Here is a 121,896-nt window from a genome sequence, read left to right as displayed (position 1 = left end):
CACTTAATGATAGTCATAGGCTACAAATAAGCTATCAGGAACCAATCAATATCAATATAAATCAAAAGGATACAGTACAAGCAACAAAGTTACAGTCATATAGTCATAAGTGGAAGAAGATGGGTGATGAGAACGATGAGAAGATTAATAGTAGTGCAGACTTAGTAAATAGTTTGACAGTCTTGAGGGAATTATTTGTTTAGCAGAGTGATGGCATTCAGGAAAAAACTGTCCTTGTGTCTAATTGTTCTGGTGTGCAGTGCTCTATAGCGTCGTTTTGAGGGTAGGAGTTGAAACAGTTTATGTCCTGGATGTGAGGGATCTGTAAATATTTTCACGGCCCTCTTCTTGATTCGTGCAGTATACAGGTCCTCAATGGAAGGCAGGTTGGTAGCCAGGGTTTTTTCTGCGATTCTAATTATCCTCTGAAGTCTGTGTTTTTCTTGTTGGGTTGCAGAACCAAACGAGACAGTTTTAGAGATTCAGCTGACAGACTCAATAATTCCTCTGTAGAACTGGATCAGCAGCTCCTTGGGCAGTTTGAGCTTTCTGAGTTGGCGCAGAAATAACATTCTTTGTTGTGCTTTTTTAATGATGTTTTTGATGTTAGCTGTCCATTTTAGATCTTGTGATATGGTAGAACCTAGAAATTTGAAGGTCTCTACTGTTGATACTGTGTTGTCTAGTATTGTGAGAGGTGGAAGTATGGAAGGGTTTCTCCTAAAGTCTACCACCATTTCTACGGTTTTGAGTGTGTTCAGTTCCAGATTGGTGTATGTAATGTATGTCCTCCCACCTGTTGTCCTCTAGAGATATTTGAGTCCAACTCCTATTTTTCAGACACACACGGCACTTGGGGAAGGCTGAGTTACACTTGTTGATGACTCTCGTCATCATTACACTTTGGGGAACTGATCTGAGAGTCAGAATGTGAAGGACAGTGTAAGACCTTGTGGGGAATGGGCTGCTCCATCAGCGGGGGAGCTGGTTGAGAAATGCCCACTCTTCAGTTCAGTCTTTAGGAACAGAGATGGTGTGCTTTCATCTCAGCAGAAATAGCTGGTCCCCACCTCGCTATTTTTAACATGCAGGGAAAATATGCATGTGGGTTGTGGGATGACAAGTGTGTGATTCCTTGAATTTGCAGAGCTAAATGAGCCAGCTTGCATGCTTGCATGTGCACGCACACACACACAAACCAAACACATGCCTTATAGTGAAATTCTCCAGCACAGCACATTTCTCTTGTCTCAGCTACAGCCAGCATGGTTTTTTTTCCTTAGGTGGGTGAACTCAATTCCTTACATATTTGACATTTTAACTGTAGTGGAAATACAGGACTAGAGAAGATGGGCAAATGTTTTTTGCAGTCAACAATGTTGCTTGTATCCAGCAGCTCACAGTTCAGAGAGAGAGAGAGAGCTCTCTGGCATTCGCTCCAAATATACCGCCAGAAACATTTTCTGATCCCCAGAAACCCTGCCTTGTCCCTTCTTATGGAGCACCTCCAGAGACAGGAAGGAGAGAGAGGAAAGGGCAGCTGTCCCTTTAAGAAAGAAGAAGCAAAACAAGGCAGAAAGAGTGGCAAAGGACATACCATATATTACACTTATTTTTATTTATTTATTTATTTATTTTGTCACACGGTGTATATATAAGCATAAGCATGAAATAATTATACAATATATAAGCATATATATAAGTATGTAATAACTATATTAACTGGATATAACGAAAGGAAACAACAGGACGGGAACGGTAGGCACTCTTGTGCTCTTATGCACGCCCCTTACACATATAGGAGGTGAGAAGGAAGATGGAGAGTGAAAAGAATTGGGAGGAAACTTGGGATGAAGGGAGAAAATGGGGGAGAAGGAAAACTGGGATGGAGGAGACGCAGAGGATGTCTGGAAGCATCACAGTTCATTATTATAGATAGATAAATAGTATAGATGTATTGCAAATGATAGAAAAAAATGATATATTTCAACATCCTTGGAACTGTCCATCCATATCGATCTATCGATCTCCATCCATCCATCTCTTCTGTATCATCTATCTCTATATCTGTCTCTCTGTCTCTCTACCTATCTATCCCTCTAATCTATTTTCTATCTTAACCTCCATTCATCTATATCTAGCTATTTGTTCTCTGCTCTATTTATCTCTATCCTATCTAGCTGTCTGTCTAGCTATCTTCATCATCATCTATCCATCCTCCATCCATCCATCCATCCAGATAGATATCATCTGTCTGTCTGTCTGTCTGTCTGTCTGTCTGTCTGTCTGTCTGTCTATCTATCTATCTATCTATCTATCTATCTATCTATCTATCTATCTATCTATCATCTATCTATCACATCTCTAATATAGGATGTTATCAAACAAAATGAGCAGAGAAAAAAGAAAAGAGAAGGAAAAAATTGAATAGATGCATAATGAAACCCAATGCTCCATTCTTATAGTGCAGTTTAAACCTTGACCATATATTGATCTGACTTCCCACAATTAAAATAAAACTCACTTCCAAAATTGATAACCACAGGCAACAGATAATCTTGGCCCAAAGGCCAAGAAATTCAGAAGAGGTTTATTATGCCTGGTGTGCTTTAATGTGCTCCCTACGACAAGGTTGGAAAGAAGTCCAGAAAAGCTCCTTTGCCAGGTGATGGACTCCTTGTGAAGTAGGTGGGATAGGAATGCAGCCCATATTTTGTTTATCTACCAGTTTGACAGATAATTTGCAGCTGATCTCCCTTCTCCTCTCTAAATTTCCAGGGACTTGGACTTTTCCCTGGACAATTTTGCATCCATAAACCTTTTGTTATAAAGTGTGTAAACTCTGCAACTGCGAATGGTTATTTCTTCTTCTTCTTCTTCTTCTTCTTCTTCTTCTTCTTCTTCTTCTTTTTCTTCTTCTTCTTCTTCTTTTCTCTTCCTCCTCCTCCTCCTCCTCCTCCTCCTCCTTTCTCTCTCTCTCTTGTATATAGATTTATTGATTCCTCTCTTGAAAGTGGATTTATATCTTTGCTACAAGATTTCAAATCAAAGTAGTACTGTAATGTCTAAAATCCGTTCAGCTGCAGATCACATATAAAAAGTCCCAATGTTCGTCATACTTTAATAAAGTCAAAATTTTGGGTATATAACAACATTCTTTTCTTTAAAATTACTTCTTGTCCCAGTTCCATTCTGAAAATCTTACAATATGTGTTTTTTTGAATTGTTTATTCCATTTCTAGAGCAGCCCAACTCAACCAAGTGACTCTAAAACACTATATCCAAACCAGGGATCCCCAACCCCCAGGCCACAGACTGGTACCAGTTTGCAGTCCATTAGGAACTGGGCCACACAAGTGAGCAAAGCTTCATCTGAGCATTCAGGGGATTTAAATAGTGCACAAAACCACCATCACCCCAGTCCATGGAAAAATTGTTTTCCACGGAAACGGTCCCTCGTGGCCAAAAGAATGGGGAAGATCTACAGAACAAGTTCAAAATAATGACAATGTTTATTTCCTTCTATTACATTTCCAGAGTATATAAGAAGAAACCCAACCCATGTTTTATGTTCTCTAGTGTTCAATAAATGGAAAAACTCAATTCATTGTATCTTAAGATCATAGGATACATTGAATTGGGTTTTTTTTATTTAAAAATTTAGCACACTGATTTATTGAAACACAATATCTACTTCTTTGTTTTAAGTTTCTTGCTTAATATTTTTCCATTCTACATCAAAAGTAAGAGTAGATTTGGGAACCTCGAAAACTTCTTCCAATAATAATATTCCGTAGGCCGCCTCTGGGCATCTCTAGGCATTGTGTCCAGGGAAACAGGAGTTGTTCCGGGCAGATAAGTCTGGGAAAGCCTCGCTCCATGTAGAGGTAATCCTTGATTTACAACCTCAGTTGAGCCCAAATTTTTTGTTGCTGAGACATTTGTTAAGTGAGTTTTGCCCCATTTCACAAACTTTTTTTTGCCACATTTGTTAAGTGAATCACTTAAGTTGTTAAATTAGTCACACGTTTGTTAAGTGAATCTGGCTTCCCCATTGACTTTGCTTTTCAGAAGGTTACAAAAGGAGATCACGTGACCAGGGGGTCACTGCAACCGTCATAAATGTGAGTCATTTGTCAAGCATCTGAGTTTTGATCACATGACCAGGGGAATGTTGCAAGGGTTGTAAATGTGAAAAATGGTCATGTCACTTTTTCCAGTGATGTTGTAACTAAATGAATTGTTGCAAGTTGAGGATTACCTGTAGTCATTTCCACTTCAGTTTCTCGAATTCCTGATGAGCACAGGCAGAAAGGGGCCAAATCCACCAGCAGCTCCCCTTAATCTGTTTCTACTTTTTCAGTGAGATTTATGTGGCTGAGAAGAAAAAACAAGTCATCTATTTTTTTTCTCTGGCAATGGAAGCATTTTTCAGAAAGGGAATTATCTGATGGAAGAACATTTTTGTCTGGCTTCTTATGCAAAGTTGCTGCTAGGAAATTTCTGCATTCATAATGGAACCAAGATAAACTGGAAGACAGAGAATACTGTATGTGCTCGATAACATGGTTCTTCCCTAATTGAGAAATTTAACATTTTTTAAAATTGGAATGGTTCTGCATATATATTTTATTGAATACCTTTTGGCAAATTATTTCTTTTTTCCCCTTTTGCCACAAGCATAAGCCACTGGAGGCAAAAGAGGGGGTTCCATTTGCATTTTAAAAGGGATACGGAAATAAACCAAGGAGGAGAAATTTCCTGGCAGTGAGACCAACTAATCAATGGGACACCTCCTGGAGTTGTGGGTGCTCCAACAGTGGAGGTTTTTAGGCAGAGGTTGGACATCCATTTTTCTGAAGGGGTATAGGGTCTCCTGCTTGAGCAGAGGGTTGGACTAGAAGACCTCCAGGGTCCCTTCTAATTCTGATATATTGTTAAAAGGTAACCAGCTGGATCAAGGTGTCTCTAAGTAGAGGCTTTCTATTACTAGCAACACCAAATAGACCGGATTCACACATTTTGAAATGTTTTGATGGACAGGCCCTTCTCTGTGTCCTGATTGTTGCAACAAAAGACACTTTGCTATTTCTCTTCTAGATTTAAGTTGAATGAAATAGAATAGAATAGAATAGAATATTTTTATTTATAGACCGCCCTTCTCCCGAAGGACTCAGGGCGGTGTACAGCCAGGAATAAAATACAGAAAGAAAACAACAATCCAAAACTAAAAACAACCCTTAAAAAACCTATTCGATATGGCTACTTATAGATAAAATATTACCCTCTAACATTTACAGAAAATTTAAAACCCATAAAATCAATTCGATAATTTAAAATTTAAGCGAGTCCAGCAAGACGAAATAAGTAGGTTTTAAGTTCGCGGCGGAAGGTCCTAAGGTCAGGTATTTGTCAAAGTCCAGAGGGAAGCTCGTTCCATAGGGTAGGAGCCCCCACAGAGAAGGCCCTCCCCCTGGGGGCCACCAGCCGACATTGCTTGGCTGACGGCACCCTGAGGAGCCCCTCCCTGTGAGAGCGCACCGGTCGTTGGGAGATAGACGTTGGCAGTAGACGGTCCTGTAGGTATCCCGGTCCTAAGCCATGAAGCGCTTTAAAGGTAGTAACTAACACCTTGAAGCGCACCCGGAAGACAACAGGCAGCCAGTGCAGTCTGCGCATGATAGGTGTTACATGGGAGCTCCGAACTGCTCCCTCAATAACCCGCGCAGCCACATTCTGGACTAACTGGAGTCTCTGGGTGCTCCTCAAGGGGAGCCCCATGTAGAGAGCATTGCAATAGTCCAGACGAGAGGTAACGAGAGCATGAGTGACCGTGCATAGGGCATCCCGGTGTAAATGGGTGTCAAACTTGATTTTATTGAGGGCCACCTCAGGGCTGTGTTTGACCACTGGGGGCCGGGATGGTGTGGCCAGCTCGACGTCACTTGTGTTGGGGGTGCCTGTGGTGGCCCGAGTGCTCTGCCAGTGAAAATGGGCTCCCGACTCCGTTTTTGACTGCAACAGCCTCCTGCAACCCTCTGCCAGCCAAAATGGAACCCTCCCAAGCTCCATTTTTGCTGACAAACAGCAGGCTGGTCCTTTGCTGTTTCCAGGGCAGCCCTGCGGGCCCGATCTAAGCACCCTGCGGGCCAGTTCCAGCCCCTGGACCATGAGTTTAACACCCCTGGTGTAGATCCTTCAGCAGAAGACCATGCCTATTATTAATTTTGCCTAAGCAAGAGATACTTGGTTATTATTTGGTTGGGGAGGGGAGATTCCCAGAAAACCCCAGCAGAGTCAGCTGGACTGAAAAACTTGAAAAACATCCTGAAAGAACACAATATATTGCTGCCAAGGAAACAACATTTTGTGCCGATGAAGTGACCAAGGCTTGAACTCAACTCAAAAGAGACGTAACTTATTTAGCAAGGGGTTCCGCTTCTGACAGAATGCCCGTGCAATTCTGCCTGTTTTTATTAGACAAGCCTCTTTTTTTGTAATGGGACTTTCCACTTTTAATTGACGCAGCATAAGTTTTCAATGTTGCTAGCCGCCCTGAGCTGCTGAAAAAGTAAAAAGCACAAAAAACAATGTTACAATCTACGGCAATTGCTTTATTCTGCGTAGCTTCCAATTCTGAATTACAATTTGTTCCTAGGCAAGCAGTGGCCACTAACATCCTACAGACTGTCAGTCTCTTTCTTTCTAGTAGTCTAGGAGATGGCAACAAGAAAAGGCCACTGCATTGTCCACCCTTGGGGCATAGTGCAGTTTGGTCATCTGGAATCTGGAAACTTGGCTCAAGAGCAGTAACTGCAAGAGGGATCTTGGAGTCCTACTGGACAACTTAAATGTGAGCCAGCAATGTGCTGCAGCTGTCAAATTAACCAATAAAATCCTAGGCTCTATTAACAGAGGGATAGATGAAGATCACAAGACATGTTAATACCACTTTATAATGCCTTGGTAAGGCCACACTTGGAATATTGCATCCAACTTTGGTCACTACAAAATAAAAAAAAGTTGAACCAGTGGTGGAATTCAAATTTTTTTACTACCGGTTCTGTGGGCGTGGCTTGGTGGGCATGGCTTGGTGGGCGTGGCAGGGGGAGGATGCTGCAAAATCTCCATTCTCACCCCACTCCAGGGAAAGGATATTGCAAAATCCCCATTCCCACCCCACTTTGGGGCCAGCCAGAGGGGGTATTTGCCGGTTCTTTGAACTACTCAAATTTTCCGCTACCGGTTTTCCAGAACCTGTCAGAACCTGCTGAATAGCACCCCTGGTTGAAACTCTGGAAAGAGTGCAGAGAAGAGCAACAAAGATGATTAGGAGGCTGGAGGGTTAAACATAACTACAGTAAGAACAGTTTCAAGAATTGGGTATGTCTAGTCTAGAGAAACGGGACGCAGTGGCTCAGAGGCTAGGACGCTGAGCTTGTCAATCGAAAGTTCGGCAGTTCAGCGGTTCGAATCCCTAGTGCCGCGTAACGGGGTGAGCTCCTGTTACTTGTCCCAACTTCTGCCAACCTAGTAGTTCGAAAGCACGTAAAAAATGCAAGTAGAAAAATAGGGACCACCTTTGGTGGGAAGGTAACACAATTCCGTGCGCCTTTGGCGTTGAGTCATGCCAGCCACATGACCACGGAGACGTCTTCGGACAGTGCTGGATCTTTGGCTTTGAAACGGAGATGAGCACTGCCCCCTAGATCCGGGAACGACTAGCACGTATGTGCGAGGGGAACCTTTACCTTTACCTTTAGTTTAGAGAAAAGAAGGACCGGGGGAACATGATAGCAGTCTTCCAATATTTGAGGGGCTGCCACAAAGAAGAGGGGGTCAACCAGACCACCAGAAGGCAGGACAACAAACAACTGATGAAAACTAATCAACCTAGAACTAAGAAAAATTTCTTAACAGTGAGAACAATTAATCAGTGGAACAAATTGCCTTCAGAAGTTGTGGGGGCTCCATCACTAGAGGCTTTTAAGAAGGGACTGATTAACCATTTGTTGAAAATGGTACAGGGCAGTGAGGGCTAATCTTTTTGCCATTGTGTGCCAAAAGCAGGGGGAACTTGGGGGAGATGCATGTTACCACACCCATAATGCAATGTCCCCACACATGCCCGGCCCTCCTCGCATGCACGCACGACCCCCATGGCACATTTGGGGCTTAGTAGGCCTCCCTGAAGCCTCCTGGGACCAAAAATGGGCATGCGCATCTCCTGCATGCACCCCATCCCAGACACCAGATAATCAGCTGGGTGGTGGGGGGCCCGCCCGCATGTGTGGTGGAACTGGGCTGGGGCGACAGCTGGCATGCCCGCAGAGAGGGCTCCGCGTGCCACCTGTGGCACTCGTGCCATAGGTTTGCCATCTCGGGTAGAAGGTCTCCTGCCTGAGTGGGGGGTTGGACTAGAAGACCTCCAAGGTCCCTTCCATCTCTGATTAAATTACATTAAAATTGTCCACCCTTGGGGCGCAGTGCGGTCTGGTCATCTGGAAACCTAGGAGATGACCGTCAAGTATCTTTGGGTGCAAAGTGCCTTGTTGCTCAATGCTCCAGCCAGCCTCCCCATCACAAAGCTGGCATTTTGCTGGGACGCGATAAACAAGCACATCCAACTTCCTGGGTTTACTGTCATCCACTTAGAACAGAGGCTCCTTTCATTTTCAGCCCTCCTCCCTTCCCATACCCAGCCTTGTCGTCCAGTGCCTCATTCAATGTACATGGCACAATACGACTTTGGCCAGCCAAGAATGCCCAAACCTTCTGCTAATGAGACACATCGTTAAGCCTCTTTTCCTTCCGGCAGATTTATTTCTCCCTCGTTTTGCTAGAGCAAACCATCGTCTTGCTCTCTGCACGAGGCTGCCTTTTTGTGTGTGCAGAACAAGCTTTTTGCAAAATGCGATTCCTACTTAGGACAAACAAAAGGGGCCCATAACTGCCAGGTGTCAATTTTTAGCATAAGGGCGAATTTGCAGGAGGCTGCAGGAGAAGAAATATGCCTTTCTACAGACCCCTCACATCCTGGACATAAAATGTTTAAACAATTAGACACAAAGGTAGTTTTTCCCCCAGGCATCATTCTGCTGAACACCTAATTCTCACAACACTATCTTAAGCCCGAAGATATTCACCCCAGTAGTAGGGCTGTATTATTATTATCCTTCTCATCTACCCTACTACCTTCTCCTATGGTATCTATGATTTATCACTTCTTGCATCTTATGATTAATTATTGTAACTATGATCTATTCTATGATATATGACCTATCACTTCATTGTATGTGTGTATACTGAGAGCTTATGCACCAGTGATAAATTCCTTATGTGCCTAATCACACTTGGCCAATAAAGAATTCCATTCCATTCCACTCCACTCCACTCCACTCTCCACCCCACCCCATTGATTTGCTTTTTCTGCTGAACTGCCTTTCTTTGCATGCACGCAGGTTCCACTCACTCTTTTCTTCGTACCCATAGGCCAGCCTTTGGTTTTTCCCAGATAAGTCGGCCCCTTTTCGTAGCGCGAGACAGAAATGAAATCAGAAGTGAAATCTGTGATTTTGCAGCTTTAAAGTCTCTTATGGTATGGAGAAGCCAAAAGTGCTTGAAGAGAAGAGAGGGAGGGAGGGAGGGAGGGAGAGAACAAATTTAGAAGCCATTAGGGAAAATTAAGTATTGTGGGAAAATTTTGTATTGCAAAACATTCCAGTCTGGAGAAGAAGGGCCCAACGACAGGCGGAGACATTCCATTCATGCCATTCTGGTGGCAGCTTTCTGGATCTAAACTTACCAGAAAAGAAAAGGACTCCTAACATCCCCTAAAATACACTTCCTGAAGTTACGCTCCAAACATTGCAGGACCACCCTCCTCCGAAGGGCTGGATCAGCCTGGTGCGCAGGGAGAGCTGTTCCTGGAATTCTATCTTCGTCTCTGAAACAAAACATTTTCCAATATTTTCCACCAGGCAACTGGAGGCTGCACCAAGCATTTGGCATACTAAGTCCAGTTCAAGTTAGCGTGACAGAAAAAGGTGCAGAGGACCTAGAATGGGGGTGTCAAATTCAAGGCCGATGGGCCAGATCCAGTCCCTGGGATGCTTAGATCCGGCCCATGAGGCCACCCTGAAGGACCGGCCCGTGGTGCCTCTGCCAGTGAAAACGGCTTTCGCACGCAACACTCCAGAGCTCCGTTTTCACTGGCAAAGGGTTGCAAGAGCCCGTCCGAGCCGAAAATGGAGATTGGGAGCCTGTTTTCTCTAATAGAGCACTCGGGCCATCAAAGGCACCCCTGACACTAGTGATGTTAGACCCCCGAGGTCAAACACAACCCCTCAATGCTCTAGAAGAAGGCAAAGAAGAGCCATAAAGATGATCAGGCTTCCGAAGGCTGAATCGCAAAGCTGGCTGGGGCATTCTGGGAGTTGGAGTCTGCCAGGCTTAAAGTTGCCAAGGTTGGAGACCCCCTGGTATAATGAACAGTTGAAGGAATCCTAGGCTTAGAAAACTTGGAACTCCGTCGCCTTCGACAAGACCTAAGTTTAACTCACAGAATCATCTATTGTAATGTCCTTCCTGTTGAAGACTACTTCAGCTTCAATTGCAATAATACTAGAGCAACCAATAGATTTAAACTTAATGTCAACCGCTTTAATCTAGATTGCAGAAAATATGACTTCTGTAACAGTGCTTGGAATACTTTACCTGACTCCTGTATCAGTGCTTGGAATACTTTACCTGACTCTGTGGTCTTTTTTCATAATCCTAAAAGCTTTAACTAAAAACTTTCTACTATTGACCTCACCCCATTCCTAAGAGGACCATAAGGGGCGTGCATAAGCGCACAAACGTGCCTACCGTTCCTGTCCTATTGCTTTTCTTTTCTTCTTCATATATATATATATATATATATATATATATATATATATATATGTAGGTCTTTGGTTATTCGGGTTTTCTCCCGCGTAAAATTGGAAGTGTCTTGGCGACGTTTCGACGAAATCTCGCACATGATTCTTAAAAGCCCTATCCACTTTTTTTTCATAAAATAAGTACGCATGCCATCCATATAACAAGTCATAACCTTCTATATTCAAAATTCTTTCCTCTGTTAAGTTAAACCAGTCACTTTTACTGAAAGGGTTACTGCTTCATAATATAGTTTAAAGTTAGGCATTCTTAAACCACCTCTTTCCCGTGAGTCCTGTATTATTTTAATTTTAACCCTCGCCTTTTTACCCTGCCATATAAATTTGTTAATCCCAATCTGCCAATCTTCCAAATTTTTATCCTTTTTAATTATTGGTATCATCTGGAACAGAAACAAAAATCTAGCAGAAACAAAAATCTAGGTTTCGACGAAATCTCATTCGTCATCTTCAGGCTTCAGCTTCGTGCTTCTGGGAGCAATGTGTGACTGCAGCTGGTTCAAACCCCCACTAGCAGTTAAAAAGGAAGAAACAGCTGCAGTCACACATTGCTCCCAGAAGCACGAAGCTGAAGCCTGAAGATGACGAATGAGATTTCGTCGAAACGTCGCCAAGACACTTCCAATTTTACGCGGGAGAAAACCCGAATAACCAAAGACCTACATACAAACACCCGCGAAAACCTCAGAAAAAATATATATATATATATATATGCTTATACCTCCTTATATTTACTCATATATGTGTTTATATACATATATAATCTTTTTGTATGATACCTACATATATTGTTGTGACAAAATAAATAAATAAATAAAATAAAGAATTAGGTCTATCCAGCCTATCAAAGACAAGGCTTGAAAGCAATATCTGAGGGGCTGTCACAAGGAAGAAAGGATTGACTTATTTTCCAAAGCATCAGCGGGCAGGACAAGAAATAACGGATGGAAGGTTGTTCAAGAGCTCCAATCTAGAACTAGGGAGAAATGTTCTGACAATGAGAATTATTAATCGATGGAACATTTTGCCTCCCAGAGTTGCGGGTGCTTCATTGCTGGAGGTTTTCAAGAATGGACTAGACAACCATTTCAGTGGGGTCTCCTGCCTTGAGCATCGGGTTGGACTAGAACAGGGGTCACCAACTGGTGGTCCGTGGACCATTGGTAGTCCATGAGAAAATTTGGGTGGTCTGCAAAAAAATTATTTGCATTTTTTATATTGCACTAAATCAGAGGTCCTCAAACTATGGCCCCTGGGCCGGATACGTGCAACGAATGCTTGTGTTGCTGCAGAGAGTCTCCCCCTTCGGGGACTTTTTGTGAGGGTCGGAGGAGGGCAGAAATTCTGACTCGGGGTCTGCTTAGGCCTCCTGGTGTGGGGCTTTGGGTGAAGGCTGGAGGGAAGTGCCACTAATGGCAAAGAGCCGGAGGGCCTCCTTCCAGTGGGACTGCATCATGGCCTGGAACTGTCTGACCATCTCAGCCCGCTGAGCCTCCAGGTGCCGGTCCCGGGCCTTGCACTCCCTCAGGTCTTCCCTCTGCTTGGAAAGCCTATGCTCCTAGTCCTCAGTGACGTGCTTCTTCTGAGTCTCCTTCTCGGTCAGATCCAATTTGAACTAAGCCAGCTATTTTGCCAACTCTTTGTCATGGTGGCTGCTTAGTTACAACAACTGCTTCCTGTTGGGGCCATAAGGAGCCCAGGTGGGTAGGAGAGGAGTGGGTGGGAGGGGTGAGTAGAGGCTGGCGAGGTGCCTCTTGACATGAGTGACATTGAGTTGGCCATGCCCATCCAGCCAGTCATTAGGCAGATCATATTAGTGGTCCACAGGATTTAAAATTATGAATTTAGTGGTCCCTGAGGTCCGAAAGATTGGTGACCCCTAGACTAGAAGACCTCCAAGGTCCCGCCAGCCCTATGATTCGATGTTCTAAGTTCTTCCTCTTCTTGTTGGGAAATAGATATTCTCCTAAAAGTGATCCTGGAGTTTTGAGATGGGTCTCTAGAAGGGTCATCAGACATTGAGGTTGGCTCCAATTTCTGAATGGAGTGTCTCTGATGTAAGCCAGTTCGTCTACTTGTGATTAAGGAGGGCAAATGCCTTTCATTTCTTTCTTTAAAAATTCTAATACTCATTTTTATCATCCTGTTTATGGCAGAAAAGAATGTAATTCATCTAAAAGAGCTGTTTGCGTGTCTGCACACAAGCAAGAGATTGTGATTCTAATTTAGCAGGAAGCCTGAGGGGCTGGACCTGGGGTTCAAGAAGTCAGAGCCCCAATTAGAGGGTATCAAAGATACATAAGAATCCGCCTTTTTTGTGTCTGTGTGTCTGGCCTTCCTGTCGTGTCCCACTCCTCCGCTGATGGCCGGGTCAGGGAAATCCGAATCAGGCTTGCCTCTGCAGCTCTGCCCAAAGTCCTAGCAAAGTCCTCAGAACAGGCAGGAGACCAGTAAGTGACTTCAGCAAGATAAGTTCGACTTTGCCTGACTCAGAGACTGCCAGAAAGCAGATCCTTTATATAGGCCATGGGGTGTGGCTCCATGACTCAGCACTCATTAAGGCCTGCCCCTCCCTTCCTTCTGTTGCCTCCGCCTATCCAGTCTTCTGATGCGAGGGTCACTCCAATCAGCAGCTGTTGGAAATAAACTTTCCTCAAGCTCACATGCTGTGGAGGAGGGGGAGGGGTCTAGCTGCTCCGTTTGCCTGGGCATGGAGCCAGGGCTGGGGCCGGGGGTTGCTCCCTCCTCTGCAGCCTGCTTGGGCATGGAGCCAGGGCTGGGACCGGGAGATGCCCCCTCCTCTTCAGCTTGTCTGGGCATGGAGCCAGGGCTGGGGCCGGGAGGACATTCTTCAGCGTTTGGAAGCAGATAAGCAGACCCCGGCTGCGGTGAGAGCGGGCAAGACACAACACTTCCTCTTCTAATTCACTCTTATGGCAACATACAGTATGCAAGAAGGGCAGCATAAACATTCAGTAAATAAATAAAATGCAAGAAGTAAGTGGGAACCCAAATCTGGTAATGTTTCGCCCCCCACCCCCCACCCCCCAATTGCCTTTTAAAAAGGGAGGGCACTTTCCATTGGATTATTGAAGAATTGTGGGAATTGGAATACGACCCATTCTTATAAAACAAACAAGTGGAAATACATTTGCATCCATGTCTCCCATAACCTCAGTACTTGTAGTCCTCGATTTATAATAGTTCATTTAGTGATCATTCAAAGTTACAACAGCCCAGAAAAAAGGAACTTATGGCTGTTTTTCACTCTTACGACTATTGCAGAATCCCTACAGTCACATGATTTATATTCGAGGATTGGCAACTGATTCACATTTATGACGGTCGCAGTGTCCCGGGGTCACGTGATCCCCTTGTGTGAACTTCAGACAAGCAAAGTCCATGGGGGAAGCCAGATTCACTTAACAACCGTGTTACTCACTTAACAGACGCAGTGATTCACCAGATGTGGTGGAAAAGACATAAAATTCAGCAAAAGTAAACAACTTTCTCATTTAGCAACATAAATTTTGGGCTCAAGGACTACCTGTAGAGTCAAGGACTACCTGTAGAGGCCTTGTGCTGAGGGAGTCTGAAATGTATGTGAAAAATACTGGAGTGGCTACACAGTGTTTCTCAATGTCAGCAACTTTCAGATGGGGTGGACTTCGACTCCCAGAATTCCCCACCACAGCTGACTGGGGAATTCTGGGAGTTGAAGTCCATCCATCTTGCTGAGATTGACAAAAACATTCTACAGTAAACTGAAATGGAAGTTATCCAGTGGTTTAAAATGTCCCTTTTATACTTTTTCAGTGAGTTACTCTGTATAATTATGTGAGAGCATTTTATGTAGGTTTAGTCAGAAAAAGATGCCTCCTACTCCATGTTCTCCCAGGTAACTATGCATTTCACTACAGCTTTAAATATTTCTTAATCCTGTTTTCCAACTCACGCATGAGCTGGGAAAATAGTTTATAACCATGTTCCAAAATAAAGTCTTTTGACAATGGGTAATAATATTCAACAAGATTGAGACCATAATCCCATCCCCCAACAACATAAAAACATCAGATGAAAATCCAAAACTGCAGCTCAGGGTCCAATAAAAAAGAGGAATAGTTCCATCTTGAAAAGTCTTAAGGAAAGAAATTAAACCCCAGCCTGGTTCTTATTAACTGTTGCTTATAAATGTATACATTTATGAAATGTTTATCCCACCTTTGGTATTTTATAAGTAATAAGAGCTTTGGTGGTGCAGTGGTTATAATGCAGTACTGCAAGCTAACTCTGCTTACAGCCAGGAGTTCGATCCTGACAAGCTGAGGGTTGACTCAGCCTTCCATCCTTTCGAGATCGATAAAATGAGGACCCAGATTGTTGGGGGCAAGATGCCAACTCTGTAATCGCTTAGAGAGGGCTGTAAGGCACTATTAAGTGATATATAATATCACTATGATACCCAGGAGGTTTACACAGTATCACAATGTGCACAACAGCAGCCTTACTAGATGTCCTTGGAGTTGTTACCCTGAGCAAAGAACTCTGTGAATGCAGGTAGTCGCCAACTTACGACCACATTTGAATAGTAAATTTCTGTTACTGAGACAGCGGTTAAATGAGTCTTGACCCATTTTATGACCTTTCTTGCCATAGTTGTTAAGTGAAACATTGCAGTCATTAAGTCAATAAGACAGTTGTTACTTGAGTGTGTCTTCCCCATTGACTTTGCTTGTCAGGTCGCAAAATGGGATCACATGACCCCGGGACACTGCAACCGTCATAAGTATGAACCAGTTGCCAAGCATCTGAATTTCGATCATGTGACCATGGGGATGCTGCAACGGTCGTAACAGTGAAAAATGGTCCTAAGTTACTTTTTCAGCGCTGTTGTAATTTTGAAAGGTCGGAGTTACAACACGCTGTTGTAAATCGAGAACTACCTGCAGTCAGAAATGCGATTGAAGGCCATTTTAGGTATCGGGCCAGGCCTCTATTTTTCCTTTCAGCACAAGACCTATTTAGGAAGGCATCCGTTGACCCAGAACAGATACTCATCACATGTGGCCACAAGGAGCCTCCGCTGAAGAGAGAGCAATTCCGCCATGGGTGACTCATGGATGTTCTTAATGCAGCAACCCAGAGAAGACCAGATGGAAGCATCTTTAGTCTCACGAGGTGCAAATATATTTCCCAGCCCGTTTCCCCCTCATTCCTCATTCTCGCTTTGATGAAGGAAGAGCTGCTCTAGAAAATTAATCCAAAGGGCAGGAAAACGTTCAAATTCTGTTGGGCGCTTTTTTTCTTTACATTTATTGAGTTGGTGAGGGATCTCAACTAGGAGGCCATCCTTGTTGTGGTCCGCCAGCAGCCTGCAGAGCTGGCAACGGAGTCGGACAGCGATGAGGCTGAGGAAGAACATGGGCCAGTCCTGGAGGCTGGGGAAGGCCCGGATGAGGACTCTGCGTCGGAGGCAGAGATGGGGCCAGGGCCATCGGGGAATGAGGTGCGGATTCCGGAGCCTCCAGAGACTGACAGTAGTGAGGCAGAGGAACAGGAGGAGCCTGTTCCTAATGCACGCATGAGAAGAGCGGCCAGAAGGCAACAGCAGCTCAAGCAAAGAGGATGACTCGGGAATAGGGCCAAGAGATGATTGGCCCCTCCCATAAGACTTAAAACAGACCAGCAACAGCGTTTGGGCTTTGCGGGGAAACAACGTTGGTAGCTTCATCTTCTTGATTTTTTTTTTTTATCAGTGACTTCTGAACGTTTGCCAAGAAAGGCCTTTGGCAGTTTGTTTAATTGGACCAAGGTTGGTGATAGGACTGAGGAATTTGTGTTGAGAGGAATTTATTTAGTTGAATGTTCGAATAAAGTTTGTTTGTTCACCGACTGAGTTTCCTACTACCTACTTGGGCCTGGGTCACAACAGTCCTTTGGCTAAACTAAAGAGGTATCTGAGGTCCATTTACTTCGTCCTTGGATGGGAGATGAAGTGGAAAACCTAAATGGAGAAATAAAAATTATTTTGCCAAGACAACTAAATGGACACCTTTATATGGTGAAACCTGCTTCAAAGGAAGCTTTATTGACAGTTTACAAACTTTGCACTTTGAGTGACAAGGACGATTAGGGGACTAAAGGCTGAAACATATAAAGAACAGTTGCAGGAATTGGGTTTGTCTACTCTAGTCTAGTGAAAAGGACTAGGTGACATGATAGTAGTCTTCCAGGATTTGAGGGGCTGCCACAAAGAAGAGGGGGGTGGGTCAAACTATTCTCCAAAGCCCATGAAGGCAGGACAAGAAACAATGGATGGAAACTAATCAAGGAGAGAAGCAACCTAGAATTAAGCAGAAACTTCTGACAGTGAGAACAATGAACCAGTGGAACAGCTTGCCGTCAGAAGTTGTGGGTGCTCCATCGCTGGATGTTTTTAAGAGGAGATTGTCTGGAATGGTATAGGGTCATGATGGTGAACCTATGGCACGTGTGGCAGAGGTGGCACACAGAGCCCTCTCTGTGGGCACATAAGCTATCGCCAACTGCTCTTCTGGTTTCCGGTGCATGCATGTGTGCCAGCCAGTTGGTCTTCACGTGTGCTGAAGTGCCAGAAATCCAATGACCAGCTGACACGCCCCAGCCAGCTGGTCTTCGGGTTTCCAGTGCGTGCACGCAAGCACATTCTGGTTTGGGCACTCGGTGCTGAAAAGGTTTGTCATCACTGGTATTGGGTCTCCTGCTTGTGCAGAGGTTTGGACTAGAAGACCTCCAAGGCCCCATCCAACTCTGTTATTCAATGTTCTGTGATGTTCCTCTTTTGTTAGGGTCCCTTCTCTCCCTACGTTTGCAGAAGTCTTGGGTTTTCCACACATCATTAAATCCCAAAGCAAGAAACTTGGGGATCCTCTTCCTTGGTTTTTGATTGTGGGGCCCAACCATCATTAAACAGAAGTTCTGCCTGTTAGAAATGTCTCCTTCCCCTGGAGAAATCCATCTCCTAATTGCCCACAAAGAAGGTGAAGAATTTCAAAAGGTCCTTTACAGCAGCAGTCACCAACTGGTGGTCCATGGAGCACTGGTGGTCTGCGAGAAAATTTTGGTGGTCCGCAGAAAAATTATTTGCATTTTTTAATATTGCACTAAATCAGGGGTCCTCAAACTATGGCCCCTGGGCCGGATACGTGCAATGAACGTTTGTGTTGCTGCAGAGAGTCTCCCCCTTCGGGGTCTTTTTGTGTGGGTCGGAAGGGGGGCAGAAATTCCGACTTGGGGTTTGCTTCAGCCTCCTGGTGTGTGGCTTTGAGCGAAAACTGGAGGGAAGTGCCGCTGATAGCAAAGAGCTGGAGGACCTCATTCCAGTGGGACTGCCTCATGGCCTGGAACTGGCTGACCATCTCAGCCCGCTGAGCCTCCAGGCGCCGGTACCTGGCCTTGCACTCCCGCAGGTCTTCCCTCTGCTTGGAAAGCCTATGCTCCTAGTCCTCAGTGAGGTGCTTCTGCTGAGCCTCCTTCTCGGTCAGATCCAATTTGAACTGAGCTATTTTGCCAACTCTTTCTCATGGTGGCTGCTTAGCTCCTGTTGGGGTCTAAGGAACTCAGGTGGGGAAGCGAGGAATGTCTGGCAGGAGAAGGGTGAGTAAAGGCCGGCAAGGCGCCCCTCGATGTGAGTGACATCAAGTTGGCCACACCCAGTCACATGACCACCTAGCCATGCCCATCCAGCTGGTCATTAGGTAGATCATATTAGTGGTCCGTGGGATTTAAAATTATGAATTTAGTGGTCCCTGAGATCCGAAAGGTTGGGGAGCCCTGCTTTACAGTCAGCTCCATTTCCATTTTCTCCTTTCCAGTCTTTAGGTAAGCCCAGCTTCTGCCCCATGTGCCCCCCCCCCCACTCCACATCTCAATCTGAGGAGGTGGAAAGGTGAATCACGCAGAAGCTTGAAATATTCAGCCAGATGCTCTCCAGATGCCTTCACTCCCCATGCTTCTTCAGCCAGAATTGTCCACCACAAAGACAGCAAATTGTAACAGCTGAAAGCCAACACATCTGGAGACTACTCCCCATGCCTAAAATAAGGAAGATTGCAGCATAAAATGCAAATAAGCGAAAGTCAGGTTTCTGGAGTGTGGAAGGGAAAATACAGGTAGTCCTCAATTTACGATTTTTGGTTTAATAGCAATAGCACTTAAGACTTAGATACACTACTCCAAGGTGCTTTACAACCCTCTCTAAGCGGTTTATAGAGTCCCAACAATCTGGGTCCTCATTTTACCGATTTCGGAAGAATAGAAGGCTGGACCAGGTGAGAATTGAACTGCTGGCAGTGGGCAGAATTGGCCTGCAATACTGCATTCTAACCACTGTGCCACCACGGCTCTGGTAATGAATTATAATGAATAATGAATAATGGTAATTGAAGTTACAATGGCAGTCAAAAAAATTGATTTACAACTGTTGCAGCATCCCCAAGGCCCCATGATCAAAATTCAGGCACTTGGCTACTGACTCGTCTTTCTGACGGTTCCTGTGTTCCAGAGTCACGTGATCCCCTTTTGCGACCTTCTGAGAGGCAAAGTCAATGGAGGAAGCCAGATTCACCCAACAACTTATCAACTGCAGTGATTCACTTAACAGCTGCGGCAAGAAAAGTCGTAAAATGGGCCCAAACTCGGGTAATCTTTCACTTAACGAGAGGAATGTTGGGCTCCATTGTGGTCGTAAGTCGAGAACCACCTGCACCTGATGCCCCCCAGCCCACGGGAGAGTCCCCTGGGGGAGCGGAGGGCCAGAGGGCGGGAAGAGGCTGCCTGGAAGCTTCTCTTCCCTGGAGAACCTGCGGGACCGAGCCGCCGGGACGGACCGCAAGGCAGCGGCGACTCCCCCCCCCCCGCCCCCCCGCAGCCCCGCTTGCTCCCAGCGAGGGAAGAAGCAGGTGGGGAAGGGCGGCTGCGAAGATGGAGGCGCATGCGCCCTGGCCGCACTGCAGGGCTCGCCGAAGCCGCCGGGCTGGGGAGCGCGGCCGCGCGCCTACACCCACTCCCCCCCCCCCCGCCCGCCGGAGCCGGGCCGCGTGCCCGCGCAGAGCCGCGCGCAGCCGAGGCGGCAGGAGCAGCTGCGAGAGCCGCGGGCAGGAGCTGAGCTGCTGCTGCATCCGCATCCTGAAGCGGCAGCCGCGGGCGGGAGCATGACAGCCGGGCGGCCGGGCAGCGGCGGCGGGGGCGCCGGCTCTTCTCCCTCCTGCAGCCACGGCTGAGCCCGGCGCCGCCGCCGCCCCCGGAGCCAGCAGGCAGGTGATCCGCGCGGCGTGGCCCCCGCTCCCTCCACGCAAGGCGGGCACCGGAGAGGGCAGCCCCGGGCATGCCTGGCTGGGCGCACTGCCTACTCCTGCGCTGCGCTGCGCTGCGACGGCGCCCGCCTTGGCCCCTCCGCGCCCGGGCTCGGCTGGGACCGCGGAGGGGCGCCGGGCATCCCTGGAGCCCCGCCGGGCGTGGAGCTCTCCGGAGGGAAGGGGCGCTGGCTGACGGGTTGGAGCGGCGGGTGGGGGTGGCAGCCGCGCTTGCCTCTGCACGAGTGGGCGGCTGCTGCGCTTGGCAAGGCTCTGCGTGTCGTTCCGGGGGTGGGCAGAATGGCGGCGGGGGGGGGGAGCGAAGGACGATGCCAAGAAGAGAAGCGCCAGAGCATCTTTAGGATTGCTCCACGCCCGGCGGGGCTCCCTTTCGCCTGGCATCCTTGGCCCCAGAGGCCCCCACCGGGCCTTAGGAAAGGAAAGAAGTGCCGTGGAGCATGTGCAGAGGGCCCGGGTCGGGCATGGTTGACGAAGCGCAAGGCGGCTGCGATCCTGAGATGGGTTGGGAAGGGGCAGGGATCGCGGCTGCTCCCGCGGCTGCGAGTTGGATCGCCTTCGCTCGCTCGCTCGCTTTGCCGCTTGGCAGATGCCTCGGTTGGTGTGGGGAGGAGACGAGCGCAAGAGGACGCAGAGCCAAGAAATTAAAAATAAATTACATGGGCGAAACATCCAGAGCTTCAGCCGCTGGGATCCTAAGAGGGTGAGCTGAGAAAAGCGAACCTGCGCCCGAGACCTTCGCCCGACGAAGGGATGGGTTTTGCCTGCATCCAGCTGGGTCATTTTTGACCTCCCTATTCCAGATGTGCCTGGCCTCTTCCAGAAGTGCTGTGGCACCGTCCCTCCCCTGGGATTCCCAATGTATCTGGAGGATCTCCTCCCCTCCCCCCCCCATGCTTTGGATCAGTGCTTCTCAACCATGGCAAGCTGAAGATGTGTGGACTTCAACTTCCAGAATTCCCCAGCCAGCATGGCTGTAGGCAAAACTCATGGCTGGCTGGGGAATTCTGGGAATTGAAGTCCACGCATCTTCAGCTTGCCATGGTTAGGAAGTACTGCTTTGGACCCCAAAGTGTGCAATTTTTTTTTCTTTTTTGCAACCTGTAGCAAGCCAGCCCTGCGGTGCATGAAGGAGTATGGGGGTGGGGGCGGCAGCCACTCCATGTGTCCAGTCACCTACTCCCAAATCCTCCTTAAGATGACATCACAGCATGGCTACCAACTCCAAGGATGAGTTCACAAAACCTGTTTGTCTGTCTTAAATGCATTTTGGGTAGCCTGAGGCTTATAGCCTGGGCATGATGTTTGGTTATGCTATTTTGTTAATCCAGATGTTAAGATTGTGTGTGTTGTTGGAACCCAGTTCATCAGTTGACAGTTTTGGTCTTCTTGGGGTGCGTTTTCTTCCCTGTCCTCACTGCAGACTGATTCTCTTGGGAAATTGGGTGCCAGGTTCTTGGGAAGCTACTCGCTTGCCTGGCCAGCCAATTGATGAACAACAACAAGTAAGACCCTGAGAGAGAAAAGAAGGGAGACCACCTTTCCTCGTAGTTTGAAGGACCTTTTTTGTTTCTAGGGGATCTTGCAGCTTCCCAGCATAGCCACAGGGATTCCTCTTTGGGCCTCGGTTTCAGATGCAATCCTTCTCCAATGCTGCCTGTGCCTAAACGCCCACATCTTCACACCAATGTTGGTGGGAGTGTTGTGGTAGAACCACCTTGAGCTCATTTCCCACCCAAGAAATTAATGCATCGAATGCATCGCCACACTCCAAATATCGTTTTCCTGAATTTCCAGTCCTTTACAGCAGAGAAGAATTAATTTTATGAAGTAACAGCTGTGAGCTTCAGCGAGGGAGAACTTTCCTGAAGAACATGCTGCAGCTCCTCAAGCTTATAGAAGGGAAGGGCTGCATACTTTCCATCAAAAGCTCCTACTTCAGAAAATGGATTTCTTTTATATTTTAGGAAAGGAAGTGGAATAGACTGGAATGGAATGGAATAGAATGACAGAGTTGGAAGGGACCATGGAGGTCTTCTAGTCCAACCCCCTGCTCAGGCAAGAAACCTTATACCATTTCAAACAAATGGTTGTCCAATCTCCTTACAAACTTCCAGTGTTGAAGCATCCATAAATTCTGAAGGCAAGCAGTTCCACTGATTAATTGTTCTCACTGTCAGGAAATTTCTCCTTAGTTCCAGGTTGCTTCTCTCCTTGGTTAGTTTCCATCCATTGCTTCTTGTCCTGCCTTCAGATGCTTTGGAGACTAGCTTCACACATATACCCCTTCTTTGTGGTGGCCCCTCGAATATTGCAACACTGCTATCATGTTACCACTTACTCCTTCTTTCCATTAAACTAAACATACCCAATTCCTGCAACCGTTCTTCATATGTTTTAGCCTCCAGTCCCCTAATTTCCTGGTGATTCTTGCTTTTAATCATGTGTTGCTTGTCCATGTCTTCACACACACACAAACCTGCTCATCTAATGCGTATCACTTTCCCCATTACAATTATGCAATCTAATCCCTACCTCCAATTAACATGACGAAAATAAATGCTCCTGTAGATGTTTTATCTGAACATAAAAATGTTCTTCATCAATGTGATTTAAAAAAAAAAAAGTTAGAGGAACGGGGCTAAGGGATTCAATCACAGTTATTGCTACTGCTCTGATCAAGCTCAGATTCCTCTCCTTCCCCCAAATCCTATGGGTATCTTAAAGGATAGCAGAAGTACGGTTAAATATTAGTCACCTTGGTTTCCTCTGGGATCAGAAGCACGGCTGGCTGGAGAAACCCTCCTACCCGTTCTCATTCCTTTGGATAAAATAGAATTTGCTTTAGAAATTCTCTCCAAAGGAAAAGAGAGCTTGAGTGACATTCTCCTGGGTGGAAAATGGTATTTGTGCACTTGCTTGGTGATACGGTGGCCAGCTGGGGTAAGTGGGTGGATTTGCATGTGAAGGTTACACAACCTTCTCTGTGGTGGCCTGGAGCCTCCCTGGCTTCTCACATATCCATCATCCTTTTCTCTTTCAGGAGGACCAGTCCAGGAAACATTTTTGATGTTAAAAATAGACATTTTAATTTTATTAAAAATAGACATAGACAGTAGCCCAGTACTGGTATTGTTACCTAGTTGGGTAATGAAATCTCTGCAAGAAAACCATCAAGTTCAGAGAGCACCAAGGACCACTCGGTCCTCCTCCTCCTCTCTGCAAACCTTCCTCCCTTCTTGCAATTGATGATGTTACCTAGTTTGGTAATGAAACATCTGCAAGAAAAACACCAAACTCAGAGAGCACCAAGGACCCCATGTTCAACCCTGAGCTACAAATATTCTCTTTCATTGGTCAACATTGACTTTTATTGTCTACCATGACTTTGGTCAGTTGAAACTTGCAAAGAAAGGGTGGTGGGGTTTTTTTGTTTTTGTTTTTGTTTTTGTTTAGGAAGAAAGAAACTAGATTACTAGCCTTACTCAGGGCAAATGCAACATTCCCAATGATATGTGGTCAGTCGGGACACGTTTTGGCCAGATGCCACAAAGGCATCTTGAGTTGAGCTTTACCCCATAGTGCAGGGCCAGAAAATTAGTGAAGCACAATATGTATGCTTGTTTTGTGCTGCAAGATAGTTTTGTGACGAGACTCAGCCATTTTTAATTAGTTATTGCCTTACAGCTTTTATGTTGTGTTATTTTACGCCTCGGTTTTATTAGCTTCCTAGAGTTATTTGCTGAGCAGCCTTATGCATTCTGAAATAAATAAGTGCAAAAGGATGTTTTTGCTAGACTGTGCAGGCTTGGGTCTGTAATCTAGGAGTTACTTTATGAACCAACATATTGTTGCATGTAGCCTGCTAACTCAGAGCTAGAGGCAATGTCTTCACACACACCTAAGATCCCTGCCTTCCCCCACATTCACTAAAGTCCAAGAGACGCGTCAAGTGAAAAATCTTCCCAGGGGAGATTTGCAATCATTGTTCTTCTCCAATAGTTTCTCTTCATCGCAGAAACATTCCGATAAATTCTCGGCCCAGAAATTGGATGGAGAATTTTGTGAAGCTGTTCATGTCTGCTTCTAATCAAAGTCATTAATTCCTCTGAAGACAGTATAAACCCTGGATCTCAGTGGATGCAACAGAGCGCTCTGTATTCTGCACTTCTCTGTGTTAGAAATTGTAGAGAATATTCATAACTCAGGTTGTAGATTTAAGTAGAGATTTGTCCTCTGAGCTTGTTTATTTATTTATTTATTATTTACATTTGTATACCGCCCTTCTCCCGAAGGACTCAGGGCGGTTCACAGCCAAATAAAAATACAATACTATAAATACAGATTAAAAAATACAATTAAAAAACTTATTAAAATTGGCCAGAATTAAAATTTGGAACTAAAAACCCATTAAAACCCATTAAAACACATTAAAACACTACCCCAGTCCAGCGCAGATGAATAAATAGGTTTTAAGCTCGCGGCGAAAGGTTCGGAGGTCCGGAAGTTGACGAAGTCCTGGGGAGTTCGTTCCAGAGGGCGGGAGCCCCACAGAAGGCCCTTCCCTGGGTGTCGCCAGACGACACTGTCGCTACCGATGGCACCCTGAGGAGCCCCTCTGTGAGAGCGCACGGGTCGGTGAGAGGTATTCGGTAGCAGCAGGCGGTCCCGTAAGTATCCCGGCCCTATGCCATGGGCGCTTTAAAGACATTCACCAACACCTTGAAGCGCACCGGAAGGCCACAGGTAGCCAGTGCAGCCGGCGCAGGATAGGTGTCACTCGGGAGCCACGAGGGCTCCCTCAATCACCAGCGCGCTGCATTCTGGACTAACTGTAGCCTCCGGATGCCCCTCAAGGGAGCCCCATGTGAGAGCATTGCAGTAGTCAGGCGAGGCGTCACAAGGCGTGAGTGACTGTGCACAAGGCATCCCGGTCTAGAAAGGCGCAATTGGCGCACCAGGCGAACCTGGTGGAAAGCTCTCCTGGAGCGGCCGTCAAGTGGTCTTCAAAGACAGCCGTTCATCCAGGAGAACGCCCAAATTGCGCACCCTCTCCATCGGGCCAATGACTCGCTCCCGACAGTCAGCCGCGGACTCAGCTGGCTGTACCGGGATGCTGGCATCCACAGCCACTCCGTCTTGGAGGATTGAGCTTGAGCCTGTTCCTCCCCATCCAGACCCGTCGGCCTCCAGACACCGGGACAGCACTTGACGGCTTCATTGGGGTGGCCGGTGTGGAAAAATACAGCTGGGTGTCATCAGCGTACAGCTGGTACCTCACACGAAGCCACTGATGATCTCACCCAGCGGCTTCATATAGATGTTGAACAGAAGGCGAGAGAATCGACCCTGCGGCACCCCACAAGTGAGGCGCGCGGTGACCTCTGCCCCGTCAACACCGTCTGCGACCGGTCGGAGAGATAGGAGGAGAACCACCGATAAACGGTGCCTCCCACTCCCAATCCCCCCAACCGGCGCAGCAGGATACCATGGTCGATGGTATCAAAAGCCGCTGAGAGGTCTAATAGGACCAGGGCAGAGGAGTAACCCCTATCCCTGGCCCTCCAGAGATCATCCACCAACGCGACCAAAGCCGTCGGAGTGCGGTAACGGGGCCGGAAGCGGGACGGGAGCGGGCCCAGATAGACAGTTCCCCCCAGGTGAAGGGGGAACTGATATGCCACCATACTCTCTACAACCTTCGCCGCGAAGCGAAGGTTGGAGACTGGACGATAATTACCTAAAACAGCCGGGTCCAGGGAAGGCTTCTTGAGGAGGGGCCTCACCACCGCCTCTTTCAAGGCGGCCGGAAAGACTCCCTCCAACAAGGAAGCACTCGTAATCCCCTGGAGCCAGCCTCGTGTCACCTCCTGAGTGGCCAGCACCAGCCAGGAGGGGCACGGGTCCAGTAAACATGTGGTGGCATTCAATCTACCCAGCAACCTGTCCATGTCCTCGGGAGTCACAGGGTCAAACTCATCCCATACAACATCACCAAGACCGCCCTCAGACGTCTCGTCCGAATCGCTGCAATCTCGGTCCAGACCGTCCTTCAGCTGAACGATTTTATCGTGTTGCTTGGCTTCCGGATGTTTCGTTACCAAACTAGGTAACATCTTCAGCGGTGGTGTTTTTGGGTGAAGTGTCTTGTTTGTTTATATAGGTCCCAGGTGGTTGGTTGGTCTTGTGACTGGTTGAGTCACAGGACTTATTGAATCATAGGACTGGTCTCTGTGGTGTATAAAACCTCATTTATTTATTTACAAATGTGTAAAATGCATAAATCACACACATACATAGTTTCATTCACATTTTACATATGCATGAAGTCCAAAAACCCCTCATGTAATTATGCCTATGTAAAATCCCATTTGGATTTAATGGGCACTCTGATTTAATGGACATCTGTTAAATTGAAGTCCTACTGCGTAAGTTTTTGGGAAATTACAAGGGGGGCACTGTTGCTCTGTCTACCATCTCAGTTCCTCCAAGAAATCTAACTGGCTACTGTAGTGACACAGTGCTGTGGCTGTAGACTTGGTCCAGGCGAATTCTTCTTTAGTTATCAATCTCCAAAAGCGTTTATTAGCTTGGCATGGGAATGCAATTATTATTATGCTGAAGAGGGCAACTGAAGTGTGAAAGGAGACAAACTGCTCTGACGCAGATCATTGGCTCTGCTCCCACGTAACTGAATGGATACTCTTGATCTGGGCATTTGTCCTGAACACAATTCCGCCTTCCAAAGGGGAGGTGGGTTATTTTTTCCCTGCAAACAGATCATCAAGTCAGCAGGTCATTCTCCATGCAACTGCAATGGGGCACATGTGTGCCCCAATAGATCCCTTTTAGATAGTCACCCTCTGCTGTCCTGGGATTGTGAGAAAGAGCTGTGTGCTCATCCTTAAGGAGCTGCACCACTCCCTCGATGTCTGTGCTGGAATAATATAATGTCAGCAGCCTCTTAGAGCAAACCCCGTGCAAATAGAATATGTGTTGGGTGAGACGATGATAAAGTCAGGGCTGTCACTAGCCCTTTATGGACCCAGGGTAGGCAGCTGATTTTCTGATGTCCCTTATCCTTTGGAAAGACCACATTAAGGTGATTGAGGATACTTCTCAGACTTTAGGAAACCTACTTCAGAAATTCCATCCACTGCTCAGTTGGACAAAAGCTGGTGCCCAACAGTATTGAAATGTGAGGTCCTTGGTGTTCTCTAAGCTTGGTTGTTTTCTTGCAGACATTTCATTGCCAAACTAGGTAACTATTGAGTGTGAGTTTTAGATGTGAAAGGTTTGACCTCTCAGTCTAGGGATTGAAACAGCTGAGAATAGATTTGCAGAAGTATGAAGAGGAGCAACACGGTGGGCAGGAGAACAAGAAGACCAAGCTCTCATCAGTGAGCTTGTAATTCTGCTAGAAATATCGAATCTGGGATTGGCATGACCTTTATCTAGCCTCCTGTTCAAAATTTGACTTTGACAGATGGCTGTTGCTAATTTCTGCTGAAATATTTCTCATGAAAGATAGTCACTATTTTCTGGATTAACAGTTTGGTCATCAGAGTGGCAGGCAGCTTCTTTGAAGGCAGAGATGGGCAACTATTGCAATTTTATGACCTGTGGAGTTCAACTTCCAGATTTCCTGAGCCAGCAAGTCCATAAGTCATAAAACTGAAGTCGTAAAGTTGCCATTGTTGCCTGCCCCGTTCTAAGGCATGGTGACTAGCCCATGACCCATAGGCACAACTGCTTTTGAGCAGCCATGGGTGATGCCCAAAACATCCATTGGGCTTGCAAACCATCATACGCTGGTTCCATTGGCGATGTTTAAGGGGCAAAATGAGGGCCTTGTGAAGGCCTTAGGTTCCCAATTCATCTCTTAAGTATTTTCCACGTTTATCGTTCCTCTCAAACTTCATATTTTTTCAGAAGTGGGTGTTAACAAGGAAATTGGTGCTTTGTCCTAGTGGAACTTAAGGGATCATTTTGGCCTCTTCAGACTTAAGACTGCCATATCTGGGCTGCCAAAATCAAAACCACCAGCAGAGGGCAGAAAATAGTTAAAGTCTTTGGCATCTTTCTGCTGGCATCTAGTGATCATATTTGGTTTTGCAATCTAGATATGATTCCCCTATCCCAGGGGTCTGCAAACTTGGCTCTTTTAAGACTTGTGGACTTCAACTCCCAGAGTTCGTCAAGCAAGCAAAGCTGGCTGAGGAACTCTGGGAGTTGAAGTCCACACATCTTAAAAGAGCCAAGTTTGCAGACTCCTGCCCTATCCAAACCTGCAACTTTACAAAAAAGGTTCAACAACCTATCAGGACTTCAGTAACTATCCTCATTTGCAAGAGGAGAAATAGCTCCAAAGCACTTGGATATAATAGGAATGGACAGAAACTCAATCTATCCATTGCAAAATGTTGAATTATTTGAAATGGCACATTTACAGGTAGTCCTTCATTTATGACCCCAACTGATCCCAGAAGTTCTGTTACTAAGTGAAAGATTTGTTAAGTGAGTTTTGCACAATTTTACAACTTTTCTTGCCACATTTGTTAAGTGATCCAGACAGAACTTTCTGGTAGGCAGAAATAACAAGAATGTTCCCCCTCCCTGGTGCTTAGCTAAAAGCCAGGCCCTTGAAATTTCTAGAAGTTGATTAAGGTTTTTTTGATCTGCTAAGATGAAGGGGGTGGGGTGGGGGAGCACCATCTGCTACATCGGGTCTCCAAACTTGGCAACTTTAAGACTTGTCGATTTCAACTCCCAACTGGCTGAGGAATTCTGGGAGTTGAAGTCCACAAATCTTAAAGTGGCCAAGGTTGGAGACCCTGTGCTACATGATTGTCCTCTAAATATAACTGAAGTAGAAGTCTTCTCTGGGCTTTTAGCTATTGGTATTTCATAAGAGCATTTAACTTCCAGTAAGTGTCTCTTTTGCAATTGCTCTAAATCTTGATCCCCAGGATACCCCAAGTTGGTAGCTTCTAACTTTTGTGTCCTTCAAGGCCTCAAGAAGGATTTGTGGGTCGTGTGACAAAATAATTTCTTTATCCCGAATCTGTTCATGGCCTGGTCTTCTCTCCTCCTGTGTTTCTCCTTAATTGTTCCAATCATTATCTCTGGCTTGATGTTTCCCAGAGGTGTAGAACAGCACTCTCCATCATTTGTCACATTAGTGAGGGATAAATTGTAGTGCAGTCCAGATTGCCCAATGAAAATCTAGATCAGTTTCCTCCAATGGGGTGTTTTTCTGTGTGTTTGACTGCAGCTCCCACAATCCCAAGCAAACTATGGATGACCCTGCTGATTCTGAAAAAGAGAAAGAGAGAGAGAAAGAGAGAAAAGAAAGAAAGAAAACTTTATTTCTTAATGCTGGCAGTCCTTGACTTACAACCATCCTAGCATCCCTACAGTCATATGATGAAAATTTGGGCACTTGCAACTGGCGTGGGTTTACAACAATTGGCGTGTCCCAGGGTCATGTGAGCACCATTTGTGACCTTCCCAGCTGGCTTCCAACAGCACTTAACAACTGCAGTGATTTGCTTAACAATCCATGGCAAAAAAGTCGTAAAATTGGCTGTGACTCACCTAATAACTGTCTTGTTTAGCAGTGGAAATTCTGGTCCCAATTGTGAACATAATTCAAGGACTATTTATATTTTGAAAATAAATTAGTTAGAGCTTTAGTGCCGAGCGGTTTTATTAACTTTCATCTGGTTCTCACCCACAAGAACCAAGATTAATAGTTAGCACACTCTACCCAGGTTACAGGCAGATGAAGGATCATAGCTTACTCTCTAAATATTTCATTGAAGCTGCTCACACTGGCTGGAAAACAGGCAAGGGTGTCTCCAATTTTAGTTCAGGAAAAGAATGTAGACGTATTGCTGTGTGAGTCTAGAATAGCCAAAGAATCAAGCGGACTCTGGAAGAACCTTTTCTGGCTAAGAACTCGCTTCATTGGATGCAGCTCTTGAAAGCTTCTGCTTTTTAATAGATTTGAAGAGGTTTAGTTGCAAAAAAAGGGCTACCAGACTTCTGAATTCAGGGAAAGAGTATGCCTTAGTCCAATATTTCTCAATCTCAGTGACTTTAAGACCTGTGGACTTCAACTCCCAGAATTCTCCAACCAGCTGAATTCTGGGAGTTGAAGTCCACAGGTCTTAAAGAAACACTGCCTTAGTCCAACTGATGCAGTATGGTTACATCGGGCTATAACTCCATAAGAAAAAAGATAAATAAGCATCAAGTTGTGTGAACATTATCAAGAAGCAATGGATGGAAACTAATCCATGGAAACTAAGAGAAGCAACCTAGAACTAAGGAAAATTTCCTGACAGTTAGAACAATTAATCAGTCCAACTGCTTGCTTTCAGAAGTTGTGAATGCTCCGTCTTTAAGAAGAGACTGGACAGCCACTCGTCTAGAATGTATAGAGTCTCCTGCTTGAACGGGTTGGACTAGAACAGGGGTCTCCAACCTTGGTCCCTTTAAGACTTGTTGACTTCAACTCCCAGAGTCCCTCAGCCAGCAAAGCTGACTGAGGAACTCTGGGAGTTGAAGTCCACAAGTCTTAAAGGGACCAAGGTTGGAGACCCCTGGACTAGAAGACCTCCAAGGTCTCTTCCAACTCTGTTAGTCTATTAAGCCTTTAGGGAAGACTGCTTTAAGGGAATGAGACAACAATCTCTCTCCAGCCCTATGCATAGACCATCAGTCAGCTTCCATCAGCACTAGGAATGAAGCAGATTGACATTAGATGCAGGGATTTTTCAAAGGTAGTGGCCCGACTTTATTTTCTGCTATTGAAAAATCATTTGTCTTCCTATTTTGCTTTCAAGCAATATCTCAGAAGTCCATTTGTCATGGATGAGGAGGATGCATCTTTAAATGGATGGCCCTTTTGCGTTTGGGTTTCCCGTTAAAATTTCTGTTTGCTTCACTTTCTCGGTTATTTGTTCTCTCAACTTTGCCTCTGTGTCTCTTTGCATGTTTTTTTTTTAATAAGATGGCAACTGCTTTGGAAATCTCCACTAAGAGAAGACAAACATGATAAAAAATCTTCTCAATAAGGAAACAGGATGTCTTATCCAGGTTTTTTTTATGCCTTTGAGTCCTGGTGACTGCCTGGACTAGTCAGTGAGAACAATTAATCAGAATAGCAGAGTTGGAAGGAACCTTGGAGGTCTTCAAGTCCAATCCTCTGTTCAAGCATCCCCTATACATTTCAGACAAATAGCCGTTCAGTCCCTTCTTTAAAATCTCCAGTGATGGAGCGCCCAAAACTTCTGGTGGCAAGCCGTTCCACTGGTTAGTAGTTCTCACTGTTAGGAAATTTCTCCTTAGTTCTTGGTTAGTTTCCACCCATTGCTTCTTGTCCTGCCTTCTGGTGCTGTGGAAAATAAGTTGTCTCCCTCTTCTTTGTGGCAGCCCCTCAAATATTGGAACACTGCTATCATGTCACCCCTCGTCCTTCTTTCCACTAAACTAGAAATACCCAATTCCAGCAGCCGTTCTTCATATGTTTTAGCCTCCAGCCCTCTAATCATTTTTGTTGCTCTTTTCTGCACTCTTTCCAGAATGGGGGGGGGGGGGAGTGGAAAAGCTGTTCAATGCAACAGCTTGCCTCTCACAGTGCTCCATTGCTGAAAATCTTCAAGAAAAGATTGGACAGACTTTTGTCCGGGATGTGATAAGGTCTCCTGTCTTGTTTAAATTGGTATTAGGATCCTTTACATCAGGGGTCTCCAAGCTGGCTGAGGAACTCTGGGAGTTGAAGTCCACAAGTCTTAAAGGGACCAAGGTTGGAGACCCCCGCTTTACATGAATGCCAAAATACCTGGCCTATGCAGACTTTCTATAAAGCCTACTCAGTACTCTTGTAGGATTCGTAGCATACTGGTTTAAATGCTACTCATGCCTGCATTTGATTTTCCAAGACAAACTAGCATGCCATGATAGGATTTATGTGTTTTTATATGCTTTTTAAACTTAGTATGCTTAACACCAGCCAGTGTGATTTGTAAATGTTGTGTTATGGCTTAATACTATATATACACTGGGCCGCTGTGACTTCTTCAAGGCAGCATTAAAATAAACACGGTTTAGTGTGATACGCAAGTCCAGAAAAATTCCACCCCATCTCCACAGCAGTGTGACCCGGTCTTCTTTTTGCCAGGTGATCTGGCAGTCCTTCATTTTTTAGGAAAAAAAAGGTGCTGGTTCTATCAACATTTATCACCTCATTTAGTGAACTTCTCTTTAGGGGCCATATTTATTTAGAGGAATAAGAATAGAGGGCCATAATCAGCAGTTATTTTCTGATTCTGAGAACTCTTGTGGCGGGGCAGGAGGCCGTGTGCCACATCAGTGTTGCCGCCACAAGGTGGAGGGGGTGGAGCTGCACCACATGCCCCGCACCAGCTTACCTCAGGGCCCCTGCAGCCAGCCCCCCCCCCCCCCCGCCTAGAAATTTGCCTCACGACAGTGGCTTCAACAGCCCTGTTCAGCAGGACCCCACATGGCTACTGGCCCACTTCTTCTGTTTGCTCGCAGCTGCAACTGTTGTGACCAAGGCCCAAGTAGTGATTACTAAACACAATTCAGACCTCAACAAACTTATTTTATTAAAACAGCTGAGAATTAATTCATTCTCAGCTTCGTCCAAAACAAAATTCTTAATAACCAGTCCCACCAAGCTTTGTTGTCTTTGGCAACCTGCCAAAGGCTTTTCTTGGCAAAACCCCCACAAAGTTCAAGAGACGCTGACAAGAAGTATGGAAATCAATGTTGCTTTTCTACAAAGAACCCAATGGCTTGTTGTTGCTCTTTTAAGCCTTATGGGAGTGGCCAATCATCTTCTGGCCTTACTCCCGAGTTGTCCTTTTTTTTTTTTTAGCTGCTCTTGCCTTCTGGCAGCTCTTCTCATGCGTACATTAGGGACAGACTCCTCCTGTTCCTCTGCCTCTCTGCTGTCCACCTCTGGAGGCTCCAGAGTCCGTGCATCGCTCCCAGATGGCCCTGGCCCCATCTCTGCCTCCGATGCAGAGTCCTCATCTGGGCCTTCCCCTGACTCCAGGACTGGCCCATTGTCCTCCCAGTCTCCTCATTGTCTGACTCCATTGCCAGGTCCGTGGGCTGCTGGCGGACCACAACAGCAACAGAGCAGGAGATTGAATGATACACCTGTCTCACTGCCATGAGGCAAGGCAGAGGGTGGAGCTGCCCCATATTGGCTTACCCCAGGGCTCCCGCAGCCAAGCCATCCACGCCCCGACACCTGCCTCACCTCACAGCTGTTGAACCACCATGCTGCTCAACCTCCTGCTCTATTGTGGCTGCAAGCAAACAGAAGTGGGCCAGGAGCCACATGGGCTCCTGATGCACCTGGCTGCCAGTACTACTGCAGCGAGGCAGGTGTTGGGGCATGGATGGCCTAGCTGTGGGAGCCCTGAGGTAAGCCAGTGTGGGGCAGCTCAAGCACCACCCCACCTTGCCTCATGGCCATAGTACCACGAGTAACTAGATGGAATGGGCGGCTGACCGCGCAGACTCTTGAGTAGGGCTTATTTGGGGGGCAGTGCTTATATTAGGTGCAAGTGTAAAAAAACACACTAGGTCTTATTTTTGGGATAGGTCTTATTTTCAGGAAAAACACGGTATGTAGTCTGCTATATACCCTGTTTCCCCCAAAATAAGACATCCCCTGATAATAAGCCCGATTGGGCTTTTGAGCGCATGGCAATAAGGCCAAGCACTTATTTCAGGGTTCAAAAAAATATAAGACAGGGTCTTATTTTCGGGGAAACATGGTGTATATATATAGAGAGAGCAGACCTCCATCTTCCTAGCCTTCTGTAAGGCTTTGAAGACCTGGTTTTCTCCCCAAGCAGTAGAAGAACATTAGAATAATAACACATTAGAAGGTTGACTTGGCACCAGGTCTTTCTTGCTTTTAATGTTTTAATGGGTTTGGTTTTATAGTTTTAATGTGATATTATGTGCCATTTGGTCTTTGATTGGGAGCTGCCCAGAATTGGTTGAAAGATGGGCAGCTACATGAATGAATGAATGAATGAATGAATGAATGAATGAATGAAAAATTGAACGAATGATACTATTCCCCGCCTGATTACTGCAGTGGGACAATCAACAAACAACATGCAGTCAAGCTTGTTTTCTTCCCTAAATGTTTAGCAATCTAAAACCTCCAGACTGTAGACAATAATAAGCTCAAAGAAAACTTTTGACTTGTTTGTCTTATAGACTTGTGAAATATGTCCTTGAATCTGTCACCTAGTTTCTTTTAAGTTGTAGGATATTGAATAGAACCATTCTCTCTGTGTGAGAAACCTTCTCCCTTCTCCTCCTCCTCCTCCTCCTCCTCCTGCTCCTGATATTTTGTTTTGGTATCCTTAAACGCAGATGTTCTCTAAGTAGCCAGCTGGATCTTTCTAAAGGCAAAGTCAGCCTTTCAGTAGTTGAAATATTTAATACATTTCTTAATCTGAGGGAGATGAAATACGAAGGGAATATGAGATACAAAAAAAATTACAGTACTAGAATATTTGGGCTTCTCTTTTCCAAAATATTGGCATCTGTGGGTACAGAATGTAACGTTTTCTCCCACCTGATCTGCTCCTTTAATTTATTTGCATGTTTGCATTAAAGGCTTCTAACTTGCCTTCCTATTAAATCCCCCCCAAAAAACAACCCAAAACAAATCAGTGACATGACAAACATGTGCTATCAGACTTCAAGCTTCAAAAGATGCCAGCCACATTACAAGTATAAATTGTCTGCAAAGTTGCAGCAACAAAATGGAAATAAAACAGCAATGTGAGCATTGCAGAGCCGTTTGAAACAGGTGGCTTTTCAAAGCCGTTTTAAATGCCACTAGCAAAAGGAGCCCACGCAGGTCCCTTGGGAGGGCAGATGTTGTGTCCACCACTCAGCCATCCTTGGTCTCTCCAGGGGCCCTTCTGGGAAGGATATCTTTCTTTTGCCTTTTCAGCTAATCTTCCAAATCAGGGATTGGCAACTTTAAGATCTGTGGACTTAAGACCTGCAGCCCTAGGTTGCATTAACAGAGGAATAGAATCAAGACCTCATGGGGTGTTAGCATTGCTTTATAAGGCTTAGTAGTAAGTAGTAGTTTTGGTCACCATGATATTAAAAAGATGTTGAGACTCCAGAAAGAGTGCAGAGAAGAGCAACAAAGATGATTAGGGGGCTGGAAGCTAAAACATATGAAGAACAGTAGCAGGAATCGGGTGATGAGTATATCTAGTGAAAAGAGAGGTCTAGGGGACCACTGATAGCAGTGGTCTAATATTTGAGGGACTGCTGAAGAGGAGGTCAACCTATTCTCCAAGGCACCAGAAGGCATCACAAGAAGCAATGGATGGAACCAATGAAGGAGATAAGCAACGTAGAACTAAGGAGAAATTTTCTTACAGTGAGAACAATCAACCAGTGGAAAGACCTGCCTCCAGAAGTTCTGGATGCTCTATCACTGAAGGCTTTTAAGAAGAAATTGGGACAACCATTTATCTGAAATGGTATGGAATCTCCTGCTCAAACATGGTTGGACTAGAGACCTTCCAAATCTGTTATTGTGCTATTCTGTTAACTTTCAGAATTCCAAGACCAGCATGGGAGTTGAAGTCCACAAAGTTGTCAACTTTCCTTCCTCTAAGCCAGGGGTCTCCAAACATGGCTGGCTCCAATATTCTGGGAATTAAAGTCCACAAGTCTTAAAGTTGCCAATGTTGGACATCACCAATCACCAACATCCAAGCTAAATAACACACAAGATTTTTTGGTGTCTGTATGTGTGTGACATGCGGTCCATCGAAAATTTATAGCCAATAATATCTGATCCTCTGGCAGAGATTGGACCTTCTGCATATGATTTACCATGGAGTTACAGTTGGAGAAGATTGCAGGCCATTCACTCATGCCAGCAGAATTTTAATGAGTAGGGAAAGCAACCATTCCATATGTCTTTGCCTTGGCAGAAAATTTAATTTTTGTTCTGGCGCATGAAGAGGAATCCCAAATTACAACAGGTCCCTTCTGTCTTTAATCATTCATCAAATGTCTTTCTTGCCTTTCCTCCTATCCCCCAGAGGACTCGGGCTGGCTGCTGAAAAAGCACAAAGTAGAAAGATAGAAGGGAATTGTTTGAAAGGAACAAATTAGAATCCAGCCAGACGCTCAGCAGTGAGAACTCAATAAAGGCACCCAGCAGATTCAAACTTAGCTCAGGTGCATTAGCTTCCATGTTGGGCTTGAATGTCTTTGTCCATCTATGGAAATACAGATAGCCCTTGACTTATGACCACAATTGAGCCCAAAATTTCTATCGCTAAGTGAGACAGTTGTTAGGTGAGTTTTGCGGCTTTTGCCCCATTTTACAATCTTGCTTGCTGCCGTTGTTAAGTGACTTTGTTAACCTAAACTAGTAACATCGTTAATGCTATCATTGCAGCACTGATGATGTTACCTAGTTTGGTAATGAAATGTCTACTAGAATAGAACCAAGCTCAGAGAGCACCAAGGACCCCTCAAAATAAATAGGTTTGCTGGGATGCTCCTGGCAGGACTGTGCAAAAAATGCCAGGAGGCTGCATCAAGAGTCCGTAGTGGACTCTCCAGCCAGGTCACCTAAGACACAAAGTTCTACCCAGCTAAAGCAAGCAGACAGTCTTATTGGCCAGTAGTGATTCCAGAAGGTGCTGGAACTGGAGGAACACTTTAGGGACAACGGAAGAGCATCATTTCATACTGCGTGGGATTGATAACTCCTTCTCCACTCCTGTTTTACCAAGAAATGCCAGCGATTCCTTATATCTAGTCCCTAGTCATCTCACGGTTGGACTACTGTAATGCTCTCTACACGGGGCTACATTTGAAGAGCATTGGAAGCTACAGCTGGTGCAGAGTGCAGCAGCATGGATAGTTTTGGGGGGCCCCAGAATGGACCCCATAACACCACTGCTCCATGAGCTGCATTGGTTGCCAGTCTGCTTTCGGGTGTAATTCAAGGTGTTAGTGATCACTTTTAAAGCCCTTCCTGGCATCCAGGTTACTCGAGGGACCCTATCACCACTCACGATTGGCCCGTCTCTCACCCATGCAGGCAGAGGAGGCCTCCTGCGGGTCCCCTCAGCCCAATTATTCCAGCTGTTGGGGTCCAGGAGGAGGGCCTTCTCTGCTGTGGCTCCTGCCCCCTAGAACATCTTGGGCCCCGATGTGAGGTTGGCCTCAACCCTCCTCTCTTTTTGCAAGGGCCTAAAGACCTGGCTCTGCCAGTCGGCCTGGGGTCCCAGTGGGGGATCAGCCCAATGGAGGTGGTTGATTCAATAATGACAGATCTCCCCTCCCCCCACCACTCTGCCCCTGCCCTCCCCATGAGCCCTTGGTCTTAATGTCTGGCGTTGACTTTTTAGGTTTTACTTGCAGGTGTAACTGTAAGCTGCCCAGAGTTACCCTGCGGTAAGATGGACAGCCAATACATTTTATAAAAAATAAATAATAAAATAAAATAAAATCACATGGACAGACCTCTTTTGAGAAGTCTATCATGCTAGGGGAAGAGTAAGGTAAGAGGATGGCTGGCAGAGAGGTGGATGGGCTTAATTATCTAGTGATGGGAGCACTGTACCATACACTTGATTGGCATGTAATCAATTACTCATGATAATTGATGTTATGATATGATATTAATATGATCTATCTCTATCTATCTACAGTGTCTGCTATAACTATATTATATATATATGTATATGTGTATGTATACACACACACACACACACACACACACTAGCTGGACACCCATGCTTCACTATGAAACTATGTACTCGGGCTTGATAAATTGACACTTACAGACTGAAACGTAATGTAGAATGTGTAACTCCGTAGCATCAGAGTGTGTTAATATAATGCAACTGGCATTTGGAACAGAGGGGGAGGGAGAGTAGAATGTCCCAGCCCGCAACATCCATCAATATTCATCTGGCTAGCATTCTGTCAGTATGTGAGAGAGTTGAGGGGTATTTGGAAACTCAAACAGTATTTGCTGTAGCAAGAAGGAGACAGGAAGGAGGCTGGGCGTGGCTTAGCTCAACTGGGCGTGGCTTAGCTCAACTGTTCTATTGTAAAGCTGCTTGCTGCTGTGAAAGTAAAAGTGAAAGTGAAACTCCTCTCCTCTGCTTGTGTTTTGCATTTGGAACAGATTTCTTTTGAGGTGGGGAGGGGGAATAGAACTTCTTAGCATCAGAGGCAGAGGTGAAATGCTACCGGTTGGGGCTGAGTGACACGAGATTGTCAGAACTTTTTTTAAAAAAAACTATTTAAAGCATTTTTAACTACCAGTATGGGTGAATAGGTAGTTAAAAATGCTTTAAAAAGGTAAAAAAAAAAGGTTCCCAAGATCATGCGCCACAGCTGATTCTCCCCCAGCTGTTCTACTTACCTTCCCAAGCCTCCTTTTGGTGTGTAGTATGCATGAGTGCACAGCATGCATTTGATGCGAACTGCACATGTATGCGGCCAGCGAACCGGTAGTAAACCAGTTCAGATTTCACCACTGATCAGAGGGCTGTTTGGAAAGTGAAACAGTATTTGCTGTGTGAGCAAGAAGGAGACAGGAAGGAGCCTGGCCGTGTCTTAGCTCAAGTGTCTGTATTAAAGCTGATTCCTGCTGTGAAAATAAAACTGAAACTCCTCTCCTCTGCTTGTGTTTTGCATTTGGAACAGATTTCTTTTCAGATGGGGAGGGGGAGTAGAACTCCTTAGCATCAGAGTGTGTTAATAATAATATAGGAAATACCAGTACTCTGATGGTCATTTCGAAAAATCCTTTCTTAGTGAGCACCTAGAAGCCAAGAGGAACATATGTGGCAAATTTCAAGTTTGTAGGCTTTCCGGTTCTGGAGATTTTGTGATTACGGCATATGTATGTATATGTATATGTATATGTATATGTATATGTATATGTATATGTATATGTATATGTATATGTATATGTATATGTATATGTATATTTATATGTATGAACCTTGAAATAAGGGCTTGGCATTATCGAGGGGGGGGTTCTTATTATTTTGGGGGTGCAGGAGGTGGCGAGCATGGCCACCTCATGGCTGCTGCTGTGTTGCGCTCCCATCCATCCATCCATCCATCCATCCATCCATCCATCCCTCTTGCCTGCAAACTCCTGCCCTGATCCTGCCTCTCTACCAGGTGATCCCTGGCAGCCCCAGACGTCCAAAGCCTGCACCCGCCTGGCTCCCTTTTCCACAGCACCAACTCTTTATCGAGGGGGGGTGACATGTGGGGCAGGGGAGAAGCAAGACACATGAAGTGAGATGGGGCTCACTCCTCTTGCCGTCTCTTCTACCCCCTTCACCAGGGGCTGGGGAGACACAAGATGCGCTTCTTACCTGCCTTGCAGCTCCGGCGCGTGTCTCGCTATTGTCTGTAGGCAAACATGTTGTAGGCTAAAAACAAACTTCTCGCGAGTTTGCTGGACAAAATAAGGGCAAAAAAAAATTGTGGATAGCTGCTGTTACAATACCCTTCGGAAGACCAGCATGAGGCACATGGGGTGCATCACTTTGCCTCCTGCTGCAATTGATGGCAAACTGGTCGCGCTTGCTGGAGGCGCTGACTGGAGCGGCTCCCGTGAGGCAGCTGTTTCATGGATGGAATTGCCTGCTGTGACTGTCACCATTAGGTAAGGAGGGTGCGAGGCGTGTGAGGTGCATCGCTTGGCCTCCGGCTTCTTTTGCAGCCACAATTGCTGGAGGTGGCAGCCTGAGCGGCATCCACAAATCAGCTGTGAATGGCGGACTGAGCGGCTCAGCCGATCCAATTAAGGGGCCGAGAAGCCCTGAGGTGACCGGGGAAGAGAAGGGCTGCCTCCTGTGCTGGCCAAGCCCACCCCGTCACTAGGGCTTATTTTCAGGGGAGGGGGGTATATTTACATCCACCCCAAAAATCAGGCTTGGCCTTATTTTCAGGACATGTCCTATTTTCGGGGAAACACGGGGTATGTGTCTATACATATGTATGTATATATATATATGATAGAGAGATAGATCATATATTAATATTTCATAACATCAATTATTACAAATAATTGATTACATGCCAACCAAGTGCATGGTATGATATATTAATAAATATATTTCTCTAAAAATGCCACTTTGCACTTTCTTTACCAAGTTCAAAAGCTGCTTTTAAGGAGAAAAATATCCAAGGTTTGAATGAGACAAAGGCTAATGTGGTGCTGGACTAGAAACCGGGAGAGTCTGAGGCTTGAAAGGGTTCCCTAGATTTGGGAAATATTGGATCAGGGTTTCTCTCAGTCTAACTGACGTCCTAGGGTTGCTGTGAGGAAAATAGGAGGCAGGAGTTGTATAAAATAAGGCAGGGATCTAATTATAGTAAACTTGGATAATTGACAAATGTTTCTAATTCTAGTTTAGCCTTATAGAACGGGAAGACTTAGAGCCCATCCAAAAACTAACCAGGTTTGCCTTGCTTAGCCGGGATGGCCAGATACGTCATCCAGCAGTTTCTGCTACCTGATAAATTGAATAATGTTTGCAGAAGCTATTTCGTTGCTTTCTCATCTAATGCTTCAATGTGTTTTGCTGCTTGTATCTTTTCAATGGCTGGCATTGATCTGAATTCTTTTCTCCCTTTTTCTTTTGCTTACCATGTTATGCTTTTAAGTAAATGTCAGTCCTGAAAATGTTTTATTTAAAGGGAAGCTGCAAAGCCTTGAGAATCCCAACCTATGAGAGCTTGAAAGGAGCTCTGGAGCTATTCACTTCTTTGCAGTCCAGATAAGGATTCTATAATCTATATTCAGCTTATATCCGCCCTGCCTCCTTTCATCTTGGAACTTAGGGACAGAGATATACAGTCTCTCATCATTTAATGAGGTTTGGCAAGGAGCCTGCATCTGCAAGGAGGAGCTCTCAGCCTAGGACCCTAAATTCAAGTCTTATTGAGTTCGCATAGAAGTTAAACTAAGCAACCTAGAACAAAGAAGAAATTTCTTGACACTTAGACGAAGTAACCAGTGGAACAACTTTCCTCTAGAAGTTGTGGTTTGCTCCAACACTGGAGACTTTTAAGAAGCGACTGGACAACCATTTGTCTGAAATTGTATAGGTTTCCTGCCTGAGCTGGGGTTGGACTAGAAGATCTCTAAGGTCCCTTCCAACTCTGTTATTCTAATTCAAAGTCTAAGTATGAGCAGCTGTAAGCTGCGTTTGTGTGAGATTTCAATTCAATTCAGAGATTGAATTCAAAGGCATTTGTTTACAACATAGAACATTGAATAATAGAGGTGGAAGGGACTTCAGAGGTTTTCTAGTCCAATCCCCTTGCTTAAGCAGGAGACCCTATACCCGTGATGGTGAACCTATGGCATGCGTGCCACAAGTGGCACACGGAGCCATATTGGTGGGCACGCAAACATTGCTCTAGCTCTAGCAGTGCACATGCATACGTCGGCCAGCTGATTTTCGGGCCTTCCGGGCCCACCGGAAGTCACAAAACAGGCTGTTTCCGGCCTCCGGGGAGGTGAGAAAGGCCACTTTTGTCCTCCCCAGGCTCCTAGAAAGCCTCTGGAGCCTGGAGAGAGTGAAAAACAGGCCTTCCTGTCCCACCAGAAGTCAGCTAATGCAGGGGTCTCCAACCTTGGTCCCTTTAAGACTTGTGGACTTCAACTCCCAGAGTCCCTGGCTGAGGGACTCTGGGAGTTGAAGTCCACAAGTCTTAAAGGGACCAAGGTTGGAGACCCCTGAGCTAATGGGCTGTTTCCAGCCTCCAGGGGGGGTGGGGAAGGCCGTTTTTGCCCTCCAAGAGAGCCTGGGGAGTGCGAAAAACAGGCCTAGCGGGCCTACCATGCCATCACGTGCCAAAAGCAAGGGGAGCGTGGGGGGGGGCACATTGAATTATGAGTGTGGGCATGCGTGTGCATGTTCCCCCCCCCGTGCTCCCCCCGCGTTTGGCACGCGATGGCAAAAAGGTTCACCATCACTGCCCTATACCATTTCAGACAAATGATTGTCCACTCTCTTTTTGAAAGCCTTGATGATGGAGCACCCCAACTTCTGAATGCATATTATTACATTGCTTAATCGCTTTCACTGTTAGGAAATTTCTCCTTAGTTCCAAGTTGCTTCTCTCCTTGGTTACTTTTTACTCATTGCTTCTTGTTCTGCCCTCGGGTGCTTTAGAAAATAGTTTGACCCCCCTCTTCTCTGTGGCAGCCCCTCAAATATTGGAACACTATCATGTCACCCCGAGTCCTTCTTTTCATTAAACTAGCCAAACCCAATTTTTGCAACCATTCTTCATAGCCTTAGCCTTCAGTCCTCTAATCACTTTGTTGCTCTTCTCTGCACTTTTTCTACAGTTTCCAGAGTTGTGATCTAAGAAAGTCTAGGATTCCCTGACCTCGGGGACACTTGGGGATCATTTCCTTGCTGGGGTCTGAGAAAGGCCTGTCTGCCACACTTGTAGGAATCAGAATTATGTGTGAGAACCCCACTCGTTTTAGGTTGAGGTAGTCTTTGCTTATATACAGGATTATTTGTGTAAACGGAGACGGAGAACCAGGGCTGCCATCTTTTGCTCACATAGGAGCCACCACTTTGCTTACATGCAGAATAGCAGCCAGCATGTTATGTTGTTAATTTCCTAAATCCACAGGCAAGCAAGGGCCACATCAGGCTCACCACCTCCTGATCCCTGTGCCTGGAAGCCCTTCATCTGACAGAGAACAAACCCCACGCTCTTCTAGCATTGAGAATGGTACCTAGTGGGGTAAATGAAGCATCTGCAAGAAAGCATCCAAGCTCAGAGAACCAAGGACCTCACAGTCGTTATCCTCCTCCTCCTTCTCTTCCAGTCTGCAAATCCCACTCCCTTTAGCACTGATGATGTTATCTAGTTGGGTAATGAAATGTCTATGACAAAACTATCAACCACAAAGAGCAGCAAGGACTCTACATCTACAGTTCCTAATCTGCAGGGAAGATTCTTATGAAAGCAATTTAGATCTTCTTTCTGTCATGCCCTATGCTCTCATCAGCCTCCATTGTAGACTCTGTTTTATTATCAGTGGCCTCCTTTGTCTAGTTAAGTGACAGCAGAGACCTCCCAGGTCCTTTGTTCTCCCCACACTTTCTCGGATTGGCTGGTTTCTCATCTATTGATGCCAATTAAACCCTCCAGAAGAAGGAATCAAAAGATTAGCCTTCTACACCCACACACCTTCATGAGGAACTGCATAGTGCTAATTAAGAGGAGGTGGATGCTAGAGCAAATAATACACAGAATGATGCATTGCAGCCTTCTCCACATCTAATGTTACTGTTTTTAGGATATTTGGACACTCAACCCTCGTCATATCCATCATTGGTCCGTGTTGATTATGAATCATCTGAGTCGTGGTCAGTGGATCTGAAGGACATTACTTTGGTCTAGGAGATGGAAAAAGTTGACCCAGGGTTTGGAAAATACTACTAATTGTCTGCTATTATTATCTAACTATCCTTTCTTTAAAACCCAGAGGTATCTCAAGCAGATAGCAATTTTTATATGGTCCTTGACTTACAACAGTTCACTTAGTGACCATTTAAAGTTACAACGACACTTACGACCATTTTTCACACTTACAATCACTGCAGCATCTCCACGGTCGCATGATCAAAATTCAGACACTTGACAACTGACTCAGACTTACGACAGTTGAAGAGTTCCAGGGTCACGTGATCTCCTTTTGTGAACTTCTGACAGGCAAAGTCAATGGGGAAGCCAGAGTTCCTTAACAACGGTGTAAACTAATTTAACAACCGTAGTGATTCACTTAACAACTGTTTGCTTAACAGCAGAATTTTTGGGCTCAATTGTGGTTGTAAGTCGAGGGCTACCTGTAATAGCATTCATTCCCTTCCACCTGGGTTGGAGATTTTAGGAAGCCAGGCAGGACTTTTCCTTGATAAAGGAGTCCGTTCAGGCCCCTCTCAAAGCAGAGCACCTGGGCCACCCTCACCTGGCGTGTCCCAGCCACCCTCACCTGGGCCACCCTCACCTGGCGTGTCCCTCCTGCATGTTCTGCCCTTGGCAACGTTGAAGCTTCACTGAGGTGTGACCGTTGTTGGCTTGCAGGCCACTTAGTCCCTTTGCTTTTGCCCTTTTTTTTTATTTATTTATTTACATTTATATCCCGCCCTTCTCCGAAGACTCAGGGCGGCTTACAGTGTGTAAGGCAATAGTCTCATTCTATTTGTATATTTACAAAGTCAACTTATTGCCCCCCCAACAATCTGGGTCCTCATTTTACCTACCTTATAAAGGATGGAAGGCTGAGTCAACCTTGGGCCGGGCTTGAACCTGCAGTAATTGCAGGCTGCTGTGTTCTAATAACAGGCTCCTTACAGCCTGAGCTATTCCGGCCCTTGACTTCCCAGTGACGAGATGGGCTTTTGGACTACAGGCAGTCCTCACTTATGACCAACAGCGGAGCCCAAAATTTCTGTTGTTAAGCAAGGCATTTGTTAAGTGGGTTTTGTCCAGTTTTACGACCTTTCTTGTCACAGCAATTAAGTGAATCACTGCAGTTGTTAAATTAATGACCCGTTTGTTAAGTGACTCTGGCTTCCCCACTGACGTTAGGTTGCAAAAGGGCATCCCATGACCCCGAGACGCTACACCGTCATAAATACGAGTCACTTGCCTAGTATCCGAATTTTGATCACGTGACTATGGGGATGCTGCAACGGTTGTAAGTGTGAAAAAATGATCATAAGTCACTTTATTCAATGCCATTGTAACTTTGAACTATCACTAACTGAACTATTGTAAGTCAAGGACTTCCTGTATTACTGTTGAATTCCTTTAGAGCAGGGGTCTGCAAACTTGGCTCCTTTAAGACTTGTGGACTTCAACTCCCAGAGTTCCTCAGCCAGCAAAGCTGGCTGAGGAGCTCTGGGAGTTGAAGTCCACAAGTCTTAAAGGAGCCAAGTTTGCAGACCCCTGCCTTAGAGTTATTCAACAAGTTTCAGCAAAAAGTTCATCTCACTACTAGTGGAAAGATTTTCTTTGGCCCATGAAGGAAAGTGGTAAAATAGAAGAGGTAAAATTGTGCTAGCCCCATAAGATTTGAAGGCATAAACACAGTGCATTTTCCTATTTGTAATCAGTTTTCTGATAAAACCAACCTGTAATTTGATTACCTGAGGCTAAGAAATGAAACTGAATGGAAATTCCCAGGACAGAGAATGGAAAAAAAGATTCCCTTTGAGACTGAACTACCTGAAGCTACCTTCAGGTGGGCGGAGCATATGACGGCACATGGATGATGTCACTGTTACATAAATGGAAGCCAGTTTGGTTTAGTGGTTAAGGAACCAGGACAGAAACCAGGAGACTGGGAGTTCTAGTCCCGCCTTAGGCATGAAAACCGGATGGGTGATTATAGGCCAGTCACTCTCTCTCAGCCCAGCCCACCTCACAAGGATGTTGTGGAGAAAATAGGAAAATGAAGGAGTACAGGTAAGTCCTTGACTTACAACCACAACTGACCCCAAAATTTCTGTTGCTAAGCGTGACATTTGTCAGTGAATTTTGCCCTATTTTACAATCTTTGTTGCCATCGTTTTTAAATGAATTACTGCAATTGTTAAATTAATCAATGTGGCTTCTCCATTGACTTTGCTTGTGAGAAGGTTACAAAAAATGATCGCATGACCCCGGGACACTGCAACGGTCATAAATACGAGCCACTTGCCAAATGTCTGAATTTTGATCACATGACCATGGAGAGGCTGCAACGGTTGTAAGTGTGAAAACCGATCATAAGTCACTTTTTTCAGTGCTGTTGAAAGTTTGAACAGACACTAAATGAATTGCTGTAAGTCAAGGACACATGTATCAGATGTGTTCACCGTCTTATTATTATTTCCAAAAGTAATAAAGGCAGGATATAAATAAATACAAAATAAAAGCCATCCCTTCCCATTGTAAGGTGGTGAAGATGTCCTTTATGTGATGTTATGATGTGCTTGTCACTTTAGCATCATCCTAACTTGCTGCAGATCCGGCTGCCAAACTCCCCCCACCCGCAATTCTCTGTAAATTTAGATCAACTGGCTCACACCACACACAGGCACACAATGAAAGCGAGAGGGAGGGAGCTAGGCCATCATTGATGATATACAACTTGGTGCCATCCGAGGGATTATCAGCAGATAAAAGAAGCTGAAGGCTGCAGATTCTTCAAGCTCCCAGATTCTCAGCTGCTTGGCTTGTGTAGATGAAAAGCCATTCCCATTTCTATCTTGGCTTCCCCCAACTTAAGCAATTCTCCATGCAACTAAAAATAAAATACTGCAACTGCATTTCCCGGAAGGCATCCCCGAGTTCCTTGTCTACCTTTCATAGCATTCAAGGCAATATGTGAACAATGCTGTCGGCCCAGCCAAGACTGATCATTGGTGTTGCAACTCCTAGATGTTCAGTAATACAGGTGGTCCTCATTGAATGACTGTTCCTTCAGTGGGCATTCAAAGTTATGGCTGTGCTGAACAAGGAGACTCGCGACCAAGCCTTGTAGTCACAGTTGTCCCTGTGTCATTGCGGTCATATCAGGAATGAAATCCAGCAGGTTCTGACAGGTTCTGGAGAACCGGTAGCGGAAATGTTGAGTAGTTTGAAGAACCGGCAAATACCACCTCTGGCTGGCCCCAGAGTGGGGTGGGAATGAAAATTTTGCAGTATCCTTCCCCCAGGAGTGGGGAGGGAATGGAGATTTTTGTAATATCCTTCCCCTGCCACACCCACCAATCCACTCCCACTAAGCCATGCCACGCCTACCAAGCCACACCCACAGAACTGGTAGTAAAAAAATGGATTTCACCACTGGGTCATATGATGGTGATATGGACACTCAACAACTAGGTCACTTAATCGCCATTTGCACCCTTTCCTGCTGGCTTCCCACATGCAAAATCAGTGGGGAAGTTGGCTGGAGGGGCAAATAGCGATCGCCTGACATCCTTCTTAATGATCGTGCAGGATTCATTTAAAACCAGCAACCACAACAGTTGCAATCGCCATTGTAAATTAGCGTAGTCGCCTGACATCCAGCTTTACAACCCTGGTCCTTAGCAATGGAATTGGGTACAGGTAGGGAATGGATCCAGATGTTGGCTGTGACTGAAATTTGCATCCAGATGGGGAAATGTTTTCTGCCACAAAGCTGTGAATGGATCTTTTCTTCTTTGAAGAAAAAGCTCCAGCCTGAAAAGCTAGGAAGAAACTTTCCTTTCCCCAATTCCAGCCTGCCAAGTGATCCCTGAGCTATAGAGCAGGGGTCTCCAACCTTGGTCCCTTGAAGACTTGTGGACTTCAACTCCCAGAGTCCCTCAGCCAGCAGTCTTAAAGGGACCAAGGTTGGAGACCCCTGCTGTAGAGTCAACCTGCCCACATTTTTCCCCCCATTACTTCACCTGCTCTCTCGGGGTCAAATGGCTCTTTGTGTGTATTTGGAGCAGGGATCACAGTGTGAGCCTGTTCATTCTTTCTGCAGCTGCGCCTGCTTGTCATGGTCCTCAAACAACGTTGAAACATGAAAAATACTCTCTGTTGGTTCTACTGAGAAACTTTCCTCCCCCCCCCTCCTCCTCTTCCTCGGAGTCCCTGTGGACAATCACTTAAATATGAGCCATTAGTGTGCTGCAGTTGCCAAAAAAAGCCAACGCAGTCCTAGGCTGCATTAACAAAGAGATAGAATCAAGATCACGTAAAGTTCTAGTACCGCTTGATAATGCCTTCCTAAGACCACAGTTGGAATATTGCATCCAGTTTTGATCCCCATATTATAAAAAAACTGTACGTACTCTGGAAAGAGTGCAGAAAAGAGCATCAAAGATGATTAGGGGACATGAGGCTAAAATATATAAGATGAATGATTGCAAAAATTGGATTTGTCCAATCTAGTGAAAAGAAGAATTATGGGTGATATGATAGCAGTGTTCCAGTATTTGAGAGGCTTCCACAAAGAAGAGGGGTCCAATTATTTTCCAAAGCACCAGAAGGCAAGACAAGAAACAATGGATGGAAACTAATTAAGGAGAGAAGCAACCTGGAATTAAGAAGAAATTTTCTAACAATGAGAACAATTAACTGGTGGAAGGGCTTGCCTTCAGAAATTGGATGCTCAATCACTGGAGGCTTTTAAGAAGAGACTGGACAGCCATTTGTCTAGAATGGTATAGGGTCCCCTGCCTGAATAGAAGAAGTTGGAGTAGAAAACCGCTAACTAGGTGGCTCAGGCACTGAGCTTGTCAATCAGAAAGGTCGGCAGTTCTGTGGTTCGAATCCCTAGTACAAGCCTCCTGCGTGAGCAGGGGGTTGTTCTAGATGATCTCCAAGGTCCCTTCCAACTCTATTATTCTATTCTGTTATTTTCTCATTGCTGCTTGATGCCTGCCCCTAGCCGTATCTGGGCCGTTTCCTTTTTTCGGCAGATATTAAGTTGAGAATGAGAAGCAGGTGAGAGTCACAGGAGGAGTAAAGATGAGGTTCTGGTATCTTGAAGGGGAAAAAAAAGATTGGAATTTTTAGCTTTTATTGGGGAGGAGTGATCCATCAAGCTTCCCTTCAACTGGGCAAGACCATGAACTGCTCAGGTGTAAGGAGAATTTCCAACTCTTGATTGTGCTTACAGGAAGTTCTCAACTTACAGCAGTTCATTTAGGTAAAGATAAAGGTTCCCCTCGCACATACGTGCTAGTCATTCCTGACTCTAGGGGGGCGGTGCTCATCTCCGTTTCAAAGCCGAAGAGCCAGCGCTGTCCGAAGACGTCTCCGTGGTCATGTGTCCAGCATGACTCAACGCCGAAGGTGCACGGAACGCTGTTCCCTTCCCACCAAAGGTGGTCCGTGTTTTTCTACTTGCATTTTTTACATGCTTTCGAACTGCTAGGTTGGCAGAAGCTGGGACAAGGAACGGGAGCTCACCCCGTTACACGGCAGCATCCCCATGATCAACATTCAGGTGCTTGGCAACTGACTCATATTTATGATGGTTGAAGTGATCGTGTGATCACCTTTTTTTGTGGATCATGTGATTACCGTTTTGTAATCTTCTGACAAGCAAGGTCAATAGGGAAATCAGATTCACTTCACAATCATCTTATTAACTTAACAACTGCAGAGATTCGCTTAACAATTGTGGCAAGAAAGGTGGTAAAATGGGTCAAAATTCACTTAACTTTGCAATTGAAATTTGGGGCTCAATTGTAGTCTTAAGCAGAGGACCACCTTACATTCCTTAAAGGCAGAGGCTCTTCAGACCTTTTCTTCTGGGTCTCTGACCACTTGGACAAAGTTCTTGCTTAGGAGATAAGCTAAGAGGCCTCCCTGCTATCTCTTGGATATTTATATCTCATTTCCTCTCCATTCTTTTTCTGGCTTACTTGCAATCTCTCACAGGAAGATATTTTTTTATTAAAACACATCTGTTAACCTATTAGAGACTAGACTCGACTAGCGAAGAAGATTTACGAATACCAGCTGGCTGTCAGAAGGCATTTAACTCTTTCATCTCATGACACATGGACAAACTCAACCACAGTTTCGGCTGGGAAACTGAGCCTCCTAAAGCAAGTTAAATCCAAAAGAAGATCAAATTCCTGGAAGTTTGGCATTCAGACAAATTAATCATCAGTAGACACATAGCGATAAACCACATTTGTGCAGCATTCAAAAGAGATAATAATAAAACCTAGAAAGGAAAAAGAATAGAACACATCCCTTCCAGTAGCCAACATCCAGATAAGCAGGGATTAACACCAGACAAATAGTCAACCAGAAAACAATATCCTAATCAAGGGCCTACCAAGGACCAGCAGATTAAACTACTGTGCATAATCAGGGAGCAAACCAAACATCTACTAGCACTGATGATGTTTATGATGATAATGGGTCATAAAATATCTGCAGGCAAACCATCAAGCTCAAAGAGCACCAAGAATGTATATTTTTGCAACCTGGGCAGGGCCAATTCTAAACTTGGCCTACCATCATGCCATATGTATTTTTCTCTGTTTCTAATACAAAATATGAGCTCTTCTGTCAAGCACTGGGGAAATCAGGAGATTCTGGCAGTTCAAATGAATATAAAGATTTATTGCAAGCTTAAGCTTCTGCAAGAATCTGACCAACTAGCAGTCAAGGGAAATGAGCGGGAGATAAGAAAGGCATTGAAAGTGGGCCACACTTAAATCTCTTCCCTCAGGTTCAGCCTGTTGCATCTCCTACATCTGCTCTGGAACCCAATTCCATCATGTAAGGCATTGCCTGATTTGCAAATTCGTACTTAATTTTGCTACCTTGAGATGCTGCTTTCTATGCTGTCGGGGCCTAAAGAACAAACAAATCTGTCTCTTCTCGCTATCTCTAACCTTCTCCCTCTCCTTCCTTTGTTTAATGCAGGAGTCTGCAAACTTGGCTCTTTTAAGACTTGTGGACTTCGGCTGAGGAACTCTGGGAGTTGAAGTCCACAAGTCTTAAAAGAGCCACGTTTGCAGACCCCTGGTTTAATGCATTAGCCAGAATGCTGTGTAGGATGATTACAAATTGAAAAATCACTGGACGGTTCTCTTCTAGTACCCTGGTTTATGCTCTGCAGTGGGAGTGATGTGAATTAATTGATGCTGACCCCACATTACCTTTCCCTGTTCTTTCTCTCTTCATCTAAATGCCTGCATTTAATTTAGCAGCTTCAGGTGTTGATTAATCAGCCATTCCATCATGTGCAATTTCCAATGCCGACTTGCTAATGAGACCTTCAAGGTAAACCTGATGGTGAACTGCTTTGTGAGGAGGAAACTCTTCAGGCCTCTGCTGCTAAAGGTCCAGGTGTGAAGATTTCCTGTTAAATAAGAAACTATTAAACTTAGATGTTTGTCAGCAGACATCAGAAAGCCATGGATTAGCATCCCGCTGGATTGACGTTGGCACCGAGAAGGTTCTTCAAAAAAATTTTTGGGTGAAGGTTATTAACTGAACACAATTAGGCCAAACTCTTTTCAGCAACTGCAGTTTTTCAGAATCAATCAATCCCTGGATGCCGTCTCCCCTTGAATTCACTCTCATGGCATGAAGTCAAGTAACTTGTGCAAGGAGTAAGACCAATTTATGAAGACAAGAACTCTCAGTAACTCTTAAATATGATCTACCTTCAAAAGCTGTCTCCCTTATGAAGAGTAGTTGCAGGAGATGGGAAGCTCCTGGCTTTATTACATACAGTAGGTAATGAATGCTCCATCACTAGAGGGTTTCAAGAAGAGTTTGGACAGCCATTTGTCTGGAATAGTATAGAGTCTCCTGCTTGAGCAGAGGTTGGGCTAGAAAACCTCCTCAGTCTCTTCCAAGCTTTCTAGCTACAGTTATGTAAATCAATTACAGCTGTTCAGTTAGTAGCACGGTTGTTAAGTGAATCTAACTTCCTCAATGACTTTGCTTGTCAGAAGGTTGCAAAAGGTTGCAAATGATCCTGAGGAACTGTAGTCGTCATAAACTTGGCATTCCAGTGGCCAAGCATCTGAATTTTGATCATGTGACCATGAGGATGCTATAATGGTTGTAAGTGTGAAAAATTGTCATAAGTCAGTGGTTTGGAGTCCCTTAGTGCCCACTAAGTCCAGCCCCCCTTGAATTCCATGAACCCTTAGGTACCAGCTGTACGCGGATGACACCCAGCTGTACTTTTCCACACCGGGCCACCCCAACGAAGCTATCGAAGTGCTGTCCCGGTGTCTGGAAGCCGTACGGGTCTGGATGGGGAGAAACAGGCTCAAGCTCAATCCCTCCAAGACAGAGTGGCTGTGGATGCCGGCATCCCGGTACAGTCAGCTGAGTCCACGGCTGACTGTTGGAGGCGAGTCATTGGCCCCGATGGAGAGGGTGCGCAACTTGAGCGTCCTCCTGGATGAACGGCTTTCTCTGGAAGATCATTTGACGGCCGTCTCCAGGAGAGCGTTCTACCAGGTTCGCCTGGTGCGTCAGTTGCGCCCCTTTCTAGACCGGGATGCCCTATGCACGGTCACTCACGCCCTCGTGACGTCTCGCCTGGATTACTGCAATGCTCTCTACATGGGGCTCCCCTTGAAGGGCATCCGGAGGCTGCAGTTAGTCCAGAATGCGGCTGCGGGTGATAGAGGGAGCCCTCGTGGCTCCTGTGATGACACCTATCCTGCGCAGACTGCACTGGCTACCTGTGGCCTTCCGGGTGCGCTTCAAGGTCTTGTAACCACCTTTAAAGCGCCCATGGCATAGGGCCGGGCTATTTACGGGACCGCCTACTGCTACCGAATACCTCTCACCGACCTGCGCCTCACAGAGAGGGACTCTCAGGTGCCGCCAGCGAGGCAGTGTCGTCTGGCGAAGCCCAGGGGAAGGGCCTTCTCTGTGGGGGCTCCCACCCTCTGGAACGAACTACCCCCAGGACTTCGTCAACTTCCGGACCTCCGAACCTTCCGTCGCGAGCTTAAAACACACTTATTTATCTGCGCAGGACTGGATTAGATTTTAAATTTATTGGTTTTAAATGGGTTTTATTTTTTATATTGTTTTTAAACATTCGGCCTTTTAGAATAAGTTTTTTAATTGTTATTTTAATCTGTATTTATGTGTTTTTATTGGCCTGTGAACCACCCTGAGTCCTTCGGGAGATAGGGCGGTATATAAATACGATTAATAAATAAATAATAAATAAATAAATAAATAGTGCCAATTTGCCTTGACCGTTGATAAATCAGATTCTTATGTATAGAAAGTAGTAATAAACAAAGTGCTTTGAACTCAATCCCTGTTCCTGGTTATTTGGGCCTGACATTTACGATGCAGATTCGAAATTCCAATGGTCAATATCCTCCCATGGTTACATGACCACACTTCAGGCCTCAGCAACAGAATTCACGGCTATTTGCAGTGCCCCAGGGTCACATGATTGCATTCTATGACAGTTTTGCCAAAAAAACCAGCATTTATTTCCTGTTTACTGCAAAACTGGCCCATAGCAAACCATGGATCTGTAGCATGTCACTTTACAATCGTGGTGTTCACTTTAAAGAGGGCGCAGTGGTTAGAATGTAGTACTGCAGGCTACTTCTGACTGCCAGCTGCCAGCAGTTTGAGTCTCACTGACTGAAGGTTGACTCCACCTTGCATCCTTCCCAGGTCAGTAAAATGATGACCCAGATTATTGCGGGCAAGATGCTGACTCTGTAAACTGCTTAGAGGGGGCTGTAAAAGCACTGTGAAGTGGTATATAAGTCTCAGTGCTATTGCTATTAAAATTTGGTCACCGGGACCAGAGGTTTAGTCTTCCAAGCTTTCAGACTTGTGTTGGAGCCCATCCTCAGGGAACTTCTCTCTACCAGTCTCTATTACGTCCCCATTTGAGGACTGACTGTAAACTGATTAATCATTTCCGTCATTGTAACCAGACGTAACCAGCTGTTTTATGTTAGGATCAGGGTATCCTTTATGGTGGTGGGCTTCTGTAACATCCCAAGAAAAGACCACACGCATCAGCTATGAGGTCTCTTAAGCTTCAAAGAAGGCTAGCATCATTTTGCTCTCCTTTCTATGCTTTGCTATTGGCAGAACTGGAGAGCCCTAATTTTCAGCGTGCCTAATGCAGCTTTCTGGAAAAGGTTGAAAAAGAGAAGCATTTCAATGAGACACAGCTGGGTAGCTCGGCATTCAGCTCCATCAGTCACTCCCCAAAAGTTTGTTTCCTTCTCCGGCTGCTTAATGAATAGAAGTAGGAAGAAGGAAATGGTCTTTCCATGTTGTCATGAAATCTCGTGGGTCAAAATTATCGGGGTCTTTCTGCAGAGTTCCGTTGGGACAGGATGGAGCTCAGAGTTCAACTTGTTGGTCATTTCTGGTATGTCCATTTCTTTTCTTCTTTTTGGACTGGAACAGGCAAGCTGACCCCGTGAGAGCAGAAAAAGGCCTTTGCTTGCCCTGTTAATTGGCAGCTGTTTCAATTCCTTTCAAGTGGGCCGTTAAATGCAGCCTCTCCCATATTTCCTGTCCTTGTGGGGCCTGGTAGCCCATCTGTGGAATCCAGAAGACAGTCAATGGGTAGGACATGTGGAGAGCCTTGATAATGGATCTAGAAGAGCTTCCTTCCAATACAAATCAATAAAGGAGAATATTTGTGGCTTAGGGTTGAAATGAAGGGACCTTGGTGCTTTCTGAGCTTGGTTGTTTTTTTGTTTTGTTTTTTTTATTTGTCACAACATTATATACAAGCACATACAATGAAAGGAAACAATAGGACAGGAACGGTAGGCACTTTTGTGCACTTATGCACGCCCCTTATAGTCCTCTTAGGAATGGTCAATGGTAGATAGTTTTTGGTTAAAGCTTTTGGGAGTTTGAGAAGAGACCCACAGAGTCAGGTAGTGTATTCCAAGCACTAATAACTCCGTTACAGAAGTCATATTTTCTGCAATCAAGATTGAAGCGGTTAACATTAAGTTTGAATCTATTGTTTGCTCTTGTATTATTGCGACTGAAGCTGAAGTAGTCTTTAACAGGAAGGACATTGCAATAGATGATTCTGTGTGTTAAACACAGGTCATGTCGGAGTCGGCGGAGTTCTAAATTTTCTAATCCCAGGATTTCAAGTCTGGTGGTATAAGGTATTTTGTTGTTTACAGAGGAGCGGAGAACTCTTCTTGTAAAATATTTCTGGACTCGTTCAATTGTATTAATGTCAGAGATGTGGTATGGGTTCCAGACAGGTGAGCTGTATTCAAGAATAGGTCTAGCAAATGTTTTGTATGCTCTGGTTAGTCGTGTTGAGTTTTTGGAAAAGAAGCTATGCAAAATTAGGTTTACAACTCTTAGAGCCTTTTTTGCTATGTAGTTGCAGTGGGCTTTGGCACTTTTGTTTTCTTGCAGATGTCTCATTACTCACTAGGTAACATCATCAATGCTATTATGCTAATAATCAGTGCTGATGATATTACCTAGTTTGGGTAATGAAACATCTGCAAGAAACCAGCCAAGTTCGGAGAGCACCCTCACACTGGAAATCTTTCCTCCCAAATCAACATGATCAAAAGGTCAAGAAGATCAAACAAGTTTATGAAAGTTTCAGGCACAAAAATCCTCCTGCCATCTTTCTACCACCTCATCAGTGAAGCAAGAAAACATGCGTTCAGCATTTCTTTTACATGATTATCTGGATAAAACCTTTACGGGCAAAGGGTGATCTTCTTGGTATTGGAGGCAAGGTGACCAGGGTGAATATGCTGTCTTTCTTTGCATAATCTCTCTCCATGGTTTCCTCTGCTTCCATTGAATTGCAAGAAAATACAGGGTGACCTGTTCCCCATTATTTTTCCCCTAGTTTAGATGGCTTGGGCAGCCAAGAGGCCCCAGAGTGAGAGACAGAGGTCTAACAGAAGCATCAGCACCAACAGTGGTACCTTCTCTGAACTCCAGTGATAGTCAATTCAAAAAGACCATCAAGAGAAATTTGAAAGATGCTCTTAAGATGGCTCCAGTCTGGGTCGATCACCAGGATCCAGCAGTTTAGTCTTCTGAGCTTTCAGGTTCATACTGGAGCCCATCCTCAGGGAACTTCTCTCTACCAGAATATGTGGTTTGGGCTATTCTATGTGTAGTATTTATGTGGTGCCTGGTTGTGTGTGGGTTTTTATTTGCTGAGTTGGGTGTTGATGACTGGCTATTAAGTCATTGATTTTTGTTTCCTTGTGCTGCCAAGTCCTCGGTTCCTAAATACCTGAGAAACAGGTGATAAATCAGCACTCCTGTTGACTGATAAGAGGCCTGTTTCCCAGGCTTCAATCATTTCCTGGCTATCTTTGTACCTGCTCAGCCAAAAATCTTAGTAGATGCAAAATTGAATGTATGTCCTCTTAAAAGAGCCTGGGAATAAGGTAGAAAACAAGGTTTTGAATTCTTTTCTGCTCCGCCAGTTTCACTCTTTGACTAGCAATGGATTCAGTACAACTGCAGTGATTCACTTAACATCCATGGCATAACGGTCATAAAATCAAGCATGACTCACCTAGCAACTGTCTCATTTAGCAACAGAAATTCTGCTCTCAATTATGGTTGTAAGTCAAGGTCTATCTGTAATGCTCTCTCAAAACTAACATCTCCAGCATCTTTTAGGGTCCCCAAGAAATTAGACACCACTTGATGCTTGAGTTCCCCTGTTAGGAAGTCATTAAGATTGCTCTAACAGCTGTTGCCCATGGTCAAGGATGTTGGGTCACGTGGGTGTCTGATTTATATGCTGCTCCTCACTCAAAGCAGCTGGGCTTCCTTTAAGGATGGGCAATATTCTCTTGAGTACGTACTGAAAAAAGGATTGGGAGTTGATCAAGCAACACAGAAAGAAAGAAAAATTTCCTTTTGCCTCTGAGATTGCTTATATGCCGGAGGGTACAAACCCTGCTCTCAGATTCCTGGTTGTGTGTTTCTGTTATTTCTACATAATGAAAGAAGGCTGGTAATGTAAAATGATGAAAAGATTAGACCAACCCTTTCAATCTCAGCAACTTTTAAGATGTGAGGCTTTCAACTACAACGTGGTTAGCTGGGGAATTCTGGGAGTTGAAATCCTCACATCTTAAAGTTCTACGGTTGAGAAATCCTGGGGTTAGATAAAGAGCTCTGTTCCCATCTCAGCTACCAAATCCATTCCTTGATTTTGGGGTCAGTCTCCATCTCCCAACACAAATCTACCTGGCAAAGTTTCGTGAGAGCTAGTTACAAACCTGGTAGATGCAATAGCCACCATTTAGACTTTGGTTTGTTTTGAACATGGTGTGAAAGGTATGTGAGAGTTTAGTTGCCCTCAACACATTTGGCTTATTCATGGTTCAGTCTATTGAAACAACCCAGGAAACAGGGTAATCAGTAATCAAACTAAAATAATGTACTGGATTCCAAATTGGGGACAGTCTTTAAGAAAGGGCTCTGAGCTGTCCCATGGAATGAAAATATTGTTTATTCTCTCTGCAAACTCATAAAAATCCTTCTTGGTACCCAAATATTACCAAATGTGAATGCATCTATTCCCATGTTAACTTTGGGTACTTTCTCCCCACCACCACTTATTAAACTGATGATGTCACCTAGTTGGGTCATGAAATGTCTCAAGAGAGCACCAGAGACCACACTTATTAAATTTCTGCAAAGTTCAGTTTTTTAACGAAAGCACCTTGGAAATAACATTTCGAAAGAAAATGAAACCTTCTCTCTTCTCTTTATTGCAGGCTTGGTCCACTGACTCCTCACCAAGATGCCATTGGTGAAGCGTAATATCGAGCCCCGCCATCTGTGCCGGGGGGCCCTTCCGGATGGGGTGACCAGTGAGTTGGAGTGTGTGACCAACAGCACTTTGGCTGCCATTATTAAACAGTTGGGAAGCCTCAGTAAGTGGGCAGGTTTCGCACAACCTCCTTCACACCTGTTAGTCGAAGCAGACTGAAGTAGGGTGCAGCTCAGAGGGAGTTGGCCTTGAGAGTTTCCAAGTCCCTTTTCAGTTCCACGAACCTTACTTTAATTTAATTATTTCATTTTTTTAAAAAAATTATATGCCACCCATCCTGCTGAGAGGCAACTCTCGAAGGCTTTCAACCAAGTTGAAATGTAATTCTAGGCTGCATTAATAGAGGAATAGAATCAAGAACATGCGAAGTTCTAGTACCCTTTTACAAAGCCTTAGTAAGGCCACACCTGGAATCCTGCATCCAGTTCTGGTCTCCACAGTATAAAAAGATGTTTAGACTGGAAAGAGTGCAGAGAAGAGCAACTGAGATGATTAAGGGGCTGGAGGCTACTCATTTGGTTCAGTCTATTGCATCAACCCAGGAAATGGGCTAATTCAGTAATCAGGCTAAAATAACATACAGGCAGTCCTTGACTTGCAACGGTTCATTTAGTGACTGTTGAAAGTTACAACGGCAAAAAATACTTATGACCATTTTTCACAGTTACAACCTTTGCAGCATCCCTATGATCAAGTGATCAGAATTTGAATGCTTGTCAACTGACCCACCTTTATGACCACTGCTGTGTCCCGGAGTCATATGATCCCCTTTTGTGACCTTCTCACAAGCGAAGTCAATGGAAGAAGCCAGATTTACTTAACAACCGGGTTACTAACTTATCAACTGCAGTGATTCACTTAACAACTGTGGCAGGAAAGATCGTAAAATGGGGCAAAACTCACTTAATGTCTCACTTAACAACAGAATTTTTGGACTCAATTGTAGTTGTAAGTCGAGGACTAACTGTACTGGACCCCAAATTGAGACAGGCCTCAAGAAATGTCTCTGAGAATGAAGTGAAAATGTTGTTTACTCTCTCTGCAAACTCATGAAAATCTCTCTTGGTACCCAGATGGAACCAAACTAAAATGCATCTCTCCATATTTCCATATTAACTTTAGGTACTTTCTTTTTCTTCTTACCTTACTTTACCTATTGATTGGATGCTGCAAGAAAAAATAATAATAAAATTGATGTTTTTAACATTTTTATCAGAAGAACTGGAAAAAGAAGGAACTAGATTTTAGACCCTTTCCAAAATAACCTATCAAAAATTCTCAGCAGCCTGAACCCATTTTAAGATGGATAGTGATAACCTGGTTGCTTAATATTATTTGCAAAGTACAAACAGCATCATTTGCCTTTTGCCCAACATTGGGGGATGGGTGTGTGTGTGCAGGATTTGAAGTGTAAGAAGTCACAATTATTTCACATCTGATTTTTTTTAAAAAAACAACAGGTTTGCACCTTTCTTCAGTGCTGTGCATTATTTTGATCCCCTTCCTTGGGCAAAGTGAGCAACAAAGCGAGTTATCATATTCATGCTTTCCCAAGGATTGGAAATTGTCCCACTAGGTCCATCCCAGAGTTCAGAAACCAGGACCAAACTGGAACTGCTCACATTGATTAGGGTTGGAGCCTTTTCCTCTGCTGAATTGATCTTGTCTGCCTGTATTGATTAATTATCTGCAAAGCCAACAGTAGCATTTGAAGGTCAGCTGGTATTGAAGGCTGGTGTTCCTGTGGCTTTTTCCACAGCAGAGTGTAAAAAGGGGGTTCTGTGTGCCTCTGAAACATTGATCTCCAGAAGTGAATCGTCTCTAGAGAGAATAGGTTAATAGGGGCATGGTGGCCTAGCGGTTAAGATGCAGGGCTTGTGGACCAGAAGGTTAGCAGTTTGAGACCCGAGCACCATATGACAGGGTGAGTTCCCGTTACTTGCCTCTGCTCCTGCCCACCTAGCAGTTAAAGAACATGCAAATGCAAGTAGATGAATAGGTACCACTTCATTGGGAAGGTAACAGTGTTCCATGCACATCGACATGTGGTCATGCTGGCCACATGACCACGGAAGTGATGACGGGATCCCCTTTTGCAGCCTTCTGACAAGTAAAGTCAATGGGGAAACCAGATTCATTTAATAACCATGTTACTAAAACAACTACAGCTATTCACTTAACAAGTGTAGGAAGAAAGGTGGTTAAAATGGGGCAAAACTCTCTTAACAACCGTTTCGCTTAGCAATAGAAATTTTGGGCTCAGTTGTGGTCATAAGTCAAAGACTGCCTGTATCTGATTGGCTGACTAGAGAGAGCGTTAGTCCAAACTAACAACAGTACTAGTTATGGATACCATCTGGAACTGTGTTTCTCAACCTGGGTGACTTGAAGTTGTGTGGACCGCAACTCCCAGAATTTCTCAGCCAGCAAAGCTGGCTGGGAAATTGTGGAACTTCAAGTCCACACATCTTAAAGTCACCCAGGTTGAGAAACACTAATCTAGATCAGGGGTCCCCAACTTGGCAACTTTAAGCCTGGTGGACTTCAACTCCCAGAATTCTGGGAGTTGAAGTCCTCCAGGCTTAAAGTTGCCAAGGTTGGGGACCCCTGATCTAGAACATCTCACCCAGCGATTGTTTATGATGGCTTCTCCTTCCAGTTTCCAAAAATCTTTTTGGAAAGCCATCCCTATCTCTGCAGACCTCCAATGGGCTTCTCTTTTAACTCCTCCTCTCAGGTAGACATGCTGAAGATATTTTTGGAGAACTCTTCAACGAAGCCAATAGCTTTTATTTGCGGATGAACTCCTTGCAGGAACGGGTGGATCTTTTGGTGATCAAGGTTACTCAGCTGGATTCCACGGTGGAAGAAGGTACTTGATTGGTCAGATTTAGTAAGATTCTCAGTCATCCAGGTCTTGGTTGCCCCAAAGGTGCTTTTTCAAAAGGCAACTGGACTTTGTTTTTCCTTGAAGACATTTTGTTTCTCATCCAAGAAGCTTCTTCTGTTTTGACTGAATGGTGGAGGATGGAATGACCTGATGCCTCCAAGGAATATAAATCCTTCCATTCTCCACATTCAGTCAGAATGAGAAGCGAAACATCTTCAAGGGAAAGCAAAGTCCCAGCTGCCTTTTGAGATGATGGTCAGATTGAATAGATTTTTATTGTTCAGCCTTGCCTTTTTCTCTTTTTCTCTCTGTGTGAGTCATATTTCATCCCTTCTTTGAGAAATATCATCCCCGCCTCACATCCCCTTCAGTGCCTCCTTATTATCTTCTGGCAAAGATGACTTTGGAAGCCACGGCATGGCCACATGGTCTGAGATTGTGTGCAAAATCTACCCAGCCTTGATAGTAGATCTGAGAAGATCCCTCTCTCCTCACCCCAACTGTTTAGTCTTAATGCTGTAGACTTTTTTCCCCTAACTTTCTGCATAGCACGCAATATAATAATGGATTTTTATTTATGATAATATTTCTGCTTCCTATCATCTGCTGGCTAAAAACCAGTTATTAATAAAATCACATTTAAAATTGTTAGTAACTATCAATATCTTGCATCAACTATCCAGCAGGTTGTTTATGGAGATTCTCAATCATCCAGGTAAAGATATTTTTTCAAGAGGCAACTGGGTTTTCTGTTTTTTTTTTTTCTGAAGATGTTTCGCTTCTCATCCAAGAAGCTTCTTCAGTTCTGACTGAATGGTGGAGAATAGAAGGATTGATGTTCCTTCCAGTCATCTGATCATTAGTGCTCTCTCTGAGAGCCGTTGAGCCACTTGGAGGTTTATCTTGCCCTCAGAATCACCTGAATAGTCCAATTGATTGTGGAAATGGCCTCAACGACTCTCAGAAAGAGTGCTAATGACCAGAGGACTGAAAAGAATATAAATCCTTCCATCCTCCACCATTCAGTCAGAACTGAAGAAGTTTCTTGGACAAGAAGCAAAATGTCTTCAGAGAAAACCAAAGAAAGTCCCATTGCCTCTTGAAAAAGCACCTTTAGGATATCCAGCAGGTTTTGCAGGGGGCCGTGTGTGTGTGTGCCTGTGTGTTTTGTGTATGAGATAGGATCGTGAGCATACCTTAAAGAGTGCCTGGTTTGTGTCTTCCAGTCTCCCTGCAGGATATCAACATGCGGAAAGCTTTCAAGAGCTCTACCATCCAGAACCAGCAGGTGGTGTCGCGCAATTCGATCCCTAATCCCGTGATGGAGATGTACCAGCGTTGTGATAAGCCTCCGCCCTTGAATATCCTCACTCCGTACAGGTAGAGTGGGGGAGGGACACTGCTGGTGGTGGCTTTGCACCCATTACAAGGCAGAGCAGGGCTCCCCAACCTGGGCTACTTTAAGACCGGTGGACTTCAGCTCCCAGAATTCCCCAGCCAGTATGGCTGACTGGGGAATTCTGGGAGCTGAAATCCACACGTCTTAAAGTGGCCCAGGTTGGTGACCCTGTCTTAGAGGAAGGACTTTGACCAGGGATAGGCTGCAGGTCTTTGGGACAACAGTTGCACAAGGTGAAAGGTCCAGGAAAGCCTTGTGGGAGGGCTACAGCAATCTTCAAAAGTTTATTATCAGTTTATAATTTGGATTATGACAAGAGGGGGGATTTATTTATTTGTTTGTTTTATTAGGTTTATATCCCGCCCATCTAACTTTGAGGTGACTCTAGGCAGCTTACAACTAAGGGAACATTTGGAGAATTATTGCTTAAAGCCTCTTGCATTGAGACATTTTCTCTCTCTTTCTTTATGAGCTAAGCAACTCTCAGTTGCCCAAATTTCAAGAGAGTATTTATTCTGCACAAAATGTAGGATACAGTATCTCTGTAAAAGTGGGACTTGCAGGATTCTGGATCTCAGTGTTCTTGCAGGATTCCACCATTCTCCTCTTCTTCTTCCTCTTCTGCTTCCTCCCCTCCCCTCCCTTCTCTTTCTCTTTCTCTCTCTCTCTTTGTTTCTCCTTCTCTCTCTCCTCCTCACCTCACCTCCCTTCTCCTTCTCCCTATCCCTTTCCCTCTCTCCTTCTACATCTCTTCCCCCTCCCCTTTTCCTCATTATCTTGTTGGGAAGAACCCAGAAAAGGATTTATCTCCTCCTCCTCCCCTCTTCCTCTTCCTCCTCCTCCTCCTCCTGATTTCCTGCCATTTCTTTATTTTCTCTTTGTTCTGAGCTGCTGGATTACTTAACATCAAGATCTCGGAATACGGAGATTTCTCTTGAGTATATATGATGATTAAAATGTTCTGTTGCAGAAGCAAAATTCTTTTTACATTCTTTGTTTTTCAAAAATTCTTCTGCTGTTTTTCTGAAATTAAAACCACTACCTAAGGTTCCCTGCCCCCTTCACTTGACTGGGCTTCTCTAGGCAAGGATCAAACCAGTGGAAGGTGGTGCTGCATCTCTGCCCATAATAAGCAACTCTCCTTTTCTTCTTTCCTTGTTCTCTTCCTTGCCCTCCTTTCCTCCTGCTTGCTATTTCAGAGACGATAAGAAAGACGGCTTAAAATTCTATACGGACCCGTCATATTTCTTTAACTTGTGGAAAGAGAAGATGTTGCAAGCCACAGAAGACAAGAGGAAAGAGAAACGCAGGCAGAAGGTAAAAACAGCTGCAGAACCTGGAATTCCTGGCAGGTAGTCCAGGTGGTCCTTCGCTTACGTCCACAATTGGCATCAGGTGGTTTGTTTGTTTTTTTGTTTACATTTATACCCCGCCCTTCTCCGAAGACTCAGGGCGGCTTACAGTGTATAAGGCAATAGTCTCATTCTATTTGTATATTTTTACAAAGTCAACTTATTGCCCCCCCCAACAATCTGGGTCCTCATTTTACCTACCTTATAAAGGATGGAAGGCTGAGTCAACCTTGGGCCGGGCTCGAACCTGCAGTAATTGCAGGCAGCTGTGTTTTAATAACAGGCTTTACCAGCGTGAGCTAAACCGGCCCCTCTTTTAAGTGAGTTGTTCCTCATTTTACAACCCTAATGAACTAATCCCTCCATAGCCCCTCCCTCATCCTGCCAGAAGCGATGAAGCCTCTGGGATAAGAAGTGAAACGTCTTCTTCTTCTTCCTTGAGGAAAAAACAGTCCAGTTGCCTTTTGAAAAAACATCTTTGAAACAGCTGTGATCTGGATGACTGAGGATCTCTGCAGATTGATTTTATGACCTTTTCTGTCACAATTTTTGAATCACTGCAGTTGTTAAGTGAGTCACATAGTGTGTTAAGCGAATCCAGCTCCCCCCATTGATTTTCCCCGTCGGAGGCCAGCCAGGAAGATTGTAGATGGTGATCACATGATCCCAGGATGCTGCAACTGTTGTAAATATGTGCTGGTTGCCAAGTCTCCAGATTTTGATCACGCAACTGTGGGGATGCTGCAACATCATGTGTGTCATTTTTTTTCAGTGCCGTTGTAGTTTTGAATGGTCATTAAATGAATGGTTATAAGTTGAGGATTAGCTGTACAGGTAAATGCAGCTAAAACTCCATCCAAAAGGCGCCTTTTTTCAAGAGGCAACTGGACTTCCTTTGTTTTTCCTTGAAGACGTTTCGCTTCTCATCCAAGAAGCTTCTTTAGAACTGATAGATTCAGCAGAACATCTGCATTTAAAAGGCACTCTTTTGAAGACAGGAAAGTCCACATTTTGGACAGAGGGTCAAAGAGGCCACCTATGTCAGAATTGAATAGCCCTCTCTCAACATAGGGGGAGAGATACGATATCATCTATCTCCAGTTCATAGTCCTTTCAACAGTTGCAAGAAGGCTTCACACTTATTTGCACCACTCAGGTGATCCTTAAGACACAGATAAACCTCCAGGTGACCTCAACGACTCTCTAAAAGAATGCAAATGACCAGCTGCCTGCAAGGAATATAATTCCTTCCATTCCCCACCAGCCAGTCAGAGCTGAAGAAGCTTCATAGATAAGAAGATAAACGTCTTCAAAGAAAAACCAAAATGTCCAGTTGTCCAAAGGTTGCCCTTTGGGACAACCATGTCCTGGATGACTGAGAATCTCCATAGATCTTCATCCAGAAATAACAGAAGATAGGAAGATGTTCATGTGGAACTAAGGAGAAAATTCCTGATAGGGAAAACAATTAATCTATGGAACAGCTTGTCTCCCAGAGTAGTGGGTGCTCCATTACTAGAGGTTTTCAGAAACAGATTGGATATCTATTTCTCCAGGATGGTATAAGGATGCCTGCTTTGGCAGGGGGTTGGACTAGAAGACCTCTAAGGTCCCTTCCAGCTTTATGATTTTATGAATATCACCTTTTTTTTTTACGAAGAAAATAAGCTTTCCAATTCCCACTCGTTGTAGGGACCAGCACTACAGATAACTCAGCAGGGGTGTGCCGCAAATTTTTATTAGTTTATCAAAATATAAAATACAAAGAGAAATGAGAATGATAGGAAAATAGGGAAGGAGAAGGAAGAAAGGAAAATGTGTAAGGGAAAGGGGAAAAGAAAAAAGACAAATATTGACTTACAAATCCTTTTGGTTCAGTAGCATAAGATAATAACATAGAATAACATAGAACCTCAACATTTAGTTTTATATGATAATATATACTAGTTACTTCTATAATGACAAATCTAATCAGCAAAACCCAAAATTAGAAGTTTCATTGTTCCCACCTCAAGCACAAAGTCCAGAAGTGGTTTCCAAGTAGAAGCAAAATTAATTGTCTTCTTTTCTTTAATCAGAGCAGTCAATTTAGCCATCAACTTTTGCAGCCATTTTGTGGGAATCACAGCAGGGGTTGAGGTGGGACGGAGAAGATTCCCCATGTTCCTTCACCAAGGCCGGATGTAATTGGGGTGGAGGGGACTTTGCCCCAGCTCTTTGGAGCCACCTCAGTGCGGAATGCTGATGGCTCTTTCTTCTTCCCCATCCAACTCTCTCCAGGAGCAGCGACTGGTTGAGGATTCCACCCGGGAGGTGAAGAAAGTGCGGAAGGCACGCAACCGGCGGCTGGAGTGGAACATGATGGCTTACGATAAAGAATTCCGGCCGGATAACAGGTTCTCACCATCCCCATATCACATGGCTTCATCGGAAGGATCACTGTCCCCAGATAATAGGCAGGTTTTGTGAATGACACACCTCGCTTGGCCTCCTTCCGTTGCTTTGGCTGCCTTGTCTTGCTTGGCTTTGTGGTTTTGGCTTCCCTTTGGTTTGACTTTCAAGGCTTTGGGGATGCTTTTATGGAAGAGAGCATGCCTTTTGGGTAGGTGCAGGGCCAGGGAAACCTGTGCCTTTCTTTAAAAGAATGAATCCCAATATCTGCTGCTCAGGGACTGCTGAATGGGGGCGAGGGGTTGGCTGGATTGATGTGGGGCTGAGCTGAGCAGTTAAGGGCACCATTTGGAACATGTGGAATTGTGCTTGTGCCACCTTTGCTGCATGCTTTCCATCTGTCCCTTCCCCTTCCTTTCCTTTCCTTTCCTTTCCTCTTCGTCTTCCCCTTCCCTTTCCCTTTCCCCTTCCTTTCCTTCCCCTGTCCTCTTTCCCTCTATTTCCATCTCCTTCCACACACTATTCCTCTTTCTCTTCTACCTTCTCCTCCTCCTCCTCCTCCTCCTCCATCTCTACATTCATCTCCTTTTCCTTCCCCTCCATTATCGCCACCTCCTCCTCCTCCTCCATGCTTCCACATTTCAACAGTACGGCTTTTGGCACACCAAACCTTTGGTTCCAAGAGGTGATAGATACCATCAAATCCCTCCCATCAATTGGATCCTCTGCTCTTCCCCCCATTCCTGCCCTCCAGGTGTACAACCTCTTGGTGTTTTTGTCTGCAACAGATCCTATGCATCCGATGTAGCTGATCATTCCTATCCAGCCAGTCCTAACCATCCTGGCCAACAGATGATGGCTCCAGCCACACATCTGGCCACCGAGAACAAAGAGGTGGTGCTGGTGGCTACTCAGGTCCAGGATCAGATCTTCAGGCCCTCAGCAGTGGGAAGCCGACAGAACAGCCTCAACCGGGTACAGCAGCCCCATGTGCCACAGCCACCCGAGACCATGTTAAATGGACCACGGCCTCAGATAATCAAGGACTATGGGTATGGATTCTGGTTTACTTTCTTTTGTCTGTTCGTCATGACTTTCCCCTTAAGCAGGAAGAGTTGGGTGTTTTCTGAAGCTCCCGGGTGGAAAAATGCCTCTTTCCAGAACTACAGAAATGTGATGTAAGTTATTCTAGGGGTGGACTTCATAAACCAGATTATAACCCCTTTCTTTGCTGTGAATTTATGGACAGGCTCCAAATAAGATTCAGTGCCCTGAAATCGCCGTTGGAAAATGCCAGCTAGACTAGGGGTCTCTGAACTTGGCAACATCAGCTACCAGAATTCCCCAGCCAGCATAGCTTTAAGTCCACAAGTCTTCAAGTTGCCAAGTTTGGGCACCTGTGACCTAGAAGGATATCCTTTGATGGGAGGTACCTCTTGACAGTCCTGAGAAATTAAATAATACCTGTTGGATGGCAGCAAAGGAAGGTCCCTCCTGCTGTGTATTCATTGTTTCAGCCAACTGGGGTGGTGGGAGATTTCTATCTCAGGCCAAGCCAGGAGTGCTGTTCAGGCCATAATACTGGAAAAATTCCAGCCGTCGCCCACCAGAGCTCTCAAAGAGAGGCCAGGCTGCATAGGGACCCAGCTGCTTGCGTCAACAGGGCTCGGTCCCCTTCATGAACGTAGGTAGTCGTCAACTTACGACCACAACTCAGCCCAAAATTTATGTTGCTAAGCGAAACATCTATTAAGTTAATTTTTCCCCATTTTAGGAATTTTCTTGCTACAGTAATTAAGTGAGTCACTGCAGTTGTTCAGTCAGTAACACAGTTATTAAGTGAATCTGGTTACCCCATTGACTTGGTTTGTCAGAAGGTCTCAAAATGGGGTCACGTGATCCCGGGATGCTACAACCGTCATAAATACGAGTCAGTTGCAAGCATCCAAATTCTGATCACATGACCATGGGGATGCTGCAATGGTCATAAGTGTGAAAAATGGTCATACGTCACTTTTTTCAGTGCCGTTATAACTTCAAACGGTCACTAAATGAACTGTTGTAACTGGAGAACTACCTTTATCATCTATGAGCAACCTGTTAAAGGAATTGACATTCCCTTTTGCTCAGAAAACACTGAGATTTTTAGAGCAATTGTTGCTGATCTCATGTCATAAGCAATGGTTGATATTTGTTTATCCTCAAACCTGCCCTTTTCTCATCTAACTTTAATAACCAGCAGTCAGTTCTTCCTAGCTTTTTAAATTAGGGAAAGGTAAAGGTTCCCCTTGCACATATGTGCTAGTTGTTCCTGACTCTGGGGGGGCGGTGCTCATCTCCATTTCAAAGCTGAAGAGCCAGCGCTGTCCAAGGACATCTACATGGTCGTGTGGCAAGCATGACTCAACACCAAAGGCACACGGAACACTGTTACCTTCCCACCAAAGGTGGTCCCTATTTTTCTACTTGCATTTTTTACGTGCTTTCGAACTGCTAGGTTGGCAGAAGCTGGGACAAGGAACGGGAGCTCACCCCGTTATGCGGCACCAGGGATTCGAACCGCTGAACTGCCGACCTTTCGATCGACAAGCTCAGCGTCTTAGCCACTGAGCCAGCTTGTCCCTGTTTTTAAATTAACATATGCTCAAAAAGGGCCCCAATTCAGGGCTTCTCTGTGCCGAAAAAATCCTTGTTGGCTTTTTGCATGGATGCAGAATTCATGCTTTCTTTGGCTATTGGAAAAGGTTGCCATCCAGTGTATTGATTAGCCAATTAAAAATGGATTTAGTGCATATCTTGGTACAAGATTAAGAGTACAGGTAGTCCTCGACATACAACCACAATTGAAGTCAAAAGTTTCTGTTGCTAAGTGAGACAACTCTTAAGTGAATTTTGACCTTTCTTGCCACAGTTGTTAAGGGTATCACTGCAGTTATTAAGTCAGTAACACGGTTGTTAAGTGAATCTGGCTTGACTTTGCTTGTCAGAAGGTCGCAAAAGGGATCACATGACCTCGGGATACTGCAGCGGTCATAAATATGAACCAGTTGCCAAGCATCTGTGTTTTGATCTCGTGACCTTGGGGATGTTGCAATGGTCTTAAGTGTGAAAAATGGCCGTGTCACTTTTTTCAGTGCTTTTGTAATTTTGAATGGTCACTAAGTGAACTGTTGTAAGTCGAGGACTACTTGCAATCAAGCCAAGGTGCTTCTTCATGGGAGGGATTTTCTCTACTGGCTTCCTCTACCTCCAGACAGGGAGCTACGTCTCTTCCATGATGAAAGCCTCATCTTAGGAAGTGCAGCCGATTTTGGCTCAGGGTGAATTTACAAGAATGTACGTTTCCCCTGCTGCAAAGGACGGGATTTCTCAGCTGAGGAGCGGTTGCTATGGGGAGCCTTTCCGTGCTCCAAGGCAAAGCAGAATGATGGCATTTCATGATTTCTCATTGTTCTTATTATAAATTTGTTCCCTTCAGTTTCCACATCAATTTATCCCTGGCACGAAACCGGTTCGGGATTTTTATACTCTTTTGTTTGAACATGACGCATGTTATCAATTTTCTTGGAACAGGCATTTTTTGAAAGTCTTTCCATAACACAGTATGATTTTCTACGAATGTTTCTTTAATTTTATATGTTTTTATAGCCATTTTCTCCGATATATGAATTTTTACAATTTAAGGGTGGTTGTTTTTAAACGAACTGCTCGCAAAATTTGGTAAATTGTCTATCATTGGCAGATTGGTTCAGGACATTTGAACACAATAGCTTTTATTAAAATGTGAATTATTTCCTTAGGTTGGCTGAGGAAATGACTCACATTTTAATAAAGCCAATCTACAAATTTCTCATGAAGCTTGCTTCTATATTAGACTGTGCAGTAAGTGCTCGTGAGACATCGCATTTCTGCCTTCCTTTTGATGGAATTAAAAAGTGTCTCCCATTCTGCAAATAATGTTATATTATTCTACAACTGACACCCTTCCCTCTGGTCCTTCTGCTTCTAATTGATTCACTTTCAGTGTAGTCATGTCAGCATTGACAAAGGGACCCCCTAATTACCCCTTAATTATTCCATTTCTTTTACCCAGCAGAATTTCAATTATTGGTTTCTTCCCAATTAAAACTGATCTTTTTACTATAGAAAGATGTCCACAGGCAAGGAGAACGTAAGAGAATGCATGGAAGGTTCCTTTCCTTGCTAAACAAGACACAATTACAAGGATGTAGGACCTAAGTGGGAATCTCCCCATTAAGGACAGAATAATTTAAAAGCAACAGTAATGTAGTTGAACCTCACATAACAAGGTAGTGTTGGCACTTGTGCTTTAAGACCAAGTCAATTCTAGGAGGAAAAAAAGAAGACAACAAAGACTGTAGGAAAGCAATAGGCTGTCAAGGGCTGGACTTTCACTTCTCTTTCACCTTTTAATCATTTGGATTGTGTTGATGTCCACTTCAACAGATGCTTATATCTCTCAGCCTTTCACTGTAATACTCCACTTGGCACTGGGGTTTTTATGCACATCATCTCTTCATCTTATAGGAGGTTCTCCACCTGAACTTGTGAAGTGGTAGGACCACCACCATGTCCACCTAATGTTAAAGAAGAGGACTGTCCACGTTTCTGCAACAATAAGACCGGGTCTTATATTAATTTTTGCTCCAAAAGATGCATTAAGCTTATTTTCTGGCTAGGTCTTATTTTCGGGGAAACACGATAGTTTGATTTAGCAGTTATAGCACCAGGTTAGATACTGGGACAGCATGAGTTCTAGTTCTGTGCAGATGAGTAAAGTGACCTTGGGCCAGTCACTTTCAACCCTAGGAAGAAGGGAAAACACTTTCATAGGTCTTGATGAGAAAACTGCATAAAATCTACAAGGTAGACCAAACTAATAAAACAAATCCATCTAAGTCACTTTTACTGTAAAGCTATAGTAACCAAATCTTGAAAATCTGAATGTGTGTCCACCTCCCTCTATCTTTGTGCAAATGAGGGAGGGGCTTGTCTGAAATGTTTTTGTCAGGGTTCCGACCAATGCCCTAATTAAATCATGAGCTTCAAACCAAGCTTCAAAATAAATCCAGTTATTTATTAGGAGCTTCATGTCAGCATGAACCAAGTGAAGCCAACTCTGACCTCACTCAATTCATGCCTTAGTGATCCTGTTTCCCCCTCCCCCCAAGGTGTGTCATCAGTTACATTCCCCAATGAAGCAATTTCACGGGTTGTAGAAGTCACTCCCTCCGTTCACTATGGGTCACCCTAGAGATGACCTTGACATTGCCGGCTGGAATGTGTTTTGTTTTGACTGAAATGCAAGTTCCTTGATGCAGCTGCGAGGCTTGGCTCCCCATCCCCCTGCCCATGGCAACTCGAGAGCAGGTCAGGAATGCTTTACGAGTTGACAGTTTTCTCAAGTTGCCTTCTTGGACCAGGCTCAGGTCCCTTTACCTAAGCAGTGCCTTGATATACACCCTTCCTTTTGCTCTTGAGGCTATTCCCCCGGCCCTATACACTATGTAGTCAGCAGGACTTGAAGGTGAACATGCATAAAAAGGGAAAAGTCCAATGCCTCCTACCCATTTGTATTTCTACATCGATGCTACATTAATTTATTTATTATTAGATTATTTATTAGATTTATTTATTAGATTTTTATACCGCCCTTCTCCCGAAGGACTCAGGGCGGTGTACAGCCAGAATAAAAACAAAATATATACAATTTAAAACAACATTTAAAAAGAGCAAATTTTAAAGGCTGATTATTAAAATTTAGATTTAAAATTTAAAAAATATTAAGAATACCCAATTAAAATTCATCAATAATTATGCCAGTCCCGCTTTAATGAATAAATATGTTTTGAGCTCACGACGGAAGGTCCGAAGATCAGGCACTTGATGCAGGCCAGGGGGAAGTTCGTTCCAGAGCGTCACTGCCCCCACAGAGAAGGCCCTACTCCTGGGGGCCGCCAGCCGACACTGTTTGGCGGACGGCACCCTGAGGAGACCCTCTCTGTGAGAGCGTACGGGTCGGTGGGAGGCAAAGGGTAACAGCAGGCGGTCTCGTAAGTACCCGGGTCCTAAGCCATGGAGCGCTTTAAAGATAGTTACCAGAATCTTGAAGCGCACCCGAAAGACCACAGGAAGCCAGTGCAAGCTACGGAGCAGCGATGTCACGTGGGAGCCACGAGCGGCTCCCGTTACTACTCGCGCAGCCGCATTCTGGACTAACTGCAGCCTCCGGGTGCACCTCAAGGGCAGCCCCATGTAGAGAGCATTGCAATAATCCAGCCTAGACGTAACCAGAGCGTGAGTGACCGTGCATAATGACATGCATAGCATTGATCATGGCCAAATATGCACAAATGTATTTTTCTTTGAGAAGCAACCTAGAACTAAAGATTGCTCTCACCTAATGGTAAGAGCCAGTGGTGGGAATCAAATAATTTAACAACCGGTTCTCTGCCCTAATGATTTCTTCCAACAACCAGTTTGCCAAACTGCTCAGAAAGTTAACAACCGGTTCTCCCGAAGTGGTGCGAACTGGCTGAATCCCACCACTGGTAAGAGCAATCGACCAATAGAATAGTTTGCCTTCGGAAGTTGTGAGTGCACCATTACTGGAGGCTTTCAGAAAGAGACTGGACAACCATTTGTCTGAAATGGTATAAGATCTCCTGCTCAAGCAGGGTGTTGGACTAGAAGACCTCTGAGGTCCCTTCTAACTGTTTTATTTTATGTTCTGAATAAAACAGAAATTCCATGCTAAATATCTGGGAGGAAAATATCAATGAATAGGAGTTCAGGACCATGGACAGCAGCTTCAATTGATGCTGTAGACCAGGGGTTCCCCAATCCCCTCCCCCCAGCTGTGGCCCACCTCCAGGTCACGGCCTATTTGGAATTGAGCCATGTGGATGACCGCGTGTGCACGGTTCAACTTGCACAAGCAGTGGGCCGGTGGGTATTTGCATGCATGCGCACTGGCTCGTCACTCATGTAAATTGAGCTGCACACATGTACACATGCACTCACACGGCCCAATTCTGAATAGGCCATGGCCCAGTAGTGTGCTGCGGCCCAAGGATTGGGGACCTCAGAAAACATTTCATAAATCCTAGGGCTGGAAGGGAGCTTGGAGGTCTTCTAGTCCAACCTTCTGGTCAAGGCAGGAGATTTTATACCATCCTGGACAAATGACTGTCCAATCTTGTCTTGGAAGCTTTTCAAGCAGTACAATCCTCATCTTATTTAAAGGTATCTAAGAGATTTTAAAATGCAAAGCACAGATTTGAATTACAAATGATATTCAGAGAAATGGCTTCTTGCAGGAAAAAAACACTTGCTTTTTTTGCTTAGAACATCGTCTAAGGTCATTATCTTGTGGGCAGCCAAAGACAGCAGCGTATTTTAAGATAAGCAATAGTCCTTGGACCACGTGAACATAGAAACAGTCCTGACTTTTAGTTTCCTTGCCTAGAGACAAAAGGAGCAAATATTAGAACAGATCTGCATTCATTGATTATGTGGAATAAAAATGCATCAGTTGCAGGAAATAAAAAGCTTTGAAGGACACTCAATGGATTTAGAAAGCTTGAACCGTCTTGCCTTAAGAAGCTCCTCTCTAAATTAACTTCAAGGAAATGGGCGATCCAAAACTGAAAGGCGGAAAGGAATTAAGTCAGCAAAGTCTATTTTATATTAGACAACCTCTGATCTGCTGGGTCAGACAGATTTCCTTACGAAATTCCTCAGTCTCTTCAACAATGGCAGAGCTTCTAAAGTGCAGGTAATCCTCAACTTATGACCACAAATGAGCCCAAAATTTAAGTTGCTATGTGAGAAATTTGTTAAGTGAGTTTTGCCTCATTTTATGAGTTTCCTTGCCACATTTCTTAAGTGAATCACTGAAGTTGTTAAGTCAGTAACCCGGTTGTTAAGTGAATCTGGCTTCCCTTATTGACTTTGCTTGTCAGAAGGTCGCAAAAGGGAATCATGTGACCCCCGGGACACTGCGACCGTCATAAATATGAGTTGGTTGCCAAACAGCCCAATTTTGATCACGTGACCATGGGGATGCCGCAACGGTCATAAGTGTGAAAAATAGTCATAAGTCTACTTTTTTAGTGCCATTGTAACTTCAAATGGTCACTAAGTGAATTGTTGTAAGTCGAGGACTACCTGTACTGGAAAAGTTCAGGGAGATGTTCAGAGGTGAACCTTCCTTCAAAGTATCCCACGGCGAACTGTACAGCACAGTCAAACAACAGCAGTTGACCCCAGGAAATGTTTTACAACATTTCGTATTATGTCATAAAGTGCTTTGTGATCATTTTAGGTCATACAATGTTTAACAAAATTTGCCAAATTTCAATTCCATGGGAGACACATTCTTTTCTTTTTTTTTGGAAATTTTTATTTTATTTTAAAACAAAGCACATACAAAATATCTTTTTTTGAACAAAATATCAGCCAGGAATATAATCACATCGAATTTATTTTATTTATTTTATTTTATTTTATTTATCACATTTATATACCGCCCTATCTCCCTAGGGACTCAGGGCGGTTCACAGGCAAGTAAAAAATACATATAAATACAAAGTAAAATAACAGTTTAAAAACTTATTCTACATGGCCGAATAATTAAAAAACAATATAAATAATAAAACCCATTAAAACCAGTATAAATTTAAAATCTAATCCAGTCCTGCGCAGATAAATAAATGTGTTTTAAGCTCGTGACGGAAGGTTCGGAGGTCCGGAAGTTGACGAAGTCCTGGGGGGAGTTCGTTCCAGAGGGTGGGAGCCCCCACAGAGAAGGCCCTTCCCCTGGGCGTCGCCAGACGGCACTGCCTAGCTGACGGCACCCTGAGGAGTCCCTCTCTGTGAGAGCACACGGGTCGGTGAGAGGTATTCGGTAGCAGCAGGCGGTCCCGTAAGTATTCAGAATTCAGTTTTGCCCCACCCTCTTAAATATTTTATCAATATATTTCCCTTCCCCTCTTTTTAATTTCCCTATTTGCATTGCTCTTTTAAAAAAAAAAAAGAAATTCTAGTCTAACCCTCCATCCCGAATTTAAATCTTTAATCAAATCTATCCCTTTTTTTAAATTCCCCTCTTTTTTCTCTTCCCATTTATGTTAAAACCCTATACAAATTTCTTTCTTTTTAATCTCAGTAGCATCAACATCAGTCATCTCTTTATGTTTCAATAGACATTTTTAGGGTTATTATTCTTAATCTTGTAGGAAAAAAGTAGAAAACAAGCTAACATTCTGTAGGTGGTTCCTACTCATCCATCTGAGGTGGTTCAGTTGAAAGGTTTGTCCCTACGATGCCGTTTCTACCCAGTTAAAGGTTACCGGCATGAGAATTTTAGTAGCATAAGGATGAGCCCCAAGGCTAATTATAAGGGCAAATCTTTCCCGGGTAAAAATAATGATTGATCAATCTGAAATGAGTTTTTTGTTTTTGCAAACTTTCCTAAACAAGGTGTCATCTGAAACGGGGGTCTCCAACCTTGGCAACTTTCAGACTAGTGGACTTCAACTCCCAGAGTTCCTCAGCAGTCTGAAAGTTGCCAAGGTTGGAGCCCCCTGCTCTGAAACATTGGTATCTCCAAGGAGGGGTTTTTGTTTGTTTGTTTGTTTGTTTACATTTATACCCCGCCCTTCTCCGAAGACTCAGGGCGGCTTACAATGTATAGGGCAATAGTCTCATTCTATTTGTATATATTTACAAAGTCAACTTATTGCCCCCCCAACAATCTGGGTCCTCATTTTACCTACCTTATAAAGGATGGAAGGCTGAGTCAACCTTGGGCCGGGCTCGAACCTGCAGTAATTGCAGGCTTTGTGTTCTTAATAACAGGCCTTACCAGGCAGAGCTAAACCGGCCCTTGCCATCATGATATCATTTTGCAAATAGCGCAAACGTTGCATCAATGGCATAATTCACGTGATCATATACAGAGAGGCCTCAACTTACAACTATTATTATTATTATTATTATTACTATTATTATTATTATTATTATTATTATTATTATTATTATTATTATTATTATTATTATTATTATTAATTAAATTTCTAGACCGCCCTTCTCCCGAAGGACTCAGGGCGGTGTACAGCCTTATTAAAATACATAGATAGACAATAAATTTAAAATAATTTTAAAATGAAATATTTAACCGGCCAATTTAACTAAAAATAACAAAACCAATTAAAATCAGTACAAAATTTAAAATTTAAAAAACTAAAAAATCTAATCCAGTCCTGCGCACCTGAATAAGTGTGTTTTAAGTTCACGACGGAAGGTTCTAAGGTCCGAGAGTTGGCGAAGTCCTGGGGGGAGCTCGTTCCAGAGGGCGGGAGCCCCCGCAGAGAAGGCCCTTCCCCTGGGTGTCGCCAGACGACACTGCCTAGCTGACGGCACCCTGAGGAGTCCCTATCTGTGAGAGCGCACGGGTCGGTGAGAGGTATTCGGTAGCAGCAGGCGGTCCTGTAAATAGCCCGGCCCTATTCATTTAATGACAGTTTAATGGACTGAAAAAAGTGACTTATGACCGTTTTTCATACCTGTGACGATTGCAGCATCCCTATGGTCACGTGATCAAAATTTGGACACTTGGCAACTGACTCATATTTATGACGGTCACAATGTCCTGGGATCATGTGATTCCCTTTTGCGATCTTCTGAGAAGCAAAGTCAATGGGGAGGCTAGATTCACTTAACAACCGTGTTACTAACTTAACAACTGCAGTGATTCACTTAACAACTGTGGCAAGAAAGGTGGTAAAATGGGGCAAAATCTCACTTAGCAACAGAGATGCTGGGGTCCATTTGTGGTCGTAAGTCGAGGACTTTGCCTTGCAGAAGCCAAAAAGAGCAAGAGATCAGGCTGAGAAGGTGGAGGGCTTTAATCACTGATTTGCCGCTGCAATCTTGACTCTTCTGAGTCCCCTCCCCCATCTGTCCAGCAAAAAGACCAAGGAAGTTAGGCAAAGAGAGCTGATGGGAACTGCTCCCAGTTAGTTTTCTGGTTCATTTTATGCGTTGGGGGACCACGCAACTGGACAGCCCCTCCCTCCCATGAAATGCCTTTGTTTTGATGGGATTAAAGCTGAAGAATGGCTTATTTAAAACATAGAATGAGTTGGAGGTCTTGTAGTCCAACCCCTGCTCAAGCAGGAGACCCTCTGCCATTCCAGATAAACGGCTGTCCAGTCTCTTCTTAAGAACCTCCAGTGATGAAGCACCCACAACTTCTGTTCCACTGGTGGACTGTTCTCACTTTTAGTTCCAGCTTGTTTCTCTCCTTCCTTAATTTCCATTCATTGTTTCTTGCCCGGGCTTCTGGTGACCTTCTTCCCTTTCCTTCTCTTTGCAGTCCTCAACCAATGCCAATGGCAGACTACTTTGTGCCACCTGCTCCTCCGCCCCCACCCCCAGTCATCCCTTCTGCTCAAACTGCCTTCGACAGCCCCATCTCAGCACCTTCGGCCATGGCGCCAAATGCTGCCCCTTCAGTTAGCCATGCCACCTATGCGCCTACCCCTCCCCCTGCTGTGCCCTGCCTCTATTCTGCCTCTCCCCCCCAGGCTGGCCCCATGGGACCTCCTGTTGCACCTCCCCCTCCTCCCCCTGGACCCCCCACCATCTCGGCCTCCCCTGCACACACAGCCTCCCCACCTGCCGTGACGGTGGAATCCCGGAAGCAGCCGGTGCCCCTGATTCCAATGACCGATGCCAGGAGTGACCTGCTTGCTGCCATCCGCCGGGGTAAGTCAATGCCTTTTGCTTTGCCCATGATTTGGACCTACCTGCAGAGTTTGAGCTGTTGCACTTTAGTGACCCTGATTTTCTGCCAGGAAGCATTTGGCAAAGGAAGCAAAATTAGGAAAACATCATCCCATCCCCCAAACCAAGGGGCAGAATGGGACAACTCGCTGTAGCCAACTCGCCATGGTCATCTTGCCATGGTCAATTCACCATGGCCAACTCAACAATTCAATTTAAATATTTAAAATAATGAAAACATTATTTTAATTTTTGTCATTTACCTTTCATTTTGTCCCTCCTTTTGCATCCTTCCTTTAATGATTCCATCTTTTCTGGGATATTAGTGTAACTCTTGTCCTGCAGTCAGTTTTCCTGCAGCGAGTTGGCCATGGCAGGTTGGCTGCAGATGGAGATCAGGTGTCCTCCCTTCCTGAACTAGGAGCCCACAATTGCCTTCTTTGCTCTGCCTTATTGAGGATCCCATCGTCCTTGGGTGGGGTTAGTAAACGGATCGATTTTCAGTGCCATCACTCGAGCTGAGAGAGACCTGGTGATCACCCTATTTAGTTAGTGAACTGTTAGGGTTCCGACCAATGCCCTAATTAAATGATGAATCTCAAGTCGAGGTTCAAAAGAAATCCAGTCATTTATTAGGAGTGTCATATCGACACGTATGGAACTCCAGAGCAGGTTGGGAAGGCTTTGTGCGTTGACATGAACACCTTGAAAGAAGTGGTGGAAAGGCCTCCTGTCCACAAAATTTAAGGGTCTCAAAAGCATGCTAGAAGCTCGCAATGAATGCACCAGATCAATATTTCTCAACCATTTTTTTTTGCCCTTGATCCAATTCCAACCTTGTTTTTCTCCTGTGGCCCCCTTGTCCAGATCTCTTTTCAGATAAGGACATGCAACTGGTGCTTTTTTCTGATGTCCACAATAATAAAGGAGAATATTTGTAGCTCAGGGTTGAAATGAGGTGTCCTTGATGGTGCTTGGATCCTTGGTGGTGCTCTCTGAGCTTGGTTGTTTTCTTGCACATCTTTCATTACCCAAACTAGGCAACATCATCTATTACTCAAACTACTGCAGGTAATGAAACATCTGTAAGAAATCAACAAAGCTCAGAGAGCACCCTGAACCCCATGGTATTTGCAGTTTAATAGCACTTTGCTTTTCTATGGCCTTCTTGGCATGTGCTCTGGGCCCTCAAGTTTGCCACCTCAGGCTCGCTTGAAATGTCCTAGGGCTCAAGTTGAGAACTCTTGTTTTAGACCAGGGCTCTCCAAACTTGGCAACTTTAAGACTTATGGACTTCAACTCCCCAGCATGGCTGGTTGGGGAATTGTGGGAGCTGAATCCAGAAGTCTTAAAGTTGCCAAGCTTGGAGAGCCCTGCATTAGACCAAAGCATCACACAAAAGGGGTAAAGCCAGGGATAAAATCCAGCAGGTTCTGACAGGTTCTGGAGAACCAGGAGTGGAAATTTTGAGCAGTTTGGAGAACTGGCAAATACGACCTCTGGCTGGCTCCAGAATGGGGTTGGAATGGAGATTTTGCAATATCCTTCCCCCCAGGAGTGGGGAGGGAATGGATATATTGCAAAATCCTTCCCCTGGAGTGGGGTGGTAATGAAGATTTAACAGTAACAGAGTTGGAAGGGACCTTGGAGGTCATCTAATCCAACCCCCTGCTTAGGCAGGAGACCTATACTAGGGATTCGAACTGCCGAATTGCCAACCTTTCTGATCGACAAGCTCAGCATCTTAGCCACTGAGCCACCTAGTCAGGCGATTTTGCAGTATCCTTCCCTGCCACGCCCACATCATGCCCACCAAGCCACACCCACAGAACTGGTAGTAAAAGAAATGTGGATCTCCCCACTGGGTAAAGCCAGTCCGAGAGTTCAGCTTGTCCGAGACTTAGATCAGCTGGTGCCAGGCGTCTGCTTCTTTGGGCTGACCTGGAGGAAAACCTTCCTTTTCCCCCTCCGCAGGAATTCAGCTCCGCAAAGTCCAAGAGCAATGGGAGCAAGAAGCCAAGAAAGAGCCCGTGGGGAATGACGTGGCCACCATCCTCTCCCGAAGGATTGCTGTGGAATACAGCGAATCAGACGACGACTCGGAGCTGGATGAGAACGAGTGGTCCGATTAAAGAAGGGGGGGCTGCCTTTGGAGCAGTGGGAGGGGGAAGGGAGGTCTCCCAGGTTGTTTTCCTGCCACTTTTCTGCCACCTGGCTTAGGCGACTCAGCGTTCCTGGCAGGTAAATCCCGGCTGCTCTGAGCAACTCAGCCTTCAGGAGCTTTGCTTTCGTGCCATGTTGTGTTGTTGACCATGTTTTAAGGTGGCCTCTTTGTGGGAAGACAGGCATTGGGGACCCTTCTCTTTTGAAACACAGGGTGGGGGAGGGGCGGGGGAGGAGAAGGCCAGCTTTCTCCTGACTTGTCCCAGTGGTGAAAATGACATCTGAATTTTTTTTCAACACGCTGGAAAAATGGAGCGACCTTCCCTTACCCCTAAACCAGGGGTCTCCAACCTTGGCAACTTTAAGACTTGCAGACTTCAACTCCCAGAATTCCTCAGCCAGCTTTGCTCTGGAAGTTGAAGTCCACAAGTCTTAAAGTTGCCAAGGTTGGAGACCCCTGCCCTAAACCATACAAGGAGGGGGGCCCTCTGCAGTCATTCCCACTGGGCCTGACAGATTTAGACAGCCATCAATTTATGGGGATAAATTTGAGCAGACACCCTTTCTAGAGAGCATAGAAGGGGATGGGAAGAGAGACTTCCTTCTGTGAAAAAATCCAGTAATGTGGTTTCCAAAGTTAGAAGGATGTAAATCATTCTTAAGTTTTTCTCCATTGCTTCTAGCACTTTCAACTAAGTTCCAGAAAGCAAACTGGCCGGGAATAATTGCTAGCACTTTACAAGGGAAAGGGAAAAAACAGGATGAGAGTAGATTTCAGATTTCCCCAACCTGTTGAACACGACCATAACCCCCAGCCTGAGAATTCAGCGGCTGTGCTAATTGCACCTTAGGAGAGCCTGAATCCACGCATCCTTCGGACTTCACCTGGGGAAACAACATAACAGCATAGGATTCCGTGGGCCACAGTTTATTTTGCAAGCCATGTTATGGCCAGTAGGAAGAGCTTGGGCTTTGTTACTCTTGGCTCTTCTTTTTTAAATGAGTCGGGACAAGCCCAACAATAAGCCAAGTTCAGTGAGAGAAGGCAAATGGTTGGACAAAGGACAAGCAATCCCAGTTCAGATGTGATCAAGGGAATTTTGAGAAAAAAAACCCACATCAGCAGCCATTGGGGGAGGCAAATCAGCATTGCAAAATCTTTTGACTCTACTTGTAGAAAACATAAATCCCTTCTTCTCCAGAATATTCTGACTCCACTCAGTGGGAAGATAAAATATTTATTTTCCCACTTTAATAACCTTTCACCCAGGTGAATTTGTGGATAGTGAGCCATTAATGTTTTTAACCGCAAGAGTTTCAAATGTCCGAGGGAATCAGCAAAACCTGGCCAACAATTAATTTGCTGAGTTATTTTGCATTCTGATCTATAGCTGTTTTTTCTGAATGTTGCCATGGAGAAAACACTACATTTCCTCCTCCTTCCCCTCCCCTTTCCCCTAATTGTGAAGAACTAGAAACAAAATTGCTGTAAAATTGCTTGTGCATCCAGAATTTTTTTTTTGCAAAATAATAATGGGAAAATTTTAATTTTTGAGCTGATATAACCAAATATGATAAAAATGTCAACCATCATCAACAGAGCCAGATGGTTTTAGGTACTCATTTCTTTCCAGAAAGATTCTGTGTACCTTTCCTTCCTGGTTTAATCATCTTAAAATTCTTGAGCAGCCTTGAAAATTAAAATTTCCCACCAAAGTAAGTTGATATTCACACACCTTTCGTAAATACCTAATTTTATAGTTGTGCCTATTTGGCAGTAAGTCCTGATTGAGTTTTGTTGGGCTTACATTCATTAAATGTACATAGGAATATAATGGTAATTTTTAAAAACATAACAGTATTCGGCAGTGAATGAAAACAAGTGCCAATTCCTCTTTCCTAAGATCACCTATTTTTTTTACTTATATTTTTCTTTTATTTAGAACAAAGTTAAAATACAAAATATAAAACTCAGAAAAAAACCCAAAGCACAAAGCAGTCAAACATTAAGAAAGTGTAACAAAAAACCCCCACACATTTTTAATGTTCTGACTGCTTTGTGTTTTGTGTTTTTCTTTTATGTCTTCTTGGGGTTTTTTTTGAGTTTTGTTTTGTAGATCACCTACTTTTTTAGGTTTTAGTTTTTTTAATTAGGTGAGTGTGGGGCTGTAAACTGCCCCCAAATTCATTGCTTTTCACAGCTTTTGGGTTTAATTGGAGGGAGTTCTGAGGTCCAGTTTTGATTTACAGCTATGCAAGATTTGAAAAGTTGCTTCAGTGTAAGTAGGAGCCCAAATACAGGCTTCTCTGTGGCTCATTAATGCAACTGTATCTTTTTTCAGGATTGCACATCCGCTACAGAGGTTGCTCCACGGTAGCCTCCTATTTAATGATGTGGCTGCTTTCATGCTTGCTTTAAGTTTTAGATTCAGAGTCCTCAACATATTTTGAAGCAATTTGGGATATTGAATTCAAAGCCCTGCACGGCCCTAGTCTCTATATATTTTTTCGTAGAACTTGGTCCCAAGAGGCACAGTGCATTCTTTTAAAGCAAGAGCCTCCCTAGCATGGCTGGCTAGGGAATTCTGGGAGTTGAAGTCCACAAGCCTTAAAGTTGCCAATTTGGAGAACCCCTTTTTTTAAAGCGAAAGAATGCACTGAGACTTTGCAGGCTTCAGGTTGCTTAATCACCCTTCTTAAATTGTGCCCTCAGATTATAATCAAAAGTATACAAGAGTTTGCATAACAGGAGGAATCTGCCTTTCTCCTTTGACAATCAAGATAAGCTAAAGTGTTTCCATTGCTGAGAAGTGTTAAGGACAATGCCTGTCTCTCAATTTCTGGCATATGCAATTTACCTTTGTCAACCAAGGGAGAAGTTGAAATTACCGTACATTAATGGATACCTGATTATTCTGAAGAAGGTTAGTGAAGGCTGTGCTGTAGCCCTCCCCCCCAAAAGTTCCCTTTTTGTCCAAGAAAATTCTCCATACCTCCGGCAAGGAATTGGGATCCATGTGGCCTGCACTAGTCCTTCAAGGAACAGATGTATAGACAGAGCTTCAACTCCCTGAAAGAAGCATTGTGAAAAGTATGCCTAGATTTTGGCCATACCTGCCTCACTGATCACTTGCCATCTTCTCCATCCAATCTGCTCTTACTCCAGCCTGCAGAGGGAGGTGGAATTCTTCAGGTCATCTTCACCACAAAGCGGTGGCCCACCTGCCCATGATGAGCAGGAGTGGCATTCCATCCCCCACCTGTAATTTTCTTCATTGTCAAGGTACCAGATTGGGTAGGGAAAATGGGACAAGGATCCGTTTTACCTGTAGAACACCCAAGGCTCTGTTCCTTCATCTCCAGGCTGGCTGGGGAATTCTGGGAGTTGAAGTCCATAACTGTTAAAGTTGCCAAGGTTGAGAAATTCTGGTTTAGTATTAGGCAGATTCTTCAGTCCAGTTGCCAGATCATTAGTTGTAACGTTGAAATAGGCCAGGTGTAGGAAATAACCCAGCAAGTTGTCACAGTAGTTGGAGATACAGGTAGTCCTCAACATACGACCACAATTGAGCTCCAAATTTTTGTTGCTAAGTGAAACATTTGTTAAGTGAATTTTGCCCCTTTTTATGGCTTTTCTTGCCACAGTTGTTAAGTGAAGCACTGCCATTGTTGAAGTTAGTCACATGGGTGTAAAATGAATCTGGCTTCCCCATTGAATTTGCTCTTCAGAAAGTGGCAGAACGGATCACATGACCCTGGGACATTGAAACCGTCATAAATATGAATCCGTTGCCAAGCATCTGAATTTTGATCACGTGATGACACGGGTGCTGCAATGGTCATGTATGAAAAATAGCCACAAGTCACTTTTTTCACCGCTGTTATAACTTTGAGCGGCCACTAAATGAACTGCTGTAAGTCGAGGACTACCTGTATAAAGACTGCTATCTACTTGAGAGACTTCTGGGTTTTAAGAGAAGGAGAATTAGACAATAATACCAGACAATTAGTAGGACTTGCTGGGGGACGGGGTGTAATGTAGCTGATACAGAAGAAGCCATGATAGCAAGGAGGCACAAGCTATGCATATTGTGTGATTAATTATGAAGTCATACCTTGCGTAGGATTATGTAGCTTAGCAGAATTAATTTGTAATTATTTCATATTGTACAGTGTTTATATAGTGGGCTTTAAATATATCTATATCTATATAAACAGAAAAAGAGAGAGAAAAAGTTTATTTAAAACGTCAGGTTGATTCCCACTTTTTTTTTATATCTCCAATGATTTGTATAAGATGTTCACAAAAGAGAAAAGATTATACATATCCGTGAACTATAACGATCAGGTGGTCAATTTTGTACTGATTAATTACTGACAATTCCATGGGACCCGGAGCAAAAATGAAGAAAAAAATCCTATTTCAAAACCAATCAGACTGAGGAGGCTGGAGTCAAAACTTTGCAAGATTTGGCTGGCAAAAAAAGAAGGAAAATGGTTCTAAAGACAATGTTCTTTGTTTCCTTGCCAGAAGGTTGTTTTAAAAAAGTGCATGCAAAGGGATTGGATTGTTGGCGTATTGCTCTTTTGAGAAGCAATACGGTTGGACAAGGACGTGGGCAGTTCAACCACTGCTCCATAATCCTGTCTAGTTAAAGTTCTCAAGAGGATCCATGTTCATTGGTCCCGTGACCAAGGAGTTCTGCAGCAGAAGGATCTTCAGGGGTGATCAAAGTGGGGGAGGGAATGATGAAATCAGCATTATGGCGTCACAGCACTGCTTTAAGTGTTTTGACAAAATTCCCAGATCTGGCGATGTTTTGCGTACTGTAGTATATATTTCAAGAGTGAATCAGTAGCTACAGTGCTGTTGTGCCACAGTGGTTAGAATGCAGTATTACAGGCTGACTCTGCCCACTGCCAGGAGTTTGATCCTAACTGGCTCAAGATTGACAACCTTCCATCCTTCCGACATCGATAAAATGAGGACCCAGGTTGTTGGGGGTAAGGGGCTTACTCTAAACGGCTCAGAGGGGTCTGTAAAGCACCGTGAAATGGTATATAAGTCTAAGTGCTATTGTAGTGCTACAGACAGCTGGAAAGCTTTGAAAGAGAGAGGTGTGTTCTTGGGTAGCCTCAAGGACCAGAGGTGATCATCATCCAATGAAATACATACATCCCAATAACCTTGGTGCAACTCAAGGGCATCCTGGGTATGTTGGTTGTGTCATAAAAGTCAGATGTTGGCTGCAAACACGCCATCATGGCTGCCATCTTGATTTTTGTTACTTTCTTCCCCCTCTACAATGTGAGTAAGTTCTGCTGGATGTGGACCTGGCAGAGCCAAGTGCCAGAAGAAAGAAATCTCTGCAGATTGGGAGGGAGGGAGGGAGGAAGGAAGGAAATTTGCAGATTTTTGAAGACTGAATGAGCCATGTAGAAATTAATACTGCTAAATGACATTCCTGCATCTGGGATTCTTGGTGAAACATGGGGCTTCCTGCTAATTATCCACAGTGCCTGTCCCTTATGTTCAGTGCCAAAAAGATGCTGGGCCATGTTACACAAACCTTCAATAATTAAAGCCCTAGAGGGGATAATAAGCAGCATGATCAAAGTGATTACTTAGATGAGTTCTCTCTCTCTCCCTCTCTCTCTCTCTCTTTCTCTCTCTCTCTTTCTCTCTCTCTCTCTCTCCCTTTCTCTCTCTCCCTTTCCCTCTCAACCTCTCTCTCTCTTCATTAAAATACCTTTTCCAACTACAGCTGATTAATTTAGTTCAGTTGGAATTACAGTTTGGCTGAATAGCATCTGCTTGCTGGATTAAGCAAGCGTACTTTTTGGAGATGGGATCCTTCTCAGGTCCAACTTGCAACATGGAACTTTAATTTTTCTTCTCCTTCTCGTTCATAGTAGTTTACCCCCTCTTTCCCTCTGGCAATTAGATGAAAATGAATCCATTACATAACCGTAGTGCTGTCTCTTTTCTGCACTATTGTTGAAGCCAGCAGCATTATTTTTTTTTTACATTTATATCCCGCCTTTCTCCGAAGACTCAGGGCGGCTTACAGTGTGTAAGGCAATAGTCTCATTCTATTTGTATATTTACAAAGTCAACTTATTGCCCCCCCCAACAATCTGGGTCCTCATTTTACCTACCTTATAAAGGATGGAAGGCTGAGTCAACCTTGGGCCGGGCTTGAACCTGCAGTAATTGCAGGCTACTGTGTTCTAATAACAGGCTCCTTACAGCCTGAGCTATTCCGGCCCCCAACACTTGTCTGGTTTTTCATCTAGTAGTTTTCTCTGCCTATGAATTTTGCTAATCTTTCTTTTTTTTTTCCTCTTAAAAACCCCAAATAGAAGCAGAGAATGGAATAGAGATCGGAAACTCAAACTTTAAATCAAATTTAAATTGGGGATATTGATCAGACGTAACAGAATAGCAGAGTTGGAAAAGATTAGGGAAATCTAGTCCAATCCTCTGGCTGAGCAGGAGACTTTAGTCTAGACATTCTGGACAAATGGTTGTCCAGTCTTTTAAAACTTCAGTGATTATTCTCACTGTACTCAATTTGGACTTTAACTCAATTTAGGAAATGCATTTAATTTAATTTAGCTTAATAGTTTGAACTGGATTTTCAGATCAGTGGAGAAAAAGTATGTTTGTTAAGGCTCAAAATATCCACTGAATCTCCAAATTGGATCTGAATTTTGAAGTCATTCAGTTCTATCTGCTGGTTTTCTTCAAAGGTTCAGTCTGAAGATGCAGTTCCATTGAATTACTTCCTGGTCAAATATTTGAGTCAAATATTTCCAATCCAGTAGGTGGGATTTCTGCACTCATTGTCTGTAGAGGTTCTCTATAAATCCTTCCATTCCCCACTATCCTGTCAGAGCTGAAGAAGCTTCTTGGATGAGAAGCAAAACATCTTCCAAAGAAAAAACAAGAAAGTCCAGTTGCCTCCTGAAAAAACACCTTTGGGACAACACACTCATTGCTCCACAGTCACATTAGCTGAACACCTCCTAAGCCTTCAAACACGGCTTATATTCTTGTCCTTAGTCCCATTTAAGCCTCCACAAATGGACTCGCCCTTCCAGTTGGAGTTGTCACCATTTCCTGATGACACCAGATGTCACCTTTTTCCAAACTTCTGTCACTTCCAGGGCTGTCTTCGTGGGAAGTGATATGATTATTCAAAAAAAAAAATCAAATAGAGTGCTCTTAGGAACAAATAATCACATCTGTCTCTTAAAAAACCTAGCTCTTCCAACTTTACTAGCGGGATTGAATCCTGACCGGCTCATGGTTGGCTCAGCCTTCCATCCTTCCGAGGTGGGTAAAATGAGGACTAAGATTGTTGGGGGCAAGAGGCTGACTCTATAAACTGCTTAGAGAGGGCTGGAAAGCACTGTGAAGAGGTATATGAGTAAGAGCTATTGCTATTGTGTAATAGGAAAGGACTTCTTTGCATTAGCACCAAAACTCTTTTCAATTCTTGAGTTTTAAGTAATTGGCCACAGCAGTTTGGGGGCCGTCCTTTAATTCTGCCACCTTGGCTGATATTGTATCAATCCCTTATCCCTAGCTGGCTTTGTACAAGACACTTAACTAGGTGAGCTTTATAGTGGCTACAGTTAATTAAAGCTGATTAGAATTTGGGGGTGGGCTGGATTAGTGTTGGAATGAGCCCAGGCCATTCTCTCAGTTTATAGCTCAACAAACTGCACACTCAGAAAACAGATCAACTCGGCAACTAATTGAGGCATCTGGCATAAATACATCATTGCTTTTTATGGCTCTCCAAATTTTTGATTGGATTTTAAATTGATGTGCTGCCTAGTAGACCCACTAGGTCAAAATTATTTTAATAAATGAAACATCAAGGTGGATGAAGGAGAACTGAGAAAATGGCAGGCAGGTAAACCATCCTTGTTCAGTGCTTTACTGGTGAGACCGGTCTATCAGGGCAACCTGGTCTAGCCAAATATGGGACGGAGCAGACTGCTTCCGCTTTCGCCTTTCAGCCCCAATCCAAGAGCCTTCACGGGCAGTCGCTTACACAACAAACTATTTTGTGTTAAATATAAATTTACTGATAAAGAAATAAAGGGAGACTAGTGTAGCTGTTTCAAGCTTAACATCCTTGTTAAGGCTGACTTGGAGAAATGAGCAAATTCCTAGGAATCAAGGAAGAGGCAGAGGGTTTGGGGTTTGCTCTCCAGCACCGACCAGGACAACAAACAGGAGCAAAAGAAGTCTTAGGTTCAGTTGTTGTTGTTCGGTTGGTAAGTCATGTCCGACTCTTCATGTCCCCATGGACCATAGGACATCAGGCCCCCCCACATCCTCCACTGTCTCCCAGAGTTTGCCCAAATTCATGTTCATTGTGTCTATGACACTATCTAACCATCTCATCTTCTGCCGTTCCCCTTCTCCTTTGGCCTTCCACCTTTCCCAACATCAGGGTCTTCTCCAAGGAGTCCTCTCTTCTCATTAGGTGGCCAAAGTATTTCAGCTTCAGCATCTGCCCGATTTTACGACCTTTTTTGCATCAGCTGTTAAGTGATTCACTGAAGTTGTTAAGAGAATCTGGCTTCCCCCAGCGGCTTTGCTTGTCAGAAGCTGGTTTGGGGAAGGTCAGAAATGATGACCACGTGACCTGGGGCTGCTGCAACCATCATAAACGCCTGCCAGTTGCCAAGCGTCCAAATTGTTATTACATGACTGGGGATGCTATGATGGTCGTAAATAATATTTTCTGTGCCGTTGTAACATGAAGTGCTTGCTAGGGTCTACCTGCATCAAAATGGGAAGGCAGCTATTGGAGGCTGGCTTGAATGTTTGAAATGGTCTTTTTGCAATAATTCCAAATCCAGCTCAGTGTGGGTTGCAACTTTCGCTCTACCAGAGAAGAGCAGGAGGCTTTGTCCTCCTTAGAGAGAAAACGTGCAATTGAAAGCAACGATTATTGACCCCCTCTTTTTGCAGATTTACTTCTTTGATTATATGTTGTTTCCTTGTCATTTTTTTCCCTGGCAGGAACAAAGAAAGTGTTGCCAGTCTTGGGCTAAATTTAGAGCAGAGAAGATAAATGAGAGGAACTGTATGAAAGGGAAGGAAGAATCGCTAAGCTTGGGGTCCTCCTTGGCAAGGAGGGGGATGCAGCTGGGAGGAGGGATAGAGCTCAAGCAAAGGGAGCTCCTCAGATTGAGGATGTGGTGAGTTTAGGATGTGGGTTCAAAAGAAATGCAAGATTTTTGACCTCCTGAGCAGTTGATGCCAAAGAAACAGATAATCTATCAAACATAGAAGTTTCTATCTATGTGACACTGATTCTTAGCCTAGATGGTTAGTATAAACCCCAGTGATGTCGTGCCGTTGTTATGTCATTTGCACAATGATGTCATCACATGTGTGACATCACTTCCTCGCTTTCCCTCCTCCGTGAATGCCTTAAGCTCCTTATAGAACAGGGCAACCTGAGAGGATTATTGTTAAGGATACGCAATTTAGGATCTGGGAGAAGAAGAAAGGGGAAGGATCAGGGCAAAATCAGATCAACAGATTTGATTTTTTATTGATTTAAATATATTTTGATTAAAATGAAGCAAGTACCATTTTCAGATTTCTTCTCTATCTGCCACATTAAAAATGATTGTGATCAGCAATTTTAGGAAAGGCCTCCAGTGGTCTTGGGCATTTCTCCTCTGACACAAGCTTAGCTCTGAGGGATGGATGAGAAATAGTGATGCAACCAACTGATGGGAGCACTCCTAGACTTGTATCCTGCTTCCAAGGTCTCCAGTTTGATTTTCTGATAGGTCCCACCACTCTTTGGCTCTTGGGAGGAGTCAGAGGGCTACAGGACTCCAACCAGAAAACCACCAGTTCTCTGAACTACTGGGATTATTGTTTGGAGAAGGGGGGGCATCAGATCTGGATACACATGTCTGGCACTGTCCTAGATTTTGAAATCAGTTGATGTTAGTAGAGCAGATGTATGCTATTGCTCATCATGCACCTAGTTCTAAAACACTTCCTTAGGCAGAGCAATTTGAAGAGGAAACACTGTTTTCCTTCCTCTTTCTGCAGGGATGGATGGGTGGATGGGTGGATTCATCCTTTCTACATCTGGATCTTAGCTGTTTTCTCTCACATGTGGGTTGAACTTTGCTGGCCCAAAGTCTTGGCTGCTCAGCACGTACTTCAATGAAACCCATGAGCACCTCTGGGCACTTCTTGATAAAGTCCCAAGGGCACTTTTGGGGAATAAAAGGATTGCAAAGTGAAGCAGCCAAAAGCTGCAAAATGTCCCAACCTGGGAAAAGCCATGGAGATGTTTGATGATCAACCAGCCTTTGGGGAAGGTCAGAAGTGACTGTTTGCTACATGCTCATCTAATAACAGGACATAGTGGTTACATTTCCACATTCTAACATTTTGAATGAAATGGGTCAACTAAACTAATGTTCAAGTTATCTCCCTTGTTCCTCAGTATGATATTACTCAGGGTGGACAGTGTCCTGGGATACGAATCTACAACCAGGTCCTACAACTAGCTGAAGGTCATAGCTGATACTACCAGAATGAGGATTGGGTCACAGGAAGGATCAGGAACCAAGAATATGTTTGGAAGGGATGTGGAGAGCCCTTAAGAGCAACTCTGAAAGGGAGGTATTTCCAATCTTCCAAAACCCTCAATGGCTTGAAATACCAGTGCCAACATTGGTTGGCAAAATAAACAAATTTCATTGACAGGATCTTTGTGGCTATTTGGGGCTATGGAGTGCCTGGATTTCTTTGAAGGAAGGAAGAACTGAGCTGCCAGAGAATCCCTACTGGTATTTCCACTCTTGTTTTGAGAAATAAAACTGATGTATAACCAGAAGTGATACAAAAGGCACTTCTGCTTATTCTAACTTCCTGAACTTCTACAGACTCTGATAAAGTCCAATGTATCCGAGCTATAGATCTGTTCTTTCACTCAGAGCAGTGTTTCCCAACCTTGGCAAATTTAAGATGGGTGGACTTCAACTCCCAGAATTCTGGGAGTCGAAGTCCCCACTTCCTAAACTTCCCCAAGTTGAGAAACCCGGAGTCACAAGGAAGATGTGAAGTCCAACAACATCTGAAGGCTGCAGGTTCTCCCATTTTGACTTCATTTATTTCCAGCAACAATCATCCAGGTATCTCTCATATGGGGAAGGAGATCAAGATTTAATGTATCTATTATCTAATAGTTTGCTGACATGAAGTAGGGAGTCTCCATGTATTTTTCATACTTAAATCACCACTGAAATCTACTTTCAATGTGGATGAATGTGACACAAACAAAGCAAGTGAGCCGAGTTCATATTTCTTCCGCTTGTGTCATGGATTATAGTACATTTAAAAAGAAAAAGTTATTTTATATTTGATTTCTCTTCAAAGGGACCGACTGGTGGGAAACGGGTAAATCTTGCCATGTGGAGGTTTGCACATTGCTTCTAAGTATTTCATTTCACACTCTTCTAAAGCTGACAAATTGCAGTAGCCGAAAGTGCTGCCTGCTGTGTATCGGAGTGCTGTTCTAACTACGTGCATTTAGTCAATAGGTCAGTAGATGTCTGCCACTTGTATCTATCTATCTATCTGCCGTACAGAGTTTTCCTATTCGTAAAGCAGCTGTTCCCAGCCTGGTGGGTTCTGCTTGACTCAACACTGACCAAACAGGACCAAACTGTATGATTCCAGATGGATTTCCTTTTTCTTTTTTCTTTTCCTGCCTATAGAAAACAACAACAACCCAGCCAAAACCCTATTCCAACAGCCGAAAGCTGCTAGTAAACAATTATGTTTCTTTTCATTGTTTTCTCCCCGGGAAATGTTGTGCAAAATAAATCCAAGCTGTTGACACTTTATGCATGTTGATAACAATAACAATAAAGAAAATTAAAATTTTAAGAGTATTTTTCTCCTGTGGTTGTTGATCTCCCTGGTTTTTGTTTTTGTTTTTTTTGTTTTTTTGCAGTGGAAATCAAGCTGTGTGTGGAGGAGGAGAAATAGAAGCAGGAGGAGGAGGAGGGGAAAATGAGTTGGCTTTCTGATTTTGCTGGTTTATCAAAACTTGGCAAGTGTCAAGACAGGGCATGAAAAGTCAAGATGGGGAGGAAGTGGGGACAATACCTTATGAGAGGTTGAGGAACATCACCCACCAATTAAAAAGGGGAATGCAGCAGGAACAACTGAAGAGGAAAAGCTTCTGGAAATTGAGCTTGTCCCCAGGTTGTGTTGAGTATAAACTAGTAAGGCTTAGTGTGGGCTACTAAGGCATAGTATCTGAACAAGAGTTCTTCTCTAGTGACTTAAACTCTTCTAGAGACATCCAAAGATTGCAATGTGCCAATAATAGTCATGACAACAGGCTTCATATCCTGCATTGCAACAATGGCTGTGGGTGATGCCCTAAAATTGCTGAAACTCAATTTTGGGGAAATGACTGAATGGTTAGCAGAAGTCATTTCTCCATTAGAAGTGGACCTTTCTAAACTCACCCTTTTCCCCCAGTGTGGCTTGCAATTCCTTGTCTTAGTATCTTAGTATCTCAGAGAGCCACAAACTGGACTTCTGGATTATCTTATCCATTACCCTAGGACCATCTCATCATGTCTGCTCCTGCGGCTCAGTCTCTGCCCAAATAATCCTGAGAATTTGGCTACAATGCAGAGAAAGTCCTTACATCATTTTGGGTAATGGAACAGGAAATAGGGCCGTGGTGGCTCAGGCTGTAAGATAGCCTGTTATTAAAACACAGCAGCCTGCAATTACTGCAGGCTCGAATCCCACCAGGCCCAAGGTTGACTCAGCCTTCCATCCTTTATAAGGTAGGTAAAATGAGGACCCAGATTGTTGGGGGGGGCAATAAGTTGACTTTGTAAATATACAAATAGAATGAGACTATTGCCTTACACATTGTAAGCCGCCCTGAGTCTTCGGAGAAGGGCGGGATATAAATGTAAATAAATAAAAAAAATGGAACAGCAACTCAGAGATGAAACTTGGAGCAAAGATCTCCAGCAGGTATGGTCCAACTGCTGTTGATGAGTCATAATCTGGTCTCCAGAGCAACAGAGCCCAAGAAGGTTCTCCACCATCTGCTCATCTGCTATGGCAACACTTCCCCTTAAACTTCTCACCCTCATTTCCAGCTTCAGCTAGAGGCACCAGGAATGGAAGGGAAAATATTTTGGCAGAGCACTAACCCAAGCAGCTCAATCCCAGCTTACGAAACAGAGGTCTGTAAGGGGCGTGCATAAGAGCACAAACGTGCCTACCATTCCTGTCCTATTGTTTCCTTTCATTATATCCAATTAATATAGTTATTACATACTTATGCTTATATATAGGCTTATATATTGTATAGTTATTTTCATGCTTATGCTTATATATACTGTTGTGACAAATAAAAATAAATAAATAAAATAAATAAATAAATCTATAAGATCTGTATGTAGTGGGGAAATGGGATTAATTGCTCAAGACTGGCCCATTTTGTTCAGAGGCTATGACAAAATCAGTGATTTATTCTAGAACTTGGAGTGAAACAGATGGAAATTTCAGTTTTATTCTAAGCCAGCTCTTTTGAACTTGGAACCTTTTGAGGTTCAGGGCATCTGCGTGGGGATGGCAAAGAATGTCAAGAGACCAGTTGGCACCACATGACTGAATCCCTGGAGGTTTTTTGGGTATGCATTGTATAAACTGGGCTGTTTGCACATCTCTGGAGAGATTATTTTGATGGTTTATGGCAACAGTCCCCAGTCCTTATGGCACTAGGGACCAGTTTTGTAGAAGATAATTTTTCCAAGGACCAAGTGGGGAGGAAGAAAGAGATGGGCAGCAAAACTAGATCCTATGCATGCACAGTTTTGCTTGCCTGCTGCTCACCTCCAGCTATGCAGCCTGGTTCCTAACAGGCCACGGATCAGAACTGGTCTGTGGTTCAGGAGTTGGGGGACTGCTGGTGTATGGATCAGACCCTGTGCCAGCTTTTAGAACAGGAAGCAAATCTGAAATAGTGGTCAAATAGCAACATCTCAAGACCCAAGTCTAACTTTATATGATGCAGTTAATGATCCCATTTCCTTGGTCACTACAGCAGGCCAAGCTAAAAATGTGGTTGGCTAGTTGGTTGAGCAGCATATCATCCGAATACAATAGAAGAGAATATTTGTAGCTCAGGGATGAACTGTGTGGGATCCTTGGTGCTCTCTGAGCTTGGTGTTTTTCTTGCAGATGTTTCATTACCCAAACTAGGTAACATCATCAGTACTCCCAATTGCATTGATGAGGTTACCTCAGTGGTGAAATGTAAAATTTGTTAATACCAGTTCTTTGGATGTGGCTTGAGGGGGAGGTAATGTGACTGGGTGGGTGTGGCCAACTTTTTTTTTTACTTTTAAAAGCATTTTTCTAGAACCTCTTCAGCTTTTAAAAAGCTCTGATGATCCCAGCTGAGCCGCGCAATCATCAGAGGCTTTTTGTTTTTACTTTTAAAAGCATTTTTTTGGCTGAAGAAAAAATGCTTTTAAAAGTAAAAAAACAACAACCTCTGATGATCACGCGGCTCAGCTGGGCATGTGGGGGGTGGGCAGGGGTGGTTTCTCCGAACCACCAGCTGCCATCACTACTGGATCAGGCAATCCAGACTGAACCGGGAGCATTTCACCCCTGGGTTACCTATTTGAGTAATGAAACATCTGTGAGAAAACAGCCAAGCACAGAGAGCACCAAGGTCTCCACATCTGAACATAACCAGGACTTTTGCCCACAGTGGGTCTATATATAAATGAGACGACAACCAAACATCCTTTTGGCACTTTCTAGGGACAGTGCCCCAGAATTTAATCTCTCTTTTTCAATTTTATTTGTCAAAATAACTTTTAAGTATTCCTGGACAATTCACAAACATTGTATGTACAGTAATAAAAATAATTTACTCTCAACAGACAAATGTATAATAGTATACACCATAGAGTTGCAGTGCAATGAAGAGCATTGATTTCTCGTGTCTTTCCTCTCACTCCCCCCACATGCCCCCCACCCACCCACAATAGTCCATAAAGTGCATTGCAAGGGCTTGAGTCAACCAGCATGAAATGGTAGCTAGCAAGTGGCAGGTTTCTGATTCCTTTGGGGAATCTGTGTGCACATCTCCCTTCAACAAGGAGCACTGAAGCGAGGGGTGGGGGGACATTGACTTGCCTGCAGCTTGGCCTTTCCAGGGCCCCTCCCAAGGCAGTAAGGACACAAATGGCAGAACCACATTCTTCTGCCCAGACTTTCCAGAAATGGTAGGTTTATATGCAAATGGCACCATAGCTTTCTCTCTTTTCCCAGATGTCTGGGATAGTCACTCTCAAAATTGAGGTGTCCTGGTCCCCAAGAGAAGCCTGATAAACTCTGGAGAGGAGAGGGCCAAGGAAGAGGAAGGAAAGAGAAGCTGGTTGGGTTTTGAACACCACTGTAAAGGCGGGCAGGTCATTGACATATACAAAACAGACATCCTTTCAGAAACACACAAAAAATATAAAGCAATGAAGATCTGCTTCTATGATAAAATTCAACTTCAGTTTGCTGTTTCTTTACTTTTTTGGTGGGGTAACTTTCAGCTTTTCAAACTGGGTGCTGAGCTACAACCCTTCTAACCCGAATGCTGGCTAGACCTGATTGTGATCCGATGCATTTGGAGAGTAGTAGGACAAGCACTTGACTTTGAGCTAGGGTAGTGTTTCCTAAGAGGGAGGGGTAAGAGAATGAGCAGCTGCATCTGTGTCATTGCACATGGGCTATTGTGCATCATATTACAGGTGTCCTGCCTCCTCTCAGTCTCCCTGGCTGTCCCCTACAAGGCCGCAAAAGTTGAGATATAAACCCAACAGATCAATTCAACCAATCAAAGACAACTTGCTTGGTGGGAGCAAAGAACAGACACTTCCCTCCAGCAAGAATGCTTCTGTAGAACATCCCAGCCAGCTGTTCTTTTCCAGATGGGCCTTCCCCCCTTCCCTTCTGCAACCCATATAAATCACTCCACCACTACTGAGCATGCTCGGTTCACTTTTTAAAATTACTCGTTTAGATTTTGAAAATCTGCAAAGCTCACCGTTTCCCTTGAGCTGATACCTTCTTTCCCTTCCTTTACTCCTATTCAGTAAAATTCATGGGCGAACCGGTAGCAAAGGTAATTGAAACCCACCGCTGCTCCTATTGTGCCCTATTGATTAAGGAAGGAAAATCAGAGGCTATTTCTGTAGAGCAAGAATAATGTTTTAGTGCAGAGAAAATGCAACTTTCAGGCTGTGTTTGCAAAAAATTGTAAAATATGATGTACCACTCACGTGAAATTGCACAACCACCACTAGTCACATTTCGGGAGGACATATGGAATGACCTTGGGAGACAGGAGGAAGGCCTGCTGCCTATTAGAGGAAGAGGGGAAAATACTTCCAGTTTTGCAAGTTTTGAGAAGGTCCCGAGAAAAAGTACAGCAGGAATATTACCATTTTTTTAAATTGTAAGGTTACATTAAATAGAATCTTGCAAGACCAAAAGATTTCTCTTTTCCTCTTCTTTTAGTCTCTGGAAAACTAGGGAAGGTCCCTTAGGAAATGCTTCCTTGTTTTTTCTCAACCTGCAGATTGAGCTGTTTCTTATCAACCATTTGCCTGGGCAATACGTCCTCCTCCTGTCTGCCAAGATCATTCCCACACACCTTCACAAAATGTAATAAGTGACGGGTTTATGCAGGATGAAATCCTTTTTAGCAGATTCTAAAGACTTACAACAGTATAAACACTGCTGGAATTAACACTTAAAACAATAAATGGAAAAGAACATAAACCAGAAGACAACTCAGTGAAGTCTCCACCAATCACAGTAGGATGCATTTCCAAGCTTGAAGGAGAGGAGATAGAAATAATAACTAGGAAATTTTAAAAAAATCAAACATTTAGTATGCTTATACATCTTCACCTGACCTGCTTAAGCTGCTATGCAGAAGACATTCAATTAAAAGCAGAAGTTATGGAATGGAATTAAAAATAACTTTTAAAATGAGATATTTCAAAAGGGATCATAATTGCATTACTTTGTGATATGGAAGGGGAATTTGCACTTAGTAGAAATCCAGGGAAAACCAGTAAATCATGCTTAATTAAGTTGTGTAATGACTTCCATTCACACTACAAAGTAAATCTGAATGGTTTTAAATCTGTTAGCCTCTTTGATGGCTTTGTTTCAAGATATTGTGCAAATCAGTCATGGGATTCTTCAGTAACCCTGTTACAACTTACTTGGCCCTAACAAGGACTTCTTGTAGCAATAGCAATAGCATTTAGACTTATATACTGCTTTACAGTGCTTTACAGCCCTCTCTAAGTGGTTTACAGAGTCAGCCTATTGCCCCCCAAAATTTGGGTCTGCATTTTACCCACTTTGGAAGGATGGAAGGCTGAGTCAGCCTTGAGCCTGGTGAGAATTGAAGTGCCAAACTGCAGGCAGCCGGCAGTCAGCAGAAGTAGCTTGCAGTATTGCATGCTAATCACTGTGCCACCATGGCTCTTGTACTGACTTGCAGCATCTCCAACAATCATTATACTGAAATAACAGTACTGAAGATAGATGGCAAGTGGTTGTAATGATGGTTGGGTGACACTATGAGAAACTTTGAATCGCTAATGAAAAAATGGCCACAAATTCACTGAAATACTATTTTCCCCACCATTGTTGCTTTATGAAATGGGCCCAATGCATCCCTTTCCTCAGTCAAAATAAAACCAAATACAGGGGGCAATTTGCTAATTTCACATTCCAGAGAAAATAGATTTGAGCAAAACATGCTCTTCAGACATTTGTGTTGACAGAACATGCTGGCTAAGTTGAAGGTCCCTCATTTTCCAAGTGCCTGCTGGGACTTAATCAAGCTGACAGTTTAAAAGAGGAATGGCCCCCCCCGGAATCAGAATAGCAGATGGTGGGGAGAGTAGTTAAGAAGTCACACCAACTACTTGCAGTTTCCGGGTTCTCCCCTTTGTTGCTTTCATTGTAAGTCAGCTTACTTTGCCCCCTGCCTTTATCTCAAAAGTCACCTCCAAATACAGAGGGGGTTGCCTTAGTCCCACACAGTGAGACTTTATGAATTTAAAGTGCTTTTAGGCCTGTAGCTCCCTAGGTGGGTTTGCACTGTTGGAAATGGGGGGAAGAGTTCCTCAACAGACCTTCGCCCCACCCATGAATTACACAACCTTCTTGAGGGGCGGAGAATAAACAGGCAATACTGAAGGAGGGGGGTGGGTTCCTCGGTCTCTGCCCCGCGTTCTACCTGGGCTGACATGCCCAAGACACGCCCTCCTCAATCACGTTTCCCCCAAAAACACTGGAATCGCGGGGGCGGCTTCGGAGGCCTCCTGCTGCTTGCGGGGAGCTGTCCGACGCCGGAGGTGCTGAAGCGGGATGGCGAGAAGCCATTTTGGCTGGCTCGACTCATCCCAGCCCGACTCGGCTCGTCGTCATCGCGCGTGAGCTGTGGGCTGCGCGCGCATGTGTGTGTGTTTTCAAAGGTTGTTTCGATATTGCATAGCAGAGAAAAATCTGATTAAACAAAAAAAAAAGGGGGGGGGCGTCCCTGTTAAACGACCTGAGCTTTCCCCGCGGCGGTATTCCGTGCAAAGGAGTCCGCTGTAGCGAGCATTTAAACTCTTACATTCCAGCTCAAGTCGGAACGGTGCAACTGATCGCCGCATTTTCACCCACAAACCACACATACCCCAGCCCCTAAAACTGGGCTTATTTGAAAGAGAGCCAAGACCCCACATCCATCCTGCTCCTACCTTTATTGCCTTCCTCCCCTCAATTCCCGTCCTGAAGGCAGATCTCACAAGAACTGTTAATGATCCCCCCGCTCCCAACAAAATATCACTTTTTTTAAAAAATCAAATCAGGATTCAGGATCCATTCGGACCCTCCTCCCCGCCCACTCCTGAGATCCAGGTTTAACACTAAACGCGAAGGGACTTTAGAATTAATCAAGAAAAGGCCTTAAGGGCAAAGACCCCCGTTTTGCAATTACTCTCCACTGAATCTGTCGGGGACGCCGCTTTGGCCAACTTGCCGCCTCCTCCTTTTGCAGGGAGCCCCCAGCCAAAGTCGGACGCTTCTTGACTCTGGTTTGGCAAATCAGGTATAAGAAAATAACCTCGGGTTTCCTTTCCCAGAAAGTCGGCTGTCGCGTGTGTCTGCGCTGGGTTTTCTTTCCTTCCTGCCGCGGAGAATAGGGAAGCCGAGAATCCAGAAGGAAACGGGCGTGGTGCGGCAGTGGGGTGGGTGGGTGAGTGGGCGTGTTGGCTTCCAGCTGCCTCTGGGCCAGCCCACCTCTACACATCGCTGGACGTCCTGGGTCGGGAGGAGAAGCCGGCCGGGATGCAGCCGCAGCAAGCCAGCCACAGAGACTTCTGGATCTCGGGGTTGCGGAAAGCATAGATGATGGGGTTGAGGAGCGAGTGGCAGGCGGCCGGCAGGGCCAAGGAGTAGGTGTAGACGGCCGGGTAGGAGGCGTCGGCCACCAGGGAGTAGATGGCGAAGGGCACCCAGCAGAGGGCGAACGTGCCCAGGATGAGCGAGAGCGTGGAGAGTCCCTTGCGCGTGGAGGTGGCCTGCGCGCTGGCGATGAACTGGTGCTGGACGGCGATTTGCTGGGCGTGCCGGCAGGCGATGCGGCAGATCTGCCCGTAGAGCTGCAGCATCAGGGCGAAGAGGAGCAGGAAGGCCACGGCCAGCACGGCGGCGTTGTCCCTGGTGACCGGCCGCAGGACGCTGCAGGCGCTGGGCTGGCGCAGGCAGTTCCAGCCCAGCAGCGGGAGGAGCCCGACGGCCAGGCAGACTAGCCAGAGCAGCAGCAGCAAGGCGGCGGTGAAGGTCCGCGTGCGCTCCGAGTGGTAGGTGAGCGCGTTGGAGAGCGACAGGTAGCGGTCCACGGTGATGGCCAACAGGCTGCAGACCGAGGCCGAGAAGGCGGCGAGAAGCAGCCCGGCCGCGCTCAGCGTCGCCGCCTCGCTGGGTGGCTGCACCAGGTACTGCACGCTGAAGTTGACCACCAGCCCCAGCCCGGCCAGCAGGTCCGCCAGCGCCAGGCTGCCGATCATCAGAAAGGGCGGCGCCCGCAGGCTGGGCGCGTAGAAGAGCACGGCCAGCACCAGCGCGTTCTCGCCCGCCATCACCGTCCCGGTGGCGCACAGCGCGATGTCCCAGGGGCTCACCGCACCCGCCACGGCCAGGGCTGCGGCCGCGTCTCCGCCGCCCGCCCCGGCCTCCTCTCCGGCCGCGGTGGCGGCGGGCGACAGGTCGACGGCAGGGCTGCCCGCGGCGGCCGAGAGGTGGGTGGGCGGCCAGAGACTGGCCAGCGGCAGCGAAGAGGCGTTGAAGAGCACCAAGAGCCGCTGCTGCTGTTGCTGTTGCTGCTGCTGGCGGAACTGCTCCTCCATGGCGGCGGCGGCGGCGGCCGGGTTGGGGAACATCGCTGCGGGAGGAAGGAGGCTGGGAGAGTCAAAGGGAAGAGGAAGCCTAAACGCCCCGGCCATCTCCGGCCCCTCTGCACCTCGTCCCCGGGAAGGCTCCCCTCCGACATCGCCCGCAAAGGCAGGCCGAAGCCGCCTCCTGCTTGAGCAGGGGGTTAGACTAGAAGACCTCAAGGTCCCTTCCAACCCTGTTATTCTGTTAAAACCACCCCACCTCAGCCCCTTCCCTTGGATCTTTTGCCTTCCAGGTCCTGGAGGGAAGGGTCCTTAACGAGCCCGTTTTTCACAATGTGATCCGCTCCCTTTTCCTTCACCAGAAGGTAAATTTTGCATTGGGGACAAGTTCCCATCATTTTCCTCTTCCACTTCCTTCCTTTCTTCCTAGGCTTCCAATGTTGGCTCGCTACCTGTCTGCCGCCGAGGAGAATGGGATATCTAGTGCGATACTTGTGGAGAGTTGGGGGAGCAGGTATTTCCCCTCCCCCGGAGGATGCAGCGGCGGTGACATCATCACCAGCTCCGCTTTTAGCTGCAGCCAAAGGGTAGGCAAAGCATCCCCTTCTCGCTGGCTTTCTCCCGAGTTTGGAGCGTGAGTCTTTGGTTCAATTTCTTGAACTTGAAGCTGGGGCTTCCCGGGGGCTGGAGCCTCCTCTCCCACCCCCCACCCCCGCCGTTCTTCCTAAAGTCTGTCCTCACTACTGAGGCAAAGCGGCGGCTGGAAGTCGCTGCAAAGGAGCGACTCTCGTCCCTTCAGATCTCCAGTAGGGAAAGCGCCACGTCTGCTCCACAACTGCGGCTGGCGTCCCCTACCCCGCCGGACTCTCCGCTGCTGCAACGAACCCTTTTGAAAACAGGTTTCCTGGCCCGATAGGCCACCCGCCCTCGCCCGCTTCGCTCCCAACCGCTCCCTCCGTGCAAGGATGACCTGCGCCTCATTTCAGGGTCTTTGCCGCCTCCCCTCCCCCTCCACGCAGTCCGGAAAGAGCCAGAACAGGCTCCCGCTGTTCTTCTGAGAGGGGGCCGGGCCGGGACCGGGAGGTTCGCGCGAGACCCCGCAGACGGGCGGAGGAAACCGCTGGCGGGTGAGGCGGCTTCTGCTGGTGCTGGTGGGGCAGTGCGAAAACCCGAAGAAACGCCACCCTTCCCCCGTGCCCCACACTCTCCCCTCGACCGGCTAGCCAAACGACCTCAGCGGACCGGGCTCTCCCTCCGCCGGCGCGCAGGGGAAATGCCCCGCCACCCGGCGGCGCTTGTGCAGGGATGATGCCTGCACAAGGCTGGTCCGGGGCGGCCGCTTGGAAGTGTTCCTTCGGGTCCGAGGAGCGAGGGAGGGGCGCTTGAAACAGCCTCTTTTTTACCTGGACAATCTCGGGTCCGGCTTGCTTCTCCGCGCCCCGCTGGTTCAGTCTGGGGCGCAACCGGCGCGTCCTTCCCGGGCGAGCATGGCCGGAGAGGCTGGCGGATGGCTGGCAGCCCGCAGCTCTGAATATTCTTCGCCCTTTGGGTCTGCTGATAAATCTCCCCTCTGACGTCAAAAGTCTCCGCTTCTATTCATGACCGGCTCCAAGGCTGTGAATCAGCGGCGCCCGTGATCAGAATAACAACCAGGGCGCCTGGTTCGCTCTCCCCCCGCCCGCTCCTTCGAGGTGTACCCAGATGCTCCGGCGTAAGAAGCGAAGCCCCGCCCGGCCCTCGCTGGAATTTCATTCATAAGCTGGCTGGGACGCCCCCCCCCCTCTTCTCCAAGGTCAGCTATTCCAGGCTGGCTTTCTGGGGAGGGCGGGGAGAAGACGCTGCCAAAACTGGCCGGCCTGGAATGATATGCAAGGGAAGCCGTCTGCTTGTTTGTTTGTTTGTTTGCTTGCTTGTTTGCTTGTTTAAGCATTTATAAATCTGCCCATCTTATAACCAATTCTGGGCAACTCTCTTGGTGCGAATCTGCGGTTGATGCGTCCAGTCCTGTGGGGAGCGGAGGTGGACTGTGGTTGTTGGGAAGGGAGGAAGCTGCTGCCAGCCTTCTCTGGGGAAAAGAATAATGAATAATGAATAATTTAATTTCTATACCGCCCTTCTCCCGAAGGACTCAGGGCGGTTTACAGCCAGGTAAAAAACACAATAGTGATTCAAGAAAGTGATTCAAGGGTATTTGGCTTCTTGTTCGGCTTCCCCCACTCCCGGTCTCCATCGGCTGATTCCAAGTAAACCCCACGGGAAGCGCAGGTGCATCAAGCTACAAAATTCCCAGGCAGGAAAAAGTAATTTTGAGGCAAGGCAATCACGTCTTCTCGCAGCACATCTGTGGAACCCCAAAGGTAGAAATGTAGTCAACTCATATCCTTCATGGAGCCATTTCCTCTCCCCCAGACAAATAATTTGAATTAATGTGGGATGGGAAAGAGTATATGTGTGTGTGGTTAAGAAAATAGTTTTGGGAGGATGGAGAAGTATCTGTCTCTCAGTCTATACATGGTAAGACATTGAGTATATATGTGTAATATATACTTTAGTGCAAAGAAACCAAACTTTACACACCCAGTAGCTGAACAGGAAAGGGAGACATTAGAATAGAATAGAATAGAATAGAATAGAATAGAATAGAATAGAATAGAATAGAATAGAATAGAATAGAATAGAATTTTATTGGCCAAGTGTGATTGGACACACAAGGAATTTGTCTTGGTGCATATGCTCTCAGTGTACATAAAAGAAAAGATACGTTCATCAAGGTACAACATTTACAACACAATTGATGATCAATATATCAATATAAATCATAAGGATTGCCAGCAACAAGTTATAGTCATACAGTCATAAGTGGAAAGAGATTGGTGATGGGAACTATGAAACGATTAATAGTAGTGCAGATTCAGTAAATAGTCTGACAGTGTTGAGGGAATTATTTGTTTAGCAGAGTGATGGCCTCCGGGAAAAAACTGTTCTTGTGTCTAGTTGTTCTGGTGTGCAGTGCTCTATAGCGTCGTTTTGAGGGTAGGAGTTGAAACAGTTTATGTCCTGGATGTGAGGGATCTGTAAATATTTTCACGGCTCTCTTCTTGATTCGTGCAGTATACAGGTCCTCAATGGAAGGCAAGTTGGTAGCAATTATTTTTTCTGCAGCTCTAATTATCCTCTGAAGTCTGTGTTTTTCTTGTTGGGTTGCAGAACCGAACCAGACAGTTATAGAGGTGCAAATGACAGACTCAATACTTCCTCTGTAGATTATTGGCATCTGAAAATATGGACCCAGTTTGTGGCTGCTGTAAAAATGCGAAGTCCCTGCTGGAGATCACTAAGAGGGAAATTGCAAAGAAAACAGCTCACTAAGTTTCTCCTGGCATGATCTGTGCAGATCCAGTCACCAGAAAGGGAGATCTGTTGATCTGGAGAATGATTAATGGATTGGAATCAGTTCACCTCATTCTGCTTCTTGATGTTAGTTTATTCATGTCAGAAGCATCACAACTAAAATCAGACATACTATATGAAATAAAATATAAAAATACAAAATTGAAATATGTACAAGTTAAACAGATTTTGTCCAGAAACTAGCAACATTCATTGCATTCTGTTGTGGTGCTATGAGGTCTCAAATGTGCGCTGATCGGGGCACAAAGGGCAGGTATATCATGTCACCACAATCGTAAAAGGCAGACCCCACTGGACAGTCCCCCTTTGTTTAAGATGTTTCTGGTTACCCCGGTGCAGTCTATTCAATGATTTCCATACTTCTTGATGTAGCTGTAAAATGAAGAAACAATGACAAAAAAATAGGGAGCAATCAAAAAGGGATTTGGAACAGCCAAAGAATAACGAGAAAAGAAGATGGAGCATAGTTTGAAGATGGAGAAAGGATGAGTCAAGGCTGTGTATTGTCACAGGATCTGTTCGACTTACATGCTGAGCTGCTAGGCTAGGAAGAGCAGAAATTTGGGAGAAGCATCAAACCATGTGAGATATGCTGATGGGACCACTTTGGTGATTAGGTCCAGTGAAAAGGAATCTTTTCTTGAAGATCAAACAAAGATGAAAGCTGGTCCACTGCCTTCAAAAACAAAACAAAGGGCATAAAATTTTATCAGTGAGCAATGTCAACCCAATGCAAACGATCAGAGAATGAATGGAAGAAGTGGCTCCTAAAATGTACATCAGGAGTGTCCACCCTTGACAACTTTAAGACCTGTGGACTTCAACTCCCAAAATTCTGGGACTTGAAGTCCACAACTCTTAAAATTGAGAAGGGTGAACACCCTGTTCTACAAGAAAAGTGATAGTAGTCAGGAAATAGAAAGCCATCTGCTATATGGAGAAAACTATGACAGATAAGTCAACATATTGAAATGTGGAGACCTCAAACTAACAACAATGGTATATATTGTCAAGAGTATGATTTCTCACATTATAATTCAAGGGCTGTGAAAGATGGGACAGTAGAAAGGCTGAATGAAGAAAAGCTCATGACATTGAATGGTTGGAGGTACCTTGGACAGCAACAACAATGTTCAATAGTTGAATGAAATAAAATCAGTCTGTATAGCGGTAGCTTATTGGAAAAATCACAAGTAGTAAAAAAAAATAAAAGGCAAACAGAAGACAAAGTGACTAGATGCCATCAATGGTGACTCAACAAAAGGAGCTTGGAGAAACTCAGAGTAGCTGTAACTCACAAGAAAACCTCTCCCCACCGATAACCAAGACTGGATGGAACCAACAGAGGAACTGGCACTTGGGTCTGGCAAAAGCTGGGAAGTATGGAAATCACTGAATAGTGCATGGGTACAACAAGATCTGGAGACACGCTGAACAAATGGGGCTGTCTGGTGCCTTCTGCCCTTTGCAATTGTGTTGACATTGTTGTGGTCCGCCAGCAGCTTGCGAAGCTGGCAACGGAGTTGGACAGCAATGAGGCTGGGGAAGGCCCAGATGAGGGCTCTGCGTCGGTGGTGGGGTCAGGGCCATCAGGGAGTGAGGTGCGGACTCCAGAGCCTCCAGAGCCTGATAGTAGTGAAGCAGAGGAACAGGAGGAGTCTGTTCCTAATGCACGGATGAGAAGAGCTGCCAGAAGACAAGAGCAGCTCAAGCAAAGAGTACAACTTCGGAGTAGGGCCAAGAGATGATTGGTCCCTCCCATAAGGCTTAAAACAGACCAGCAACAGCATTTGCTGGAAAACAATGTTGATAGCTTCGTCTTCTTACATTTATTTTTGTATCGGTGTCTTCTGAAAGGCCTTTGGAAGTTTGCCTAATTGGGCCAAGGTTGGTGATAGGACTGAGGAATTTGTGTTGGGAGGAATTTGCTTTAATTTAGTTGAACTACGCTGAGAATGAAGTAATTCTAAGCTGTTCAAATAAAGTTTGTTTGTTTTTTCACTGACTGAGTTTCCTACTACTTACTTGGGCCTGGGTCACAACAGACATGCAGACAACACCACATATGTATACCTGCCCTTTGTGTCTTGATCAGTGCACACTTGATCTCTTGGCACCATGACAGAATGCAATTAAGGCCGGTAGTTTCCGGGCAAGATCTGTTTAATTTGTTCATATTTCAAATGTTGTATTTTATATTTTAAATTTTATGTCATATAAAATGCCTTATTTTAATTGTGATGCTTCTGATACAAATAAATGAAAATCAAGTTGTGAAGTAGTCATAGTGGCAGTTTATTGATTGATTACTCTTGTGACTTTATCAATAAAATAAAAATAAAATAATAAAGTAAAATAAAGTCATGAAAACTGAACCACAATATTTTGATGGCTATTTTCAATTCTAGTCGGCATTCTTTAAATCCCAGTTGCCTGGGAGAAAAAAAAAGGAAGAAAATGATAACCTTCCTCAACAGGATTCTGAGCTTCTTGGGTGCATCCAACTGATTCATTTTCCAAAGGCTCTTGGTCTCACCCAGCCTCAGGCCCCTTCACTTGTTCTTAACCAAACACTGAATCCTGAACCATTTCAATGTAGACAGATTGGTTTTGAACAATTTTATACTCCTAAATCTATAGAGGGAATAGATGTCTTGGGACAACAAAGGTTTTAATAAATAACTTGGGTATTGGATGTTTTTAAAAAAAGGTAAAAGAGACATTTTGAAAAAGGAAAAATGGAAGAATGTAACACTTCAAGCTCTTGGCTGGAATTCATGAGAAACTTGCAAAATACAAATAATCTTTTATTAGTACAGGCCCTTCCCACATTTCCTCAGAAAGAAGTCAGGAAATATTGGAAAGGTCTTAATTTGTATATATTCCAGCTGTTTATGTCCCTTTTCCTCCTCCTCCTCCTCCTCCCCCCCTCCCCTTCCCCCTTCCTCTCCAAGTGATGTGATATGCTGCAGGAAAATAGTTAAAAATGGAAAAACAAGGGAAGGAGAACTACTGACATCATCTAGGTTGTAGCACCTGGGAAACCATTTTATACCTCCAAATAGGGGTCTTAAGGTCTCTGAGATTTAGCATAGCTCTTTTACCTTTTAAATCTTCCATCTTTAAATTCATTTAAAAACTTGCCCTCATTTCATTGCATCACCAGCCATATAGTAGTTTACAGAGCCTGGAGAAAATAGAATTTTGTTTTATCTGCAAGGGTTTTTGAATTTGATGTTTTTATTTAATTAAAATTAAGCAAATGAAATGGTGTTTAAAAGGGTATATTTAGGAAAGCAAGTGAAAGCAAACAGATAAAGAAGAATCAGTCTTAAAATGTGTTTCCCCAACACAGAAACTTGGTGGATATGTTTAAAAACCATATACTTCTGTACATGAATATTCAAAGGCTTTCAACTATGTGCGCAATGCTACATGTCTTTAATTTTAGCATATTTAACCTGCTTGCATAAGAAAGCTGCTACTCCCTTGCTACCAACTTCATATTTTGGAGGGATTGGAATAGCACCGATTTCTTTTTTCATATCTTCACAATTCTTATAAATAGAATTCTAGAGCACATTTCAGATTTTTAGATTGGAACAGAATTCTGTATTTTCTCTCAAAGGTACCACACAGTGCATAAGCAGTTCTCTATATCCAATATTTAAAGAATTCAGAAGACAGAAAATGACAGCCAATTAGCTGTTAGACATACACTTTTATGCCCCGTCACATACAGTACAATTTTGAATCCAGATTCCTGGAGATAGATTTGAAGGACTACCAAGAAACAGTCAATATGGACTGAAATAAGTCACTTCTAAGCATCTGGCAAGAAACAGGAGTAACAAGTAGCAATGAAATCATGAGTGATCGTAAGTATTATATATTGCAACACCGAAATGCACAGTAATACTGCAGGTTGCAAAATTTGGGTCTGTCTAGTCTAGTGAAAAGAAGGAGTAGCGGAGACATGTTAGCATTGTCCCAGTATTTGAGCGGGTGCTACAAAGAGGAGGGGGTCAATTTATTTTCCAAAAAGCACCAGAAGGCAGAACAAGAAGCAATAGGTGGAAACTAATCAAGGAGAGAAGCAACCTGGAATTAAGGAGAAATTTCCTGACAGTGAGAGCAATCAACCAATTGGAACAGGTTGCCTTCAGAAGTTGTGGGTGCTCCAACACTGGAGAATTTTAAGAAAAGACTGGACAGTCATTTGACTGGAATGGTACAGGGTCTCCTACTTGAGCAGGGGGTTGGCTCTCCAAGGTTCCTTCCAACTCTTATTCCGTATTTCTGCATTTCTGTGTTAATTGTATTATGTGCACAGTGAACTGAAGGTCTCAGAAGTAGAGAGTTGATTTGTTAGGGAAGACCTACAATCAGTGAGGGTTAGTATTGTCCACCTCTTGAAGGTGAGGAATTGAGATTCAAAATTCCTGGAATTTTCAAATCAAATAAAAATCTCTCTTTGAGGGAAGAGAGATCCTGAGGAGGATAGGATCCACCTGATGAGGATAGACAGAGAAGAGATTGTCAGATGACCTGTTCAGTATAAGGTGACCTTACTTACTCTAGGACAGAAAGAGATGCTCTCAGATGTGGTGTTCTTGTTGCTCATACAGGCAGTTTAGTATTTGGCACATTTTGCATTCCAGATAGTCAATGAAAGGTTTTTCTCTGACAGTTACCATGAGAGTGTATTATTATTATTATTATTATTATTATTATTATTATTATTATTATTATTATTATTATTATTATTATTATTATTATTATTATTATTATTGTTATTTAAATTTTTATACCGCCCTTCTCCCGAAGGACTCAGGGCGGTTCACAGCCAGATAAAAAATACACAATACATTATAAATACAATTAAAATACAATTAAAAAACTTATTAAATTGGCTAAGATTAAAAATTTAGGATAAAAACCCATTAAAAACCCATAGATTTAAAAACTAACCCAGTCCAGCGCAGATGAATAAGTGAGTTTTAAGCTCGCGGCGAAAGGTTCGGAGGTCCGGAAGTTGACGGAGTCCTGGGGGGAGTTCGTTCCAGAGGGCGGGAGCCCCCACAGAGAAGGCCCTTCCCCTGGGCGTCGCCAGACGACACTGCCTAGCTGACGGCACCCTGAGGAGTCCCTCTCTGTGAGAGCGCACGGGTCGGTGAGAGGTATTCGGTAGCAGCAGGCGGTCCCGTAAATAGCCTGGCCCTATGCCATGGAGCGCTTTGAAGACGTTCACCAACACCTTGAAGCGCACCCGGAAGGCCACAGGTAGCCAGTGCAGTCTGCGCAGGATAGGTGTCACTCGGGAGCCACGAGGGGCTCCCTCTATCACCTGCGCAGCTGCATTCTGGACTAACTGTAGCCTCCGGATGCCCCTCAAGGGGAGCCCCATGTAGAGAGCATTGCAGTAGTCCAGACGAGATGTCACAAGGGCGTGAGTGACTGTGCACAAGGCATCCCGGTCTAGAAAGGGGCGCAACTGGCGCACCAGGCGAACCTGGTGGAAAGCTCTCCTGGAGACGGCCGTCAGGTGGTCTTCAAAAGACAGCCGTTCATCCAGGAGAACGCCCAAGTTGCGCACCCTCTCCATCGGGGCCAGTGACTCGCTCCCGACAGTCAGCCGTGGACTCAGCTGACTGTACCGGGATGCCGGCATCCACAGCCACTCCGTCTTGGAGGGATTGAGCTTGAGCCTGTTTCTCCCCATCCAGACCCGTACGGCTTCCAAACACCGGGACAGCACTTCGATAGCTTCATTGGGGTGGCCCGTGTGAAAAGTACAGCTGGGTGTCATCAGCGTACAGCTGGTACCTCACACCGAAGCCACTGATGATCTCACCCAGCGGCTTCATATAGATGTTGAACAGAAGGGGCGAGAGAATCGACCCCTGCGGCACCCCACAAGTGAGGCGCCGCGGGGTCGACCTCTGCCCCCCCGTCAACACCGTCTGCGGCCGGGCGGGGGGATAGGGGGGGGACCACCGATAAACGGTGCCTCTCACTCCCAATCCCTCCCACCCGCGCAGCAGGGTACCATGGTCGATGGTATCGAAAGCCGCTGAGAGGTCTAATAGGACCAGGGCAGAGGAACAACCCCTATCCCTGGCCCTCCAGAGATCATCCACCAACGCGACCAAAGCCGTCTCAGTGCTGTAACCGGGTCGGAAGCCGGACTGGAACGGGTCCAGATAGACAGTTTCCTCCAGGTGCAGGGGAAACTGATATGCCACCATACTCTCTACAACCTTCGCCGCGAAGGTTGGAGACCGGACGATAATTACCTAAAACAGCCGGGTCCAGGGAAGGCTTCTTGAGGAGGGGCCTCACCACCGCCTCTTTCAAGGCGGCCGGAAAGACTCCCTCCAACAAGGAAGCGCTCGTAATCCCCTGGAGCCAGCCTCGTGTCACTTCCTGAGTGGCCAGCACCAGCCAGGAGGGGCACGGGTCCAGTAAACACGTGGTGGCATTCAATCTACCCAGCAACCTGTCCATGTCCTCGGGAGTCACAGGGTCAAACTCATCCCAGACAACATCACCAAGACCGCCCTCAGATGCCCCGTCCGAATCGCCACAATTTTGGTCCAGACCGTCCCTAAGCTGAACGATTTTATCGTATAGATAACCGTTAAACTCCTCAGCACGTCCCTGCAACGGGTCATCCCGCTCCCCCTGGTCTGGCAGCCAAAACAAAAATCTGGGCAAAGCAATCGGTGGACGTGAGGTTATGTGTGTTGGTGTTTTAAGGAATATATCCAGCTTCTCATCCAAGCTGGCTCACACTTTCTAAAATGTGGAGGCACCAGGAGGGAACATTTAATGACCACCACACTAGAAATAAAATAGTAAAGAAAACAGAATAATGAAAGGAATTAAATAAAATGGAAGCTGTTAATAAGGTCTTCCAGAGCAGGGTCTCCAACCTTGGCAACTTTCAAACTTGTGGACTTCAACTCCCAGAATTCCTCAGCCAGCGCTGAGTCCACAAGTCTGAAAGTTGCCAAGGTTGGAGACTCCTGTTCCAGAGGTCAACTCATGATATGTGGGACAATCCACCACCTAGAGGCCTTGAAGACCATCCTTGGAGATTCAATGGCACTCTGATCCTGAGGTCTTTCAGACCACATGGCGCCTCCTAGTGGTCAATGAGCTGAAATTGAGTGGCAAAGTCCCCATATTCTTTTCCCACAAAGGAAGACAAAGTCAGGAATTTGTAACTAAATATCCCTTCCCCTCAATTCAACTACAATAAAATGGGAGGAGAGGGAATTTTGGTTATTACCCTTCCAGGGATGCTGTCACACCTGCTGGAGAGTGGGGGGGAGGGGAGCAGGAAAGGAAGGAAGGAAGGAAGGAAGGAAGGAAGGAAGGAAGGAAGGAAGGAAGGAAGGAAGGGGGTCCCAATGCACAAGTATTGCTGAATTTTCTTTAGAAGCAAATACAGCTGATGAATTACTGTAAAACAACAAGGTTATTAAGAAACACGAAGGAGTTATTGATAGAATCAGAGAAACCTTAAGATTTGGAGAAATTTAACAAAAAAAGCCATGGCAACATTAGTAGCCCAGTAGCAAGAACCGAATATTCTTAGTGGGGGGAGGGCCTATCTTGGAAAGGCAATTGATACTCTGAGAAACATGGCAGAAGACAATAATTCCAGCTGATCAGGTGGTTTACTTCAGTTCTGTGGATCTTTACACTATGACATAAAAAAAACCAAGTTGATCATTTCCCTCAGCTGAAAGTTTGCTTTACAATTACAGTACAGTACAAAACGTTAGCTGCAAAAAACTCATTAATATTTTGAATATTGTGCAAGCTGAATGGTCTACATTCAGCGAATAGGTTCAAAACCAGACCAACAGTGGTACAGCCCTCCTTTCCAACTTCTATGAAAGACAAAACACTGTTTTTAATTTTGCAATTGAAGAAATAAAAATTTGTAAAATCTTTGGCAGGTGCTGATTGGAAACAGCTTATGGATAGTTTCAGGGTTATTAATATTTTGCACTGAATCTTTTTCCTACAGCTTTGTACAAATGGGGTTGGGGGGGAAGCAAGTTGCTCAATGAATCTGAATTAGGGCTAAATTTAAATAGGATGCTTAGAAAATCAAAGGCAAAACCAACAGCATCATTCAGATACGGGGGGAGAGAGAGAAACCGAATCAAAGAGCATTTGATTCATGGCTGCTCTGTTGCTGGAATTGCAAAGTGAAGAGGACATTGGGCTGAAACAGTCCCTGTGAATTAATTTTACCCCATTAGGCTTCTCTCTCAGACCTTCATGCCACTTTGGGAAGCATTTACCCCTTATCACGAGAAACCAGATGCGTGGCACTGTAATTTTCTCTCTCTCTCTCCATTTCTAAGGAGATCACAATGGATGATTGCCATAGCAACAAATAATCACCTCTATTCAGTCACTGACTCATCAGACACGATTCTGTTGGAAGCGAAGATGAACTATGACATACAGCTCAAAGTTGGCCTTCTTGGGGGACTCCAGAAAGGCATTGGACGTTTTTGCTCTTCATCTCTTGACTCCTTGGAGGCGACAGAATTAGTGAAAAAAATAAAAAGAACATAGAATCATATGGCAGGAAGGGATCTTGGAGGTCTTCTAGTCCATTTCCCTGCTCAAGCAGAAGACCCAATACCATTTCAGACAAGTGTGTTCTGACCCAGCCTTAGCAAAAGCAAGAAACAGAGTCCTTGTCACGAAAAACCCCTCTTTATTTACCTCTTGTGAATTAATTGCATTCACCCACCAAAAAGTCCAGGCAATAGTCCTTCAAGGAGTTAACTTCATCTTCTCAGTTCCTTGTGATAATTGCAAGTCAGTGAGCTCCAGTTGAAAGGCTGCAAATTAAGTTCTGGCAAGCAGTCTTTGTGGCACCAAACGCCATGAGCAAAATCTTCAGAAACACAAATTGTTGTCTCCTATGACAACCACTCCCCTTTCCTTCTATTTATTCCCCAGCCAGGGAGGGGCCATTCAGCGTCCACGTGTGCTTTGCTTCCCGAGTTGACTCCTTGTCCTCTATTGTTCACCTCTCCTAACTGCTTTGCACATACATTCATTTGGAACAGGCCCCAGCTGTTCTTCCTCCTCACTCATATCAGCCTCTAAAGGCAGCTGCCTCTCTGGTGGCTGGGAAATGTTGGATGGTCCTGTCTTTATCTCTGCTTCTGACGCAGAGCATCCATCAGAGCCTTCCCCAGACACCAGAACTGGCCCAAGTTCCTCCCCAACCTCCTCATTGTCTGAGTCTGCCACCAGCTCTGCTGGCAGCTGGCAGGCCACAACAAAATGGCTGTCCAGTTTCTTCTTAAAAACCTCCAGTGATTGAGCACCCACAACTTCCAGAGTCAAACTATTCCACTGATTAATAGTTCTCACTGTCGGGAAAGTTCTCCTTATTTCTAGGTTGGGTCTCTCTCTGATGATCTTCCACCCGTACAGTAATTTCTTGTCCTATCCTCAGGTACTTTGACTCTCTCTTCTTTGTGACAACCCCTCAAGTACTGGGAGACTGCTATCATGTCACCCTTAGTCATTTAGAATAACAGAGTTGGAAGGGGACCTTGGAGGTGTTCTAGTCCAACCCCCTGCTTAGGCAGGAAATCCTACACCACTTCTGTAGTAGTTCTGCGGTTACTACTGTTGAGCCAGGTACCACTTATTGTGCATTGGTTTTCCTGCCTAAGTGCAGAACCTGTGGCAACGCAGTTCTGTAAAAAAAAAAAAAGGGTCCGCAAATAGTCAACATTCTATATTGACTTAGCAATGTTTTTAAATTTAAAGGTGTTGGTCACCATCTTTAAAGCTCTCCATGGCATAGGACCGGGTTACTTACGGGACCGCCTGCTGCCATCAGTAGCCTCCCATCGACCTATGCGCTCCCACAGGGAGGGCCTCCTCCGGGTGCCGTCGGTCAAACAATGTCGGCTGGCGACCCTCCAGGGGGAGGGCCTTCTCTGTGGGGGCTCCTGCCCTCTGGAACGAGCTGCCTCCGGGGCTTCGTCAACTCCCCGACCTCCGGACCTTTCGCCGTGAGCTGAAGATGCTTTTGTTCCATCGCGCAGGGCTAGCTTAAATGTAGTTTTAAATGGGGTTTTTAAATGGGGTTTTTAATTTTATTCCAATTTTTAGGCCATATATTGAATTAGTTTTTTATACTGTTTTTTAACTTGTGTTATATGTATTTTTGTATTTTTATTGGCTGTGAACCGCCCTGAGTCCTTCGGGAGAAGGGCGGTATACAAATTGAATAAATAAAATAAATAAATAAAATAAATAAATTTACAAAAAACAAGCACAGAAACCCACATATGGCTTAGAAGCAAAAATAAAAAGTGGGACTCTCAGTGAAGAATGGTGTTGGATGGTTAACAGAATAACAAGAGTTGGAAGGGACCTTGGAGGTTTTCTAGTCCAACCCCCTGCTCAAGCAGGAGACCCTATACTATTCTGGACAAGCAGCTGTCCAGTTTCTTCTTAAAAGCCTCCAGTGATGGAGCACTCACAATTTCTGAAGGTTGTTGTAAGATAATATTCCACTGAGTGATGTGAAAGCCCTTTTCACCAGTTCTCATGGACCTCAACTTAGAAGATGGCAAGATTCCAGGCAACATTCTTTCAAGATTTCCAGTTAGATGGAGAAGAGAAATCAATGTGATATTTATAGTGATATTCAGTGAAATGTTGTATCCAGAGAATAGCTAGAGGATGGATATTCCCATCTGTACTTGGAATTGAAAGCTTTACTTTGTTTGATAGTAATTTTATTAAAAATTACAATTGCAAAGATAAGAACTAATACAAACTAAATACAGTAAAAGGATAAAAAGGAAAAATAGAATGTACAGAAAAGAAAAAAATAGTAAGAAAAATAGAAAAGTAAAAATATAGTAAACAAATATATAAAGACATGATTTCCTCCTTCATCACAACAAATATAAACAATCTTAATACGTGAACACCTTCTCTTCAAACACAAGACCTGGTCTCCTTTTCCCACATCCCATTTCTTATCTATAAACAAATCCATGAGGCCTCATCATTTCAGTCCCACTGTCAGAAAAAAATATCCATGAATGGTTACTAGAAATAACATATCTATTTTAATTTTGATCAACTAAATCAACTTTATATTCCTTCCTTTTACTTTTAATGATCTTGACCTTTAATCCCTTCAAATAAAGTCCTAGAATTTGATTTGATTTTTCATTTTTTCTTTATCCATTCTCATAAAATTATTCAAAGCTTTAATAGGCATCTTTTGTAAATCCTGTGTATAGGAACATTATCCAGGTCACTCTTTTTTTTTTAAATTTGTGTATCCCATTTTAATTATTAAGACATTAGCCTGTTTGCATTGGGTGTAGAGTTCCAAATAGTGATCTAGACTTTATGTACTATTGCCTGGGTACTTACGGGACCGCCTACTGTTACCATATGCCTCCCACCGACCCGTACGCTCTCACAGAGAGGGACTTCTCAGGGTGCCGTCCGCCAAGCAATGTCGGCTGGCGGCCCCCAGGGGAAGGTCCTTCTCTGTGGCAGCTCCCACACTCTGGAACGAACTTCCCCCGGGTTTACGCCAAATACCTGACCTTCGGACCTTTCGCCGCGAACTGAAGACACATCTTTTTATTCGCGCGGGGCTGGCTTAAATTTTATGGATTTTATAGTTTTTATTATTAATTTTAAACGGGGTTTTAATTTCTATATATTTTAAATTTTTAGGCAAATTATAATAAGTTTTTTAATCTTGCATTTTATAGAATATTGTCTTGTCTGTTTTTTTATTTGCCTGTACACCGCCCTGAGTCCTTCGGGAGAAGGGCGGTATAAAAATCAAATAAATGAAAAAATCAAATAAATGAAATGAAATGAATACGGACGTTGGCCTTCAGTTTTCCCTTTGGCTTATTCTATTGTGTTCATCCTGTATCTTGATAACTTTTGAGATCATGTTTTATTTTATTTTTATATATCCATGCACAGCAAAAGAGAAACAAAAATTGAATGAGCCTGTTGAAAAGTTGCCACTGAATTATAATTTTTAATTTAACCGAGGAAGGATTTATTACATACATGAAGAAGAACCATGCCAAACAATACCATCAATTAATTTTATGTCACTCATAGACCAGCATAGAATAGTGTAACAATTACACTAAAATAGGAATAAAAATAAAATAAACTACGGTATATTAACTAACCGTACTAACTCTGTTGAATTAATCCCTGCAAGTCACATTTCCTCACTTCTTCTCTTGGAGATGTTCAAAGGGACCTCTGTTGGCCACAGATTTGGTGCAACTCAGAGGTGTCTGCAGAATGAAGTCAAAACAGTCAAGATGGTGATGACAGCTGTTATTTGAATTTTTGGGACCTTTTGGATGACCCTGGTTGCATAGACATGCATAATAATCATGCATAGGAAAAATGGTCCATCGCTTACCTGTGGCTCAAGCTCTACCTGCCAAAAAATGATCTTCTGCACCCTCGCTGCTTTCTCCATTGATGGTGATGAAACAACTTTGCTATTGTATTTTATAATAATGCCAACAATTTTAATAATCACCATTGTGCTTGGAAAAGGAATTTATTATGAATAAATTATCGCCATAAATCCGATTATATTTTATGGGGATATTATGTGGATGGTGATAATAGTCTGGTGATTATGATTATGCTAATTTCATTGGGGAACAGATGGCTTATTCAATTAAATAAATGTATGTGTGTTAAACAGATAATTGTGCTTAATGACTCAGATTGTCCTTAAGACTGCAGCAAATGTACAGGTAGTCCTCAACTTATGACCACAATTGAACCCAAAATTTATGTTGCTAACTGAAACATTTGTTAAGTGATTTCTGCCCCATTTTGCAACTTTTCTTGACACAGTTGTTAAGTGGATTGTTGCAATTGTTAAGTTAGTAACATCATTGTTAATTGAATCTGGCTTCCCCATTGGCTTTGCTGGTCAGAAAGTCTCAGAAAGTGAGCCTGGGAAACTGCAAACCGTCATAAATATGAAGCAGTTGCCAAGCATCTGAATTTTGATCACGTGACCCTGGGGATGCTGCAACGGTCATAAGTATGAAAAATGGTCATTGGTCACTTTTTTCAGTGATGATGTAAATTTGAATGGTCACTAAATGAACTGTTGTAAGTCGTGGACTACTGCGAGTTTCAAAACATCTCCTTGGCGATTGATTGGGGAGGGGGGAGGGGGGGCAGCAATGGGAAGTGCCTCAGGGGAAAAGATTTTCAATCGGGGAATTGGCGCAGAAATTTCAGTTTTGGTTTTGCTTTACTGCAAATCACCCGACTTCTAATAAAACGGTACCTTTTGCAATTAATGGAGCCAAGGATACAGCTTGCCTCATAAACATAAGTCTCTAGGGAAACCGGGCCCTTAGTTTCTAATTATCATTGCCATCTAGCAAAAGTTTTGAACATTAAACCTGGACAACTCAGAAATGGAAGCTCAAAAAACAGGAGGAGAAGAACAGGGAAAGGGATGGAACTGGTAGTTTTAAGGGCCGTCTTGATCAAGTAGAAATTCCTTTTGAGCCTTTTTGAGGTATCAAGTGTAAACATTCTCTCTGTGTGTATGTTGAGAACTATCATTTAGTTGCAAGCAGGAGCATCTACAAGAGGGCTATGCCTGTGTATTCAAAAAATCAACATGGCAACCATAACTTCACAATTGAAATAATGCCTCTTTATCATGTGTGCCTTGTGCAAACGGTGAACTTCAAACACACAGTCGCAACCACCATCTTGACTTTTTTGGAAACCCCCCCCCTTTGCTGACCCCCAATACTTGGAACCATCTTCCTGCTACCAAGAACAGTTGATATATAGAAGTAATGGGTCAAAGGGTTTGGAGAATCTCATTACATATTGTTGGATTTACGGCAGTTAAGTAGTTGGGGCTGGAGAATTCTGGGAGTTGAACCAAGGCAACCGGATCCCTGTGCTAGGCTGCAGAACATTCAACATCAGCTACAACAAGTTCCACGGCTGGCTGTCCCTAACTGTCATCGATATGGACCTCCCAAATCTGCTTGGCCCGGACTGGTTCAGCGCCCTTGGACTGGGGGTTACCGGCACCAACGCTGTTGCCAGCACTGCCACGGATGACCTGATTCGGGAGTTCCAGGACGTCATAAGCCCAGAGCTCAGCAAGTATGTGGGCACCCCCATATCGTTTAGTTTGGACCATAGCATTGCTCCTATAAGGATGAAACCACGATGGGTTCCCTTTGCACTAAGTCCCAAAATTGACCAGGAACTCGACAAATTAATTAAACAGGGCATTTACGTCAATCGACCATGCCAAATGGGAGACTCCTATAGCGACACCAATAAAAGGGGATGGATCAGTGTGCATCTGCGCTGACTATAAGTGCACAATTAATAAGGCCTTCCAGCAAAGTGCCTACCCTGTGACAGTCATCCAGCATTGTTACATTCTCTAAGTCCTGGCGCCATTTTTGCAAAATTAGATCTCATGCAGTGTATCAGCAACTGCCAGTATTTATTTATTTTATTTTATTTATTTCGATTTTTATACAGTAGATGGCACTACCACTGAGGCGCAGACCATCGTAATGTATAGGGGGGCATTCAAATGTCACTGCCTCCAGTTTGGAGTTAGCATCACCCACAGAATATTTCAAAGCATTATGGAGTGACTTTTGCTAAAAATTCCTGGTGTCAGGCCTGGAAACCATATTAGACTTTAGGGTTCCAGATGCTGCCACATTTTTCCCCTGAGGGGAGGAGGGGGGGTTGAGGGGTATGGTAATATTCTTCAAGCGGTCAAGGTCGGATGGTGTTAACGTCTGCAGGAAGAGTGGCAAGAAGATATTCGAATGAACTGGAAGAACGTGGGACCATGTGACCATCAAAGGGGTCAGGGGGGTGGGACTCTTGGGGTTTGTATAACTGGGAAAAGAATCCGGAACTTCAGTTTTGGAATTGCACTCATCGTGTGCCAGTCTCCTCATGCTAGTAAAGAACTCTGGAAAAGAAATGTCTCTGAGTTTCTTTTACGCAGAAGAGGTATTTCTGGAACCCTGACATTATTCCAAAACTCATAACTTTCTTCTGCTAATGGTACCCTCTCCTCCTCTCAGAGGGGGCCCGTTAGACGGGTGCTGGGCCCCAGTCTCCGCAACCTCCACAGCGGTGCAAAGACCCAGTGAAGATGGAAGAGCAGCAAGTTGAAAGCGTAGAAGGAGCACCGAAACATGAATCTGACGATTTAGTTGAAGTCACCTATTTCCCATCGAAGGAGAGGACTCGAAGCCCCGAAGTGGTAGAGCCTGCTTGTCAGCTTGGAGCACGGCCCAAGGACTCTGATTCATGGGTAAGCTGCCAGTCGGGAGAAAACATTTCCCCGGGGCGGAATGGAGAGCCCCCTCCCTCTTCTCAACCTCACTGGAGGACAGTAAAACCTGGAGAATCGGGAGAGTCACTGGATTGGGACCTGAGAAACCCCCTGAAATCCCAGTCCCTATTAGACCTCCCTGAAACTTTTGAGCGTCTGGAAGTGAGGCCCCGCATAAGCTCAGCCCACCCACCTCGAGAGCCATTAGCCCAGCCTAAATTCACCTTCCCTCCCACCCAAGAGAGAGAAATTACTGAAGCCCGAAGCCGTTCCGATGAACGCAGAAGGACCTCCTTTCCCTCTTTCGGACGGCAGAAAGTTCAGGCAGCACCAGGAGCTTGGGGGGAATCGCAACTCCCCCCTCCAATCGACCTTTCCCGCCAACAGAGGCCTACGCTGCCTCCAGCAGCTTCTATTCCTCCTGGCTGGGCGTTTTATCCTGGACAAGGGTGGATCCAATACCAATGGCAACCAGCTAGTTCAGCACCTTTCTTTCCTGTGGGCCCCACGCCGATGTTTGTTTCATCAGCTGAAGCATTTCAAGGACTTCCTTCTCAGCAGCCAGGGGGAATTCCACCCCTCTTTACAGCTCAACAACCAGCCACAACAGCAACGGCCCCGCCCCCGCAAATCCCTCTTCAGCCGCAAGCAGGCCAGCTAAACCCCCTTGCTCCCCCACCCCCCTTGATAATCCAAGGTGAAACCCACTATGAAATCAAGAAAATTCTTGACTCTAGACTCTACAGAGGTCAATTACAATACTTAGTCCACTGGAAGGGATACCCATTATCGGAATCTACTTGGGTCAAAAGTTGGAAAGTAAATGCTGACAATTTAATTAAACAATTTCACGACACTTTCCCTGACAAACCTAAGAAACCTCTTGGAGAGGGGAGGGGGGGGTAGAAGGGAATTGTGGACCACTGACACTCTTCTTTATCGACTCTTTGTTTTCTTTCCTAGGATATAGCTTCTTTTCCAAGGGGGGACGCCTGTCAGGCCTGGAAACCATATTAGACTTTAGGGTTCCAGACGCTGCCACATTTTTCCCCTGAGGGGAGGAGGGGGGTTGAGGGGTATGGTAATATTCTTCAAGCGGTCAAGGTCGGATGGTGTTAACGTCTGCAGGAAGAGTGGCAAGAAGATATTCGAATGAACTGGAAGAACGTGGGACCATGTGACCATCAAAGGGGTCAGGGGGGTGGGACTCTTGGGGTTTGTATAACTGGGAAAAGAATCCGGAACTTCAGTTTTGGAATTGCACTCATCGTGTGCCAGTCTCCTCATGCTAGTAAAGAACTCTGGAAAAGAAATGTCTCTGAGTTTCTTTTACGCAGAAGAGGTATTTCTGGAACCCTGACACCTGGGGTACTACCCTACTTTGATGACATGCTGATAACCACCAGCATGGAACAACAACTGCACCGTTTATGGGAGATGCTTACTAAATTCCACACCATGGGGCTACATGTCAAAGGCAGAAAATGCCAAATTGGAGCTAGGGAAGTAGAATTCTTAGGGTATAGAATCAATGGGGAGGGTATTTACCCCACCAAGAGTAAAATCTGAGCTATTCAAGAGTCACCCACTCCCCAAAATCAGACCGAACTAAAGGCGTTCTTGGGACTGCTGAATTTCTACAGCGTTTTTCTCAAGAACAAGGCTAAGGTGGCCGAGCCGCTTCACAAACTATTGTCAAAATGATCTCTGTGAGTTTGGAGGAACAGAGAGACTGCCTGTTGTGGCTCCAGCCACCCCCTGGGCCTGGCCCCCTGCCAGAAAGTGACTCAGAGAGTGAAGGGGAAGGGCTATCAGGGCTCCCCTCTGCAGGGCCGGCCTCTCTGGCACAGCTCCAGGAGCCAGAGGCAGGCCAGGTGGAGGAGGTGATGAGGCCTCTGTCTCCTGTATCTCCCTCGCCCAGGCAACGCTTCCAGACCCAGCTGTGGACAATCAGTCCTGGTTAGATCCCAGGTTTCGTAGACAAGAGAGGCGGGAACAACAAAAGAAGGGGTGGGGCAGGCCTAGAGAGTGCTGAGTCATGGAGCCACACCCCACAGGTTATAAAAGCAGGAGGGGCTGCTCTACTGCTTCGTGACGGACAAAACAAACTGACTGGTAGAAACTTGAGCTGAACTATTTGACTGAGCATTTGACCTGGATTGCTCTTTGTTCCTGACTTCCTGGTTGCTCCAGTAACGAGCTTCTGTGACGCCAGCATCAGGGAAGATAAAAAAAAACTTGGCAGACGATCGCTGGTTTGCTGCCAGAGCTGATAGCTGCCATGGACTAAATTGCTGGCTAATTGAGTCAATTCACGTGTCTCTCGGACTGAGGTGGGGGGGACAGAAAACTGCCGCTTTCCAGGCAGTCAAGCGGCTGCTCTCTGCTGAGTTTCCTGATCCAGTATAATGACACCTTGCCTATCGTGGTGGTCTGTGATGCTCCCCCCTTCGGGGTTGGAGCAGTCCTCAGCCACCACCTCCTGAACGGTGTCAAGGCCCCTGTAGCCTATTTCTTCAGGACGCTATCTAGCGCAGAGAGGAACTATAGCCAGCTGGACAGGGGAGCGCTGGCTGCGGTTGCCGGGGTGAAACAGTTCCACGAGTACTTATTTGGGAGGGATTTTGAGTTGGTGACTGACCATATGCTGCTGTTGGGGTTGCTGGCTGGGGACTGTCCTACACCTGTGGCCATGTCGCTGAGATTCACATGGTGGGCTCTTTTCCTCTCGGAAAGTTATATCACGGTGACCAAAATGTTATCCAATGGTTGGATATGTTGCTTTACTATTCCTATCCTCTTTAATTTAACCA

General features: G+C 44.8%; 2 protein-coding genes across 5 annotated transcripts; one reads left to right on the top strand and one right to left on the bottom strand.

Annotated features, from left to right (window-relative positions):
- The first annotated feature begins 20,047 nt into the window (after positions 1–20,047).
- On the top strand, positions 20,048–79,953 carry LOC131205016 (actin-binding protein WASF3-like). 4 transcript variants are annotated; one of them, XM_058196801.1, is made up of 9 exons: positions 20,048–20,233; positions 57,667–57,825; positions 60,460–60,594; positions 61,839–61,992; positions 63,211–63,328; positions 65,644–65,759; positions 66,543–66,806; positions 77,156–77,547; positions 79,540–79,953. In XM_058196801.1, exons 2-9 carry the CDS (start codon positions 57,693–57,695, stop codon positions 79,695–79,697), a joined length of 1,470 nt encoding a protein of 489 aa, XP_058052784.1. In that variant the 5' UTR covers positions 20,048–20,233; positions 57,667–57,692; the 3' UTR covers positions 79,698–79,953. The 4 variants fall into 4 exon arrangements, with proteins under 4 accessions (XP_058052784.1, XP_058052785.1, XP_058052782.1 ...); XM_058196802.1 differs by having other exon boundaries at positions 57,667–57,762; positions 65,644–65,819; positions 79,540–79,952; XM_058196799.1 differs by having other exon boundaries at positions 65,644–65,819; positions 79,540–79,951.
- Positions 79,954–99,147: 19,194 nt separating this feature from the next.
- LOC131205018 (G-protein coupled receptor 12-like) lies at positions 99,148–101,773 on the bottom strand. The gene is made up of 2 exons (XM_058196804.1): positions 101,646–101,773; positions 99,148–100,289 (listed from the first exon to the last, which is right to left on the bottom strand). The coding sequence occupies exon 2, from the start codon at positions 100,285–100,287 to the stop codon at positions 99,148–99,150; it is 1,140 nt and encodes a 379-aa protein (XP_058052787.1). The 5' UTR covers positions 100,288–100,289; positions 101,646–101,773.
- Positions 101,774–121,896: the final 20,123 nt, after the last annotated feature.

Source organism: Ahaetulla prasina, chromosome 11 (genome assembly GCF_028640845.1).
Source record: "Ahaetulla prasina isolate Xishuangbanna chromosome 11, ASM2864084v1, whole genome shotgun sequence".
NCBI lineage: Eukaryota > Metazoa > Chordata > Lepidosauria > Squamata > Colubridae > Ahaetulla > Ahaetulla prasina.
Note: the sequence above shows the minus strand (reverse complement) of the source record. Positions and strands in the feature narration are given on the sequence as shown.

Excerpts from the sequence above, each read along its gene's own strand:
- LOC131205016 (XM_058196799.1), top strand. The coding sequence starts at position 57,693 with ATGCCATTGGTGAAGCGTAATATCGAGCCCCGCCATCTGTGCCGGGGG. Across the intron at positions 60,595-61,838 it reads GGATTCCACGGTGGAAGAAG|TCTCCCTGCAGGATATCAAC; the intron begins GTACTTGATTGG and ends TGTGTCTTCCAG. Across the intron at positions 63,329-65,643 it reads AAGAGAAACGCAGGCAGAAG|GAGCAGCGACTGGTTGAGGA; the intron begins GTAAAAACAGCT and ends AACTCTCTCCAG.
- LOC131205018 (XM_058196804.1), bottom strand. The coding sequence starts at position 100,287 with ATGTTCCCCAACCCGGCCGCCGCCGCCGCCGCCATGGAGGAGCAGTTC.